Source organism: Hemicordylus capensis, chromosome 1 (assembly GCF_027244095.1).
Source record: "Hemicordylus capensis ecotype Gifberg chromosome 1, rHemCap1.1.pri, whole genome shotgun sequence".
Classification (NCBI taxonomy): Eukaryota; Metazoa; Chordata; class Lepidosauria; order Squamata; family Cordylidae; genus Hemicordylus; species Hemicordylus capensis.
Window position 1 is genome coordinate 227,719,493 of NC_069657.1, and position 104,140 is coordinate 227,823,632.

The window sequence follows — 104,140 nt, forward strand, 5'->3', positions numbered from 1 at the left end:
CGGATCTTCGACCTTTGGGGCCATCCAGGAATAGACCTGTTTGCTACGACACAAAATGTGAAATGCAGGCTGTTCTGCTCCAGAGCAGGACACGAACCACATTCTGTGGGGGATGCGTTCCAAATAGACTGGTCACTTCATTGCTCTTATATGTCCTCCCCCCCCCCCCGCTTGCCGCTCGTGAGCAGAGTAACAGCTTGTCTCCTGCACACCACAGCAAGATGCATCTTGATTGCCCCATGGTGGCCACGCCAGCCATGGTTTCCGCATTTACTCAAACTGACCTCACACACTTACCAGAGACTTCCGAACCGCCCGGACCTGCTAATTCAAGAAGGCGGTTGAGTGTTACACCTGGAAGTTCTCACACTACAACTGACAGCGTGGTGGATCGACTACTGAAGAAGATCCTGCTGAATGAACGCAAAGTGTCTACTAGGCGCACCTATGCTAGCAAGTGGAAGAGATTTGCATCTTATGCGGATACACATGGGTTCCGTCCCAAACGAGCCACCATACGGGAAGTCCTGCTTTATTTAATGGACCTTAAGACATCGGGCCTTTCTAATGTGTCTATACGGGTACATCTAGCTGCTCTTACGTCTAGACATCCAGGGTGGGATGGCAAGACACTGTTCTCCCATCCTGCCTGTAAGAGTTTCCTGAGAGGCCTCACGAATCTCTATCCTCCTATACGCAAACCATTTGAGCCTTGGAGCATCTCTCAGGTCTTTTCTGCGCTAACAGAGCCACCATTCGAACCAATGAATACGACAACTCTTCACCATGTCTCCTTGAAGATGGCCTTTTTGGTGGCTATCACCACTGCCCGCAGGGTGAGTGAACTGACTGCTCTCCGTATGGACATACCTTACACTCAGTTTTACCCAGAAAAAGTTCTTCTGCGTCCAGACATCAAGTTTATACCCAAGGTGGTTTCGAACTTCTATGTCAATCAAGACATAGTCCTGCCCACCTTTTTCAGTTCTCCTTCCACACCCTTGGAAAAGGCTCTCCACTCTTTAGACTTCCGTAGAGCACTGCTCTATTATCTCTCAAGAACAAAGGCGTTCTGGAAGTCCAAAAAGTTACTGATATCGTACAAAGGATCTTCTAGGGGCCAAGCACTGTCTAGGCAACGTTTATCACATTGGCTAGTGGAAACTATTTGCCTTACCTACTCAATACAGAGATTACCAGCACCAAAAACTATCAAGGCACATTCCACTAGAGCGTATGGCACTTTGGCAGCTTTTTTGTCTGGGGTGTCCTTTCCAGAGATCTGCAAGGCTGCAACTTGGTCATCTGATGAACCTTTTGTTAAACACTATGCTATTGACCTACGGTCGGCTGCGGAGGCGAACTTTGGGAGAGGCGTTCTTAAAAGGGTGTTGCAATAATGCACTGCTCCCTCCTCCTTTCGGAGCTAACTAGACACCCATTCTAATGCATATCAACGTATCCCGTACCAGATAAACAGGTTGCTCACCTGTAACTGATGATCTGGTAGAGATCCGTTGATATCCATTAGACCCTCCCGAACCTCCCCTCTGCAGTGCACCATAGGTCTATAAAGTACAACTTATCATATCTACGACTGCTTCGGCAGTCTCCAAGGAACTGAGTGGCCTGCGCTTCCTCCCACCTTAAATAACCATGTGGTCACGTGGGGCGGGGCGCAGGCGCTGAAAAGGAGCTGTGAAAACTCGACACCGAGAGGCTTCCGCGCAGGCGCAGAACCCATTCTAATGAATATCAACGGATCTCTATCAGATCATCAGTTACAGGTGAGCAACCTGTTTTTACATCCTAATAAATATTGCTAAAAAAAACCCAGGCTCTGTGCAGACTTTCTATCAGAGAATATAAGAGACATAGTAATCAAATGATCTGCCTGGTGGTTACATTAATGGGTCAAATAAAGTTCTGTTCAACTTTGGGAAAAATTCAAACAAGCAACATACAATATCTTATTTTATCAGAGCCACAAGGGTACACACTATTCATATAAAGTATCCCTTAACACATTAAACTGCAAGGGTAAATCCCCTCCAATTGGGAATATATTAATCCTGTAGATCTTTGCATTGAAAACTGACTGAATTAAGATACAAATGAAGGCCGAGAGGAACGAAGTATCTGCAAATATTATGTGAATTCTAGCTTTAATGCCAGAGTCTAACTTTTTCTGAATTTATGCATACCACCAGTTGCAGCTGCCACACAACTGGGACAGTAAAAAATACTAAAAATGTCCAATGGGAATTTTTCAACACTTAGGTTAAAATTTGTAATCCAAACTTGGAAAGCACATAATGGGCTTTGTTGGTTTGTTTTTTTAATTGAGGGGATGTGATGACCCCCTGGTCTAAATTCAATTAAAAGAAGGAAAAAACAACTGGTTTACAAGGATAGGTATAGGTGTGCAGTTCCAACTGCCATGGTCAAGATGTCACATAACGTTCATGTCATGAGAGCATGAAACCTGATGTCCAGTCAGATACTGTACTGACCTACAAAATCATAATCATGAGGACACAATTTGACTAGGTCCTCCGTGGTCCAGTCCGCTGCCTGTGGGAAACTCCATGGGTCTAGTTTCTCCTCGTTTTCAGCTGTTACATCAGGGCTGCACAACTTTGGTCCTCCTACAGATTTTGGACAACTCTCCCCATCCTTCACTACTGGCCATTGGGGATGATGGGAGTTATAGTCCAACAAGAGCTGGAGGCTCAAAACATGCAGCCCAGGGCATGGGGGAAAGTAAGTAATGCTTTAACTATAGAAATTGCCATGCTTCTTCCACAACCTTTCTATGTGTGTAGTTCTCTGTGGAACAGGGAATGAGTTGAATTCTTTTTTGGACCTAGCAGGTTGCTGTAGGAGAGATATATTTATAATTAATTCACAAGTAAGCCTTGAAATAATGGGGGAGGGGAGGAAAACCAAGGCTTATCACCGTGCCTTGCCCACTTTGACTATGAAGCACCTCACAAGCACCATGAGGGCTTGTGTGGGGAGAGCGGGGTCAAACCCGCTCTCCCTACACACAAGCAGGGAGCTTGCCCTGGGTGGCCGGATTGGTTGCCTAAACAATTACCGGCACCATCATGGAGCCAGTTGGGGCAGTGGGGTTCAGGGGATGCCTGGCCCCCAGAAGTCCTACAATGCCCCGTGCAAGTGTGTGAGGCATTCTGGGGAGCCCCCCCCGTGCTGGGAGACTTGTAGCCTCCCTGTCGGGGGTCTCCTCATGAGTCGCTGTGGCATGGAGCCACGCGGTGACAACTCACAATCACAAAAATGGGGTTAGCTGAATGCTCGCTCCACTAACCTCATTTGGTGGGGGGCATTTTAGAGGGCTGGCTACCAGGAGCTGTGTGGCTCCTGTGGCAGCAAACCACCATCAAAATAGGGCTGAGCTCCCTTAGCCCAGTTTTGACTGGTCATGGGAATAGCCTCTATATGTTCAACCAGGATAGTTAAGGGACACGAAGGAGAAATGAATCTGTATTCAGTAATTTTGAAGACTCCTGTATGTACATTGATGGCACTATACAAGGCATTATGAATGAATTATATTATAATATTAATTAATAATGAATAATCCAGTCATGCCATATACAACATTTCAGAGATAAAAATACAGACATGCTTGTAATACCCATACCAAGAATTACCGCCTTAGTGCCCCCTCCAGAATTACATATTGCTAACAAATTTTATTTAGTCAAATTTGTACACTGCCCCAAACTTTCATCTCTGGGTGGTTTACAGCAACATTATAAAAGGTTAAAACACAAAAAATAAAAATCTTAAAACAATTTTAAAACCAGAGTCAGGTTAAAAAAAGCTTTGGTGAAGAGGTAAGTCTTCAAGTGCTTTTTAAAAATTGTCGGAGGTGGTGAGGCTCGTATTTCAGTAGGAAGTGCATTCCACAGTCTTGGGGCAGCAACAGAGAAGGCCCGTCCCCGTGTGACCACCAGATGAGCCGGTGGCAACTGGATATGAACCTCTCCGGATTATCTCAATGGGATGATCTAAATGCACTATGTTGCTATGTTTAAGTTGTATTCATTTATTCTGCAACAGCCACCCACACTGGACTTTCAAAGCTTGGCACTAGTACACTGAACAAAACTTTCCTTAAAATAAAAACATTTTTCACCTCACAAAAGATCCGGTTGTACTTATTATAGCACAGCAGGCACCAATTCATACACATAGCAGCAGCAGCAGCAGCAGCAGCAGCATTTACTATGTTGAGCAGTTGGAAGGGGGAGAAATGGAGAGTTCTCATAAGCTAACAAAATTTATTAATTGTTTTTAATGGCATGCTCAACATCCCAGAAAGACAGAACAGGGGCAGTGTTTTATCAGAGGCAAGAAAATAAAAATAGGAACTGTTCCTAGTAAGTAATGACAGGGTGGGGCTGTTTCCAGATCAGCATAAACGGAAGCTGTTGTTTTTACCACTTTGTTTTATAGTCCCCCCCCACCAAAGTACAAAACAAGAAACTAAAAGCCCACATAGAAGCCAACTGTGGCTTCTAAACTGTTTGAATGCTACAGGGCTGCCATCTTCCAAATGTGAGCTCACTGCTGGACACACAAGCGGGACAGGCGGTGGGGGGTGAGAGATCCTTTCCCAATACACTGAAGATGCAGGAGTGTATTTTTCATCTCAATTCCCCACCGAAGGGTGGTCAGACCCACCCAAGGGAGAAAAACGTGAGCGAGGTATACTTGGCGGATCCCATTCCCCTCACTGTCTGAGAGGTGTCATGGAAGAAACAGCAGTGGCAGACAAAGAAGTGGTGCTGTGTGAGTCCCACCTGGAAGGCCTCGAGGACCTGGCACCATGTCTGGACTCCACTGGGGGTAGGGCGGGAATGGTGCTTGCTCAAGGGTCAGGACCAGTATGGAGAGGGAAGGAGGATTCAGTGATGCTGATGCTACGAAGCCCTGAGGTGGAGCAGACAGGTCGTTCAAGCCAATCCTGTCCCAGGCTCACTTTCTTGGGCATTTGATGGCAGCAACAAATTGTTCCAGTAAGAACTAATCTGCCTACTTTCACTATCCCTACAACGGTACCAAATTTGGTCCAAATCGGTTCCCACTTGCACCTCAAATATTCACGTCTGCCATATTGAATCAGGGTAGATGACATAATTACAAACTACACCACTGAGGTGTTCCCATATGTCACTCACTACAACTGTAGCAAATTTGGCTCAAATCGGTTAGACAGCCCACAAGTTAGTCCACTTTCACTTCAAACATTTCCATGTCCACCATCTTGAATTAGGGTGGATGACGTAATTACTAACTATGCCATTGAGCCATTCCTGTTTCCCTACAGCTGCAGCAAATTTGGTTCAAATGGATTAGGAGGTTCACAAGTTAGCCCACTTGTGCCTCAAATGTTTGTGTCTGCCATCTTGAACGGGGTGTATGACATCATCACAACCTATGCCATTGTGTCCCTATGGGTCCTTACAACCGTACCCAATTTGGTTCATATTGGTTCAGGCACTGTGAAGTTGATAGTCATGGGTTGGGGGTGGGGAGACACACAAGGGACAAGGAGGGACAGACAGAATACCGGGTGCTCTCATAAACCTACTGGAAATTAAGCGAAAAACTCCATCTGAACGTCAGCTGAAGGAGTGGCTTCTGTGATGGATGGAACTGAGAAAGCCTGCACCAAAGAGGCTTACAAAATAGCTCCCGTTTTAGACATTCCAGGCTCTTCACGCAACGTTTTGAGATATTCCAGGCCAGTCACCAACGTTTTTGGAACAAGGACCAGTCTTTATCTCCAATCTACAACAGGGAAGGAAGGGTGCTTAAATAGCATCTCCTTTCTGGGAGTACTAGCTGCAAAGGGAGCCACTATATTTGAGCAGAAGCAGGAATGCCTTCCTCATCTCTGCATAATAAGCTGCAGCTGCCTCTTTTGTATATGCTTATGTAGCAGGTAATGGAGCACCAACCTCCTTTGTGTTGGCTCTGTGCCCTTGTTTAAGAAAAAAGAAACCCTAGTCCATTCCCTCTGTCTGGTAAAGGCACAAATGGGACTGGTGCAATCTACCTTAGGTTAAGGTGTGAAACTTGTGGGCGTAACCAATTAAAAACTAATGCTAATACACTTACTCTACTTATTAGGTACCTATTGAATAGGAATGCTCATTTTCTTCAGATTCGGTATCCATTTCTAATATATTTAGAACGTTGTACCTAATACTAGAACTTAATCTACCGACAGTACACAAACTACTGTTCTGGTTAACATAAGTGCCTTTAGGGAACTAGGTCTTACAATTGTGCTGGTCTATTTTTTCAGAATAGTAAGAATGTCAGGATTTTAGTTTTTGTGTAGCAATGAAAACAGTGGCTCATGATATTTTCATTATATGTGTTTGGGCTGTTAAACATACATTTCAAAGTTAATATTACAAACAACAATGTATGGAAGTGTTCTGTTGGGAACAATAATATGAACACCTTGCTTGATTTAAATAAAGCAAGATTCTTTTCCCCCCTTTATCAGCTAATGAGTGGCTAAGGCAAAGAAGGCTTCCTGACACACATCAGAAGTTCTAAACCAGAGACAAAACTCATCAACTTCTGTCACACACATTCTAAAACATAGTACTTCACATACCAATGTCTGGTATCACAGCTTTTTTTTAAAAAACCCAACAGCAAAATGTGTATTTAGATCATTGTTTATGTTTATTGGGTAAAGGCATATATCCACTATTAATGATCTATCAAAATGCAAACAAATAGAACCAATAATGATTTCTGAATACTTTACAGACATATCATAACATCATTAAAAGAGGTTTTTGGTCAGTGGTTGGAGGTTTGTGTCTGACAGCCTGCTTAATTCCTGGAGAATTTGTGCTTCCTTTTTATACATCTGAAAAGAGTGATGAAACAACAGTGAACATAAACATTTCCTTCCAAATAACACACCACCACCTGATCTCAGCAATTTATTCTGCACAATCCTAGGGTTAGAAGTTATATAAAGTAGATAGATAAACTTTATTACAGTCTTTGACCAGTACAGAAGCAAGAAGGGCGGTGAGGGAGCACAAAATCAGGCCCATACAATAATATAGCAACAATAACTTTATGAATATACAGTAGTATAGTAGTATAGTAGATTACTGCAGTAGATTACCCATTAGATGTCGCCATATATTCATTGCTATTACACAAAACCTAGCCACGTTATGAGTAACGGGAGCTTGATGGTCTGATAAGAGAAATAAAATATATGCTTTATCTCCTCTGTCTGGTAGGTCCTTAATCAAGGGTAAAATTAATGATTCACATGATTCTCTATAAAAATTACAGTATAATAAAACATGACCCACATCCTCTGTGGCCTGTGTACTACATGGACAGTAAAGTTCATAATAAGGAACCCCATATAAAACTGCTGAAGGCAATATGTCAAAGCAGGCCAGCGCAAATGCTCTACGATATTTGGAAGTTATTAGGGCTTGACAATAATCAGCTGGCTTGGTGCTAAAAGCATGTCTCCATGATTTAAGTCATTTTGGGGCCTTGCTTATCTCCTGTTGCCATTCCATATCCAATATTCTTTGCTTTACAGCCTTTTTTGCTTGTTCGTAACCCAAGGATTGCAGTACTTCAAGGGAAAAGCCAAAAAGGCAAGCTTTTCTTTAACAACTGACTTCCACTGTGATTGGAAACTATCTTCAAGCATCAGTGGGGCAAGACCCATTGGTGAGAATACCACCTTCAGCCAGTAGTTAAGGGTGGTAATCCACACTCGGGTTTCCACTCGCATGACTCCTAATTCCATTCTTAATGCTGTGTTAGAGACATGTTTAGGGACTTGCATAATTGATCTTAGAAACTTAGATTGTACTGTCTCTATCTGGGCAAGGTTAAAGTAAGGGCCCCACTGTGCACTAGACTGTGTATAGTAGCTGTGCCACTACTTTTGCCTCAAATAATTTCAAAACTGCAGGGACATATTGCCCTCCTTTGGTATGAGAGTAGGATATAATGGCCGAGGCACTCCCCTGTGCTACTTGTGAAGCACAATCTAGGTGTGCATCTCTCCGACCTGAAGAATGGAAGGTTATTCCTAGATAGCTAAAACAGTGTACCTGGTCTATTCTGTTGCCATTTATATTCCAACTATTGTCCTTAACTCTCCTGGCAAAGATCATTATTTTCGTCTTTTGATAATTTATCAGCAGCTTTTCCTCCTCACAGAATTGCGCAAAGGATTTTAGGGCTCTTCTTAGCCATACCACAGACCGTGAAAGAATAACCATATCATCAGCGTACAAAAGTGAGACATGCCTATGTGCTAATTTAGGTGGGTGGAACTCTTTTTTTTATCAAGATGTTTTACTCTGAGTTGATATAGTAATTAAACAGTAATGGGGCAAGCACACACCCTTGACTCCTCACATTGTAGAGATTGAACCAGTTAATTGACCCTGAATGCCACATCTAACTCTCAGTTTTGTATTATTATGCAGCCTATATATCAGTAATAGAAGTCGTTTATCAATATTGGTTAGCAATAGTTTTATCCATAACCTCTCTCTAGAGATGGAATCAAAAGCAGACTTTAGATCTACAAAGGATTAAGATCCAGTTTAAGATCCAAATTTTAGGAGCTATTGTTCATTATTATGTACCATACTACTGCTGGTATATTGTTTTTAATTCTCTTTAATTTTTGTATGTTTTCTGTATGGCCTACGGCCGCAATAATAAATTGACTGATACAAAGGCTGCATGAAGTGGGATCTTAAAACCATGTGCATATTTCTCCACTAGAGGTTGCAAAATCATCGCTTGATCTATTGCAGATCTTCCTGGCCTAAATCCTGCTTGTTCTTCAGCTAGAATATTGTTATTTTCTATCCAAACATAGAACTTCACAAATAGGTGCTTTGTGTAAAGCTTGCTGACCACATTCAAAAGACTGATCGGGCGATAGTTGGCAGGATCTTTCCTTTGCCCTTTTTTATAGATTGGGACAATAATTGCCATACCCCAGTCTTCTGGTATATGGGTGGATTTATCAACATATGTGAAGACTGCTGCCAATACTGGTGGCCACCTATATAAAGTGTATTTTTCTCACCCAATGTTTTCTGTGTGTCTGTAAAGTCAGATCCTATGCCTCTAGAATTATCCTATGATTCAAGTATTCCTAATATTTCTCAGCTCAATCAGAACACTTACCTGCTGCCATTCTGCTTCCGTGTCATGTTTATATCCAAGCAAGTGGCACAAGCCATGAGCAATAGTCACCTGCTCAAGGGAAAATGTATTTCAGTAATTCATATATTTTTAAGACTAATTTTAAAAAACAATGTAGAAGGGCCTTGCTTCATAATAAATAGCTGCACTGAAAACTGCCATAAGGGACACTCTGGTGTTTACAAATTGTACACACCAAATTTCATTCTGAGTTCTTAATGTTCAAGGGAGCTGTTACAGTACTATGTGTTTTATGTTTTTCAGGACTCACGTGCAAATTGATGCAGCAGTTGAGTAGGGTTCAAATTTAAAATGCAAAATAGCATTCTGTATGGTCACAATCGCTTTCATTCTGTCATCGCAGTGTTCAAATGAGATCCCATGTTAGAAACAAGCAGAATGTTAACCAAATGCCTCACTTTGCCTGGCAAGTAAAAGTATACTACTATTTTTTCCTATGATAGGAAAATCTAGTTTAAATCTTCACACCAGTAACTTGATCCTAAAACACATTTACTTGGAATTAGTTCCACTGAAGTCAGTGGGGCTTTTGTCACAATAAGTGGGGTTAGGAGCGTAGGTTTAGAAAGCCAAAAGTTATTTGCTCAACCTATTATTGAAAGTCAAGTATGGTCATTGCTTCTCCTTTAGTGTAACTTCAGCGGGAGTCACATGCAAGGAGAGTCTCTGTAACATCATGACTGCCATGTCAGAACTCTGTCTTGCACCAGTATTATGATGAATGAATTAGTAAACACATGCTTACTGTGAGAATGCTGTTGTAATTTTCTTTGTTCTCCTCACATTGTTGATGGATATATTCTACTCCTAGAAAAATGTCTCCCAGATTGTTTTCATCGTTAGCACAAGGCTGTGGTAGTTCTCCTGCTTTCAGATTCTGTGAAGAAAACAGACCCCACCCATAATCCAAAAAGTGACATTTAAGAAGATCTGGGTATATACAATATAACATATATATAATATACGTTATCAAATTTTGCAAAAATTTTGAACATTAACAACTGGCACTGATAGAGAGATGGTATGCTTTGGAGCAAAGATATCACATGCTACAGGTCAGATGCATGGCTGCAATCCTAACTATACTTACTCAAGCAAACACTTAAAACTGGGCCATTACTTTCCAGCTGTGGAGTAGAAACATTAAAATATCATAAAGGTAAAGTGTGCCGTCGAGTCAGTGTCGACTCCTGTGACCACAGAGTCCTGTGGTTGTCTTTGATAGAATACAGGAGGGGTTTACCACTGCCATCTCCCGTGCAGTATGAGATGATGCCTATGAACATTTTCCTATATCACTGCTGCCCAATAGAGGTGTTTCCCATAGTCTGGGAAACATATCAGCAGGGATTTGAACTGGCAACCTGTGGCTTGTTAGTCAAGTCATTTCCCCACTGCACCATTAGGTGGCTCAATGTATCATACTTTCTGGAATTATTTGAATTAAATAATTTGAATTAGTTCTGTACAAGTGCTTAGTTACTACAGTGGTTTAAAAAAAAGAAAAAAAGGAGTTGAACAGGTCTTTAAAAGGAAGTTAGTCTTAAGTATATCACTTGATTCCAACACAGATCAATGTCCACTGGAGAAGACAGGCACCGTTATCCTTATTGCTTGTGCAAAGTTTATCTAAATGAATATGACTTGTTCAGGACTGATCATTTTGCAACTCTACAGTGGTGTCTTATCGTGTTGTTGTTGTGAACTTTTTGGGCACAGGGACCCATCTTGGTAAACTGCATCGATATTTTTTGTTTAAAAGTGGCATACAAACATCCATAGTAGTTTAGTAGTAGTAGCAGTCTTTAAGGTGCCACAGTCCTTCCCACAAATGAGACAAAAGATGCCTATGGAAGAACTTTGTTGTCTGCAAGAGTTAACAATAATGGATGATCTGACTATCGAAGGATCCCAAGCAACTGATGTCAAATAACTTAGTTCTCATCTATGAATACTAAAGTCCTGTTTCTGTTCTTATGCCATAAGCATTACAAAACTATCTGGTAGGTTCTTTAGCTTTTTATAATTTTCAGTTTTAATTTGAAGCTAATAATGATTGTGGTTTTTAATCTGACAACTTTTTTTCGGTTTAATTTAGTTAATTTGATTACTTTTATTGTATCTTGCATCAACAATAAGATAATTGTTATGAGCCGCCCTGAGCAGTAGTGCACTGGAGGGGCGGGGTAATAAATATAATAACTAGTGGTGAGCTGGTGGAGGCAAAACATTTACCTCATGAAATGGGAAAGATAACACGTCGGTGGGGAGATCCTTCTGTCGGTAGGCTCTGTTGAGCCGCTGGATCTGCCTGTTGCTCACACAGATGAGGCCGAGGCCAAAGCGCGGCACCCCCAGGAGGCCCCGGAGTCGCTCTGTCTTCTCACGAAGCGGCGCCCTCCGGAGAGGGATGACTTTCTGCAGATTGCGTATCACCAGGCTCATCCCATTCAAGGGGGGGGGGGACTCTCTGCAACAGCGACGAGGAGCTCTGCTGCGGTGGGTGGGTGGGTGCCCTTGTTGTGTTGAATTTAAAAGGAAAAGGAGCTGCTTCCTTTGACCATACTGAGCCTGCTCCAAGGCTTCCGAGTATGCGCAGATGCACAGCGACTAACTCGTCGATGGACACAGGGGAAAGTTATGCTACATGTAACTGCTGCTCTCAGAGGGCGACTCCTAATTGGGCGTACCGGCATCAGGCCCCCTTCTGTTTCCCAACTGAGCCCCCGCTTTCCATAGACATGAGGAGGAATAGTCCTAACGCAGCCGGTATGTAAAATGGAGCGGCTTTCCCACTTCCAGGGCTTTTGTCACAGAGATAAATGTGAAGGGAAAGCGTGACGCCGCGCGAAGCGCTCCTAGAGACAGAAGAGACGAGTTCTTACAATGCACAGGAAGAGGAAAACACTATTTCCATCATTGGCCAACGACAGTGTAGTATCACTTTGCCATAATCATCAACGAGTGGTACACTATGCATCTGAGCATGCTCCAAAACATTGGCGCATGCTCAGTATGGTTAAATGAAGCTCCTTTTCGTTTTAGAGTGGCTACAAACATGGAGACTGGGCATGAGCAACGACACGGAAGTTTATCAGGAAAGAGGAGGAGGAAGTACTGAAATCTGATGGTGTAGGGGAGAATGACACACTAGCCTATCAGAAAACCCTACAGTGTACCACTCGTTAATGATTATGACACTGCTTTCAATCGAATACCGGAAGTTCAGGCTCCTAGTCTAGGACTTTATGGTCTTTTTCTATCTCTATGGCTTCTAAGGAAGCGGAGTTGTTTTACGCGCATGCGCCTCGGCGGCTTTGAGCTCTCGTCTGCCTCTGGTGACCAGAGAGATGGCGCCGACTGAAAGAGGTGCTGCGTTGCTTCCTGGTAAGCATTGGGGCCAGTGGACATTTCGGGGTGTGAGGTGTAGTGGTGGCTGTTGCGCGCGCCCCTCCCCCCACGAGGGGAGGGGGACCCGCTGCTTCTGCCTAACCTGCGTCCCTTGACTGGGGAGCCCTTCCTTCCTCCCTCCCTCCCGCGGGGGATCCTTGCTGTAAACAGAGAGAGCAGGTCCTGGGGCTTCCTCTTCCTTGCAGGCCTCCACCTGCGGAGTGTCCAGTCAAAAGAGGCTTACAGGGGTTGGTCGATGGCTGTAAACGCCAGAAATCCCCAGATGTTGATTACAACTCCCATAATCCCCAGTGAAAGGCCATTGCAGCTGGGGATGCTGGGAGTTGTAGTGAACAACATCTAGGAATCCCTGTTAGAGGGAACACTGGTTGAGGGAACTCAAGCCTTGGGTCGGGGCGTTCCTCCTCACCAAACTCCCTTTAGTGACTATTTTATTTTATTTTATTTTATTTATTACTAGTAATGATTTGCATTGATTAATCCAGGGCTTCCCAATTTGTGGTACTCCAGTATTGCTGAACTGAACTATAACTCTCATAATTCCCAGCCGCAATAACTTGTAGTTGGGGATTATGGGAGTTGTAGTTCAGCAACATCTGGACTACCACAGGTTGGGAACCCCTGGATTAAGAGACTGAGGCACTGCTCAGATTTCCTGACTTGCTTGCCTGCTTCTGTTGTTTGGCCTCTTAAATCCTCCCTGCTTCCTTCTCAATTTGTCCTCTGCTGAGATAATATGGGAGGAGCACATGTAGGTCTAGCTTTCATGAAGAAGGTAAATTTGTGCCTGGGCTCAGATGGCGAGTGGAGGCTCACATGGTTGAGTGAGTTGCCCCTCCATACACACAGATCCCCTCTGTAGAAATAAACTAGCATGCCAGGATGTAACCTTCCTGATATACTAGTTTATTTGTTTGTTTTTAATGTGCAGGGCATTTTTTTTGCATAGAGTCATTCAGTGCTGTAAGCTCCCACCAGCAGTCTCAAATGGTACAATCCAGACACAGATTTACCACCTCAATGAGAACTAGGCCGTTGAAAAGGGAGAAAGTGTTGGTTTCTTTCTTGGTCAGTGAATTATATTGCTTTTTTATCTTGTTTATACTTGTTATCTCAAGTACCGTAATTGTATATAATAGTGCTTTTTATTGTAATATCTATTATTATTCGTGTTTTTGGTATCTACTTTCTTTGCACATATAGTTCAAGTTGGTAACCAAAACTGGACCACAACCAGCCAATCCACACATTATTTAGACCAGAGTACTTGCTAAGGGTGCAGTGGGGAAATTACTTGACTAGCAAGCTAGAGGTTGCCAGTTCGAATCCCTGCTGGTATGTTTCCCAGACTATGGGAAACACCTATATTGGCAACAGAGATATAGGAAGATGCTGAAAGGCATCATCATTTGATACTGCGTGGGAGATGGCAATAGTAAACCCCTCCTGTATTCTACCAAAGTCAACCACAGGGCTCTGTTCTCACCAGGAGTCGATACTGACTTGAGGGCACACTTTACCTTTACCTTTACTTGCACTTAATCAGCTGTGGTGGCACAGTGGGGAAGCAGCTTGCCTAGGGAGCAAGAAGCTGTTAGTTTGAATCCCTGCCGGTGTGCTTCCCAGACTTTGCCTAGTAAATATATATTTGTAGTCACCTATATCAGGCAGCAGCAATATAGGAAGGTGCTGGAGGTTGATGCTTACTGCAGTGACAGTGGCAAAGGCATCATCTCCTACTGCGTGGGAGGAAGGCAATGATAAACCACTCCTGTATTCTACCAAGAAAACCACATGGCTCTGTGGTCGCCAGGAGTCGACACCGACTCGACGGCACAGTTTTTCCTTAATCCTGTTGCTGTCATGTTCAAACTGGTTTCGATGGTGAGAAAACTGGTAGTGATAAATTCAGTGCTGCTGCAGCTTATCCAGAGCTTATGAACATGAACTGTTTTAATGGGCTGGCTAATAGCTCGGTGGGCTATAGGTTGTAGCATGTGTTGTCTTATTGAGGTGGCATGTATTTGCACTACACTCTTAATAGTAGTGTGATTGTTCTGATATTGGATGTCAAGAATGTATTGTTAGAGAATAATGTTAGATGTGCAGAATCTGTTGCTGAAGAATATGTAGAAAGCATTTATGCTTCTCTGAAATGGTTTCTTATTTTAAAAGGATTGTTATGATACTATAATGAACACTACATTTATTTGTATTGCAGGTTACTAGCATGGTGGGCTAAGGAGGTGAAAACTATTGTGGACACCTAGCTGTGAAGATGAACCCTAATATTCCTTTCAGTGGACAGCAGCCTGGAGTTTTCCAGGCACCATCTTGTACTTCTGCTACAATGTTTCCTGTTCAGCCACCAGTCCAGTTTGGTCAGCACTCTTTTTTTGGGCAGAACAATGGAGGACTGGTAAAGAATCCAAGGTTTACGCACCTACCTGATTTCACCCTAACTTCAGGACTACATACTTCAGGGCAAACTCTGGGATTTGGACAGCCACCAGGATTTACACAGTCTTATTCTCTTGCACAAACTGCATCCTTTGCAACTGTTTCTGCACCAAATAGCTCTTCCATTGCTGGCAAGCCAAAATTCAGTTTTAAACCACCTACAAATCTTGGGACTTCTCCGAGTACTTCTAACTTTGGAACAGCATCTGGAGAAACTTCAGGCAGTGGCTTTGTGGAATCAGATTTCAGCTTCAAAACCCAAGATAATGCAGTGTTTAAGCCTATCTTTGGTACTGGTTCAGAACAAGAGAAAATACCAAGCCAGATAACCCCAGGTCCTTTTCAGTTTTCCTTTCCAGGTGGTGGTGGACCTGGAAGAATAGCCCCCTTTGCCATGTCTCAAGAGACCAACAATCTGAGTGTAAATGCAAACTTCAGCTTCTCAAAACCAGTAAGCAGTAATACATCTTCCTTCTCTGCTTCTTTACCAAGCCAGACTGCAGAGAATGAGAAAAAGAAACCTGTCATTCTCTTTGGAAGTCCTAATAGCAGTTTTACTTCTTTTTCTAACTCATCTGCTGGGTCTTTGCTTTTCGGTGATGCTTTCCAAGGGGGTAAAACAAGCAAACCAGAACATGAAGAATTGCTAGCTCTGGATGAGCCACTTCCACTCCTTGGGAAGGGAACAAAGAGGAAAGAGGAAAAAGAGCACTCTCCGAGAAGACGTGATTATGATGTTGTAGATGAACCGGAGCTTCTAGCAAGGAATGATCATTCTATCAACAAGCGGCCAGTCAGGTTGCATCGACCTCGTGTAGGTGGCTTGTTTGGCAGAACGTTGCAAGATGTGCTGAAAAGTAATAAAGACAACGGGCGTCCTAAGAAAGACTCCAGAATCGAGAGAGTTGGCCTAGAATCTGGAGATGTGGAACAGACAAATGTAGCAGAGGGAAGCCAGTCTGGTTTTCCTATAACTAGGCCAGCAGCCCAAGAGGAAGAAAGTAAGGCAAAACTGAAGAAAGGTAAGCATCAAAACTTGATACTAAGTAGTGCAATGGAAGATGAACAGATTCCAGTCTTATGGTAACTTCTGGTAAAATATATATATATGTATATAAACTTGGACACATAAAATGGAGGGAGGCTTGTGGTCACAAGTAGGGATGTGCACGAACCGGTTTGGAGGCCCTGTTACAGACCTCTGAACTGGTTCGAAGTATCGGCTGGTCCGGCGGGGGGGAGTACCTTTTTAAGGAGCAAGGAGGGTGCTCTTAACTCCCCCTGCACACACACACACCCAGTGCTGTGTTTAAAAATGGCCCCACGGCATGGCAGTGAACCTCCTTGCCGCCCCGATCCGTGCACTGCAGTGGCAAGGAGGTACGCTGCTGCCCCGTGGGACCATTTTTAAACACAGTGCCAGCGGGGGAAACATGGTGGAGGCGTGGGAGAGCACCCTCCCTGTTCCTTAAAGGTAAACTCCTCCACCCCACCGTCGAACCGGCTAAACCGCCGGTTCTATTCACATCCCTAGTCACAAGCATCACAAGCTCTTTCAGAAAGCAAGCAAGACCACTAGCAGGAGCTGCAAGAGAATGGCTGGATTGGGGTGAGTACATGAGGGACTCTCACCTCATGGATTCAGGAGATGCCACCACTTTCCTTCCTTCTGGCCAGTTGTGCATGCCACTCTGTGCACATAGTGTGGAACTGTCTGCTTGCAGTGGTGACAGCAGCAGCAGCAGGAAAAAACACATCTTCTTAGCCTTTGCTCACCTGTCGCCTGCCTTCACTTTGGCCCACTGGGCCAGAAGGAGAAAGAATGCAGGTGGTGTCTCCTGCATGCAGCTGGTGAGAATCCCCTCATCTGCCCTTCCCACAGCTATCCACCAGCATTTCCTTCCTCCTGCTTGCGTCCTCCTCCACAACACACCCCTTCCTTCTTTGCTTACTGCCACCAGCTTGCATCAGGTGGACAGACCCCAGCTGGAGGCAGCAAGGAAGGCAGGAGCATGTTGCTCACTATTGATTGTGGTCTCCTTCAGCAACACAGCCTTCCTTGCTTGGAGGCAGGCAGAGCCTATCCTGGGAGGAGGAGGAGGAGGAGGGCTCCCTCTCCTTTGCTTGCTGCCTCCAGCTTAAGTCCGCCTATCAGGCATGAGCTGGAGGCAAAAGGAGGGGTGCATTACTTCCTAAGACTAGCATCCGCTTCCAGAAATATGCCCCTCCCTTGCAGGCTCTGCCACTGCACTGCACAGCAGCAGTTTTAAAAGGTGCTGCCAGCGCTTCCGGGAACCTAATCCCCCACCCCCCAATCCCCATTGCCCCAATGGATTGATATTTGCGGATTCCGTATCCGCGGTCATAGAGCAGAATGGAACTACCGTGAATATCGAGCTTTCCCTGTATCTTTATTTCTGAGCTTTTTCTATCAGGCTATAGTAGTTGTGTTACAAGGACATTTTTCTTTCAGAGTCAAACCCTTCTGCCATCTCAAACCCTTTGCGTCGACATCGGAACAGTGGGAGCACAGAGAGTCTTGGGGGCTTGCCATCAAGTGAACTCACAGCCTTCCAGTGCAAAAATATTCCTGACGATCTCAATGACAGAAATGTTCTTGATAAATACTTTAAGAAGTTCGTGAAAATCCAACGTATTCGTACCAATCGAAACAAAAAGCTGGCTGTTGTTCACTGTTTTGATCATGTGAGTTCTCAGATAGTAACAAAATCAAAATCATATATGTTTGCATGCACAAACTACCATTAGGGATGTACTATGGTGAGTCGTATTTGGTATTGTCACAAGTAATCTCTACCTTTTAGGAACAAAGTGTTTCTAGAACAGGGCTTGACAAATCCCTGGTGCCTAGAAACCTAACTCTGGTGCCTAGAGAAAGCCAGCTCAGTTATTGCAGCCCTCCTCCTTTCTCCACTCTTACAACATTGCTCTTCCTACCTCCTTTCCCCCTCTCCAAGTCCTCTTGGGCATGCGCTCCTCTTAATAGTTATATACTGCTTTTCCAGAAAACGTTCTCAAAGCGGTTTACATTAAAAAAAATGAAATGGTTCCCTGTCCCCAAAGAGCTTGCAATCTAAAAAGAAACACAAGATAGCCACCAGCAACAGCCACTGGAGGGATGCTGCGCTGGGGCTGCCTAGGGACAGTTGCTCTCCCCCTGGCAAATATGGGAGAATCACCACCTCTTTGTTCAGTCAGCCGGGGTAATCGGTCAGCCAGCCACCAGCCATCCTCCTCTAGCTTCACCATGTAGGCAAATGGACCTTCTTGCACGGGTCAATATTTTTATTTAGTTAGATTTATATGTCGCCGTATTCCCATAGGACTCAGGGCGGCTTACAAGCAATAACATACACAGCAACACAATTCCATTAAAATATATCTTACATATATCTTATATGTCTCATATGTTATATGGCTGCAAGAGTGGCAGTTGAACAAGAGTGAAGCTCTTGTAGAAGGCAGGAAGGGCTCTATGTTGGACAGGGCAGTGAGCAGGATTACTTGCTGCAGCTTCAAGAGGCCAGCCGTGAGAATTCCCTCCTCTGCTGCTGTGTGAAGAGGAAGTCTGGGGCAGCCGCGCGACTTTTCCTTCTTGCCTCCCCCTTCTGGGCATGCTGTGATGTCCACCACTGCTGCTTGCGCATCCACAACTGGCTGGCTCACTTGCTGGCCTGACCATTGCCACCACCATGTCCCTAGCATCAGATGTTCCTGGTTTCCCCTTCTTTTTCCAGGATGGGTCACATGGCATGAAGCCAGAACAGTAATAGTGGTGGTGGTAGAGGCGCCAGGCATGAGAGCATACCTCGAGGTGGGGAAATTTCTTATTTAGGGTTTTTTTTTTTTAAACCTTCACTTTGAACAATAATTATTTTGTTGAAGTTCAGACAGAGGCACATGAACACTACCCCCTGGGCAGAATTTGCTTTTATTTTGCATTTTGTGTGGTGGTTATTTTCTTAAGCTTTTCGAAGGGGGCCTGCTTAAGTAATGCCCTTTTAAATATGGTATGTATTTGTAGAATTTAAGTTGTTAAAAAGGAATGAAGAGATCTGTCCCCCACCCCACTTCTTCATATGCGTGTGTTGGCACTAATGGAGAAGGGAGGTGGAGGACAGATCTCTTCATACCTTTTTAACAACTTAAATTCCACAAATACGTAACATACAGGTGAAACTCGGAAAATTAGAATATCGTGCAAAAGTCCATTAATTTCAGTAATGCAAATTAAAAGGTGAAACTGCTATATGAGACAGACGCATTACATGCAAAGCGAGATATGTCAAGCCTTAATTTGTTATAATTGTGATGATCATGGCGTACAGCTCATGAAAACCCCAAATCCACAATCCCAGAAAATTAGAATATTACATGGAACCAATAAGACAAGGATTGAAGAATAGAACAATATCAGACCTCTGAAAAGTATACAGTGTACTGTGCTTGATTGGCCAGCAAACTCGCCTGACCTGACCCCATAGAGAATCTATGGGGCATTGCCAAGAGAAGGATGAGAGACATGAGACCAAAAAATGCAGAATTGCTGAAGGCCGCTAATGAAGCATCCTGGTCTTCCATAATACCTCATCAGTGCCACAGGCTGATAGCATCCATGCCACGCCGCATTGAGGCAGTAATTGCTGCAAAAGGGGCCCAAACCAAGTACTGAATACATATGCATGCTTATACTTTTCAGAGGTCTGATATTGTTCTATTCTTCAATCCTTGTCTTATTGGTTCCATGTAGAAGGTTACAAGTTCGATCCTGACCAAGGAGCTCAAGGTTGACTCAGCCTTCCATCCTTCCGAGGTTGGTAAAATGAGTACCCAGAATGTTGGGGGGCAATATGCTAAATCATTGTAAACCGCTTAGAGAGCTTCCAGCTATAGGGCGGTATATAAATGTAAGTGCTATTGCTATTGCTGTTGCTAATGCCACAACGTGGATTGCTTTTTTTTTCAGGCATCTGCTGCTCTGGCTAGAAAGAAAGCAAAAGAGCTACACCCAGATATAACAACATTTTGGCATAAGAAGAAACCTAGTAAGTTATTGCCTGTTACAAAATACTAGCAGAATGTTGCTGTAGTTGTGAGTGTGCATGCATGTGGGAGAGAAAGTGAGAGAGAAATGGTCCATATATTGCTGTGTTTTTTCTGTACAGAAGACATGTGTTGTCTGTGCACACACAGTTTCCCTTAGCAGAAGTTAGATCTCCCAGTATCTGAGGCAGGTTTTGTTCCTTCTGTAATATTATCCATAGGTAATGTGCTTTAATTTTCCCATAGGAGTAAATGACAGCAATTTACTTGTATGGATGTAAATAAGAAGTGTGCTCCAGAATTGGGCATGGAATGAAGTCTGTGCTTTGCCTCTGATACCTCAGCTTTGGGAAGAGCACCTGCATGCTTGCATGCGAAAGGTTCCAAGCTTCCTCCTTGGCATCTCCAGATAGGGCTGAGAGAGATTCCTGCCTGTGACCTTGGAGAAGCCGCTGCCAGTCTGTGTACCGAGCTAGATGGTCCAGTGGTCTGACTCCATAGAAGGCAGCTTCCTATGTCCTGAGGAACAGGTTTTGCCTGACCCTCAGTACAGTAGTCTTCCTGACTGCAGCCTGTTTACTTTGTCCCATAGGAATGCACATTGAGACTGCTTCTGTCTGCATGGTCCTTTTTTATCTGCATAGCCCCTCTTGATCATGATAAGATGAAATGAAGAAGTGGAGTCCAAGAACTAGCTTCTGTTTATAGGCTAGTGTGATAGCGGGGTGGCATAAAAGACTTGCTCTGGATATGATCCTTACTAGCATTTTTTTAAAGCCATCTTTGTGAGCACCTCATTTTTACAAACTGTTAGAACATATGATCAGTAAAAAGGCTTCAGTAGCCAAGTTGGCATAGCACAGAACAAGTCAGATGCACTTACATTTTATTTCAATCAATAATGCTGCTGTTTTCCCAAGGGCAGTCGATCACTCTCAAAGGGGACAAAGTTCCAGGTTTCTTTTCTAGCAGGGATGAGGAAGATCTTTGCCTAAAGCACCCGAGAGACCAAATTTTAAGATCTTTTCCCAGTTAAAACAAGGCTCCTGCCTTCCTCCCCGTACAATTTTGATTGTTTCAGACAGGCTCTGCTGCTCATGTGGCACACAAGTGGTAGAGCAGGGAGCCAGAGGAGCAAGTCCTCAAGCATCCCTCAATGCACTGTGCCAGGAGCGTAGTCCAGAGGGATTCCCCCTCAACCAGGCACTCTTGCCATCCAGCTCAGTGTATGCTTGGGCTGCATGTAGCCCAAGCATACACACAGTCCCAGCGCTGGGATGAAGAGTAGGGTTAGGTGGGGCAGGAGCACTGGGATCAGGAGCTGCTGGACTGCCCTAGCCTGGGTTAGGCTGCCCGTGAGAATAGCCTCATTCTCTTTTCTTTTCTCCACATTATCTGAGAGTATTTAAAACAAGGAGAGGCAGTAATAGTAATTGCTTATAAGGTTTTAAAATTTCAGATCTGGATCGAGATCCATAAAAATGGGTACTGCTCATGCACAGGACCCTTGCGGTAGAATGCTGCAGTTCATCGAGGCGCATGCCTACAGTGTGCTATTTAAAGGCTGACCGGGCACCATGTTCTTCAGTTCTTTTCCAGCCGCCGTTGCATGCAGTCCTCGGGCTGTAGCTCCTTGTTGATAAAGTTCTTTATTGTGAATTCCTCTGTTTAAAAAAAACAAAACCCCAAACAAATGGACTGTTAATTTCGGACTATTGACTCAGGAACAGCTTCCGGACTTCGTCGGCATAATTGGAACGGACTTTGACTACATTTTTGGATATCACTGAGGAGAAAGGAGAAACCTTTAAGAGGTGTGAGGGCTGTAGTGTCAAGCTCCCCTCGCTTATCGTTTTCTAAGCAGACGTGTAAGAATCGGGCTCTGTGGCTTCGTGCCACCATTTATGATGAAGTGTTAAGCCCTTCGACACTGGGCGAACCTGTGACTAGACCCGGTGCCAACAACTAAGCCTACTTCCTTGAAGCTGTCTCAGCCTTCAGCATCAAAATTGATACCGACCGCTTTCAAAAGCCCAAAGATTCTTTCAAAGTCGAATCAAACTTTGACACCGGGGCATTCGAAGTCCAGAGAAAAACAGTCAAGATCGGATACTCATTCGTCATCTCCATGATTAAAGGAGGACAAGATTGTGGACTTGACAAAGGAGAAGACTCCATCCCTGTCCAGTCTGCAAAGCCTGCCTTCGAAACCCCCAACAACCACTATCAGGGTTGACCACCTCCACTCGATATCAAGAACTTAGACGTTGAGGAAAGAGACACAATAGGCTTCAGAGATACCAGAAAGGAGGAACCTCTCAGTGTTGACTGTTGTTCGACATCGAGATTGTCAATGTCGAGGGCTCTGTCTCTGTCTCCAGCACTAACTCCGGTTGACTCCTTGGCCCCCGTCGACACCACCTGATCAACATTGAGAGTCTCTGTCAATGTCGACATGTCTGCCATTAACGCCAGGAGCCTGAGTTCTGGTCTCAAACCTGAATGCGCCAGTATTGTCAGTCTTGAGAATGGTGACTCCTCGATGCCAAGCCCCGATACCGACATTCGATGTTGAAGAAGAGAACAGGGGGGCTGTATTGGACCCTGCTACTGTCCTCACCTTGCTTTCCATATTGGATTCTAATTCGAGCACTCCTTCAACATCTACATTCAAAGGTTTCCCTCCATGGGCTACTGAGATGGGAACTCCTAGGGAGTTGGTTGGGGCTCAGTCGTTCAATGGTGGTACTCCTTCACCGTGTGCCCTGACTGCTGCCCATTTGGCAGGCCCTTCTCTGTGGCATTCATGTGGCTTCTCACATTCGTTGGCTGCTGGTGCAACTCCTGCTTCTGCCACTATGGGGACCAAATCCCTGGACTTTAATTTTCAGGAGGACCAACCCTGTAGATGCACATAGTCTAGGTCGTGCTTACCACTAGCGTCTGCGGTGACTCTTGTTCGGACTGTGCAAGCTCTGGCTAGTGGTGATGATCCAGTCCTACCAATAAAACCTGCTGTACAAAGTGTTTGCATTGTTACGCAGACAATTGCCTGGCCACCTGAAAAAAACTTAGTGGATACAGCCGCACAGACTATGTTTAAAGGAGTGGATATCAGGACACAAACTCTGCCTATTCTCACACCACAAGGCAAGACTACCATTGAGACTCAGACACACGTACCTTCACCAGCTCACTCACTATCTGACTATTGTGGTTCCTCCAATTTCAAATCAGTCTTCCTCTGTCTGGTTAACAACAGACGCTTCTCTGCTGGGCTGGGGGCCCCATCGTGGGGAATATCAGATTCAGGGCAAGTGGACACTTCAGCAAGCTCCGTTTCATATCAGTTTTCTGGAACTGCTGGCTGTCTTCAAGGCAATCTAAGTGTTCCTGCCGCTTCTATAGGGAAAAGTAATACAAGTGCAGTTAGACAATACCACTGCACTAGCCTACATCAACCGTCAGGCAGTGTCCCGAACTCCTTGTGTGGCCTGCAACTATGGCATTGGAGCATCAGGTCTACCCGATAGCCATCCACATACAGGGCCTGGACAACATCCTAGTGGACGACCTAAGTCGGGTTTCCCCACATCAACAACAGCACGAATGGGAACTTAAGACTGATTATCTTACACCAGTCCTCACGATTCGGATAAACCCAGCTATAGATCTGTTTGCTGCCTTGGAGAACAGGAAGTGCACTTGTGTTTGCTCCAGGGCGGGTTATGACCCGCGATCACTGGGGGATGCCTTCCAATTGGACTGGTAACAGGAGATCCTGTATATGTTTCCTCCACAGCCATTGATCAGCCGAGTGGTTGCACAACTTCTGACTGCTCCGACATCATGTATCCTAGTGACCCCATGGTGGCCAAGGCAACCATGGTTTCCACAGGTACTTAAACTGTCAGGAAACCAGTACCAAAGACTGCCACAAGAGATAGATCTCCTGAATCTAGACAACAGCAACGTCCTGCATTCAGACATTCTCACTCTAACAGCACGGTGAATCGGCTTGTGAGTATGATCCAAAGGATGTTTTCCACCTGATGTAATTACCTTGGTGAGTGGCTCCGATTCAAATCATATGCAAGAACACATGGTTTTCTGCCTAAACTGGCTACAATCAGGAATGTACTCCTCTACTTGAGTGATCTAAAATCACATGGGTTGGCTAATATATCTTTGGAGGTACATCAAGAAGCACTCTCTTCAAAACATCCAGGCTGTGATGGGAAGACTCTCTTTTCACACCCAGATGGTAAGGCTTTCTTGAAAGGCCTCATGAATTTATATCCATCTGCACTCCTGTAGAACCATGGAGTATATCTTTGGTCCTTTCCGTTTTAACCAAGGCCCCATTTGAACCTGATAAAGTGCTAATGTGTATGGACCCAGATGTTTTACACAAAGTGGTATCTGACTTCCACCTTAACCAAGATATTTTTCTCTCTACATTCTTCAGAGACCCGTCCATGCCATTAGAGCATGCAATGCACTCCTTAGATGTGTGAAGGGCACTTCTTTATTATCTGAATCGCACTAAGGGCTTCAGAGTCACCAAGCGTTTGTTTGTAGCTTACAAGGGCTCTGTGAGAGTCTCCTGCATTTCCAGACAAAGACTGTTGAACTCATTGTAATGACTTATAAGTCACAGCACGTACAACCACCTGAAGCAATCAAGGCCCACTCTGCCCGTGCCTATGCTTCATCAGCTGCATACTTATCAGGGGTAACCTTCACAGACATCTGTAAAGCAGCAACTTGATCCAGTGAGTTACCTTTCATCAAGCTTTACACTATAGATGTGCACTCTGCTGCCAAAGTGAGCTTCAGGAAAAGTGTATTGAAGCGAGTGTTAAAATAGGGATGTGCACGGAACCACGGAGGCGTGGTCCGGCACTGGGGGGAGTATGTCTTTAAGGGGGGGCGGTAGTACTTACACACACACCCCACCGCTGCTCTTCCCCCTCCGGCGCTGGACTTTCCAAAAACGTTCTTGGGGCGGCAGAGTTCCTCCCTGCCACCCCTGCCCCTGTCGTTGTCTGCAAAGGGTTAAAGTAGAAAAAGCTGGCGGCACGCATGCGCCCTTTGCAGCGTGCGCGTTCATTTCTGCTGCTGGTGCGCGCACGCCAGTGGCAAAAACAAGCATGCGCGCCACCAGCTTTTTAAGAAGTTAAGTACTACCGCCCCCCCTTAAAGACACACTCCCCCCAAACCGGTCCATGCACACGACTATGTTAAAATAGCTACTACCGCACCCTCCTCCATTGGGAGCTAGCTAAACAACCATTCTTATGGATCTCAACAGATCTCAGTCTAGATAAACAGGCTGCTCACCTGTAACTTTTGATCTGGTAGAGATCCGTCGACATCCATAAGAACCTTCTGAACCACCCCTCTGCAGTAGTGCTACTCTTTGTGTACTGAGTGTGCATGCTATTCTCATGCACTGATGAACTCACCTGCTTCCAGATGATCACCGTGGGATCGTTTTCCACGGTGATTGTCCAAGAACTGAAGAACATAGCACCCGGCCTGCCTTTAAATAGCACACTTTAGGTGTGGAGGTGGGGCTCGGCCGCCTCGACGAGCTGCGGCATTCTACCACAATGGTCCTGCGCAGGCGCAGTACCTATTCTTATGGTTGTCAATGGATCTCTACCAGATCAAATGTTACAGGTGAGCAATCTGGTTTTGTGTGTGTTTAAATCCTGTGAATTCCCCCTCCATGTTCATGTTTTCTCCTTTTTAACTACCATGTAGAGGTTTAACGGGTCATGATACATAACATCCTACCCACCCACCCTTTTCATGCATAAAGCTCACTTCAGTTAGATTAAGAAACAAAATTGGCAGAAAAGGCTTTTCTTCTACCTTTTCCATTGACTTGGGCTGTGGGTGCTGGATGTGGAAGGCTATGGATACCTTTGGGATGAGATAGGTGATAGTATGAATCAGATGTTAATAGCTTTAGTTGGAATTCTAGTTGTCATTCTTTTTGATTTTGAGTCCTTTTGGGGTAGGGAACTCTCTTATTTCTTTCTTTCTATGTAAACAGCTTTGAGAGCTTTTGTTGAAAAGCAGTTTATAAATATTTGTAGCAGTAGTAGTAGTAGTAGTAGTAGTAGTTCTAGTTCTAGTTTAAACAGTCAGCCCTGTATCTGTGGGCTTAGGTTGCCACTTAGTAGTAGGGATGGGCCTGGACCGGTCCGGACCTGGGTGGTTCAGTCCGGGGGTGGGGGGTAGCTTTAAGAGCGGCGGGAGGGTTTACTTACCCCTCCTGCCGCTTTCCTGCTCTGGCGCCGTAATGTAATGAGTAATTGGGGCGGCAGGATACCTTCCTGCCGCCCCTTCCCCGATCTTGCTCTACAAAAACTCCCAGTAATCCTTTGCGCGCGCACACGACGTGCGCACACGCGCAAAGGATTACTGGGAGTTTTTGTAGAGCAAGATCGGGGAAGGGGCGGCAGGGAGGTATCCTGCTGCCCCATTACTCATTACATTACGGCGCCAGAGCAGGAAAGCGGCGGGAGGGGTAAGTAAACCCTCCCGCCTCTCTTAAAGCTACCCCCCACCCCAGTGCCGGACCGCAGTGTGGCGGTTCCATGCACACCCCTACTTAGTAGCTTACCACAAAAGAAAAACAAAGGCAGGTGGGGCTTATGAATGGAGAATGTCCATGATCAGAAAAGAATCATGTAAATATTCTGTATTGGGGACTGTGGCAGCCAGGTGGGCAAGATAGTACAACCTGATGGGAATAAAAAGCAGTTAGGGCTTTCCAGTCAGTGCCTGGAGCTCCCTCCCCTTCCCCCCTGCATTTTGTGAGGGTGGGGTTGGTTGATCTATTCAGATGTTTATTTGTGCCAGGACCCCCTTACTTGTACAGGTGGCCCTTGTTATCCACCGGGATTCCGTTCTGGCCTACAACTGCAGATAACACAACCATGAGTCAATGGGAATTGGGGGGTTAGGTTCCCTGAGGCTAAAACAGCAGAGAGGAGGCATAAATAAGAGAAAGAAAGTACTGTACCATGCTCTCTGGGTCTCCAGCTGTCCAGCAATGCCCCCCCCCCATTCCTCCGATTTTCTGTGAAAATTCATGGGGGAAATTTCTTTTTTGAAGAAAAGCCACAAAATGGCTCTGTGCTGCAAAATGGTGGCCAGCGATGACATTGGAAGTCATTTCTGGCCACCCAGGAACCACAGATAGGTGGATTCTGCCTCTCCCCCCCCCCCGAACCCTTTGATAATGGGTCCATATTGCCCGACTACAGATTCGTGAAACCATGGGTGCTGGGGCCACAGATAATGAGGGCCACCTGTATAGCTTGGCAGTTTAGCCCCATCAATAATGCAAGAGTACTGGGTGAGGTTCCTCCCTTTTTAGGCTCAAGGCACAAGCACCTCTCTGCAGGTGCCCCAAACGGAGCCAAAAAATCCTAGGTGTAGTGCTTTGGTGCCAATATAGGTGGTGGCTTATGCAGGGAAAACTTTTATTTAGAGCATACTGGACTCCAGCTGAACTTTCTACAATAAATTTGCTGATTGGGATATAGAACCTTGGAGGCTACTCATGTTCACATGCTTTAGAAGTGTCATGCCATTATTTCATTGTGTTTAGTGGTATACCGTAGTGTACTAATTTGATAATTAGCCTGGTATGTTATTTCGTTCATACCAGGTTACCTGCCATTTGGACCTTGATTTCTCTCCAGCAGCTCTATATCCATCTTGGCTGCAAAACAAGCATTTCTGATGTAGGAAATGTGTGACCAACCATGCAGTCTAGCTGAAGGAACAAATATTTGTCAGTGAGAGGGTAGACAAACAGGAGAGTTTGAGGAAATTGCTGTACATTTTTGGACAGATTGGTGAAAATTGGGTACATTTGCTCAAAGATTGCTCTCAGAGTTTCCTATCCCTTTAAAAAAAATCTTTGCATTGCTTTGTTCATCTTTTAATATTTTTTAACTTCCCGGGATATGTCATGTTGCCGGGCTTCAGTAGAGAAGTGCACGTGACTTTGTGTGGGGAAAGGAAATTATGAGACTTAAGGGTTGTATTTAAATGCTGTAAACTTCATTTTTTATCAGAATTCTGTATAATGGGGAAATGTTCTTGGATAATTGTGATGATATTCAATTTGCAAAGGTCCTAATAAGAGAGACTATCCATCCAAGGAACAGAAGGCAGATGAAAGTGAAGGGAGGCAAAGCAATGAACAGCTAAATCGTCAGCATTCTCCACTCTGCAAATCCTTGATCCGTTCCACTGCTGGTGGAAGCTTGTCTAACAAGAGGTATGTGTTCTTCAATAGAATTTTTAGTAATACTTTTTCTATGAATATTCATGCAGCAGAGTGTTTCTGCAGCAATTATATTATCTCTGACAGAGGGTTCCAAATCAGAAATTCTAGATCTGTTTGTTGCTTGTCTACCTGCGTTTTGAGTGCCTGTAGTTGTGGTATATGGTTACCAGCTGCAATGCTCACTTCTGGGTCTTTTGAATACAGGAGAACCTTGTTATTCACAGAACCGCTATTTGTGGTTCCATGTATCTGAGGGATGTCTAATAGACACCCGTTTCCAGTTTTTGTGGTTTTTCAAGGCGTTTTTTCGTGTGTGTGGGGGGGGGGCATTCCTTGGCACATGGGGGACCTGTGAGCATGCCACAGTAAGTATTTTCATCATTCTGGACCATTTTTGGCTGTTTGTTTGTATTTTTCCTCCACCCTGGAACATAACCCCCCTAAAGACTGGATGGCTTTAAGAGGGGTTTAGATAAATTCATGGAGGACAGGTCTTTCAATGGCTACTAGTCTGGTGGCTATAGGCCACCTCCAGCCTCAGAGGCAAGATGCTTTAAATACCAGTTGCAGGGGAGCAACAGCAGGAGAGAGGCCATGCCCCCACCTCTTGCCTGTGGGCTTCCCAGAGGCATCTGGTGGGCCACTGTATGAAACCGGATGCTGGACTAGATAGGCCTTGGGCCTGATCCAGCAGGGCTGTTCTTATGTTTTTTTCCCATAGCCGTAATGCCTCGTTGCTCGTTGTAGCATGCAAGGAACGGAACCCCCGCAAGTAACAAGGTTCTCCTGTCTACATGTCAGTGGGAAGATGTGAACTCTTTCCTGGTAACGGAGCTTGACAAAATTTGTACTTTGTGCTATCATTTTCTGCATCATTTTATTAAGCTTAAATCACTTAGTCTTTTAAGGTTGTAATCCTATGCTTTGCTGTGAATGGCACAAAGGGTTTTCTTGTCCCTCTGTGCCAAATCTGCAAACACTAGCTGGGGTATTGTGTAAGAGACATTTTTAAAAAGCTAAGGAGGGGTATTATTACCACACTTGTCCCAGACACGTTTATACTACCACATCTGTAGCTATGCTTTAGCTCGGGTTTGGTCTTGTAGCCACTTGCAAGAGTGAGTAACTTAGGATCGCAGTCTAGACGCAGGCAAATGTCCTTGGAATACCCTAGGGACAAGGCTTTGAAACAAAGAAATGAGCATTATTGACATAACAGAAGCACAATGCAAATGAAAGTATTTGGCAACCAGCTCATGCAGACAATAACACAAAGAATATAAACAGTAACTGTTATGCTGGCAATACAAAGGGGAGGCGGTGGCAAGGGAGTGTCAGTTAAGCAGGCAAGGAAAAAAGGGACGGGGCTTGGAGAGGTAGAATAGAGGGGACAGAGGTGGTGGTGGAGGAGAGGAAGTTCTGTTAGTTTTCCCAAGTCTGCTCTGTCATGTACACCAAAGGAGTGCTTCCCTCCTGTGAAGATGGGGAAAGCTGGTGTCCCTTATTAGGTCTTTCCAGGCAGAGGCAAGGATAGGTAGGTGTAGCACCCAAGATTGTGGCTCTGCACAAGCCCACAGCAAATTGGGTAGAAGACTTAGCTCTTGGCAGGCCTGCTTTGGGAAGGACTTGGCCTCGGAATGCCTGTCGGGGCAGTGCGGGGAGCGGGGGATCCACTAAGGAATCTCTCTGAGTTTTGCCCTGGGGGAATCTTGGAACTCTTGCTCCGTCAGAGCACCAGAATAATCTTGTGGAAAGCACAGAGAGCTTTCCCAAGGGCTTGGGTTGCTGAGGACGGCCAGGGCGGTACACCGGATGTCCCACTCAAGGCATGCTCAGAACTAGGGACTCTGCTAATCCCATGGTCCAGAATTCCAGCTTGAGGCTCAGCAGCCTCATGATTTCATTTCAAAGAAGGGGAAGGGGATTGAGGAATGGAAGCAGGCTCTGGGGCAGTACTTAGCAGCTTGTGCCACTAGATGTAGTCAGAGATTAATTGTGTTTTGCTACTAAGTTGTTTAGTTTTGAGGAACAGCAGTACTTTCCGTCAGTTTTTAAAAGAATTGTTTTTGGGTAATTAGTATAGGTTAACTTTTAGAATGGTGTTCTAACACACACACCACATTTCATTAAAACAATCTCAGGGCAGTTCACAGAACAATTAAAACAGGACTATAAAAACACACAATTAAAATATTAAGCTAAAATATAAAAACGTCTCACTAAAAATTTAAAATAAAAGCATAAAATAACCATACAAAATACAATATACATAGAAGCAGCAATAGAGACAATCCTCTAAAAGCCAGGGTAAAAAGCCAAGATTTAACACGCTTTCTAAAAACTAAAAGCAGAGCCCCCTCAGATGACCTCATCAAGCGTGCAGCAACCTTTGGGAGCAGGCCGTCTAGGTATCCAGGGCCCAAACCATGTATCCAGGCCCACCCCCCACCCCTCCACACACCTACTCACCTTTCTCTTGGCGTGCCAGGCTATTGCATGGAATAGGAGGCTCCTGCATGCTTTCCACGTGTATCCAGCTCTCTCCTTTCTTGCTCAGTCAAGCTTATTTAAAACCGCCTTTCTTGTTTGTAGTTCTCCAGCTAAGAAGCCTGGCCTTAAGAAGTCTCTACAGTTTGAAACAGATACTTTTGCTTTGGGATCTGAAGGCCATGGCTCAGAGTACTTAGAAGCATCAGCATCCTCTCTCAGCAGTCTTCTAGGCATGGTGGCAGAAACCTCTGAGGACAAGTATCGCCTTCTAGACCAGAGAGATAAGATTATGCGGCAAGGTAAGAGTTAATGTACGGGGATAAAGATTTTGGTACAGATCGGGTAGAAAAGGCCCCACCCACAGAGCTGTGATACTGGCACATATACCCCTGCAGCTTTCAAAACCCTGAGGGAGCAGACAATCCAAACTTCTGATTTTTCCTTTTTTTTAGCTCGAGTAAAACGAACCGATCTTGGCAAAGCTAAAACCTTTGTGGGCACATGCCCAGACATGTGTCCAGAAAAAGAGCGTTATATGAGAGAAACACGGAACCAACTTAGTTTGTTTGAAGTGCTTCCAGGAACGGACAAGGTACTGGTGGTTTGTTCTTGTCATCTACTGATTGGATATGCCTTGTGACTTTTGAAACGGCCTCTGGTGTTCAGGACAAATGATGGGTTTTGTTTGGGTGCAACATTCCAGAAAATAAGAACTTATTTTTATATCAATGCATGAAATATTGTATCAAGTCATTGTGAACAGGTGAGAAAAATCTGTACAATTTAAAAAATACATGCAGCTTTTCTTTATCCTTATGCGAACAGTAGTGGAGCTTTTAAAGAATGTCCAGATGACGGCTTTCTTGGGTTTCTCACTGAGTGCTGTAAAGCTCAATGAAGTGTAGAAAGAGTCTGTGGGGAAAGCAGGTAGGACACTCTCATCTAATCCAGAAGCCAACTGAGTGGAGTGTTGTCAGCTGTGTGGAGTGGAAGGGGCTAGTTCAGTTCAGACTGATGTCCCCTGTAACCCTCTGGTTTTCAGGGACCAGAAGCACTGAAACAGTGTGCCTGACTCCTGTAGTTTGCACTTGCTGACTGGAATAGCCTCTGTAGTCCTATCTAAGAATTCAGCATTCTATAGAACTTGCTGACAAGGCCACTGCTGACAAGAGGCTTTTTTCTAAAGTATCTCCCCCTGCTTTTTTGCTTGGTTTGTTTTGAATAAGCACTTTCTGTGTCGGAGTGCTACTCCTCGCTCCCAAAATACATGTAACTGTGTCCTAGATGTAAGCCCCATGTTCAGAGGCAGTATGCTCCTGAACATGGCTTGGTGAACTGAGAGGTAGAGATGGGGCATGAGAACAATGTAACTATGATCTTAAGCAGCTAGTCAGCAATATTTAAGTGATGCTAAACCTTTTGCTCACAGGAGTGCTTCAGGCAGATTGCAATGGATGGATTTAGACTTACATCTACTTCATGAGTGAGGCACAGGAGTATGTTGATTATCCAGGCATGGCCTGCCTTATAAAACCCATTTAAGGAGCACTCCAATAACTAAAAGTTGTAATATTCTTGGGACAAGAAACCATTTTCTCATTCCTTTAGCTATGTAAACTGCTTTGACTACTACTAAGTTGTAGTAATATGGGAAGCCGTCTGCTACAGGGGTGTGTGAAAGCTTTTTGGATAGTTCTTGAAAAACAGCATGTTAGCAGGAGTCTGGACAAGATAAGAGTCATGGACATTTACATTTATTAGCTTTCTCAGTGAAGACTAGAGCGATTGGGCTAGAAATGTTTTTAATTTTCCCTCTCTAAGGTTGACCACACAGCAGCAATAAAGGAATATAGCAGGTCTTCAGCAGACCAGGAGGAACCTTTGCCACATGAACTGAGGCCTTCTGAGGTGTTGGGTATGACAATGGACTACTTAGTAACCCAAATCATGGACAAAGGAGAAGGGAATTATCGGGAGTGGTATGATTTTGTATGGAACAGAACTCGTGGGATAAGAAAGGTAACCATTCTGGGTGAGGCCCTGTAGATTTGACTGTTAGAATACGTGAAAATAGGAATCTATTAGATGCGTCCAAATGGGATAGGAATTTTGAAGATGACAACAGCAGTATTTCAGAGAGGGGGCAAAGACATTGGTGGAGTGTGTGTGTGTGTGTGCGCGCGCGCGTGCGTGCACATGCGCATGCATGCAAAGCCCACTCTAATATATTCAAGTTTATATAACAAATGAGTGTTTTTTAAAAGCATTAGAAAGCAATGCATTATCTTGTTCCTTTTTATATCTAATAACTCCAACATTGCTACCAAGACAGCTCAGAGATGTACCGCCACCCATTTTTATTTGTTGAAGCAAATAAATTTTTGCTTTTGGCATGCACACTGAATTGTTTATACACTTAGATAACACTCAGTAGGACTGGTAGGACCAGAGATTTAGCTGTTCCTCAGGGGAATAATCATATCAGTCTGAAATGGTAGCGGGAAGTTATCATCATCCTCTCCACCATGGAACTCCTGGAAGACGGGTAGCTAGGGAGCATAGTTTTTTCTATTTGGAGGATTGTAAGGAACTTAATAAATAGGATCAACACAAGCATTGGTTCTTTATATGTGCCTGCTGCACATCCCAGTACTTAAATCCTTCCTAGCATTTCCCTTTCTCCCAGATTGTGCCTCTCAGGTTAGGGTTCAGGATTTGTCCAGCTCTGCACAGTGTATTAAAATTTTGTTTTCTGCATCTTGTATGCACAACACCCTTTATTCTGCTTAGCATGTTATTTTCTACTCTCATGCTTGCTTTATGCTTCCCTCAGTATGTATAGATGTCTTCTACCTGATCTCTTTCTCTTAAACTGCTGTCACTGCATGAAGAGGAGATGACCTCTAAGTTGGTAGTGGCACTTTTTGGTTTCTTTGCAGATAGACACATTGGTTCTGCACCTGGGTCTAGAAATGTCTAGAATACTTATTGCTGTGTTGAGAATTGCAGCAGAATATTTCAGCATTATAGAAATCTTTAATGTGTGCAAGGTACAATAGGTAAGTGAAATTGAAGCTTACGTTTCTGTTGGCCTAAATGTGTGTTTGTGTTGACCAGGATATAACCCAGCAACATCTCTGTTGTCCTCTGACGGTTTCCTTGATTGAGAAATGTACCCGTTTTCATATCCACTGTGCCCACCACTTATGTGAGGAGCCTATGTCCTCTTTTGATGCAAAGATCAACAATGAGAACATGACAAAATGCCTCCAGAGTCTGAAGGAGATGTATCAAGATCTTGCGAACAAGGGTGTCTACTGCAAGAGTGAAGCAGAATTCAGGGGCTATAATGTCCTCCTCAACCTCAACAAAGGGGATATTCTCAGGTGAATCTTGAAATGATTTGGCACTAATGTGCCCTCTTCCACTTGCAACATTTGTAGTATTTGTACATTAATTGCAGAATGACATTATCATGTTCATTTTTAAGACAGAAGATCAATTCTGTGACAATAGCATAGAATGATGAAAGAGAGCAAAAACCCACCCAGTCTCATATCCTGCCAGGGCAGTGCCATCCATCCATCAGCTCCTTTTACATTTCAGCTTACAGAAGTATAGTGTGTCTAAACTATTGTTATTGACAAATGTGTGGTCTGTCTTTGGGGTAAACAGCATAGGACCAGTTCCTTTCTCTTTGCTTGTATTAATGGAAATAAACTCACCAAGAGGAGGGGTCATTCTTAGTAGTTAGTTTATTAATTTATACCCACCTTTCTGCACTGAAGTACATTCAAGCTGATTTATATGCAAAAGAAAGTGATTTATATGCATTGACAACATAATCCACCCAATGCATCAAGACAAAAGAAATTATCAGGAGATCACTTTAAAGGTCTAAAAAGCTCACCTAATGAGATAGCCTTCACAGCTCCTATGAGAGTGGCAGGGAATGGGCCAGACTTCGTTCTGAAAAGAGGCCATTCTATACTTTGTGTGCCACAACCAAGAAGCCCTCGCTTATGGAGGCCGCCACCTCAAGGTCCTCTTCAGAGGAGCGGAAGTTACAGGCCAGTTTGGGTTGGAGGAGGCAGTTCTTAAGAGAGTCTGATCCCAGCCCATTTAGGGCTTCAACAGTTAAAACCAATGCCTTGAACTGAGCTTGAAAACAGATTGGCAGGCAGTGGGGCACCAGTCATGGGAAGAATGGTAATTTTTATAGTTGAAGCATTACTTTCTTCCAACATGACTGGTGCTCCACTGCCTGCTTATCTGTTTCTGTGTCTAATGGCTGAAGGCAGAAATTTAGTTGGTGAAATTTCCACCATCATTTGGAGGTGGGAACTTCACCAGTTGAAGTTCTGGCTATCAATCAGCTGTAGTACAGGCAGAATGTCAACAAGTGCTGCTTGCACCCTCATATGCTAGGCATAGTTACACCTGTTGAATGTCTGCTTGTTGTGAAACTGTTAAAAGTGCTGGACCCTCTGGCTCTATTCACCCACCAGAGAACGGAACAACTAAGTGTACTTTAAAGTGCATTTGAAGATCTATGCTCAAGCAATACGTGCAGCAAAGAAGCAATTTTTTTCTGCCCGTATTGCATCCGCAAGCTCACATCCAGCAAAGTTGTCCAGGGTTGTGAGAGGGCTAGTACATGCCCCTAATAATACCTGAGCTGGTCTTGTGGTAGCAAGCATGACTTGTCCCCTAGCTAAGCAGGTTCCACCCTGGTTACATATGAATGGGAGACTAGAAGTGTGAGCATTGTAAGATATTCCCCTCAGGGGATGGAGCCACTCTGGGAAGAGCAGAAAGTTCCAAGTTCCTTTCCTAGCATCTCCAAGATAGGGCTGAGAAAGATTCCTGCCTGCAACCTTGGAGAAGCCGCTACCAGTCTGTGAAAACAACACTGAGCCAGATAGACCAATGGTCTGACTCAGTGTATGGTAGCTTCTTATGTTCCTATGTCATCAGAATTTGGAATCATCAGTTACTCACTGTGATGTTTTAAAAGAGTTATTTGTGGATAAAATCTCTCGTATTCAGGCTGACTAGACTCAGACCCTACATTTACTGCAGTCTGGTGTGGAGGTGTCCAGCAACTCCTCTTATGTGGCTGGGCTGGATCAGTTTCAGTTTCTGACTCCTGAGGATGTGGACAAGCTGCTTGGAGTGGTGTCGCCCAACACCTGTTCTCTTGACCCTTGTCCAACATGGCTTATACTATCAGACAGGGGGTTGTTATATACAACAACAAATATTTATATACCTCTTTTCAACAAAAGTCCCCAAAGTGGTTTTTGTAGATATAAATAAATAAAACAACTCCCTGTCCCCAAAGGGCTCACAATCTAAACAAGAAACATAAGACAGACACCAGCAACAGCCACTGGAGGGATGCTGGGCTGAGGATGGATAGGGCCAGTTGCTCTCCTGCTAAATAAAGAGAATCATCTCTTTTAAAAGGTCCCTCTACTCACCAGGGTTGTTGTAGAAAGCCTAGGAGGGATTATAAATGCTTCTCTGAGGGAGGGCAGGATGCCTCTTTTTCTTAAGGAGGCAATTTATTAAACCTCTCTTGAAGAAGCCTGCATTGAATCCCTCAGAGTTAAGCAACTATAGGCCTGTCTCCAACCTTCCATGGCTATGTAAGGTAATTGGGAAGGTGGTGACCTTCCAGCTCTAGGTGGTCTTAGAGGAAACTGATTATCTAGACCCATTTCAAACCTGCTTTTGGGTGGGAAATAATAAAGCTGTCCATCTTTAAAGTGCCATGAGACCATTGTATCTGACTCATTCTCTGTTGCACTCATAAGAGTGGGTTCTGCACCTGAGTAGGACCATTCAGGCAGAAGTGACTAGCTCCTTGAAGTGCTTAGCCCCGCCCCTTGCACGTGCTGTGTTTCCTCAATTTGGGCTGGCTAGCGTTTTCTCCTAAGTTCCTTTCTGGCTGCCATTGTGTCGGCACCTTGGGCAGTTACTCCTCGGGCCAGAACAGTGTTCTAAAAACAGTGTTTTAAAAAGTACAAAAATAGATTCGTTTTTCATGTGTTATGACTCGGACTGGACCAGACAATTCTTACTCTAAACACTGTCAACTTAATCAAAATGGATGGACGGTTTATTCGGTTACAACCTTGGATTGGACTTGGACTTTAATTTATACACTTTAGTGTGTGTGTCCCCCCCCTTTATTTCTCTACCTTGTTATGGATAAGAAAAAGACTTTTAAGCACTGTGTTTGCTGCACACTAAACTCCCGTCAGCGGGTGACCATGATTTGTGTTTAATTTGAGGGGAGAACACAACACCTCCACCTGTAAGATTTGTTTAACTCTCTCATCAAATGAGAAAAAATAAGAGCACTGTGGCTAAGAGCTGCCCTTTACGATGAAATGCTCTGCCTTGGCCGAGATCTCCATTTGACACTCCCGTGCCCTCAACATCGGGCACAATGCCGAAGTTGGAGACTGCTGCCACACAATTTAAATCCTTGACACAAGCTTCCATGGCAGCTTCTACCGGCACATTTAAAGCGCATTTAAAGTACATTTAAAGCGTCAAAGCTGCCTTCGGATTCTTCTCATCGTAAAAGGCATAAGTCCCAGCATCGGGGTTCCTGTGCTCCTGGCAGGAAGACAAAAAAATAAGTTAGCTTTGCAAGTCTCGACAGTCCTGAGTTTATTCAAGGATCTGAGCATTCAGGTCAACTGGTCAAAGTCCAGACTAGAGACTGTTAAACATATAAATTACATAGGAGCAGTCCTTGATGCACAGATGCAGCATGCATTTCTACCTGAGGAATGCTTCCTCCGCATCAAGGAACTAATAACTTCTTTGATGATGCAACTCAGACAAAAAGCCCACAAAGTTCAGAAACTACTGGGCCTGATGGCGTCATGCAACTCCAGGGTGCACTTCACCCAGCTACGTCTCTGGCAACTTCAACTTTGGATCTGGTACATGATCCATTGAATCCATTAGAATGGGTTCTGCGCCTGCGCGGAAGCCTCTCGGTGTCGCGTTGCACAGCTCCTTTTTGGCGCCTGCGCCCCGCTCCACGTGACTACGTGGCTATTTAAGGGGGAGGAAGCGCAGGAAACTCAGTTCCTTAGTGACTGCCGTAGAGATCTCTCAGTTTCTACGGCTCCTTCATGTGCTTTCCTTGGACATTTTGTGTTTTCTACTGGTTTTTGACTCGGACTGAATTCATGACTTCTCTTGCCTGCTGATTTGGATTATTTGCTCTTCCTTCTGACCTGGACTGTGACTGTTTCTGCTTCTCTAACCCCTTCAACGTGTCGAAAGATCGGACTGATTTCCCAGTAAACCTGACGTCTTATTGTGAGTACAGTGGACACCCCAAAGGGGAAGAAAACCTTTAAGCGCTGCACTAAATGCAATGCCAAATTGCCCTCTCAAGACCACCACAACTTGTATTTGCTGTGTCTGGGCACACATAACTTTGGCCTGTAAAATTTGCCAGTCTTTCTCTAAACAGATGAGATGGAATCGAGAGCTCCGTTTACGAGCTTTCATTTATGACGATGTGTTGGCTGCGCCTTCCTCTTCTGCGAAATCAACCCAGCCACACTGCTCGAAGGACCTGGGTTCGGCCCAGTCTAAAACCTCGACGCCACCCGCTAAGACCCCTAAGCCCTCGAGGCCGGGCGACAAAGATGGCCTCTCCGAGCGGCCCTGCCAAAAAGAAGAAAAAGGCCCCACCGGAATCGACTTCTTCACCAAGATTGGTACAGGACATTGTAATTCTCTCGACATCGAAAGCGCCTCCATCCGAAAAGCCATCGGGGCCTTTGATGCTGGAGACTCCACTCCACTTGGTATTGACAGTTTCACTTCAGCCAGCCGCTTCGACATTGAGCGAGCCGATAGCGACTGCTTCGACACCGTAACCTGATCCTCACTCGACACCAACAGCATTGATATCGACGAAACCAGTACAGTCGACTTTGAGGAAAAAAGCAACTTTGACACCGGGGCTTGCTGCTTTGATATCGATATTGACGGAGACATTAAGGGCCACATCTACAGAACAGACGGCTTCCACCTCGACGGTGCTGCCATTGACGTTCTCGATATCGACTACCAGGGATCTAGTGCTTGCACCATCCCCTATTCGTTCGCCATCGACATCAAGGGAGGATATTCAGTTATCTGCTCTGAACACACCAATGAACATCACCACAGTGACTCCTAGGTTCTGTGCACCGGTGACTTTTATGCTGGAGGATGCTGACGTGGAAGATACTGAGACGCCACCTCTGGATCTCCTTCTGAAGATGTTGGACTCGACAACGAACACACCTTCCACAATCCATGGTTTTCCGCATTCTGAGGAAGATGCTGCCTATACTGCTCCGCGGATACTCATGGCTTACAGCTCACTGCTACAACTCCGTGGCCTACATGCGGCTTCAGTCACCATGTTTCCCCGTCACGGGAAACTGCTTTACCAGGTACGACTTCACCTGGTGCAACATATGACTTCCACGAGGACCGGGCGTGGCGGAGAAGACTGACATCAACACCAGAGCCATCTGCTCCTCCACCTCTGCCTGCAAAATTCTCTGCCAACATGGGCACAAAAACACGAATCTATACTGCCTCAGTGTCTACTCAGACTTTTTTGAGTCATTTTGCAATGACGGGCACAAACTGATCCTTTGCCTTCTCCGTCTCCCCCATGAGCAGCATCTCCAAAGGTACCAACTCAACATACACTTTCCGATCGTGGCTCTTTGGATTTTGAATCTGATACTGAAACAGTGGAATTGGATCCATCGCCCAATGTGGCTACGCCATCCCACATTTCCCCAACAGAAGAGTTAAAAGGAGTGCCGTTTCAACTACAACCCCCATCGGTTTGGGTCACGACGGATGCCTCTCTACAAGGGTGGGGTGGACATTGCAATGCTGCCACAACTCAGGGGGTCTGGACACGCAGTCAGCGCCAACTACACATAAATTATCTGGAGTTGTTAGCGGTTTTTCAAGCCATGAAGGCCTTCTTTCCTATGCTACGAGGCCAAGTGGTTAAGTTACAATTGGACAACACCACTGCTATCGCCTACCTGAACAGGCAGGGGGGCACTGTCTCCAGATCACTCTGTGCACTGAGCATTCAGATCTGGCATTGGTGCATCAAGAACAGTATAACGCCGGTAGCAATGCACATCAAGGGGTCGGACAATGTCTTAGCGGATGGTCTCAGCCGCTCATTCTCAATGGACTGACACGAGTGGGAGTTGAACAACCATTACCTCCACAAAATCTTTGACCTGTGTGGTCATCCTCAGATAGACTTGTTTGCTATGACACAGAATTTAAAGTGTAGACTATTCTGCTCCAGGGCAGGACATGATCCACATTCACTGGGGGATGCGTTCCAACTGAACTGGTCACTCCATCACACTTACATGTTTCCCCCCTTACCGCTCGTAAGCAGGGTAGTAGCTCGACTCTTGAATGTTCCCGCGAGATGCATCTTGATCACACCATGGTGGCCACGCCAAGCATAGTTTCCGCATTTACTCAAACTGACTTCACGTACCTACCAGAGACTTCCAAACTGCCCAGATCTGCTAATTCAAGAGGGTGGTTGGGTGTTACATCCCGAAGTTCTCTCACTGCAACTGACAGCGTGGCGGATCGACTGCTGAGAAAGATCCTGCTGAACAAGCGTAAACCGTCTACAAGGCAAAACTACGCCAGCAAGTGGAAAAGATTCGCATCTTATGCAAAGGCTCACGGGTTCCGTCTCAAACAGGCCACCGTATGGGAGGTCTTGCTCTATATGACGAGCCTGAAGGCATCGCAGTTATCCAGTGTATCCATATGGGTGCACTTGGCAGCTCTCTCTTCTAGACATCCTGGCTGGGATGGCAGGATATTGTTCTCCCATTCCTCCTGTAAAAGTTTCTTGAGGGGACTTATGAATCTATACCCTCCTATACGTAAACCAATAGAACCATGGAGCATTTCTCTGGTCCTTTCCACTCTAACAGAACCACCGTTCGAGCCAATGAGTTCTGCAACACTTAGACATGTCTCCTTGAAAGTGGCCTTTTTAGTGGCTATCACCACTGCTTGCAGGGTGAGTGAACTGACTGCCCTCCGTATGGACATGCCCTACACTCGGTTCTACCTAGACAAAGTTCTACATCCAGACATCACCTTTGTGCCCAAGATAGTTTCAGATTTCTGCATTAACCAGGACATAGTTCTGCCCACCTTTTTTAGATCTCCCTCCACACCTTTGGAGAAGGCTCTCCATTCGTTGGACGTCCGCAGGGCACTACTGTATTATCTCTCAAGGACAAAACCGTTCCGGAGAACGAAAAAGCTCCTAGTGTCATACAAGGGTTCTACTATGGGACAAGCACTGTCCAGACAACGTCTATCTCACTGGCTGGTGGAAACCATTCGCCTGGCCTACTCCATGCAGAAAGTACAGGCCCCGAAATCAATTAAGGTGCATTCCACTAGGGCATTTGGTGTTTCTGCAGCTTTTCTGTCTGGGGTATCCTTTTCTGATATTTGTAAGGCTGCTAGCTGGTCTTCTGAAGAACCATTTGTGAAACACTACGCTATTGATCTGCGCGCCGCAGCAGAGGCGAACTTTGGGAGAGGTGTCCTCAAAAGGGTGTTACAATAATGCACTGCTCCCTCCTCCTTTTGGAGCTAACTGAACACCCATTCTAATGGATTCAACGGATCCCGTACCAGATAAACAGGTTGCTCACCTGTAACTGATGATCTGGTAGAGATCCATTGATATCCATTAGACCCTCCCGAACCTCCCCTCTGCAGTGGACCATGGGCCTATCCAGTAGAACTTACCATCTATACAACTGCTTCAGCGGTCTCCAAGGAACTAAGGTGCCTGAGCTTCCTCCCGCCTTAAATTGCCACGTGATCACGTGAGGTGGGGCGCAGGCACTGAAAAGGAGCTGCGGAACTTGACGCCGAGAGGCTTCCGTACAGGTGCAGAACCCATTCTAATGGATATCAATGGATCTCTACCAGATCATCAGTTACAGGTGAGCAACCTGATTTTTTGTCTGTATTTCATCCAAATGTGGATAGTATACAGATGTTAACAATTCCACCACCAATCCTTGTGTCCTTGCAATGGTGGACAAAACGCATCAACCTGCTGTCCAGTGTCCCCTTCCGGGTACCCCCAAACCTTCTGCCTGGTTGACAACGGACGCGTCCTTACAAGGCTGGGGAGCCCATTGCGTGGATCTTCAAGCTCAAGGCCTGTGGTCACCGAGTCAACGCCAGATATACATAAACTTCTTGGAGCTCCTTGCAGTGTTTCCAGCTCTCAAATCCTTTTAGCTATCCCTAACAGGCAAGCTTGGCCAAGTCAGCCTGGATAATACTGTGGTGGTTGTTTACTTAAATCATCAAGGAGGGATGGTCTCCCGCTCCCTTTGCATGCTCAGTCTGCAAATTTGGAACTGGGCCATAACACAACAGGTAGGCTTGGTTGCGATTCACAACAAAGGAGTAGAGAACAACTTTGCAGACCATCTCAGCAGGTCCTCACCATCTGCAGCAACACGAATGGTAGGTCAGTCTCCAATATCTCCATCCATTGTTCCAGGCTTGGGAGAGATCGACCTGTTTGCTACGCTTGCGAACAAAAGGTGCCCCCAGTAATGCTTGAGGGCTGGCATCAGCCATGGTTCCAGAGGGGGGTGCTTTCCAGTTCAACTGGGGTTGAAAATTTCTATTCACTTTTCTGCCCTACCCTCTGTTGAACAGAGTACTAGCAAAAATCCTTTAGGAATCTGCAGACCTCATCTTGATTGCTCCATGGTGGTCCCAGCAGCCATGGTTTCAGGAAGCACTCAGACTGTCACAAGGTCACCACAGGCGTCTGCCTCAGTGCGGGGATCTTCTCCTGCAAAAAAAGGAAGACTCCGCCATCCCGACCTAAGGACTCTGAACGTAACCACATGGAGGATAGGCTCCTGAAGGACATCCTCCTCAGTGACAGAAAGAAAGCCACTCGTGTCAACTCCTATTTCTATTTTTGCTCACCATCCCGAATGGGACGGGAAAACCATCTTCTCTCATCCAGACTCAAAGAAGTTCCTTAAAGGATTAAACAATCTTTACCCACCTCTCCGGTGGCCACTGATCAAGGGAGCCTATCCCTCGTCCTATCAGCCCTGACGGAGCCTCCATTCGAGCCCATGGCTACGGCACCTCCTAAGTTGCTAATGTTGCTAAGTGGCTTTTTTATTAGCCATAACATTGGCTCGCCATGTTAGTGAGCTAAATGCTCTTCGAGTAGATGTTCCCTGTGCTAAGTTTCATGAGGACAAAGTGGTGCTTCACTTGGACCCTGAATTCAGGCCTAAAGTAATCGCTGACGTCCATATTAATAGTGACATAGTTTTACCTACCTTCTTCAGGAACCCCACAGTGCCTCTCAAATGCTCGTTTCAGTCCCTGGATGTGAGACGTGCTCTCCTCTTCTATTTGAAACTGACCAAACCCTATAGAAAGACAAAAAGGCTTTTTGTAAGTTACAAAGGTAACGTGAAAGGCTACCAAATATCAAGACAGAGAATTTCCCTCTGGATTGTGAAGTTGCTATTTCTGGCTTACAAGCACCAAAAAGTGGACCCTCCTAAAATCATAACGGCCCATTCTACTAGGACTTCTGCTGCCCATATGGCAAGAATCAAGCTCAGAGACATCAGCACTGCGGCAACCTGGTCCTCTCAGCATACCTTTGTCAAGCATAATGCATTGGACCTTCACTCTGCAGCTCAGGCCAACTTCAGGAGGGGTGTGCTAAAGAGGGTTTTGTCTTAGCATATTATACACACCTACAGACTGACAGCTCGTTAGTCACCCACTCTTATGAGTACAATGGATCACGATCTGGATAAACAGGTTGCTCACCTGTAACCTTTGATCTGGAAGTGATCTGTTGCAGTCATAAGACCCTCCCACTGGCCCTGTTGCAGTATGCGAAGTGACAATATGTATATTTACAGAGTTAAAAAGACACTACTTGCCTTGTGGAAATGTACTCGGCCTCCATATGATGTTTGGATTCCCCTGTCAGTTCTCCAGGAACTGAGGAGAAAATGCTAGCCTGCCCAAACTGAGGAAACACACCACGTGCAAGGCTAAGTACTTCGAGGAGCTAGTCAATTCTTCCCGAATGGTCACTCTTATGACTGCAATGGGTCACTTCCAGATCAAAAGTTACAGGTGAGCAACCTGTTGTTGAATCATAACTTCGTTACTGCTCTGCAATTAGTTAAGAGTAGACAGGATCCACACTGACTAAGTCACATTGAAATTAATGAGATTAAAATTGATTTTATCTCATTTATTTCAAGGGTGCTTAATCATGAATAACTTAATCTGATTCTGTCTGGTATCAGACTGTAACTTTAGTTGGTTTTATTCAGACATACAGACATTGAAATAAATGTATGAATATGTCATCTACATTGGAGCAGTCCTGTATTTAAGTGCATGATTTAATGCTGTGTATTTGTATAAATGTTCTACCGAAGTAGCTCCTATCATTAACACTAGAGTAACTTTTTTTCAACAGATTCACTCAACCTGTCACTCTTTTTCTCAACAGAGAAGTGCAACAGTTTCATCCAACTGTCCGAAACTCTGCTGAAGTTCGATTTGCAGTTCAGGCCTTTGCTGCTTTAAACAGCAATAATTTTGTCAGGTTTTTCAAACTTGTGCAAACAGCATCTTACCTGAATGCATGCTTGCTGCACTGTTATTTCAATCAGGTAAGAAAAAAATGGTGCACATATGAGCAGTGTTCCCTCTAACAGGGATTCCCAGACGTTGACTACAACTCCCAGAATCCCCAAGCAAAAGCCATTATAACAGGATTCTGGGAGTTGTAGCCAACAGGGGAATCCCTGTTAGAAGGAACACTACATATGAGATTCATTAAAGGGAGTGGAACATCTAAGATTAATGTTCCTTATTTTCCTAAGATCCTTAGTTGCCTCATCTTCCCCCCGCTTAAAAATTCAGAATAGTATGTCTTACTATATATTAGGTACTGTTCGTAGTTGCATGCCAAATGTTATATTTATATACCCTTTTCAACAAAAATATGAGGCTTATTTTAAGTTTGTAGAGGGGTTTTTTTAAAATGTTTGGAGTATTTATAAACTTATGTTCTAAAACCTAGAACTCTTGGGGCTCTCTAAGAAGTTTAAAGCAAGGGCCATTAAACATTTGGATTTGGTTCTGGTTCATCAGTAATTTTTTAACTCTCTAGACATAAACTTTAAATTGTAGTTCAGACACTTTTAACCACTTTTGAATCTGTTTAGATACATTTTATGCAAAATACTACTGTATAGAACTCCTTTTAAATTTATTTATTTACATTTATATCCCGCTCTTCCTCCGAGGAGCTCAGAGTGGTGTACATGCTTATTTTTATCCTCACAACAACCATGTGAGGTAGGTTAAGCTGAGAGATACATGACTGGCTCAGAGTCAGAGGACAAGAGATTCAGATGTTATTTTGACATGTTGCTGTTTATTTCTGTTTGTATGTTTAGATCGTGAAGTAAGAAATAAGCTTTGTGTTCCCAATCCTTTGAGACAGGAGTTGTCAACTCCAGTTTCCAACCAGCAGTCTCAATGTAAAGAGTGGGGTGTAGTGATCAGTCACTGAACAGCCCCTCCTTTCCCCTAAAGAGTGAACCCGAAGTGAACCCTGTCCGGACTGACAGGTGGTGACCTCCAGGGACTAGCCACTCAGCCCACAGTGGGTGGGACCTTGAGGGCCATGCAGCAGGAAGAGAACTTCCCTTTGGGCAGAAGCAGCTAGGCGGGAGGTGAGAGGACGGGCTGAAGGCTTAGTGAGGAGCAATGCAATGCAACTGATAATAAAGAGTTTTATAATCAAAATCCATATAAGATAATTAAAAAACAACAACAACCAGAAAAATGCCCTATTTAGGGTGAATGGCAGCAAGGAGGTACTGTGGAGCGAAGGGAGAATATATGAAGCTTTTGGCTTCAGTTTAAGAATCCTCCGCACTGAGGTCTTATAGCTGCTCCCTGTGAATGAGCCAGCCTTTCTTAAGCATTGGGGGTCTTCGAGTCCTAGACCTTGTCTACCAAAATCTCCTGTTCATAATTCTCTTTATAAATGACTCACTGGGAAATACTGTTCCTTCAAAATACATGGAACAGAATGGAGCTCTTACAACACAACCCCATCCCTGCCTTGCAAAGCTTCCAAACTGCCTTATTATTGAACTGCTTTGAATCGGTTGCCACTTTCTGTGTATAGGAGTTCAGTTCAGGTTTAAGGCAGCCAAGACATTTTAGGTTCAGGTTCAGTTCTGGTTCACTGGAAAAACCTGTTTGAACAGGATTTGGGGTTCAGTTCAACACCCTGGAAAATGTGATTGTTCTGTAGATTATTCAGTGGGGTTCTGTAAAATAAAGTAATTGGATATATTGTAATGTATGTTACTTTTATTTGTCAGCTGCTTTGGGGGTCTTTTGTAAAGACAGGAAGGTGGGATATAAATTAAATAACTTAGTAAATTAAATTTTCTAATTTGAGAAAAGTAAAATAACTTTTGAAAGTTTGTATATTTCATTGTCATTGATGTGAGAAGCCAACAAGTTTTCTAAAGAAAGTTACCTGCATTAACAAGAGATAATGTAATATCTCTCTATTAATAGAAGCATTTGGATTTTTTTCCAGATTCGTAGAGATGCTCTGAAATCTCTAAATATTGCTTATACTGTGAGTGCTCAGAGGTCCACCATCTTTCCACTCGAAAATGTGGTTCGCATGTTACTGTTTAAAGACTCTGAAGATGCAGTTAATTTCATTAGTTATTATGGCTTGAGTGTTTCTGATGGGTAAGTTTTAGTTCCACAGAGACTTGGTTTTGATTCAGACATGATACAAAATGATGGTTTAGTGTCTCCTCATCAGAGGAGGATGTTTGATTCCAGAGATTGATGGGAGGAGATATAAAGGCTGTTCATATGATCCGTGCTGCTATACATAGTGTGGCTCTCCAGAGGCCAGGATGATGCGTCCTGTCTTCCATATATCCCACAATGCACCATACAATGAGAGTGGTGCATGGGAGGGATACACCTGTGAGACGGGTGCTCTTGACGCCTGTTTCTGTGTCTGCTTGGGCTGCAGCCCAAGTGCACACACAATGTGCAAGCTGCAAACAGCCCAAGCACACACACGATACTGGAGTTAAGGGCATACTCACACCCTTAACTTCGGCTAGAGGCCGGGCTTTGAAGTGGGGTTAGGTGGGTGGGCAGTGCTGAGATCTGTGCAGATCTCCTAACCAAGGCTGGGCTCCCTAGCTTGGGTTAGACTGCTTGTGAGAACAGCCTTATTCTGTCCTACAGACTGCTGAAGGGAAGCGATATTGAACAACAGTTCCAGTTCCAGTTCTATCTCCTTGTTAAATGGATTTCTTCTAGTAATCAATGAGGACAACTATTTTCTAGTGGTATTTGAGGTTTTTGTGAACTTTGATTCCATTAATCATGCAGTGCTGATGTCTCTTGGCCTGCTTGTAGGTCGACTGAAACAGAATCAAACAGTATTGGTAGTAACAGTTAGAGTCACAGTGGCACTTGCTAATGGCATTCAGTTCCACTCTGTCCACTTGGCTTCATAGCTGTGAAATGTTATGGGTTTCATCACAGTGCTCAGAACTAATGTAATACATGGGGCTCCCTTTTGATCTCTGTTCAGAGGCTGCAGCTACTGCTAATCCCCGGGTTTGTCTTTTTCTGGAAGTAAGACATCAGTCATACTGCAGGGTTTGCTCTCACTTGCTACAGTGTTCTGGGCATAGTTTAAAAAATTCTGTTTCTGATTTAAAAGGCTTGGAGCTGGAGCCCTGCATAGTCAACAGACTTTTGCTTTCCTGTTCCCATGACTCCCTTCCCATGGCTTTCCTGTTTCCATGATCTGTACTAGTGTAGAACACCTTAAGAATACATAATGAGGTCATTCATACAATCAAAAACTGTGTTCTGCCAAGGTTTAGGAGCTGTCTGTGCTCCCAATTTTGGGTTGGGTGAAAGCAAGGTAAGAGGAAAACCTTGGTAGAAGTAATTGTGTGGAAGCAAGGTAGGTGGAAAACCTGGGTAGAAGTGATTGTGTAGAAGCAAGGTAGGAGGAAAAGGTACTGATGTTTTCCTCCTACCTTGCTTCCACACAGCTATAAAAATTGGGAGCACACACAGCTCCCAAATCCAGGTAGAACACAGTTTTTGATTGTGTGAATGACCAATAATGGCAGTACAGTACTTTGACAGGCCTCTTTGTTCTGTTATAAGTTCACAGTGTTATTTTTGAGTCCTCTTTCATGTTTTTGCGTAGCTCCCCAAATAACAGAAAGGGGAGAGAACCAGTGTTCCCTCTAACAGGGATTCCCAGATGCTGTTGACTACAACTCCCAGAATCCCCAGCTGCAGTGGCTTTTGCTTGAGGATTATGGGAGTTGTAGTCAACAACATCTGGGAATCCCTGTTAGAGGAAACGCTGGAGAGAACCCTAAAGAGCTCTCACTCTCTTGTTGCCATTCCAGTTGGACATGCTGATGAGTCTTTATTATAAAGGCAATTATGTCAAAATAAAATCATGTTTATAAACAACCATGTCAAAATCTCTTACTACAGTTTTTGATTCAGTTGGTGCATATTCTGCTTTGCCTTTTCAGTTTTGTGGAGCTGAATCGGTTGGCTTTTTTGGAACCAGAAAGCTTGCCTAAGCCGAAGAAATCACTGTTCGTGAGGCAGAAACTAATGGTGTCAGTTGGGGAAATGGTCAGTGGGGGACCTCTGCTGCCAGTGACTCGCCATCTGCCCATGTCTAGCTTTGATGGGCAAAACAAATACATAGGGGAGAGTGCTGCAGTGGACTCAACCAGCAGTGTTCCGAAAGTTGTGACAGGTGAGACAGAACTTGCGTGTCTAAAATTAGGTGAGGCCTAGTGCCCATGGAAATCCACTTAGCTAAGACCCATGGATGCCTATGCACTTCACATGCATGGTTTTATTGATACCCTTTCTGATTTGTAGCTCAGTCTCTTTGCCATTATGTCATGTTAGCAGTGTGATTCCTAGGCCTTCTGGCTGGATTCCCTCTTTCCTCCTTGTATCCATCTCCATACGAGGGAAAGAGAAACCTAACTTTCCCAACTGTGCAGAGTTGGGTTTTTTTACTATTTACATTTCAAATCACCTTTATTTCTGTCTTAGACTAGCATAAGAGCAATAAAAACACGATAAGCGACATACTAGAAGCCTGGAGGTGAATAACACAATAGCATATGCTATGGAATTATAAAAACTATAGAAATCAGTAGTAAAGGTAGAATTTAAAACTATAACTGTTCAATACAAGACTGCAAACTATGTGGCCGAGATCTAAAAACTGCAGTTAACAGCAGTTAATAATGGTTGCAAATGTTCACAAAGGGTTTATAAAAGACATATGGCCATAATAATCACTAAAAGACATAAAGACATAAAAGAAGAAAGGGTGGGGGGAAGCATTAAAATTATATAAAAGGAATGAGAAATACATAAAAGAGCATATAAAATAATGCAAGAGGAATGAGAGGCATAATAAGGGTTTTGTCAGTTTAAGGCAAAGGAGAAGCCGAGAAGCTGAAGAACTGCAAAACTATAAGCTGCCATAAGACAAAACTATAAGCTGCCATAAGACACTCTGTGGCAGTAGGCTGAGGGTGAATATTTACATATGAATTTGACAACTTTTCCACTAGTACTTGATGTCAAGGTGTTGTGAGGCGCCTCTTAAAGGTGAAGTGTGCTGTCAAGTCGGTGTTGACTCCTGGCCACCCCAGAGCCCTGTGGTTGTCTTTGGTAGAACACAGGAGGGTTTTACCATTGCCATCTCCCGTGCAGTATGACATGATGCCTTTCAGCACCTTCCTCTCTAGCTGCTGCCCGATATAGGTGTTTCCCATAGTCTGGGAAACATACCAGCAGGGTTTCGAACTGGCAACCTCTGGCTTGCTTGTCAAGTCACTTCCCCACTGTGCCATTTGGTGGCTTGAGGCACTTTTTAACATGTTAGAAATTAGTTTCTATGGCAAATAGTAATGTGTTAAATCTGTTCACATCCAGCTAGAAAACGGGATACAAACTCAGCTAACGTTAACCGCGTGCCTATATGAATCGCATTGATGAAGAAAAATTTAGATTTAAGTTAGGGAAATATTATTTGCCTTTCTTAGCAACTGACTATTTCTACCTCTTAGTTTTCCCTACAGAACAAAGAGCAGAAGGCAGCAGTATAGACTCACGAGTGCTTCAAGCTCATCCTCCACCATTGCTCCTCCCAGCCCCCTTGCCTTCTGCTGCAGTGTCCACTTTTCAGCCTATTGCACAGCCTTTGCCGCTGCCTCCAAAACCTCAGCCTACTTACAGTGAAATGGTGAGGAGCTTCAGCAAATGTTTTCTATTTCTGTTGCACTGTTGAATAATTTTGAGTTGCAGATGGATGTTGCTTGTCCTAAATCTTCAACTTTAGCATAATTTATTGAAACATTTTTTAATTGAGCACAATGCAGTACAGCCCAAAGAAAATATTACTAAAAATTTGGCATGATGAGCATTGATAGAGATGGGTAAGCATAAAGTGAAAAAGAGAGTATTTTGATGTCTGATGATAAAATGTGGGGAAATAAAAAAGGATAGCTAGCATAAATTGTAGTAGCAAAAATGTAACGAGTACAGGTTGAGTATCCCTTATCCAGGCATCCGAAATCTGGAATGCTCCAATATCCGGAAACCACCACAGCGTGGGCCGTAGCAAAACAAAACGCCTCGGCTCACTCACTCCCAGATTCCCAATTTTGCTGCTTTTAAACATGCAGTCAAAACTTACTTATTTCAGAAGGCTGTTAGTTGAGAGGGGCTTTGTCTCTAATTCTCTCTAGTTGCGGCTCTATTTTTACTGTGAAGCTTTTTAATGTTTTTTATGTTCTTGCTTTGGCGCTAGAGGGAAAAGGGAAAGCCCCCCTCCTCCACTCCCTGATCAGTTTGGTGCCTGCTCTGTTGGACCTAAAAAAATAAAATACAGTAACCTTACGTGTTTAGACTTGGATCCCATGCCCAAGATATCTTATTATGCAAATATTCTGAAATCTGGAACACTTCTGGTCCCAAGCAGTACAGATAAGGGATACCCAACCTGTAGTATAAAATAAGATTACTTTTTATTATACATTTTATTACAAGCAGGAAATAACAAAGTTCTTATGGTATGTCTGTCTTAGTTGACAGTCACCAGCTTAACGCGGCTGCAACATAGTCCTTCACAGTCCTTGAAGGCGTTGGGTAAAGCCTTATGATGCTGTATAAGCAGCATCAATGATTTCACAGTGAAGATTTGAAATATTGTCTGACCTTGATTACCTATGTTCAAATGGTCCAAATTTTAAACTAGAAGAAGTTCAACTTGAATGGTTGCAGGGATTAAGGACTTCTTTTATGAGTAAAGGTTGAAAGAGTAATCATTCAGCTTAGTGAGCAGACAGTAGATAAGGGTCTTGATCAACAGCTGTGCAGCAGAAGTGGGATGAGTTATTTGGTTTATTGGATTGTGAATTCCAAGAACTTATTGGCTATAAATTGGCAATTAATAAACATAAGTGGAAAGGTTTATTACTACTTTAGGTGGTAAATTCTGCAGTAGTCTTGTGTAGCAGTTGCTAAAGCAAACCCCCTGACTATATTTCAAGAAAGTGGTGGCTCTGGTTGTGAAAGATGTGTTTTGACTGTTGGTACCTTGCTCCTAAAATAATTGAGGTGGACTGTAATGGACTTGAACTTGCTCCTGATGGCACCTATTAAGGGATGCAGCCTTAATCTGGTGCCTCTGTTGGGGCTTGTTAAGTTAGAGAGCATTTCTACTTCCCTTCTTCTGGGGTTTCAGAGACCAACCTAACTAGAGGTGGGAATGACGGATGGGCTAAGGGGAAAAGAAAATGCTTTCTAGGAGGGCTTTTGTGGAAGGTTGTTGCTTTCACATTCATGTATTCAGTTGGGAAGGAGCTCTCTATCAGATGAGAATGTTCGTCAACCCTGAAGATGTTCAACTTTTCCTTGCAAGGTGTGGATGATCGTCTATTTGAGCCTTCTGAAGGCATCACTGTCCTGTATTTTGTTCATCCTTTTCACCTGTGCTCCACCATATAAGGATAAGGGGGAGTCTGTAGAGCAGTTAAAAACAGAGGGTCCCCAAATTTTTAGTAGCCAGCCACTGCTTCTGTCACTCACTGCTTCTGCTCCTTTCTTATTGAGGAAGGGGACAGAATCTGATCCCTGATGTCATGCTGGACTATGGAGGCACTTGGAAAGCAGTGAGAAGGCTCACTACTTTCCTCCAAAGTCCAACATGATATAAGGAAAAGTCCTTGATTTTCTTCTAGCTCAAAAGAAGGCCAGTCAGTCTCCTTGACTTTCCATGGCGCTCTGGAAGCACTTGCCAGCCTCTTACTAGATTATAATGCAGGTACTTGCCACTCATACGTGGACTTCTGCTTAGGTCTGGATAGCCATGTAGGGGATCTCAAAAATGAGACATCCCCCCACACACACACACCACCAGCAGGGCTTGGACCAGATGACCCTCCCATTCCTTGTAGCTCATAGGAAGCTGCCTTCTGTTGAATCAGACCATTGGTCCATCTCACTCAGAACTCTCTACACTGACTGGCAGTGATGCTCCAAGGTTCCAAGCAGGAGCCTTTCACAGACCTACTAGGAGAAGCCAGGGATTGAACCCGGGACCATCTGCATGTAGAGTAGATGCTCTACCACTGAGCTACAGCCCCATCTGTGATTCTGGAATTAAAATATAATATGCTTTTCTCCTTAGCCTGAGAAGACTGTTAAAGATGTTTAGTTTAAAAAATAAAAATAATAAAATAGTAAAGCTGTATTAACAATGTGATGTTTGCTGTACAAGTATTGATCTTCTAGCAAATATTGTCTCAGAAATAACTGATTCAGTAGCATACAACAGTAAGAACCTAGGAGTTGCTATTCCAGCCAAGTTTCTGAATTTTAATATAGAGCTGTCATATGGTATACTGCTGTCTTTTTCCTGACGCTTTTCCAAGTCCTAGGAAAGCTTGAGTGTTACATGCTAATTATCAGTGACTTTTTTTCTTGTTCCAAGGACATGGTGGAGGTTGTTGAAAATCTTGTGAACGATGTGCTAGAAGGAGAATGCAGAGCTATAAGCACAGCAGGAGTAGCCTATGTGCACTCAGCACAAAGGTAAAGTTCTTACTGCTGCACCGTGTCTTATTTAATGACATCTGTCCTCACATATTGATGGTTACATTTGTCACCATCGCTATGCGAATCCACCTTTGCCGAAAGAGTTTGAATGCTACAACAGCTTAATACATTGGTTGAGGAAAACTGCCAGACTGGGGAACTCTTCTTGTTTTGACTTTACTTAGAGGAGAATCATGACAGAGTGATGCGGCTGATCTAGTTTTATGGCACTTTCTTCTTGCTTGCTTTTAGATTTAAACTTTAGCATTGTTGACAGAATCAAGTTGGTGTACTTTGTTCTAACAATGGTAAAGTATTGCCTGGAGTTTTATTTATTTAGCACATTTATATACTGCCCCAAACCCATTTTTCCCCAGAAGTTAGTTTTGGGGGGAAATGTCATGCCATGTAAGGACCAATCAATGTTTTCAATTTTGTAGTACTGTATTAGTCCCTACTTTCCTGGGTCCAGCTGTATGTTGATATTTGCCTGTGCAGCTGCTAACTGGACTGTGCCTGCTTTGGCTCCTGCTTTTGGCTCCTGAAATGCTGCCTTATCCGGGCATTGGCTTGGCTGGAGATTCTGAAAAACCCAAATGAGACCGAACATGTTCTATCTCTGCTCTTACTCTCCCAAGTACTTACATAACATTAAGCCTGCTACTCTTTCTCAAAACACCACATATAAATGTGTTGCTGTTCCCCCTTCTGTACCTTCAGTAATATGATACCCAACTATACAATTTGTTGTCATCCTTCGTCTTTCTCCACAACCATCTTGACCGCACGTTGCTTTTAAAAACAAGCTTCTTAAAAGAAACAAGTATAAATGGGCTGTAGCCACAGTGATTCCTTAGCCTTCCAAAAGATCGTCTGTTCTTTTGTTTAGCTTCCAGAGGCAGAAATCTGGCTGTGCTATGCATTCTGTTCAGCACATCATGACAAAACACTCCCTCTGGCGTTAGAATAAATGTAACCTGTCTCTGCTTTTCTTGGTTTTGTCGTCACGCTGTAGGTTATCCGGTTGCAATGGATAGCTTTCTGATCTTGTCTTTACATGAGATTAGCTACTTGTCAGTGAGCCACTTAAATCTTTGTGGGCTCAACTAGAACAAAGTTAGCCAGTTGGTGCCTTGTGCTTGGACCGAACAGAAACATGTGACACTAATAAGGTTAACTAAAGATCTCTCCCCTCCAGTGTGCACTTCAACAGCAGTGGCTTCCAGACCACCAGTAATCAGATAGTGGGAATCCTGCTGTGTATGGTATGAACTGGTTATCTAACTGAGGATTAACAAGTGAGCCCACCAATTAGCTATACTTACTGGTTCAGTAAATAGTTTTTGAGTTATCATGTATTGCTGTTTGAAACTCTGACTTGTATTTCTGTTTGGGAAATACAGGTAACCTAGGTGTAGGAGTGAATAATAAACAGCCTCTTGGAGGGCAAGAGAGGTTTTGCTGCTGCTGGAGATGTATGCCTTGTGCTTGCAGCGAAGACCTCACCTTTTCCTTTCTTCATGCAGGGTCTCTGATGTTACTACAGATGAACTCATGGCAGAAGTGATGCTGGAAAATTTGAGCCAAATTGCATGTGATGTAATAAATGCAGAAAGAGAGAGGTTTGAAGAAGAAAAACGTCAGGCTGAAGTAGAGAGGTATGTGTAGGCTTGAATGGTGGCCACATGGTCTTAGCCTGCTGTGTCAAATTTCAGAGATGAGCTTTTTCTTCCATATTATTTAGTGTCTCTTTCACATTCTGGTCTTCACAGCTGGTCTTGTGGTAGCGAGCATGACTTGTCCCCTTTGCTAAACAAGGTTTGACCTGGTTTGTATTTGAATGGGAGACTACATGTGAGCACTACTAGGTATTCCCCCTATGGGGTGGGTCCGCTCTGGGAAGAGCACCTGCATGCTTGCATGCAGAAGGTTCCATGTTCCCTCCCTGGCATCTCCAAGAGACAATACTGGGCTAGATGAACCAATGGTCTGACTCGGTATTGAGCAGTTTCCAATGTTCCTATCTTTGTACCTCGATCGTTTTCTAAAAGTAATATTCTTGTTGTTCTTAAAATGACTGAATTAGGACAATAACTAATAGGCAGTAACCAAGCTTAACTCTTGTTGAGTTTATCTATTGAGCAATACCTGTGTCCTAGGCACTTCTGTGGTGAATGCAACCTAAACCTAATATGGCTAATGTTCTTATGCATTAGTGTACGGATCTTCGTGTTATAAGTTTTTAATAATGGTTTATGCGGTGTGTTTTCCCTTTTCTTAGACGGAAACAGGAAAGAATACAATTAATAAAAATGTTGAGCCAGTCGCTGGGTACAGAATTGACAGAAGAAGTGGTAAAGGAAATGGTTGTAAATGTTTCGGCTAAACAGTTAAAGTAAGTGGCAAAACATTTCCTGTTTGCTGGTGAAGAGGGTTAAAAGTATACTGTTAAGTTAGGGATGATTTTGGCGTCCAGTTTATAGTATATTGGCTACTCCTCAGTTTGCATTAATTTGGTCAAATAGCCTTTAAATCATTTCTGGGTTTTTTGCTTGCTGCAGATGTTTCCATGCAACTTTTACATTACAAAGTATGAAGCAGCAGTTAAGCTGGTAGAACAGATGTATTGATTACAGGTTGAGAAAGAGATTCAAAATACTGTCAGGAGGAGTAATGATCAGGAGCGGAGAAGAAAGGGAAATTGAGAGTGCCTAGAGGATTGCTTTTGAAACACAACAAGACCCTTGCTTCAGAAGAGGTAGAGGGACAGTGTGCGAATGGCAAGTCCCAAAGCCTTTGAAATAAACCATCCAAGTTGAAAAGGCAGACACTCTGAGAGAGGTCCTCTTCACTTCAGCTGATCTGACCCTCATCAGTCCAGATGGATGGCCAGAGTCTGTAATCGGGCAACTGCTGGCTACCTGGAAATCTGTTGACTCGTTATTCTCACCATTTAATTGTAACATTTTGCTTGTTTGGCTCTTTAACATAAACCTTTGAAAACTCATTTGACCCAGTGAGCATAAACTAGCAGAAACCCAGGACCTACTGAGGAGGAATAGCTGGTTGGAGCTCTTGGAAAAGAGAATTTTTTCCACTAGCCTTAATGCTATGTATTGTAAATATTTTTCTGAAATATTATGACACAAAATGGAGAAAGATCTCCCTTTTGGGGTGGCTGCGGAACATTGAATTGTACCATAATTCACAGATATTATGCTGTAAGAAAAACTGATCCAAGTTTGCACTTTCTAAGGATCCCTGTGAAAGAATGCATCATTCTTTTTCTCGTGTGTGTGTGTGTGTGTGCACGCGCACACACACACACACGTTCTAGAGACAAACTTCAGAAACCTAAACGTTATTGTAAGGAAGCAATTCTTACAAATTAAATATTTGCTTTTAATGATTATTCTAGGCCTAGGAATAATTCCTCAGGAGCAGCCCCTTATACTGTGGATACAATGTCTGAATTGATTTTCAGCTACTTTGTTTCTGATTGCAGAACTCAAATAAATGTGTAAAGTACACATTCTTCTCAACTGTAAATTTCATTTATATCCTAGGGAACGTCTTATTGCTCCTTTAATATGTAAACTGGTAGATCAATCCGATGAAAATCTTGTAAAACATCTGCTCTCAGATAAAGATGCTTCAATCTCTATTTCTTTAGCTAAGTTTAGTTATATTGCTTTTAAGAGATATAATTACAATGTGTAAAGTACTGCCAATTGCATTAGTTCTGTTCTTTCAGCCAAGCGCCCTAGCAACTGAAACAGTAACATCAGAGCTAAAGAGAAAGGGAGTGTAGGAGATTGGGTATAGAGCATTCTGTAGGTAGTGTAGAAAATGTTATCGGTTCTTGTCATGCATCCCTCACTTTGTTGTATCTCATTAAGCAGCATATTGACTAATTTGTTTCATTGCCTTTCATCATTGACAAAGTAGAGTTTGGATGCAAGGTAGATGCTGAGTGCAGAAACAAGAACTGCGGTTCTTATCAGCATAATGATTTTTGTCATAGTACATTTGCCCTTGCATTTTGAATTGCTTCCCTGGGCTTTTCAAGCAAACTTACCACCACTTCACAGAAATCCAGCAGCTTTCATTTTCTCATTTTTCTTTGTGATTGTTTGCTTTGTTGCTATACATGCCTGTAGGGAAATGGCGTCTTAACACAAATCTTTAATTTTGTCCCAGGTGTGCGGTGGAGAAAGACCAAAGAGCACGTGTTGCTCGTTGCTCAAAGGAAGTCTGTGCTGAAATAATGGATCTGTTTCTGGAAGATGAGATTTTCCAGAGTGCTAAAGAGACCCTGCAGGAACTCCAGTGCTTCTGCAAATACTTACAGCGGTGGGTTGCCAAATGAAGCCAATCTACAGTCATTACACCAAACTGACACACAGATGCCCTTGAAAGGGTCCCTAAAATATATATCTATCGGATTTTTTCCTGCTCTTCCTCCAAGAAGCTCAGGGCAGAATATATGGAGTTGTCTTACTTTATTCTTGCAGTTTTATCCTACCTGAAAGAGAGCTTAGGTTGAGAAATCTCAAAGAGCTAGAAATAAAAAGGGCTTTGAGTATTTTTAAAATTATTTATGCACTTCAATTTGAAAATCTCTCAGGACAGCTCACATGAGCATCTTTCCTGAAACTGCTTTTCTTGTAAGCGCTTCTGGAACATTTTACCCACTTTGCAGGCCCTGCCCTCCTTAATTAATGCCTTTTTCTGATCTGCTCTGATGTCTCTGACAGACTTGCTAAGCAGGCAAATCCTTAGGTGGGCTTTGGAGACTGTAAATATGAATTTCAGCTTCCATGGGCACATGATGTTGAATTGAACTACTCATCTAAGCCAGTACAGCTTGCGAATGCAGATCGGTTGAGCAATCTTTCATTTTAAAGAGATGTTTGTTGCTGGGTGCTAAAGTGAGTGAGCATTATGGGTTATGGAGAGTTTTGTTTGTCATATTCTCTCTTAATTGGTGTAAGAACATTTTGCTCAAAAGTGTCTGGTCTTTGATTTCAAGGCATGGAGCTTCTGGGGTCTAGAAGGTGGGAGGATCGTTCTTGTGGTAGCAGGTATGAATTGTCCTCTGTGCTAAGCAGGGTCCATCCTGGTTTGTATTTGAATGGGACTACATGTGAGCACTTTTAAGATATGGGGCTGCTCTGGGAAGAGCACCTACATGTTTGCACGTAGGAGGTTCCAAGTTCCCTCCCTGGCATTTCCAAGACAGGGCTGAGAGAGACTCCTGCCTGCAACCTTGGAGAAGCCGCTGCCAGTCTGGGTAGACAACACTGAGCTAGATGGACCAATGGCCTGACTCAGTATAAGGCAGCTTCCTGTGGGTCTGCCACTGGATTCAAATGCGCATATAAGTCAAAACAGAGTCAGTGATTTTGCATATCACAGAATGGGCTCGTGGAGCCAAATGTTGGCCTGCTCGTAGACAATTTTATAATGCATAAAATATGCTCTTTGGGGTTCAGATTAATGATGACTTAGTATAGCAAGGAGTTAGAAATCTTGGCTTGACATAATCTCTGCGTGTGCTTGCCACCACCCCAAGCTTGAGGGGAAGACAGAGGACTTGAGGCAGAGATGAGGATTTCTCTCAAGGACTGGATAAGACAAGACCACTCATAATTTCAGTCTTACCCGAACCATAGCACAAATTAGAGAAATAACATTTATCCCATAAGCCCTCTGGGGCGCTTGGGAGAGGTGGGAGTTCTCTCATTTCTGCTGAGGTTTAGATCAGAGAAGAAATGGCAAGAGAGGCTCCTAGGTGGTGGTGTTGCCAGAGTTGGAGCGCTTGGCCTTGCCGAACGGCCAAGTAGGTTTGTGGGTGCCTGTATTATGGCCTTTCTCTCATCTCTGATATCCTTGCAGAATAAGGAACATAGAATTTCTGACTGGAACTGATTCAGTGCCAAAGCAGGTGCAGCAAATTCTAAAGAAAAATTTCAGCCGCGGAGATCTGAGAAACTATGCACCTTAACATAATTTTTAAGGCACATGTTTATATCTTCTCTTGAAGATGGAGGGAAGCTGTTGCAGCCCGAAAGAAACTGAAGCGTCAGATGAGAGGATTCCCTGCAGCTCCATGTTGTGTAGACCCAAAAAACAAATTGAAAGCACTGTCTCCCAGTGCAGAATGTCCTATCACCAGAGAGCACCTAGCTAAAAGGATTGTAAACTTGGGACATGCTGGGAATCTGGGCACCTCTTGCCTTAGGTAAGTACACTCTCTTTTTTAAGCGACAGAATCTGGGCCTCTCCATATGTTTATATTTATTTATTATTAATTTATTATTAAAAATTTTGTACCTCCCTTCCAAAAGGCTCAGGGCAGTTTACATTAAAACGCCATTAAAATCAATTAACAAAAATCAATTATAGATGTTAGTGGACATATTCTTGTGTTTGTATGTTGTATGTATGTTGTAAGAATGCAGGGACAGTCGCAGTTCCCTACAGCATTAACATCGTATACATGGGGTGCAGGGGAAATAGTTTGCCTGTCTTAGGTGTAAATACTGTGTTAATAAATAAATACTGTGTTTCTGTAATTATGAAGGGGCCTAGAAATGCATACTCTTTCAAGAGAAAGTGAATTCTTTAGAGAGTTTGTTTTCACACAGGCATATTCATATTTGCAGCTTTTGCACGACTAGCATTTGGCCTGTGCATAAAGTAAAGTTGTGCCACTGAGTTGGTGTCGACTGTATCCTCTTGTACTACAGATGCGTTCAGTTAATGAATGTATTGCTGTCTCTGAAATGGCATATGTCAACAGGTGTACATCATTGTCTGAACACTTCATTTAGTAGTAGTTTTTAATGGCTTCCTCTATTATGCCCATTCTGATAGCATCAAAACATTTGTTTACATATATGAAGCTGTTATCATATGGCATGTTTTGGGTGTAGATTTCAGGGGGTACAATACTATCGTATTGTATGTACGTAGGGGGTACGTACACTGTCGGTTGCTATTGTTGGCCCTAACTCTCCTTCTTGGTCACATGGGCGAATCCAATGTTAAACTATTACAGTTCTACTTTCAAAAGGAAAAGTAGGCTTATTAGACCACCGTGTGTGTGTGTGTCCCCCATCACCAATGATTTTTTGCATTTAAGGCTGATACAAACCAAATTTACAATACATGGGGGCAGTCTAGGGGATTCACCTTCTTGAAACAAGGTGTCATCCACTCAGATTATTAGCACCATGACTTTAGAACTCATTTGTTCACAGTGACGGACTACTAATGGGGCCCTCTGTCATGAAAACTGAACCTTCTCAAATGCTCTCTCATATTGAAAGAAATGGAAAGTATTATTATTATTATTTCGATTTCTATACCGCCCTTCCAAAAATGGCTCAGGGCGTTTTACACAGAGAGATAATAAACAAATAAGATGGCTCCCTGTCCCCAAAGGGCTCACATTCTAAAAAAACACACAAGATAGACACCAGCAACAGTCACTGGAGGTACTGTGCTGGGGGTGGATAGGACCAGTTACTCTCCCCCTGCAAAATAAAGAGAATCGCCACGGTAAAAGGTGTCTCTTTGCCCAGTTAGCAGGGGTAGTCACTCTTGGTTCTAATTAGAACTCCCCCCACCCACCCATGTTTCAGTGATTCTCTGCATGTGGTGGCCCAGTAGAAAGCCCTCCAGTGACTGTTGCTGGTATCTATCTTATGTTTCTTTTTTAGATTGTAAGCCTTTAGGGGCAGGGAGCGTGTGCACGCAAGCGTGTGTGTGTATGTATAAACTGCTTTGGGAACTTTTGTTGAAAAGCAGTACCTGTATACAAATATTCATCGTATTCATATGTGCTCTATTCAATAACTTTTTCAGTAGTGATAAGGTACTTGCTCTTATGTATGAGCAAACGCGTAATGTCCTGTATTTTTTCCCCAAGCTGTGCATATGCCATGTTAATTCTCAAGAGACGCAGAATTTACTACTATGAAGAATATTTATATACCTCTTTTCAACAAAAGTTGAAATTTCACAGTTTACAGAGAGAAATAGAAAGAAAGAAAGAAATATAAGAAGGATCCCTGTCCCCAAAGGGCTCACACTCTAAAAAGAAACATAAGACAGACACCAGCAACAGCCACTGGAGGGATGCTGTGATGGGGATGGGGATGGGGATGGATGGGGATTTATGTGCAAGAAGGAGCTGCATCATTACTCTTTTAGTTGTACCACATCTAGAGCTGGGTAGCCTCAGCTTGCCTTGAAACGACTGATAGACAGTGACTTGTGAACCCATACCTGTCTCCCTCCATATTTGACAAATAAGAGGGCACCAGTTAATAGTCAGATGCAGAGGAGAAATGCAGATAATGATTAAGTTTCTGTTAATTTCTAGGCGAGAATGGCTACAGGACAAGATAATTCACCAAATGAAAGTGCAGTATTTTTATCAGCAATTATTATGGTATGTTGGGGTTTTAGTCAAGCGATATTTGCACAACTACTGTGATTTTGGGATTGCCATCTGTGACGATCCTGATATGATGCTTGCAAAGTGGTGAATTCCTTATGTTCTACTGGTTTGGGAGGATTGTTGGAAGAGGGAATATTGTTCCTGTGCCAACACATTAAACTCTTGCACCTATAGAATATTATATAGGAGATTCATTTTGGTGACTGTCAGGGTGAGAGGAACACTTCTTCTTAGAGAGAGGGACCTTGTCCTTTTTGATGACCAGCTGTTTGGGTTACTGAGTTTTATGCTTTTTGAGGTAGAGTGGATAAAAATAAATCTTTTAAAACTGGGTTATGTTTTCCATTAAACTTCCAGTGATAAGTTTCTTATTTAAAAACAAACTGGTTTGAAAGGAAATCTGGGGTTAATACAAATATATATGTTAGAGCGTATACTCAACAGTTCCTTAGAACTGAGTGGGCAGCATCCATACCTTTTGTGGAGCAGCGCACCATCAGCAAAAGCTGATGCTTCTGTTCAAGGAAGCAGCTTTTGCTGACGGAGCACTGCTGATGAATCACTCCTCTCCAAAAGGTATAGATGCTGCCCAATTGTCACCAACCATCAAACATATTGATTTAGGTTTACTTTTCTACGTAATAGAGAACTGTGAGGACAACTTTCTGACTTCAGAGGTTATTAACGATAAATGATTCTGTAAGTCACATATGGCATTTATTATTCTGGGCTTCCTACTAGATCTAGGGACTAGCAGAGGTCATCTTGTATCTCACCTGCTAAGCTCGTATCGGTGGTCTTGTACTCCTATTTTATTCACTGTATATTATCTGCAATGTGTTCAGTTCTTAAATTAGAAGTATTCATAAAATGACACTTTGCATGTCTAAGGGATGCAGCATGGACTCCGCTGGATCTGCCTTCATTGGTTGCTGAGAACATTCCAAGACAGCAAGAAAATATCTTTTGGAAAGTGCTTTTGGTGTTGCCAAGCTATGAGGACTATCCAGCTGAGGATCCCAGCAGGTATTAACTGCCTTCAAACTTTGCAACAAAAGAGCAGCTTGTGATACTTTCTATGTGGTCCTCAATATTGGATATGATGCTGCCTTAATTGAATTATTGTCAGTAGTAACACCCTGTGTTGTATGCAAGCGAGAAGCACAGAACTAATTTTGCTGGTGTCTTGTACTGCTGTTCACATCCAACCTAGCAAGAAAATGTTTGACTGTGTTGTTTTCTTTAACTTGCAATGCCCACTTTGTTGAGCTACGAGCTTAATGACTCCCTCACCCACAGTACTACAGTCCACTTGCCTATCCATCCCCCTCCTGGCAATGGTACACAGACCCTCCTGTTTCTCAGTCCTGGGTGAGCTTCTTCTCAGCTTTTGATCTGGATCGAGATCCATCAAGATCCATAAGAATGGGGTTCTGTGTCTTCACAGGACCTTCACGGTAGAATGCTGCAGCTTGTTGTGGCGATTGAGACCCGCCTCCACGCCTACAGCATGCTAGTTCAAGGCGTTCCGGCGCCATGTTCCCCATTTCTTTTCCGACTGCTGTTGCGTTCGAACCTCGGTCTGTCACTCCTCATCAGAAAGTTCTTCAAAAGTTTTTCTGCTTCGTGAGATCATCTAAAACAAAAAACCCTGACATTTATTTTGGTTATTCGACTTGTTTATTTGGCTTCTGGACAGCGTTTGTGTGTTGGGGTTATGCTTTTGTTTATCGTTATGACTGAGGAGAAACGGAGCTTTAAGAGGTGTGAGGGATGTAAAGCTAAGCTCCCCCCTAAAGACTTCCATGATTTGTGTCTCATCAGCCTTGGAAAGGAACACAACATTTCTACTTGCAAGATATGTCTGTCTTTCTCAAAACAGACTCACAAGAATCTGGCTCTGAAGCTTCACCATAAACGACGAGATGTTAGACCCCTTGACTCCGGGCGAGCCCTGCCTTTCAACATCAATGTTGAAATTGCCATCGAAGGCAATTTCAACACCGAAGTCTTTGAAACCATCGACATCGACTTCGGCATCTACAACTTGTAGAAGCCCTAAGCCACCTTCAGATGCAGGCTCAGCACTGAAACATTTGAAGTCCAAGACCAAGCAGTCAGCCTCGAAGTCTAGCCCATCCTCGATGTTGATCCTTTGGCATCAACTCCTTCGATATTGAAGAACTCTCCTGATCCAGTGAAGACAAATGAACCTCTCAATGCTGATCACCCTTCAACACCAACATGATTGATGACAAGGGCTTAATCTCGGTCACCAGCTCCAACACGGATTGATTCCTCGGCACCTCTGCCACCTGCTGATCGACACCAGGACATACCATCAGCACTGGTGATGCCTGCTGCTTGGTTTCCAGCTTTGATATCGACGCTGCATACACTAGGGATGTGCACGGAACTGGCTCGGAGGACATCCCTGGGCCTCAGAACCGGTTCGACAGCAGCAGGGGAGGGTTCACTTAACCCTCCCGCCACTTTATCCCTGCTGGAACTTCTGGCCAATGGGTGCAACGGGGCGTCAGTGAGGTACGCTGCCGCCCCGATTAGCTGTTAGAGAAATGGATGCCGGGGGGTGGGGAGCGGCAGGAGGGGTAAGTGCACCCTCCCCTGCTCTTCGCCACCTTCGAGCCTCCCCGCTGTGGATCCGTGCACATCCCTAGCATACACCTGTGCTGTTGGCATCGAGACAGGTCTTACCTCGCTGTCAGATGCTGATGCTGACATCCGATGTTGACAAAGAAGAAGGTTCGAACAGAGGTGCAGGATTGGACCCCTCCACTGCACACATTTTGCTGTTGATCTTAGATTCATCCTCCAGCACTTCTTCTACGTCCGCATTTAAAGGTTTTCTTCTGACAAGTGCTGATGGACCATCTACACTGACAGGATCTATCCCTGTTTACTTAGTGAACCATCTTCTCGTACCCTGTCTGCTTAGAGGGGCCATCTGTTTGGCAACTCCTGTGGTTTTTCTCACACTTCAGCAGCAGGTATTCAGCTCTTGCTGTGGCTGCTTCAGGAGCCTCCTCTTCTCTTCCTGATATGACTATCAAGAAGGAAGACCATGGAATAAGAGTCCTTCAAACTCTTACCATCCCTTCTCTTGTCCTTTGGCGATAAAAACCTTGTCAAGTGGGGACCTGCTTTACTAAAAGGACCAGTTATACTAACTTCTGTGGCTACACAGACCATTGCCTCAACCCTAGTGTCTACATCAAAGCAGACAACCCCACCACTTCCAAAACCCACATGTTTGGATGTGGGGATTCAAACCCATTCTCAGCCTTCACCACCTGTAAAATCTACTTCTGAGACTCAAACATACATTCCACTTTGCCAAACTGAATCGCCTTCAGACCATCATAGTTCCTCCGACTTCGAATCAGATCTGGACAATTTGACGGATTTTCCTACCAATATGCTATAGGAATGTGCACAGAATCGGCTGGCCCAGTTCGGTTCGAGTCCAGACTGGACTCGAATCTGACCAGACCAGTTCGGTCCGGCACCCCTTAGAACCCTCTCCCAGTTTGGTCCAAGGGTGTTAGTGAAGTTTTTTGGGTTTTTTTTTAACCTTTAGCCCCTTTGAGGGGCTTCCTCTAGGCTGCAGGGGGTCTGCGAAGGTTCCCCCTCCCCCCACCTACCTCGTTCATCACCGCCATGGCCTGTTTTACCCCCTTTTGGCAGCCATTTTCTCTGCCGCCGCACATGCACATATGGTCTCTGCGAGGCCTGTCATGACTCAGGGCCTTGCAGAGGCCATTTGTGCATGCACAGTGGCCATTTTTTAAAAATCAGTTTCTGCTGTGGGGAGGATGGGAGCAGGTGGCAACCTGTTTGTCTGTAGCATGACCTGTAGGATATTCATAATCCTGAGTGTTTAAAAAACTTTCCCAGGAGGAGGGAGCAGAAGTTACTGCAAGACGCTTTTCAGGACATCTCTTCCAAAATTTGCCTGTGCAGCAGAATGTATGTCAGTTGCATAATGTCTCACAAAAGGCAGCTCCAAAAACCATCTTATCACTTTGGAGATGTCCTCTGCCTGTTTTCCAGACAAATGTGCAGTCAAAGTTGCAAAAGCTCTAGTAGAGTGTGCTTTGATAATACATGATGGCTCTACTTTTTGTATCTTTTAAGTTCGAGATATAAGTTCCGCCAACCAATGGGATAGTCATAGTGTGAGATTGGTTGACCTTCAGTCCTGCCTTTATATGTGACAAAAAGTTGTTTGGTGATCCCCAAAACTTTTTGTTCTGTGCATATAGAATAACAGTACCCAACGCACATCCACAGCATGCAATGATTTTTCTAATGCTGTGGGTATCTGAAAAATGTAGGCAAAACAAGATCTTGGTCAAGGTGAAAATCGGACACCACCTTTGGCCGGAAGGCAGGGTCCATACTCATTAATACCTTATAGGGATTGAACGTTATATATGGGGAGTCTGACATTGGGGCCACTAAATCACTAACTCTCTTTACCATCATGAGGGCATTCGAAGATCCTCCCTCAGAGTCGAGGTTGCTGTGGTGTCAGCATAATGAACTTGACTAGCCACTTGGACATTCTTTGTCTGGAGAGGCAGGTGCCTTTATTAGGACCTTTGCATGCTACAAGAAGGCGCTTGGTGGACCTAAAGTCTTTAGTATGGTCCACGTAATATAAAAGTGCCATGCACACGTCCAAAGAGTGCACTGCACATTCCAAAGGTGTAGAAGGATCCCTGAAAATTGTGGAGAGAAAAATATCTTGATTAAGGTGAAATTCAGATACCACCTTGGGTATAAAGTCAGGATTCAAACACATGAGCACCTTATCAGGATAGATCCTGGTGTATGGGGAGTCAATCCTCAAAGCTGTCAGTTCACTAACCCGCTTTGCTGTAGTTATGGCCAGTAGGAAGGCCGTTTTTAAAAATACCAAGTTGATGGAAATAGTGCCCATTGGGCTCTGTGCTGAGAGAACCAAGGATATGCTCCACGGTTCTCCAGGAGTACGAATAGCTGATTTAAAAAAAAAAAAATCACTACTTGATAGATGATCATCAGGGTGGTCATTTAGGACCCAAAGAACAGGTGCTCTAACCACCAAAATGAACAGTCATGCTGAGCACGAGAGGTGGATTGTGAGCACTGTGAGGAGTTTGAATATTCCACCCCCGAGGTCCTATGCAGGCACAGAACCCAGGATTATGAATATCTGCAGATCACTTACAGATCATAAGTTACAGGTGAGCAACCTGTTTTTATCTTTTGGAAAGAGCTAAATTAGTCACCCCAAGGAGGAGTCAAGAGACTCAGAACGTATTATGCAATTAACTGTGCACTTTTGAGGTCTTCCCCATTATTTCTGTATTTGGTGCCTTCCCTCTTTTGCTTTTTCAGTTTTTCTCCAGCCTGAGTTTGATTTTGATCCTTCCTTGCCCTCCTCCATCCCTCAGCTCAGTTAAAAATGCTGCTTGGTTATATACAGAAGATGACATTTTAAAGCTCTGTAAGATGACTCAGTATAGGCAAACTACTTGAAAAGGGGAATCTGGCGAGGATTCCTCTTACAAATATATCCCCTGAACCATTTCAGCCTGGTTCGATGGACCCGAACTGGACCCGGTTCAGGCAGACACAGAACTGGGCCAGATTGGGTTCGAATCCAGTTTGGATTCAAACCGGCCAAACTGGTTCCATGCACACCCCTATCAACTAATAACAGATACAAACTAACATCAATATTTATCCTTAGGATGACACTCTAATTGTAGACAGTGCTATCAGTTGAATTTGTGGTGTTATACTGAAATTACATATATTTCTTTCTGTTCACAGAATTCTAGCAGATTGGATGAAAGCTAAATTTGTTATAGATAAAAATCTGAAGGAAGCTGCATCTGTGTCGACGGATGGAATCCAGACTCTTGCATTACATACGTCTCTTCATACACAAGAAGATCAGTCTCTTTGTGTCAGTGTGTGTATAAAGGTCTGTTCAAACAGTACTGGTACTTGCTACAAGTCACTGTCTTTCTAGATACTTTGGATTAATGCCCTCTCTGTTGGGATTCCTTTTAAAAAGTGTTCAGAATGCTGCAGCCAGGTTGTTAAGAAGGGGCTTTGCGTGTTGAACACATCATTCCATTAAATGATCATATTCCATTGATTTAATTGATCATATCACTTAAAGATCTCCACTGACTTTGCAGTTTGTTTCTAGTTCCAGTTCAAAGTTCTGGCATTGAATTAAAAAGCTTTTACAGCCTAGGATTAAGTTTCTGAAAGGATCACCTTCTGTATGAGCATGCCTGTTTACCGAGGAAAATCATCCAAGCTTCTGCTTAGTTTGAAAGTCAGGTGGTTGGTTTCTGAGGCCGGGACCTTCTAGGCAATGATGCACAAGGCTAGTGTTAGCCTTGCTAGAGAGGCAGTCTCCTTCAGTGGGAAGAGTTATCATAGAGAGGTCATTTCATCACATCAAACTCTGAAGGAATGGCCACTCAGTAAAACTTCCAGTTTTCTAGATATTGCTATAGGTGGAGTTACTTATATCAGTTCTTGCCGAAACTGTTATCACCTGAGCTCTGTTCATGTTTTACATTTCACATGGTGCTAGGTCCAGAACAAGCATGTGTGAGAGACACTGAGTACAGGATTCAGTTGTTTTCTAAAACTGTGGTTTGTTTCTCCTTCATCTTTGTTTCCAATCCTGACGAAGTGGCCAGACTACTTCTAAAAATTAATCCCTTGATTTAAAAATATATATGTAAACATTGAAATGATATAGGTAACATTTAACAAATTGGAGGAAAGGGGGTGATTTGGGTAGGACCCTGGGAATGGCCAGTAGTCTGGCCATAAAACAGCTGGGATGTGGCAGAAAGCTGCAGCAGCAGAAGTGCCTAGTTCAAGGATCCCGCCCCCCCCGCCGAGAGGAGCAGAATATCCAAGGAACATAAGGAAGCTGCATTATACTGAGTCAGATCATTGCGCTATCTAGTTTAGTATGACTTTCCAAGGTTTCAGGAAGGAGACTTTACCAGTCCTATCTGGAGATGCCAGGAAATGAACCTCGGATCTTCTGCATGTGAGCATTCCACTGAGCTCACCCCCTAAGAGGGACATCTTAACAGCACTTACATGTAGTCACCCATCCAAATATAAACCAAGGCAGACTCTTCTTAGCAAAAGGGACCATTCATGCTTGCTACCACAAGACTCAGAGTCGACATCGACTCGGCGGCAAACTTTACCACAAGACAATCTCTCCTACAAATGTGAAACCTGAAGATACAGAGCCGGATGGGCTATATATCTGCTGCGTTGTCCAAGATCCTGCTGCTGGGAGAAGAAAAATGAAAAGCTATCTCCTTTCTTCTTATGTGTCTCTAGAAATAGGAGAAAATGTCTTTCCAATTCTCCATAGCATCACTGCATATTCTGGGAAATATATGTGCGTACTCACACTCACTTTCTGCTAGCTACCAGTCACATAAAATTGGCAGTGAGATGTTTTCTACCAAGAATATTTTTCAGCTCTTCCTTTAAGGTATGTTAAAGGTTCGGAAGTTACACTAATTCATTGTGTTTACCAACATTTTGATGTCTGAAAAACTAATTTTATAGGTTGTTCATATAAAATATAATCCATGCAGTGATTAAGTCACCTTCTACCTATTACCATTGCACATTCCTTTTCCAAACGGTTACGCATTCCTAAAAAAAAGCCAGCTGTGAAAATTACTCTTTTGATACAAACATTTCTCACTGTGCAACCAAAAGATTTCACAAGAGCCATTCTTGACTACAATTTGTTGTTTAAAGATCCCAGTTTTCCCCCTCAAACTGTGTTTTTTCAGCTATTAACACAGTTAATCTTTGTATGAAAATGGCAATAGTTCCAATTGCTAACCAGACTGTTTTAGGAAATGTGTGTAAGGTTTTGCATGGCTATGAAAGGGGATTGGATATATTCGCAGATGGGATGAGCCATAGTTCAGTGGTAGAGCATCTGCTTTGCATGCACAAGGACCCAGGTTCGATTCCTGTCATCACTAGGTAGAGCTAGGAAAGACCTGGAGTCTCGGAGAGCCACTGCCAATTGGCATAGACAGTGCTGAGCTGGGTGGACCAATGGTCTGACTCATTATAAGACAGCTTCCTATATCCCTGTGATAAGTCTATCAGGTGCTGAACATGATAGTTTACGAAAAACCCCTGTATTCAGAATCAGTGGGCTGGTTCAGACGTAACATGGAGCCAGAACTAAATCCTGCCTTCATGTGGCATCTCTGAGACTTCGGAGTGTGCACTGCACCCAGTTCCAATTAAAAACATTCCAGGATCGCTCATTATGTCTGAACCAAGCAATCCTGGCTTATTCTAGCCAGAGTTCCTAAACAAACTAGGATCTGAACCTAAGGCTGAATCCTGAACCAGCCCAGTGTACTTCTGAATACCAGTTCCTCCAGAGGCGGGATGGAGCAACAGGAGAAGGCTGTTGCCTTCAGGTCTTCTTTTGAAATATTTGACTGGCTACTGTTAGAAACAGTATGCGGAACTTGAGTCTGATCTAACAGAGCTCCTCTTAGCTTCTTATGTTCTTTCTTTTGTGATAATGGGATGAATTCTTTGCCTTCTGCATAGGTCACTCATGGAATCCTTGGCACCTCTGAACTTGCTGACCCAGAGATTCAGAAGGAGCTAACTGGGACTAGTGGTCTTATTCTCCTGCTGCCTCCTCAAGTGAGAAGCGAAGATGTTGCAGAGGAAGATGTTTATTGGCTTTCAGCCTTGCTTCAGTTGAAACAGCTCCTTCAAGCAAAACCTTTCCAACCAATAGTGCCTCTGGTGGTTCTTGTCCCAGGTCATGGAGATGGAGCTATAGAGAAGGAAGTAGAGGAAGGTATGTGAGGTTTCTGTACAGTGGAGTAACTGCTGCTATTTAAGCCAAGACAGAAGCATCAGCAGCAGGGTTTTCGGAAGCTATGGCTTGGATTAAAGAGAGTTATCAGAGCTCTAACAGGAATCTAGGAAACTCATGCATGAAAGTTTGCTTTTAAACCAAGAAGGAAAACATTAGCAGCTGACTCTTTTCAGAGTTAAGCTTTTTCCCCTGCAGATGTATGCTTCCTTGAAATTGAAGTCAGCATTTTCTAGTGGACCATCTGAGTAGCTATCTTTCTCTTCATTCTGTGCCTGTCTACAGGGATAAATGAGTAATTACACCAGGGTGTGCTTCCTTTTTTGCAGGGCTGATGCTGCCAGACTTGATTTCAGCTAACCTTATTTCAGGTTACATCATTGTTGAAATACCAGATTCTGTGAGTGACTTGCAAGGTGCCAGCAAGGTATGAACTATTTCTGAGGTAGTGTGTAATTCATACTTTGCCAAGCTATAGTCAGTGGAGAAATTTATTTTCAATACATGTTAAGGTTTCTGTTGAATAGGCTGCTAACTCAAGGGCAAAAGAAAAGTTACTAATAAGGAATGTTGGAAGTCTTTGCAGTTGTTGCCAACTAAAGCTTTCAACAATACTGGTCTTAGCAGGATTCTCAATTTTCAAAAACATAGTCTGCTTTTTTTTTTTTTTTTTTTTGTACTAGGATGTGTAAATTCAGTTCTTCCCCTAGATGTCCTCTCACTAGGTGATGTGGAGAACCTCCCATGGATTTTAGGCCATGAAGGTATTTAAAGATAAGAATGTGCATCTTGAATTGGGTCTGGAAATGCAGTTGCTGCAAAATATGCTCCTGCATCCTGACATCTAATAGAAGGCAAGCAGCAATATTCTGCAGAAATTGGAGCTTCCAAGTAGTTATTACTGTGAAGTTTAAGGACAAAGAGAAAGGGAGATTTAAAGATGCCCAGTAACCCCAAACTCCTGGACTCCGGACATTTCCAGGATACTCCGGTGGTACCCAGGATCTTTTGCCTTAGATGGAGGAGTAAAACCACAAGCATTGTGTTGAATAAAGCACTGCATAGGGCAGCATAGTCTCCAAGGTCAGCTCCCCTAGAAGCTCTTATTGTACTTGCTCCTGGGCCATAGAAAATGTGGATCAATATGCCTAGATGCTTCCCCTCAGGAAAGAAGAAGTAATTGATAAAAGGAGCTCCTGGCACTCCCCAATGCCTTCCTATTGAAGAGCTGTGAGCTCTTGTGCTATTGTGAGCTATAGCGGGTAGAAAGAGAGCAGTTTTTCAGGTACAGGAACTGCATAAACTCTGCCGCTCTTAAATCGCATATCTTAAGGCTGATTCTCCCAGCCTTCGGCTCCCTTTTTGTGTAGCTTACTATAGTATTCCTGAATTGCAGCAATGATGCTGTTGTTTCTCTTGTGTTTCACTTCTCCAAACTCCATCCTAGCCCAGTATTTGCAAAGGGTTCCCTGACCCATTTGATGAACTGAGTTTTATCAATATGCTGGCAACAACCAGTTATGTCTCTCTGTCTCCTCCACCCACCTCTTACGCATTAATTAAGAGACAGCAATAGGTGTGGTCAAAAAAGGTGCAATAGGACCAGATAAGATGGAAATAATGCTGATATATGATCCCTCTGGACGGGACAGTGTGGCTTACAGTAGATTTCTTCCGCCATAACACCCTATCAGATGAGGGTAGCTCCAAGTGGACTATGCCTGGATGCCACACTGCATCTTAGTGAGCAAATAAATCATTGTGGAACTGCATTTATATCCCCCCATGTCGGCCAGGGCGTTTTTGTGATGTGCATGCCTCTGTTCACAGCTCTCTGAAGCAGTGCAGTGGCTGCTTGCTCAGTACCCCAGCTCCTTCAAGCTGTGCTGCCAGACACTCGTGCAGTTTGTTGAAGATGGTGTGGATCGCGAGTTCAGCCAGCACTTCTATCAAGACAAGGAGGAGAGACACGTGGCTGGATTGCCCTCCCAAGACCCGAGTGCCATCATAGAGCTGTATAACAGTGTGGTGCAGTTCCTGGCAGACGTCGCCTCTTCAGAAGAGCTCTCTGAACTATCCTGGCCTGTGACTGAATTTGCAGAGCCTGGGGGTAGCAAGGTCCTCCCCCATCTCCAGTGGAATACGCCCAGTCATCTGGCCTGGCTAAAGAAAGCACTGTTGTCCTTCCAGATTCCACAGATGGATCTCCCTCCTTTAGGTGGTAAGAACTGCCAGTCTTTCAGAAGAACATCTCAGGACTATATAAGCACTATAGACAATAAGACGATATATTAGGGATGTGCACGAAAGACCATTCGAGCTCTGAATGTGACAGTCCATGGCACATTCCCTGCACCTTTAAGAGGGAGGAGAGCAGTTCCATTCCTGCTCCTCCTCCACTCACTGCCATGTGAAATTCGGCAGCACTCTGCCCCGCCCCACCCCCCCAAATTGCATGCCGATGGGGTGTCTCTCAGCTGCCCTTGCATGGGCCTGGCACGTACATGGCTTATGCGCAGCAGCCATTTGCATGGTTGCTAACCACGTAAATGGCCACCGTGCATGCCAGGGTCACGCAAGGGCAGCTGGGAAATGGCCCACTGGCGTGGGTTTTTTTCCCAGCCCAGTAGGCCGAAGCACAGGGTTTTCTGCGCGAATTATGGCAGTTAATACAAATGAGCCAACTTGGACTTCACTCTAGCAACATCAGCCGCGACCTGTGAGGTGCTGACGTCTCTGAGGCTCCTGGCCAGGTTGTGAGCCACGTTGGATTGATTCACATCTCTGCCAGGTAGATGCTACTTGGGAGCAAGTTGCTGGTCTGCAGTGCAGCCTGACGGCTAGCTCCGCAGGAGGCAAGCGAGTTCCTTGGGAGTGAATGGTTTTGCAGTGCCATAACCACCTGGCATCTGTTGGCTGGGTTTCTGTCAAGACGGAGGGCTTCAGGAGCCTGCCGGTGGCAGGTGGTAGAGGGCTCCTCCAGAGCTGGGCTGCCTGGGAGTTCCTCTGGCCCTGAGCTCTGGAGCAGGCCACAAGCAAGGGTAGGAGCCTGAGGAGGAGGCGGCCAAATGACAAGCAGCTGCCAATATTTAAAAAGGTTGCGGCCATCACGCTATACCCCTTGCTGCTTATTAATAAATCAATCCTTATGCGGGATTGATTTATTACTTGAAATATTTATGACCTGCTCTTCTGTTAAGCCTCGCACTTTTAAAGCAAGCTGTCAGTAAAAATGACACACGAGCACAATATGAAAAGAAAAGAACCAAAACACACCCAAGAGAATTCATTAGCACGGTTAAATTAAACCAGAGCCAAGCCAGGTTTTGGTTGTTTACTGAACATTAAGCAGCGAGATGGACATACAGGCATCTTTGGGGAGATGCTGACTCCTCGGCATATTCCATAATATAGGCATTGCAATGATTGAAAAAACAAACAACAAACATACGTGGGGGGACACCAGGTCTTTTGTCCCCCCCTGCCATTCTTCAGATGGTAGGAAAGAAAGAATAATCAGTAGGACCTCACTTGTTTAGTGAAGTGCATGCATATGTAAAAGCACTCACCATAAGCTCAGAGGCACATGTTACCAAATTCTGCTTAAAAATTGCTTTAACACTAATCCCCAGCTTTTGTTGTTGCTACTAGCCTATGCAGGTAGTAGTGGATTGGAGCATGGAGGACCTAGCCAAATTTGTGTGTCCATGGTTATGATTTTGTAGACCAATGCTCTCTCTCAAATTGGACATCAAGTCTCATGCCCTCATGACATGAACATATCATGGGCCATCAAATTTCCTTTCTTTTTGGAGCTCATTTGGAGCTGTTGCACCCATAACTATCCCTGTAAATGAAAGGTTGTTTCTGTTAATTGATAAACATTTTCTTCCCCTCCAGCTCCCTGGCACCCTGTTTGTGCCATGATTTTCCAATATTTGTCCCAGACTGCTAGTTCTCTTCAGACCCAGGAGATACTTCAGTCTCAGATAAAGCATTTGCTGAGCAAAACCTACTTGCAGTGGAAAGGAAGGAAGTGTGCCAGCTCAGGAGAGGACGGCCCCTCTGTGGAGGAGATCCCCTGGGATCGTATCTTGGCACTCTGCATTAACCATACATTGAGAGACTGGAAACCTCCTCGGCTGCCAGTAGCACCAGGTAATACATGCACTTTATTTGCTGACCTGTTTGATTTATATCCTGCTCTGTCCTATAGACTCAGAGTTGTAGGACTCAGAGTCCTATGGACTACAGCATGCCTTTTCTAAATGCCTTTAGTTCTGTCCCCCAGTAGGCTCATGACAATTGAAAAAATTAAAATTGAAACCAACATATATTGTTTTGGGAGGACAAAAGAGCCAAACGAAATAAAAATGATGTGAACACAAAAGCTGTTGGAAAAACAAAATAGCAAAACATCCATACCATCCCATAAATAACCAGCTGGAAGGTCAGTGCTTTTTGCAGGCAACCCCCTACTAACTGCCTGCCTGTCAAATAGGTATGCAGAATGGGGTGGACTGAGGATTCCCGGCCTGGAGGTGGTGGCGATCGGTCTAAGACGTTGTCATTCCCAGGGCTTGGAATCCTGCTGCCCCTGCAGCAGCTACACCAACGATCAGTGGTGATGGCTGGAAGAGGTGGGGGCGGGGGGTCAGAGCTCAGTTCTGTTAAGGGCTGAGATGGTGATGGGATCTATTTGGAGCTGTTTCTCCCCGCCCCCAGCTTGGCTGTCTTTTCCTATCTTGTGGTTTTCCTGTAAGAGCTATGTATCGTGTCTGTTGCCTTTGCTGCCTGTGTGCGCTCTGTGTCTTTACTGTACATCTCCTGAACAAGTGGGGACAGTTTTTTAAAAAATCATTTGTGCATCTTCTCATTCTCCACCCACTGCATACTTCTTATCGTAAGCTCTCTTCTCTAAGTGTAGGGGGAAATGAAGACCGTGAAGATTTTTGAAAGTTGCAACTGAAACTAGTTTGCAGGTGTTGAACGCACAGCTGCAGAGTGATCAGTCCCTCAGAGACAGTATGCTAGGCTTCTTCACAGAAGTGGTGCTGCAGATGTGCCAGGAGCATGCACTGACCTCCCACAGCACCACTTTCTGCAGGAAAAAGTCTAGCAGGCTTTTAGGGAAGTCATGGCAATTTTTGACATGCCGCACAGGTAGGCGATTTGCTGTCACTTTTAGAATGACCCTTGTCTGTGAAGCAAATTGCTTTAAATTTCACTCCTTAACTCATTATTTGGGAGTAAGTATGATTGATTTCTGTGGAATTTACTTATGCTTAGAATTGCTGCAAAAGAAATATGCAACTTATTTAGACTTCCTTCAGATTCTTTCCCAGTCTGCTCTGTATTTTCCAGGCTGTGTTTGAAAAATGTCTGATATATCAGTGTTCAGTATTTTTGACAAATTTAAGAAGTGTTAGTTGTAGCGATGAATCTTAAACTGTAGTCTACGGACCACCAATGGTCTGTGATATTGTGTCAGGTGGTCTCCACAACCACACTGAAATTTAGAGGAAAATGCTGTTGGCCTTTGCAGAGCAATTAAGACGTGCTCCCTCAGCATTCATTACAGTTCAAGTTCAGCAACTTCAACACAGTGAACGTAAGAATTGCATCCATCCAGACAGTCATAATTAAGTTCTTCCTGCTCAACCAAGCATTCTGTGTTTACATTCTGTAAAAATGGAGGCGCAGTTTCTATGTCCATGATACAAAGGTAACTTCTGTTGAATCTGTCAAAGATAAGCTATTCCTGATTTGATCGTGTGTGTGTGTGTGTTTTGCATCTAACAGAAGCAGTGAGCAAAGATGGGCAGGTGTATGTGTACTTTTTTAAGGAGCACTTGAGAAAATTCACTCGTCCTTTCTCATGGGAAGAAGCCAGACTGAAAACTCAGAAAGAGGTCCAGCAAAGTCAGGGAAGGTGAGATTATCTTAACTTTTCTGTGATGTGAGGTATATACCACTGTTTAACCAGGCACATCTCCAGGGCTCAGTAAAGTATGGCTGGGCTGGCCAACCATGATTTTTCATTGCTGCTGCCTTCCCTATCTGTTTGACATGGGCCCCTTGTACAGGCCTCCCAAGCTGCCCTTGTCATTGCTGCTGCTTGCTTATTTTGGAGTGCAGGTTGTGTTCAGGTGAGCTGGACTGGAGCAGTTTTCATCAGACTGGGGTGGAGAAAATGGAAGAGGAACACAAGCATCCCTTCTTACTACTCTTTAGATTATTAGACAGGTTGCCTTCTCAAAGGCTGCTGAATAATCACAGCAGTCACAAAGACCCAACCAGGCTGTGAAAAATTCCAAAAGGATCTTTCCAAGCAGGGTAAATGGGCAGAAATTGACAAACAAGATTCAGCGTAACCAAGTGCTAAATCATTGCACTTTGGAGCTAAAAAAAACCCCAACCATGTATACATTGGTGGGATCAGTCAATTCCATAATTGGAATAGGGAACATAAAAATGGCCAATATTGTAAGGTCTTTATGGAGAAGTCCCATGTGGATTAGTTCTATAGTTATGGCTGCCCCATCTCTCAAAGAACATTGTAGAGACAGAAGGGGCAACTCGAGGGAGTGGAGCATCTTCCATCGAACAAAAAGTTTGTCTTCAAAGTTTAGAAAAAAGACAATAAAGGGAGGATATGCTAGAGGCTTATAGAAGTATGCATGGTGTGACAAAAGTGGATGGAGCTACTTTCCCCCCTCAGACCCTCATAGCACTAGAGTCATTCAGCAAAACTGAGTGGCAGTAGATTCAGGCCAGACAAGAGAAAGTACTTCACACAGCACATGCTATCAGCCATGCTTTGTTTTGTTTATGGTAGCTGCATGGAACCTTCATTCCTGGAAGCATCAGGCTAGTCACTTGCACATGAGATCCTCTGATCTGGTTGTGCTCTTCATATGTTATTGCTATTGTTATTATTACAATAATTGTGTAATACCACACTTAATTTGTTGATATCTGATTATTCTGGGGAAAGGGCACATAGTTATTATTATTTTTAATTATTAATTTGATTTCTATACCGCCCTTCCAAAAATGGCTCAGGGCGGTTTACAAAGAGAGATAACAAACAAATAAGATGGCTCCCTGTCCCCAAAGGGCTCACATTCTGAAAAGAAACATAAGACACACACCAGCAACAGTCACTGGAAGTACTGTGCTGGAGGTGGATAGGGCCGTTTACTCTCCCCCTGCTAAATAAAGAGAATCACCAGGGTAAAAGGTGCCTCTTTGCCCAGTTAGCAGGGGTCGTAGTTGCTTTTTAGCCTACTTTCCAGTAGGCTTATGAGATTACCTGGCATTCCATGTATGTCAACCCGCCCCCCGCCATCAACTTCGCAATGGATACAGTTGTGGGTACAGTTGTAGGGACATAGAGACACCTCAATGACATAGTTTGTGATGATGTCATCTACCCCAATTCAAGATGGCAGATACATGAAGGTTTGAGGTGCAAGTGGGGACCAATTTGGACCAAATTTGGTACAGTTGTTGGGACACATAAGGACACCTCAAATGCATAGTTTGTGAAGGTGTCACCCAGCCCAATTCAATATGGCAGACGCATGAATGTTTGAGGCACAAATGAGCTAACTTGCGAACTGCCTGATTTGGATGAAATTTAGTCCAGTTGTGGAGATAGTGAAAGGGAAGTAGACAGATTAGTTCTTACTAGAACAACTTGATGTTTCTTGCCCTGCAGATCCAAAACAAAGACTCAGTCTTTTGCAAAACTACATCCTTATTCATGGGATGCAACCAAATATGGTGCCAGCTGGGGAACTGTGAGTGACAAAGAACCGAGTGTTTTAAATCAAACAGATCTAACAACGGCTGTTTCATACATGGACCTTCTCCCTGAGTGCCTGTCAGCCAAACTGCAGCTGGAGAAAACAGAGAGCAGAAGGTAAGGGTTGTCCTTCTCGTTTGAAAGTTTGTTGCCAGTTCTGTGGGTGGTAGTGTGCTGGGCAGTTCAGTACTGGGAACACAATTGTGACTCATGGAAGGAGTTAGTTGCAAGGGAAGTTGAAAGCTGGAGGGGATGGAAATGGGGCAAGTAAATAAAAAGGGAACTATGAAAATCCCCTTTTTGTGTCATGGATGTCAAGGAGACTGGAAGGTGCTGTATGCACAGCCTCCTTAACTGAGGTCTCTCTCTCTCTCTCTTTCACGCACTCTCTGAATGGCTTCCTGAAAATGGGTTTAGGAATGGGAGTGGGATTGAGGGAAGACGTTATATTCAGCTTTACAGGTAGGTTCTCCAGAGACTCCTGGAGGGCATTTGTTATTTGAGGGATGGCAGCTCACCCTGGAACCACTAGGGCAGGATCTTCAGAGGAAGGTTTATCGGGGGAAAGGGCCAAACCACCCAACTTTGTGAGCAGTTTGATGGGGTTTTTCAGCACTTTCATGATCTCAGAGTAACTTTTATTTTTGCAGCTTTTCTTTCCCCACCCAACCTATCCCAATAGGGCAGGGATTCTTCACAGGGAAAATGGGAATAGCATTTCTCAGCTGCATCGTTAGTGCTGAAGGCCTCATTTTTGCAGTGAGGCTGCAGCCCCTGTCTAACCGCTGCTGCTGACCCCCCACCTGAGAGGCCACTGGCTGCAGCCCAGCAGGCCTCCATGAAGAGTGACCATTTTCAACCCCACGGAGGGAGGCATGGCTCAGCAACAGCGGCAAGTCAATTAGCTTGCAGGGGCCCCACCACCACTGAATGGAAGTGAGCTCAGTGCTTCTCACAGCCTTTAACCCAGCAGATGACTCTGTTCCTGATCCTGACCCCCACCCCTCCTCCTGACAGGACAAGGAGAAGATATCGTCACTGAGAAAATAGAGGGGTGGGGGGGATGGCACTGCCTTGGGGAAATGAGTGCCAATTCCGGCCCCACAAGATGTTTCTTGGGTGCCAAACATAGGCATGCCTCAGGCGATGGAGGGAGTGAGCACTCCACTCCCTGCAAGCCGCCCTCATGCCTGCTCTGGTTTCAGTGGAGCTGATGCCTACCCACAGTTCACTCAGTGGACTAAGGGCCTGGTTGCTCGAGGGGTTAAGGGAGCTACTCTGGCTGGTGGTGGAGGGGAGTTCTGGAGCCATTCCTGCTCTTGTTCTTCCCATTAAAAACAAAGGAAAGTGAAGAAAACACAAACTCCGTTCCAGGAGCAGGGACAAAAGCATACACAAGAAATGAAGGTCCGGTAGCTCCTCTCCATCCCCATAGAAATATTTTCTGCCTTTTTCCAATTCTGGTTGTTCCCCTAGGGCAGGGCTGCACAACTTTGGCCCTCCTGCAGCAACTGGACTCCCAACTCCCAGCTTCTTTCAGTTAATTCCTGTCCTCATGGAAGACATTTGGCCCTTCCTTCTTCCAGGGACCAGGTTTTGGAGTCAAGGCTTCTGCCTTTGCCCTGCATGGGGGAGGTAGCCAGGGCTTCCTAGGGATTTCCCGCTTTCTGTATGCCCTGTTTGTTTGTTTGTTTGTTTGTTTGTTTTGATATTTGTCCCTCCGTCAGCCTTTCCTTGGTTGCCTATTCTTTTTTGCAAGTTTTTAAACAAGGTCAGTATTTGGGGGCTGAGGGGTTGCTCTTACTTTCCCAGTCTGATCTGAGAGGATGGGGCGGCTTCTCTTCTTGGAGAAGACTCCTGTGAAGACCCTGCCTACAGCTCTGGGTGCAGTGCCATCTTTTTTGTGATCAGTACCCTTCAGGAATCTTAGAAACTTTCCTTTTTTAAGCAACATACTTTTGCTTCTGTATAAGCTGACATTCGGCAAAATTACTAGACTGCATCTGGGTTGCTACAGGTTATGTTTATGCTGAGGAGTCTGGTCTGGCAACCAAGTGCGAAAGGGTCCTGTTTCTTGCCTGAAGAATGCTAGCTTTGGTACACTCTAGTTGTTCAGGCTATACATCTGGATCAGAGTGAAAAACAAAAATCTGGACTTAACTAGTGAGTTTCCTGTCTCTCTGCACATGTGTGCAAAATCCCTCTCTCCCATGTGCCGACTCTCTGAGCATACTGTTGATGCTCCAAGCACCATGCAGTAAGAAAATAGATACAGAGGGGAGGTTACTTCCAGCTCTATCCCTTCCTGCTTGTATTTCTCTTCTCCTCTGGAGATATTATGTTAGATTTACCCACTGTTGTTTGTTTGTTGCTTTTCAACAACAAAAAAGGCTTACATAGAAAAAAGAAGATGCTTCCCTGTCCCTGGAGGGCTCTAAAAAGAAAGAGAAAATAGACCCCAGCAACAGCCACTGGAAAAACACTGTGCTAGGGAAAATAGGGACCATTGCTCTCTCTCCCTGCTAGAAATAGTCGCCATTTTTCAAAGGTGCCTCTTTGCCCAGTTAGCAGGGTTTAACAGTGCCTGTGCAATGCACTGTGTAATGCCACAGTGTGTAGGTGCAGTTAGCATTGTTATTAATAGCTGAAGCATTCTGTTTGAGTTCAGATCTGCAAGCTTTGATCTCCTGCCCAGGAGCTGAGTCCTGAGCAACTTTAAGTCCTGCCTATTGGACTCAGTTGAGTAGTCTTTGCTCGTTGGTTGTGCTCTTGCATCCCTGTGGAATACAAATGGAAAACTCGCTGATAAATCTAAGCTTAGTTTTATAAATGATTTTAATTTTAATGATTTTTAAATGATTTTAATTGTTTAAATGATTTTACTTGTAAACCACTCAGAGATGCAAGTTTGGGGCTTTATAGAAATATGATAGATAGATAATGTGATTAATAATTAGGAATAACAAAGGAAAGGAGAAAACTTGGAGGGAGAGCTATTACCCTGTGCAATATTTTTCTTGTGACTTTCATCTTGTTTGTTCTAGATTTGATGAGCAGCTGCAGCAGTTGTTGGTTACGGACCCTGAGTCATTCCAGGATTCTCCATCTCTTCCTCTTTACCTTCCTGAAGCTCTGGTATCTGTGCCTCAGATTATCCACCCACTGGCAAAAGCACTGACATCAAGAAGCCCAGAGGTAAAAAATTTAACAGATGTATGACAATAGAATAAAACATGAAGGAGCAGCAGAGGAGCTGTGGTAGAGACATCAGCCCATGGGAGGTTTTCATCATCTTGCCACCTTGGTGGGGATTTTAATGTTTGTGCCAGGGCCTTGGTTGCAGTTCAGTATTCCATGGCAAGCATTGGCCTTTCCCAATTAATATCTCTCTCTACTCATTGAGCAGGACATGCTCTCCATTTGGCATATTTTGCTGAATAGATGATGCTCATTTTATGTTATGAAGGAGATTTGGATCACTTCTTTATCATAGGCAGATCACTACCTGATAGAGTTTAGTGGGGGGCGGGGGCGGCAGTCTTAACCCCTCTGCAAAAGTTACAAAGGTAACAAAAAGAACAAATTCTGCAGAACTTGCTAGACACATAGCATGTGTCCCTAACTTTCTGTAATGTGTTAGCTATTCAGAAGTAGCAATATACAGCCAGTCGTAGCCAGCAGTCTAGCTAACTAGGGATGTACGCAAAATGGATTTTGCATTTCGAGCTCAAAACGAAGAGCAAATGGCTGAAAGGTTTAGTCAAAACATCCTCGAAAAGTTTTCAGTGTTTTGGCCATAGGGGAACAATGGGGAACTCGAGACACCCAATTGTTCCCTATGGGTAGCTCCTAGGGACCCCAAAGTGGGTTATGTGTTAGGGCATGATTGGTGCTATCTACTACCCAACCAATCCAATGGTGTTTGGGGGAAAAGTTTAAAGATTGGTTACAAATCACCCGCTTGCCCATTGCTTTTGTGGTTTGGGGGGTAGGTAGTACCTATCATGCCCAACCACACAACCCACTTTGGTTTCGCTAGGAGCGACCCATGGGGAACAATGGGGTTTTTCAAATTTTCCCATTGTTTTCTATTGCCGGAACAAGCTGCACTGCACTGCACTGCACACAAGTTCTGCACTACAGTTTGCAGTGCATTTTGCATCCCTACCTTGAAAAACACTGCAGAAGCACACAGTAAAAGGGAATCTGTCCCTCCCAACACAACACACATTTCAAACACAGCCCCAAAATGGCCAAAAACGAATCACTGACTCAGAATCCACTGCCAGCCACAGTGTCTGCGCCGCAGTAACATCATTGGCACAAGATGCTCTCTCACACACAATTATAGTTCCTTTCTTCCTAGCATTGCCGCAGCAGCACCCTTAGCAGCAAGCATAGCCATAAGTTCAACTAGAGCAACTTCAGCCACATTTTGACTGAGTACACTTTGCAATGCAGATGGCAGAGCAGTGAGTGAAACATAAGTCAGCCTCAAGGCCAGACATGGAGCTTATCACAGCAATCACCATGAAATACTACACACAAACCTACCTGCCACTGTCCATTTCTCGCACAACACTATTTCACAAACAAAACAAACCACAACTCAAGGAAAGCAGGCAACCAAGTTCTGCCATTGTCAGTCTGAGAACCAGAAAAATCAGTTAGTTATAGCAGCAATAGCACAGCGTAATATACTCAGTGCTGAGAGGGAAATCCCTCAAAATCAAAATCAAACCTACCTACCTCCTCCTGATGTATCCTCTTCAACAGAGACATGCTATAAGGGCTCTCTCTGCCTCCCAGTCCCCTTTGAATAATTTTTGAAATCCACCCCCACACCAGCTGATGGGGGCACAGCTGATGCTGGGCTGGGGAACAGCATAGTGTGGAAGAGGCAGGCAGGATTGTAAGCCCTGACTGTGTACCATAGTCAGGCTTGAACAGGTGGTCTAGTCATATTCTTTGGACTTGGATTGTTGCAGAAATGCCAGAAAGGTTGGCTGCCACCGCATGGAAAGAACTTCTGGCATCTAGACTTCACTTTACAATAATCATTTTCTGCAGCCTTTGTTAAGTGTACATGTGATTTGCAATGCTCAAGTCATAAGCACTGAAATGGTAATAAAGCATGAACATGATTAATCTGGGCTTTTTACTGGGCTGCGTTAGTGTATCTACTCACAAGAAGGGTATGCCACTTTCCCTTCCTAGTTAAGAGTTTTGCATCACTGCTTTTTAAACTTTGATTTGACAGAATGTTTTGTTTCTCTCTGTTCAGACAAGAAACTGGATGGAACTGAAGGACACAGACACCTCTCTGTCACATAGGCTCGCCTACTTGAAGCAAATGATTAGGTCCAACAAAGAAGAAGAAATGGCTTGTGAAATGCACTTGTCTACATTGCTGGACATGATAGATGCTTGATCAGGGTCAGTCGGAATGTTGGAGGCAAGCTTGCTTATATGAAAAACCTTTAGGAATGGCTTGAATAACATAAAACAATCGTGATTTTAGCCAGCATAATGAAGTCTAGTGCCTCTTTGGAGGAAATTGCCAGTTTCTTGTGAGCTTAGGTTTAGTGCTTTCAGCTTTCCTCTCTTGTGGAATGTGAGCAGAGGTGTCTTATCCATGCAGTTACAGATTTTCTATACTCAGCAGAAGCACATTTAAGAGCTGAAGATATTTTCGTCAGGATTCAGAAGAGAACTTAGTCAGTCTCCAAGGGAGAAAAAGGTGTGTGGTTCCAGATCAGTGTGAGGTGGTTTGTTTGTTTTTAAGTAATGGAAGCTCAGAACCAGGTAGAACCAGGTTAGGGGATTTGTTGAAGGAAGTGCTGTCATAACTTGCTTCCGTTATGATAATTCTAACCTGGGCAGGTTTTAAGTGCACGTTTGCTGTGTTATCACAGGCATGCTGAACCTCTCAGCTATTTACAGAATATCTGTGTCTGACCTACACATAGATAAAAACGTTTCCTACACTGTCATTTTTATTAATGAATGGAAAGACTTCAGTTAAGTGCATTGTAATGTGGGAAGCAGATGTAAAAACTGCTCTAGAAGCCTAGGAGCCCTGGAAGAAGTTGCTCCCACCAGCCTGAGAGCACTATTCTTAGTCCCTGGGGGACTGCTTTTTTAAAAAAAGGAATAGGTTGGTCATCTTTATATTGAGAAGTGTATCACATATTGCTGGGGTCTTTTTTGCAAAGAAAATAAGCTTCACTGTTCAGGACAGGTACTGCATTTCAAACTGTTTTTCTTTTGAGAACATATCATATTGTAATATGAGATTGTGATACTATCACTTATAACCTCACAATATCATATTCAAACTTTTTTTTTTTTAGTATTGATGTTGATCTCTTTGTCAAGAAGCAAGTGACATCCTCCTGGTAGAAGTATTCTAAAATACAAAGTATTCTGAAAAATTCTTGCTCAATAATATTTCTTCTAAAACGAATTTGTCTTTCCCCCCTTAAATATATTCTATTTTACACTTTTATCATTGGCATCCTTATTAGAATATGTGGTTTTGATACTGATATTTATGGTGTGGCAAACTAACATGTCCAGATGATGCTTTCTTTGCATTATTTTTCTCTTAGTACATTATATTGGATATTGTATGTATACAGTATATATTTCTGTTGCCCGTTATAACTAGTGATGTAGAATAAATAAAAACTGAAATGTTTTACAGTTTATACTTTAAATTATATGCATGGGCAAAGTTAACCTGTAAGTATAATAAACCTGAGTTATTACTGAATGTGTTGTCATGAAGTGATTGCATACAATGCCCCTGGCAGTGTTGTTATAAAAGCTCATTTACGTAGAGTAAGATCCTTCTCCATAACACCCAGGGCATGTGCTGCCTGCCACAAACATAAAGAGTTTACAGATCCCTCCCTGGGAGGTTTGCTGCAATGGGGGAGAGTCAAGAGAGGTTGGCATGCATGCAGGAACGATTCCCCTTTTTCCTTCAGCAGGCATTGTGCATCCAGTTGAACTCAAAGCTGCTCGGGAGCACTTCTTTCTGTGGAATGTTAGCGTTGCTCTGGGTGAGTTGGGCCTCCGCTCTCTTTTCTTGTGTAGTTCAGGGTATCCTGATACACATACATCTGCACGTCACTTTTCGGATCCTTTTCTCACTTTGCTGCAACAGTACTGTGAGCCTTCGCTCAGGAGGCAGCCGCTTTTCTCTGCATGCTTGACTGACTTTACCTGGTCAAGGAAGTAGCGCCAGCAATGTGGTTGACTGCTTCCCATGTTAGCAGTGCCCTAACCTGTTACCAAATTATTGCAGTGAAGCACTCACCTTAGGGAAATGGTTATACAAGCTGGCTGTCTCCAGGAAGCTCAGCTGCCCCAAAGAGATTGAGGGCCTCTTGCACTGTCTGTGTCCAGCAATCTAAGCACTACAGTGCCTAGGGGTTAAACACACACACACACACACACACCGCTCTGCTAGAGTGCTGTATCTGTGAGTTTGGGATGGATGGGCAGCCAGCCCCAAACTTCAGCATTGTAGATGAATAGGGCACGGTTTCAGGACTGACTGCACAAATAGGGAAACGGAATACAAAATTCTGCAGGGAGCAAGTAAATCTAGATTCCGCTTTTGCTTTTGTTACTGTTTGGGCTTTTACCTGTTTTAATATTATCTTCCTGTGGAAGGGCTTTGTGCATATGCCCTTCACTTCAGAAAAAGAAAAATTGGGAGTTTTGTCTCTTATTAAAATTGAAATATTTTTCTGTATCGTTGGGGAGTACTCCAGTTATGTACAAAACCCCTTCCTTGTCTGAGGATTTGACCTCTCTACTGAATGTTAGGCGGGCTTCCATTTGCACCTTGACCCAGTTTGTGTTTGCTCTTTCAAGGAACTCTCCTTCCTTTCCCAAGTCCAGGCACACTTTTCCAAGTCCAGGATTTTTAAAAGTTTTGCTGGTGGCAGATATATCTGAGCTTAACTCCTGGCTCTAGTCTGAGGGGTCTTGAGAATACAGTGTAGGCATATTGTGACAGGAGCAGTAAAAAATAAACCTCCCCGTTCAATTTTATCACTCAAGCACAGATTTATTTGTATCCTGTAAACATAGGAACATAAGAAGCTGCCATATACTGAGTCAGACCATTGGTCTATCTAGCTCAGTATTGTCTTCACAGACTGGCAGCGGCTTCTCCAAGGTTGCAGGCAGGAATCTCTCTCAGCCCTATCTTGGAAAAGCCAGGGAGGGAACTTGGAACCTGCTCTTCCCAGAGTGGCTCCATCCCCTGAGGGGAATATCTTACAGTGCTCACTCTTCTGGTCTCCCATTCATATGCAACCAGGGTGGACCCTGCTTAGCTAAGGGGACAAGTCATGCTTGCTACCAAAGACCAGCTCTAAATACTTAGATATACTTAAAATACTTGTATCCTGCTTTATAGCCCCAAAAGTCTTTTCAAGCTTCCAAAATAAAACATTTAGCTCATACCAGGAACATGAATAAGATGGTGTCTCCATGCCAGACTTATTTATGGGGCCTTGCTACTTGACAACAGTTCCTATTGAACACTTTGGAGCCAAGGGAATGGGCTGAATTAATTCTACCTGTTCAGGCCTTCCCTTATTGGCATTGGTTCCCACTGAGGGCCTCAGAGGCAAAGGATTGCGGCTGAAGTTATGGGAAACGCCTTTTAAAATGTTCCCATATCAGGCTGTGTCAAGGGCCAGCCATTCCAAAGAGTAGAGAAGGGTCTGCCCTGGATTGCATTTGAATGGGAGACTACATGGGTGAGCAGTACTGTAAGATATTCTCTGCAGGGGGTGGGGCTGCTCTGGGAAGAGCACCTGCATGCTTGCCAGCTCCTGAAAACAAGCAGAGTTCTTTGTTCTGGCTTGGACAGAGGACGGCTCACAACCATGCTTTGAAGCCTAAGACACTAAAATCCAACTTTCTGTAACTAAGGGGAACTACCTCCTAGATTCTTCCATCTAAGCCTAAAATGCAATGAAGGCTGCTTTATGCTTTTTGGACCTGTTGTTTTCTTTTTAATTGCCTGTAAAACCTGTTCCTTGAACCTTGTATAATAAATAAACTAACTTAAAAAACAACAACTTTTAATGATAATCCTGCACTGTGCTGAGATCTTTCCTACATGAAGCCCTTTCCACACTACTTGGGCCATTGCTACTGTCTATAAGACTCTGGATTTGGGTCTTCCCCTCTGCCTCCCACCCTTTTTGGTTGCAAGGGGGATACTGTCTTAACATGCTGGGCCGTCCCTTGTGTGCTTTGCGGGGCTTCATGCTGCTGTTTCAGGCACCGAGCCTACCTGTGTGTAACGGCTGGTGGTAGCAGCGAAAACCATTTTGGAACAATCTGGGGGTGCAGAGGCTGGAAAGCCTACATGCTCAGGCCAGCAACATGCGCGGACTCCATTGGCTATACCAAGATTTTCTGCAGTAATGCAAGTTCCTCATTTAACTTTTTAAAAAAGATTGAACCTCTTGGGGCTCAATTATTATTATTATTTAACTGGTATATATTTTGGGGGGTGGGGGATGCTGTAAGCTGCTCTGAGCCAATAAGAACAGCCATGCTGAATTGGGCTCAAGGCCTGTCTAGTCCAGCATCCTGTTTCACACAGTAGCTCAGCCGATGCCTCTGAGAAACCCATGGCAAGAGGTGAGGGCATGCACACACTCTCTCTGTACTTCAATCAAGTACAGAGATTCTGCATAAAAGCCTTTATTTTGAGCTTGCTACCCATATTGATCTTTCTAATGAGAACATAGGAAGCTGCCATATACTGAGTCAGACCATTGGTCTATCTAGCTCAGTATTGTCTTCACAGACTGGCAGTGGCTTCTCCAAGGTTGCAGTCAGGAATCTCTCTCAGCCCCATCTTGGAGAAGCCAGGGAGGGAACTTGGAACCTTCTGCTCTTCCCAGAGCAGCTCCATCCCCTAAGGGGGAATATCAGTGCTCACACTTCCAGTCTCCCTTTCATATGCAACCAGGGCAGACCCTGCTTAGCTAAGGGGACAAGTCATGCTTGCCACCACCAGACCAGCTCTCCTCTGTCTGCTGTTCAGACCAACAAGAGATGAATACAGGAAAACTGGTAGTAAAGTTTGTCTGAATGCTGTTTTGAAAATACTTTTATACTTTCCATTCTTGGCTGGTGTAGGAGATCACCCAAGCTTGGGATTACATCCCCCCACATGCTCCAAAAGGCAGGAAGTAGTCATAATTGAATATCCTTAACCCAGTGCATGTGGGAGGATCTCCTCAGTTCTACTTCCTGCCTCTGCTCCAAAAGGCTCGCATTACAGCTTGCTGGCTCTGGCCTTGTTTACTAGGCCTCTTCTTTTCTTCTGCTTACATTCCTATTATTTTTGACTATTTCTGATCTATTCTTCACTACTATTAGTTTTCTCTAGTTACTAAAGGAAAAAAAGGGGGGGGATTAAAAAAATTAAATTTTTTAAATTTCATATCTGTTCTTCTACTGTCCGTTCTGTTATTCGTTACCTCTCCTCACCTCTTGCCGACCCTTTGGCCGATGTCCTCTAAGAAGACCATTGGACTCCTGGCCGTTAGGGAGAGATCTGCCCGTCAGCACCTGTTCCCGCCAAAAACTCGGGTCTGCGCAAATCCTGTAAGGAGAATGGCGGATATATCAGATGACCTTGCTGGCGCCAGTAGGCCACAGCGGTCCTCTCTGTTGCCAGATACCGGTGAGGAGACTGGGCGCAATTAATGCCACCAGCAATCCACCGTAGCAGGACACCAGAAGCGGAGGCTTCCCGACAAGGAGGCCCCGTTGGTGGGAGAGCTTTCGCCCGGCAGTGCGGGCAAGGTAAGCCTGCAAGATTTGGCCTTGCCCCCCCCCCCCCAACTCCTTTCCCTAGCAGTTGGGCGTGCAGGAGGAGGACTGCCTCAGCAAGTACTGGGGCCGCGCCGAAAGAAACGTCAGCAGGAGTGGCCGCCCCAGAGCCCGTCGGAATCAGACAGGGAGGACGTGGCAGGCAGTGCTGGGCCTGTGGATGGGGCGTTGGAGCACCCAGAAGGCCATGAACAGCTCCCCCCGGTGAGATCGGGACTTGCTCAGGGGGGTGAGGCGTTGGGTGCAGATGCCCCCTATGTGGCCCCTCCCTCAGGGCCTACTCCTACAGGGAATGTGGGGGTTCCCCCCGATGCTGCCACTGTGAAGGGCTGGATTCAGGAGGCCGTTCAGGTCTCACTGGCAGCAGCGCTTAAAGTGCGGAAGCCTGCAAGGCATTGCAAGGCAGGCTGTGATCCATGTGTCGTCCTCAGACTCTCAGGAGGAGACGGTGCCCGCTAAACAGCCCAGGGTGGCTATACGCCAGGACTCTGTGCCCTTGTGTAGGGGGAGGTCTTCAGACAAGTCTGGAGAGGACTCCCCAGATTTATTGCGACCCAGGGGCAGTGGGTCGGAGACATTGCTGGGCAACCCAGACAAGGGGCTCTCCTCCTCGGAAGAGGGGGAGATTACTGAGGACTCTGCAGCAAACCTACACAGTCAGAGGCTCTCTCTTATGGAGGATTTTCAGCCACTAATTAACCAGCCTATTGCTGCGCTTGATCTGAAGCCAGTTACAGAGGAACAGGTCTCTCCTGTGTCCAAGGGCTCCTTGGTGCTGCCTAAGGCTAAGGTATCACAGATTAAATCAGTGATACCTGAGGGCTTTACTAATACCATCAAGGAGGAATGGGCGGCTATTGCGACTCCCAAAGCGTATGTTGGCATTGGCTAGCAAATTGTACAACTTTGAGGAGGAGACTCTGGACTTGCTGAAGGTGCCACTTACGGATGCTCACTTCGGGGCCCTACTTAGTAGCATAGTGGTACCCAAGGATGGGGACTCCTCTTTTAAGGAGCCAGGAGACAGAAAAGCAGAATCTGCACTGCGCAGGGCCCACGAGGCTTCAGCAATGGCCATCAGAGCTGACACCACTGCATCCTTGGTGTCTAGAGCATCGGTCTCGTGGTTGACGAGTTACCCAATGACCCTCCCGCTGATCAATCTAAGATGCGGTGTAAGCTACTTCATCTGCAGAGGGCGGCCGCCTTTTCAGCGGATGCTGCTCTGGACAGTGTTTAATTCTCGGCACGTGCCGTCAGTGCAGGTGTCCTGGCAAGTTGCAACGTATGGCTGAAATATTGGAAAGTTGATAATACGTCTAGGGCTAATTTAGCTGCTGTTCCCTATGCTGGGGTGAAGCTAATTGGGGATGAGGCCCTGAAAGAGGTCCTCATTGAAACTAAGGATAAGCGCAGAGCTCTGCCATCAGCCCCTAGGAAGGAGGACAAGAGTTTAAATCATAGACCGACACAAACCTTCAGGGCGTTTAGACCTCAGTTTTGTCAGAGGGAGCCTTTTAGGCCTTTTCGATTGCAGTGGAACAGATCCAGAGGCCAAGGCAGGCAAGGGTTCAATCAGCAGAACCATCAGTCTTTCGGAAACCAGCAGCAGGGCCCCAAGCAGCAGTCCTGACTCCCACTCAGGCAAAGTGGGGGCCAACCATTTGGCCCGTTTGGAAAGAATCCATCAACGACTGGTGGGTTTTTTCCATTATCCTACACAGGTACAAAGTGGAGCTGGCCAGCCCCCAGGAAACAGATTTCTCCTTACCCCTAGATCCGGGAAACCGGAAAAGCACAAGGGGTTGTCCATGGCCATTCAGTATCTGGTGGCTTATAGGGGCCATAGAGGAGGTCCCACCTCTTCAGATAGGCAAGGGCATCTATTCTGTGATTTTTATGGTGCCAAAAAAGGACGGATCGGCCAGGGCAGTTCTCAACCTACGCCCATTCAACCGCTTTGTGATAAAAAGGAGGTTCAGGATGGAAACCCTTTGTACCATCTCAGAGGCATTGCAGATGGGAGACTACATGGCTTCAATAGATCTCCAGGAGGCCTATTTACACATCCCCATTCATCCACTCAGTTGACATATACTCCGCTTCTGCTACGTGGGGAGGCATTATCAGTACAGAGCCCTTCCTTTCGGTCTCTCATCAGCCCCCCGAGTTTTTACGAAGGTTCTAGTCCGCTAGTGGCCACTTTATGCACCGAGGGGGTCCACCTGTATTGTTACCTCGACAACTTGCTCAAGAAGGGGCAGTTCGTTCGGCTCTGTCCAGAACAATGTCTGTGTTACATGCCCATGGGTTTCTGATAAATGTGGGCAAGAGTCATCTGGGCATGGTAATGGACCCCTCAGTAGGCAAACTGTTTCTGCCACAGGATCGGATGGAGGTCTTATCGTCACTGGCTTGTGTGATTGCTTCGAGACCGTGGGCCAGCCTTCTCAATCTAGCAAGGTTGCTGGGTCTCATGGTGGTGGCTATGGACTCGGTGCCTTGGGCGAGGTTTCATCTACGCCAGTTACAGTGGGCTTTCCTTCCTTACCAGCACAGGATTGCTCTCTAGAGTGACAAGAACATTCCTCTCTAGGTGTCTCTTCGTGAGTCAATTCGTTGGACGGCCCGGGGAACCTAGACAAGGGCAAGCTGTTCATAGAACCCAAAATAGTGATGGTCACGACGGATGCCAGCCTATCGGGCTGGGGGGCTCACTGTTGGAACAGTTCTGCCCAGGAGCTTTTGGTCGGTGGAGGAGTCGCTCCATAGCATAAACTGGCTCGAGCTGTGGGCTGTCTTTCTGGCCCTAAAAGCCTTCACGCCCTTGGTGAAGGGTAGGAACAGCTTACTGTGTACAGACAACATCTCAACCAAGGCACACATAAACAGGCAAGGGGAGACAAAGTTAAGATCTCTTTTCCTTCAGTCTGTGGAGTGGTTGGATTGGGCGGAGAACAACTTAATATCCATTCTGGGCCATCATGTAAACGGAATTTCCAATGTTCGGGCAGATTGGCTAAGACGACAGGAGACCCAGCCGGCAGAATGGGGCCTGCACCCTCAAGTATTTTGGTGGCTGTCAGAGGGGCTGGGTTGTCCCCAAATAGACTTGTTCGCATATCTTCAGAACGCCAAGATTCAGGAGGTTTTACTCATGTTTTTCTGACGTTGGGGGCAGAGGAGTCGGATGCACTATCGGTGCCATGGCCTCCGTGTCTGCTGTATGCATTTCCTCCAGTGCCGCTGCTCTCCCATTGCCTCAGGAAGCTGCGGGGGTCACGGGCATCCCTGATATTGATTGCACCTTTTTGGCTCAGAGGACCTTGGTTTTCCAAGATCGTCGACTTGACCATAGGTCATCCACTCAGATTGCCAGACCATCCAGATCTGCTGTGTCAAGGTCTGATTTACCATCCTTGCGTCTAGAAAGTGTTCAGCCAACAAGATTTACCAATCGACTTGGCGTAGTTTTCTGTGTTGGACAGCAAAGCGCTCCCTGCAGCTGGACAAGTGCAGGTCGAGGGAATTACTAAGTTTTCTTCTGGTTGGCCTTGCGCTGGGTCTGAAACCCAACACACTTAAACGCCAGGCAGCGTGCTTGATCCAGATGTTGTTTCCTCATCAGTGTTCGTTCAGGCACGGCACCCTCTTCTATGCAAGTTCTTGAGGGGGGCAGCTTTGTTGTCTCCACCGGTCTGCCATCATTTTCCGTCATGTGATTTGCATATGGTGTTGCGGGGTCTGCAGTTTCCGCCATTTGAACCACTTTGATCTGTGTCACTGCAGATTTTGTCCTGGAAGGTGGCCTTTTTAGTAGCTGTAACATCGGCCAGGAGGGTTTCTGAATTGCAGGCTCTGTCAGTTAAGAGTAATTTGTTTATTTTATCCCTAAGGTAAAGTCTCAGTTTAATCGTGAAGTGGACATTTAATTACCTTATTTTTGTCTGGATGCTCGTACCCTGCAGAGAAGGAGTGGCACCGTCTGGATGTCAGGTGGGCGTTGAAGATATATATTGACAGGACGCAGGTTTTTCGTAAGTCAGATGCTCTTTTTGTGGCCTTTAAGGCTTCTAAGATGGGATGCAAGGTCTCTACAGCCATTATCGCTCGATGGGTCCGTTCATGCATTATGGTGTTGTATGAAGCCCAGAAACTTCTGGTGCCTGGCCAGATTACGGCACACTCAACTACATCGGCAGCCACTTCCGCTGTGTTATCTTCACCGGCGTCCCTTGAAGAGATTTGCAAGGCAACTGCTTGGTAGTCGCCTTTTACATTTTCAAGGCATTACAAGTGGGATGAACATGAAGCTGCCAGAGCGGCATTTGGTTGGAGGGTCCTGCAACGGGTCCTTGCAAATCTCTTCTAGGGACGCCGGTGAAGATAACACAGCGGAAGTGGCTGCCGATGTGGTTGAGTGTGCCGTAATCTGGCCAGTCACTGGAAGTTTCTGGGTTTCTAGTTTTAATGGCTTTTTTTTTTTTGGTCTATCGCTTTAAGTATTCACAACTAAGACATTTCTATAAATAAAACTTATATTTAAAAGCAGCAGGGATATTTTTTCAAAGAGTTGCAAAGAGTGCTTTTTGAAAGGTTGGGAGCAGTGAGCTCCAAAGGAGGTAGCAAGAACAGCCGTGTGTGTCCTTGCGTCTGTTTTCTTCATTGCACAAAGGGGAATAATTGGTGTAATTTGCAGAGTTAGGATGGATAGATAGATCTGTCTAACATTTATATTCCACTCCTCCAAGGAGCCCAAAGCGGTGTACTACACACTTGAGTTTCTCTTTCACAACAACCCTGTGAAGTAGGTTAGGCTGAGAGAGAGAAGTGACTGGCCCAGAGTCACCCAGCTAGTTTCATGGCTGAATGGGGATATAAACTCGACTCTCCCCGGTCCTAGTTCAGCACTCTAACTACTGGTGTAGTGGTGTATGAAGAAGACCTTGTCAAACACTTGGCAAATTGAAATAGATAAAATATTATGGTGGTAGCCACTTCAAGCATGAATCCTCCTCTACAATTTCATTGTTTTTCCAAGCAGTTGACTACATTTAAAGCTTTTTCTCTCCAGGCTATCAGGTCTTTGTATGAATGCTGTGCGTTAAAAAATGCAAGTAGCCATGTTGGTCAATTAAAAAAATTCCATGAGGAATAGTCGGTGGGGGCGGGGGATGTCCCCAGGCCTCACACATGAAGGGGACCCCCATCCAAAGTATGGTTCAGTCTTTTCATTCCAAGCTATAAAACTAATGAGTTAATTCTGCATGCTGGGTTTCTATTTTATTTCTGTATTTTGAGTTTCTCCACACATGCCATTTAGTGGGTCATTGACTTCAATTGATAAAATGGTGGTCCTGTTTGACCAGCCCTTACTAGTCCTCATCGTAATATATAAGCAGCCTCACAAAACTTGGCAACATTGCAGGTGACTCCTTTAAATTGGTCAGCCAAAAACCAAGAATCAGAATGCCCTGAAAAATTATGTAGAAAGGGAGATAACAATGCACCCCACAAATCCCAATGAAATGGGCAATATAATTGCCCACGATCAATAAGGGATTTTACCAAACATCGCTTCCAAAATTGCTGAAAGACATCGTCTCACCAACAAAAAGGCTCTTCTGTGCGCTGGTACTGAGAGAGAGAAAAGCTAACCTGCTGACTTAATGCTTTGATTCTGCATCCAGGTTTTGAAACACTTGGGATTAGCTAATAGCTTGTTCCCTTGGGATTAGCTAATTGATGAATATCTACTGTTTGGAAACAAGCATTATATAAGAAATTAATGTTAGTGGAAATGCACTAGCCAATTTGATTAATAGTGGTTATGAACGAGCAAAGAGATCATTAAACAGCAATTAATTGAAGATTAATTTGGCTGTGCTCTCAGTGTTTCAAAATCTGGATGCAGAATCAAAGCATTAAGTCAGCAGGTTAGCTTTTTTCTCTCTCAGTACCAGAGCACAGAAGAGCCTTTTTGTTGGCGAGACTTGATGTCTTGCAGCAATTTTGGAAGCGGTGTTTGGTAAAATCCCTTATTGATCATGGGAAATTATATTGCCCATTTCATTGGGATTTGTGGGGTGCATTGTTATCTCCCTTTCTACATAATTTTTCAGGGCATTCTGATCTATGTCTTGGTTTTTGGCTGATCAATTTAAAGGAGTCACCTGCAATGTTGCCAAGTAACATAATGTGTACTCATCTTGTCAGATTTGTGTACCCCATGCAACAGCATGGTCAACTGCACTGCACTACAGTACAGCATGCACAGTGTGACCAAAGGAAGCTCTTTCTTTTTTCTGCCCACAATTTCTGTCAGACTTCAGTACATTCTTCAACACTGGAACAAAACAAATCTAAATTCTGCAGGAAAAGCATCAGATGCTATTGCTTATGTTATTTGGAATACAAAGAGGGAAAGACTACAATGGTGTTAATTAACGCAAATGTGAAGTACTGTGAAATACCTGGAGAGCTGGCAAGAAAAAACTATGCTCCATCTCCATTTGTAGCCAGTGCCCTTACACTGAAGATACAGCTGTCAAAAAACCTTACCCCAGAGCTTGCATGCCACAGTTTCGAATTCCAAGTTGCTCCCTATATTATTATTATTATTTCATTTGTATCCCACTCTTCCTCCAAGGAGCTCAGAGTGGTGTACTACATACTTGAGTTTCTCTTTCACAACAACCCTGTGAAGTAGGTTAGGCTGAGAGAGAGAAGTGACTGGCCCAGAGTCACCCAGCTAGTTTCATGGCTGAATGGGGATTTGAACTCAGGTCTCCCCGGTCCTAGTCCAGCACTCTAACCACCACACCACGCTGGCTCCTTACATGCAGCAGTGTAGAATTCCAAGCTTCACTTTTCACTTCCTATTTCAACATTGTAATCCTTGTATCCTGGGAAGGAGATCAGAGGCGTAACTAGGGGAAATGGCGCCTAGGGCAAGCACTGTCATTGTGCACACACCCCCACACCCCGTCTAAAGGAGATGAGACATGATGATTGCATGGCATCAGTTGTCTCATTAAGGATCAGATTTTATACCACACAAGGGAAAGTTTAACTTGTTTGGGTTAGGGGAGAGGTGGAATCTTCTCTCTCATGTGTTGCTGCTGTTTGTAGAGAAAAGAAAAAGGCGTTGTGATGTGTTCTTATTTTCTCTAAACCACACTGTGTGTGAGAGAGAAGATCATGGAGTTAAACTGTTAAGCATTTGGATTTAACTGTAGTTCATCAGTATTTTTTAACTCTTTGTTTCAGTTATAGATTTAATATTTTGAATAACTGGGGGCTGATTTGACCACATTTGAAGCACAGATGTTCCCAGGAGTTGACCCAGCATTAACACAATAAATGTGCCTCAAATGTGCCAACTTGACAATGTAATGTGGGTTTATTATGCCCTTAAAAGTGTCATGTGGGGTTGCTTTCACAAAAACATTTTGCTATGTGATGGTAATGTTGAGCTGACCTGTTTAACCTTCAGTCTGCCTATGTGAGTAAATTCAAATATATGGATAATGGTATTTTAACTTTTGTGTTTGGTAAGAAATATAATTCGTTATTCAGTTGTTATTGTCATTCAGTAAATAGTAGAGGGGGTGGGTGGGATTGATAGGTTAATCAATTCCTGCATACCAGCACACACATACTGACCGCACTCTCTCCATTTATTATTTTATTTATTTATTTATTACATTTTATATCCCGCTTTTCCTCCAAGGAGCCTAGAGTGATGTACTACATACTTAAGTTGCTCCTCACAACAACCCTGTGAAGTAGGTTAGGCTGAAAGAGAAGTGACTGGCCCAGAGTCACCTAGCAAGTACTATGGCTGAATGGGGATTTGAACCCGAGTCTCCCCGGTCCTAGTCCAGCATTCTAACCACTACACCATGCTCGTTCTCCATCCAAGCATGTAACACAGCTTTCTCATCCAGCATGATTAGCTTTTACTAAGCTGTTCCTATTTCTATGCAAGCAACTCAAAGTAAATTTCCTTACAATTATGATTTCATGCAGAGGCGTATCTAGGGAAAATAGCGCCTAGGGCAAACACTGAAATTGCACCCCCTCTCCAAACATCTGACACCCATCTTTCAGATAACTTTACCATAGTATCAGATGAAAAATACAAGTCAAGCTCGTTAATCTTTTAATATTTCAAAAACTATTTAGCAGTGGACGTAACCAGACCAAAAAATGCTGGAAAACTACAAATTTCAGTATGCTGGGGCTCATGAAATACCCAAATACTATGTGGAGATGTACTTGGAAAACTAAACAGAAGTGCCTAATTCTCTACTATGCATTGTAGCATCAACATTACATAAGTTTTAAAAATAGATGGAGAATTTGACTTTTCCCAGATACTCTGAAAATAATTAAAGGATATACAGAGAATTTATTTACAGTGGTCCCTCGACTTACAAACTACTCGACATAAGTATTTTTCGAGTTACAAACGGCAGTTTTAGATCCGGTTTTAGATTCGGTTTTTTCGACTTACAAATTTTTAGATGGGGTTTCCTCGACTTACAAATTTTACATGCGGTTTCCTTGACTTACGAATTTTACATGCGGTTTCCTTGACTTGCCTGCCTGTTTACTGCCTGTTTATTCTTGAAAAGAAATGTTCCTGTGCAGTTTGCAAGCCTTTCTGGGGGTCTGGGTCTTTTTTCTAGGCTCCGGAACGCATTAATCCGTTCCCAATGCATTCCTATGGGAAACCGCTTTTCGACTTATGAACTTTTCGACTTACAAATGTGCATTTGGAACGGATTAATTTCGTAAGTAGAGGGACCACTGTATTTATTTATTTATTTATACATTTATATACCGCCTTTCGTTAAAAGACAACCCCAAGGTGGTTTACAAAAGTTAAAACATACAATAAAAAGGCAATAAACACATCAAGCTAAAAAATATAAAAAACAAAAACAGGCATAAAAACAACACAACAAGTAAAAACACACAGAAGCAGCAGTAAAAACAATTATGTAAAAGCCTGGGTAAAAAGCCAAGTCTTTACAAGCTTTCGAAAAGCCGTGATGGAGTCCGAGGAACGAATGGCCACTGGGAGAGCATTCCAGAGTCTAGGAGCAGCAATAGAGAAGGCCCTGTCCCGAGTGCACGACAGCCGGGCCTCTCTCATTGTTGGCACCCGGAGCAGGGCCCTCTCAGATGTCCTTGTCAAGTGGGCAGCAACCCTTGGGAGCAGGCAGTCCCTCAAATACCCTGGGCCCAAACCGTTAAGGGCTTTAAAGGTCAAAACCAGCACCTTGAATTGGACCCAGAAACGAACCGGCAGCCAGTGCAACTCTTTCAAAATGGGGGTGATGTGTTCCCAACGGGCAGCTCCGGATAAAACCCTCGCTGCCACGTTTTGCACTAGCTGCAGTTTCCAGATGTTCTTCAAGAGCAGTCCCACGTAGGGTAACCGTGGCCAGATCTGCCTTCTCGAGAAAGGGACGCAGCTGGCGCACTAGCCGAAGCCATGCAAAGGCACCCCTGGCCACCGCCTCCACCTGAGCTTCCAAAAGCAGAGCCGGGTCCAGTAGTACCCCCAAGCTGCGTACTTGCTCCTTCAAGGGGAGTGCAACCCCATCCAGAACCAGTAAAATCTCCTCATCCCGATTGGCTCTCCTACTGACCAACAGTACCTCCATCTTATCCGGATTCAATTTCAGTTTGTTAGCCCACATACAACCCATCACGGCCTCCAGCCCCCGATTCAGGACATCCACCGCCTCCCTAGGATCAGATGACAAGGAGAGATAGAGCTGAGTGTCATCTGCATATTGCTGACAACTCAGTCCAAATCCCCAGATGACCTCTCCCAGCGGCTTCATGTAGATGCTAAACAGCATGGGGGACAAGACCGATCCCTGCGGGACCCCACAGGCCAACGGCCATGGGGCCGATCAGTAGTCCCCCAGCACCACCTTCTGGACCCTCCCCCCAAGAAAGGACCGGAACCACTGCAACGCAGTGCCTCTGATTCCCATACTCGAGAGGCGGCCCAGAAGGATACCATGGTCGATGGTATCGAACGCCGCCGAGAGGTCCAGCAGAACCAACCGGGACGCACTCCCCCTGTCTAGTTCCCAGCGTAGGTCATCCACTAGAGCGACCAAGGCAGTCTCAGTCCCATACCTGTGGCGGAAGCCAGATTGAAAAGGGTCCAGATAATCCATATCATCCAAGACCCTCTGCAGCTGGGACGCCACCACACGCTCCATCACCTTGCCCCAAAAGGGAAGGTTAGACACAGGTCTATAGTTATCCAGGTTGGAGGGATCAAGGGAGGGCTTTTTAAATAGTGGTCTTACCACCGCCTCCTTGAGGCACGATGGCATCCTGCCCTCCCTTAATGAAGCATTAACGATCACCTCCAGCCATCTGCCTGTCCCCTCCCTGGCAGCTTTTATTAGCCATGAAGGGCAAGGGTCAAGAGCGCACGAAGTCGCCCGCACACTGCCCAGGATCTTGTCCACATCCTCAGGCCGCACCAACCGAAAAGAATCCAACACAACAGGACCAGATGGTACCAGAGGCACGTCTGCCGGAACTGCCAAAACTCTGGAGTCCAGTTCAGCATGGATGCGAGCGACTTTATCTGCAAAGTGATAGGCAAACTGATCACAAAGAGCTGTAGATGACTCCTCCCCCATTGTCTGGGGGGGATGTGTGGAGCAAGGTTTTTACCACACGAAACAGCTCTGTTTGTCTGCACTGAGCAGACGCAATGGAGGTGGAGAAAAAGCATTTCTTCGCCGCCCCACCGCCACGGAGTAGTCCCTAAAATGGGCTCTAGCCCATGTTCGGTCGGATTCGTGATGACTCTTCCTCCAGCGTCGTTCTAGCCATCACCCGAGTTGCTTCATCACCCTAAGCTCTGAGGAAAACCAAGGAGCAGATTGGGCTCCACCAATCCAGAGAGGGCGTTTAGGAGCAACTGTGTCAACAGCCTGGGCCATCGCTCCATTCCAGAGATCAACCAGGGCCTTGACAGGGTCACCAGCTCTGGACACTGGAAACTCCCCGAGGGCCATCTGGAATCCAAGTGGATCCATAAGCCTCCGGGGGCGGACCAGCTTAATCGGCCCACCACCCCTGCAGAGGGCAGACGGAGCAGGCAAACTAAACCCCACCAGATGATGATCTGTCCATGACAAGGGAGTGGTCTCAAATTCCCCCACCTCCAGATCATTTATTTCCCGGTCGGCAAAAACCAGATCCAGAATGTGTCCTGCCACGTGAGTAGGGCCCGATACCAATTGAGACAGGCCCATGGTTGCAATGGAGGCCATGAAATCCTGAGCCGCACCCACTTGGGGGGCCTCAGCGTGGACATTGAAATCCCCCAAAACAATAAGCCTGGGGGAACCCAAGGCCACCTCCGAGACCACCCCCGCCAGCTCAGGTAGGGAGACTGAAGTGCAGCGGGGTGGTCGGTACACCAGCAGAATCCCCAGCCTATCTTGGAGGCCCACCCTCAAGGACAAACACTTGAAATTCTGAGATTGCCTGACTGGGCACCTGGAAACGGGGAGGATCTATCGAAAGATGACTGCAACGCCTCCTCCCCGACCCTCGAGGCGGGACTGTTGCACGATCTGGAAACCTGGAGGGCAGAGCTGAAAGAGACCAACCCCGCCCAGCGCATCCAACCAGGTCTCCGTCACACATACCACGTCAGCACGCTCATCCACAATCAAATCGTGGATGAGAGAGGTTTTTGCTTTAATTGACCTGGTATTCAGCAGCAGCACCCTAATCCTCGAGGGAGTGTTCTCAGAGCTCCCTAGGGTCAGAGGGTTGGGAGAAGGGCCGGAAAAAGGAACAGGCCTCAATTGCCTGGACCGGTTTCCCCTGTAATGGCCTGCCCAACTCCCACCGCCATACCTCCCTCTGCCCGCTACCCGTGATATTACTGCCCCCACCCCATACCCACTTTTTTGCTCTCCCAGACACATCCCCCCCAGACTAACACACCACGGCTTCTTGGCTTAATAAAAACCAGAACCAGACTTGTGCAATCTCTTGCTGGCTTCTTGATTGCACGAAGAAGGATCTTCAAGGCAGAAGGAGAAAGATCTTCTGGGCCCCAGGCAGCTTGCCCCACGGCTGAGAGCCACAAGGACGAGAGCCCTTGGGCCAGCCTGCCCTATATAGCAGCAGAAAAGCCCCAGCCACAGCAACAGCCCAAGGAGATCTTACACACCTGAGGAAAGGTGGGGCAGAGGCAAAGACAGCACAGTCAGTCAGTGCCCCACCCAAGCTGTTCCTTCTGTGTTCTTCCCCCACAGTCTTCTTCCCACAGTAAACTGTGTCACTGCTTGGAATATATTCTAGTCTTTCAGAAAGACAGTTAAAATGAGAGAAAGAGAGCAAGAAACTCCCAGTGGGCCTTAATACTAAGGATTTCACACTGATTCAAAGACAAACTCACCATTAATAGCCATATTATTAAGACATCACATTTAACTCACTTATCACAAGAAGCAAAGTAAGAGCAAATGAATACAATCCTAGCTCAAACTTCAGCTCACTATTCACAAGCCCTGATTCTCTGTACATAGTGCCAATCTGAATATGTGTACAGTGTCTTATATTAATTAAAAAAATTTTTTTTTGCCTGTAGCCCCTTTGGGGGAGCTTCCTAAATGCCATGGAGGGTGTCTGCAAAGGTTCCCCCTCACCCTGCTGGCCTCTAGGGCCTCACAGGGACCATTTGAGCATGTGCGGTGGCCATTTTATTTTCAGAAGCCTTTTAATTTTTTTTTCTAATTTTACAAAATGGTGCCCCCTTCAAGTGGCGCCCGGGGCATGTGCCCTGCCTGCCCCACCCTAGGTACGCCCCTGATTCCATGTGGTTTCTTCCACATGGAATCATAATTCATAATTCTAAAGAAATCTTCCTTTTTGCATTTGCAATTTTTTTTAGTGAACATAAAAGGACTCACTTGATCCTCTAAATGTTTAGAAGTATATACTCTCTCCCCCTGCCCCAACCTACAATTAATTTCCAAGGGCTGCTAGTTTTATTTACAAACTACTTGGCAGCATAATATTTAAGTAATCACTAAGGAGGATTAGACTTTCCTGATGGGCTGAAACAGCTAATCCATTTTGATGATGGCACATAATTAAATTAGCATGCATTGCATAGCAAGGTTCCACACACCCCCATCGCCCCCTCCCTGAACTTTTTCAATCCCTGAAGTTAAAACGTGCTTAGATTACAGGGCCTGATCTGGGCTTGTGATTCTGATGCAGGATGCAGACCTAACTATAATTAACTTTTGTAAGTATTTGCTAACTGTGCATTTAGATTAAAATTGTTAGAATTCACCAAGGCTTCTGAGTGTGCTTGGTTCAGAAATTGTTTGGATTTTCCCCCTAGTTCTCAATTAATACTCTGTGTGTGAGAAATAGAGCATGAGCGCGTGCACACGTATGTCAGAACTTCTCTCAACTCTATTTGCAGACATATATATATTCCACTGTTTTGCCTAGCCCTGTCTTTGTGCTTTTGACAACAGAAGAAAAGTAGCAAGTGGTGCCTTTCAAGATGAGGATGGATGATGGGAACAATTTCAGTAGTTTAATAAGGGAGGAAGAACCTTGCAGGGCACCAGATTAGTCAGGAAAGGGAGGGAGGGCCGGGTTGTTCTCCTCAGCCATACCCTGCCTGCTGCTGCATCGTTAGAAGGGGGAGTTCAGTTCTCTTATTTCTACCCTTTTTGTTCATTCAAGGACTTGGGTGGATTGCATCCTAGTTCTTGCGCCGGCTGGAGTCAGAGATTGGGGCGGGGGCGGGAGGGAAAGCGAAGTGACAAACGTCTATGTACAGAGCAAGGGAAACAAACCAAGTGCCAGCCTGCGAAAGCAGCCAGCCTCCTTGCAGTCCCCTGCTCGGACGGTTGGAGATTGGGAAAGGGGCGGGAGGGAAAGCCTCTTTGTGCAAAGCCAGGGAAAAGAGGTTCCTCTTCCACTCACCCCGGAAACAAACCAAGTGCCAGCCTGCGAAAGCAGCCAGCCTCCCTGCAAACCCCTGCTCGGAAGATTGGAGATGGGGTGAAGCGCCGTGCGTGGATTATAACTCAGCGCCTGCCCTCCTCCGAGTCACAGCGATGGCTGGGAATCCCCCCCACCGTGCGCCTGCCAGCCTGGGGAGTGCAGAACTAACCACTGGAGGGGGACGATGGGTGGCCTCCCTGGATTTTGTGGTAGATGAAAACACACAAACGGTTTTCAGAACCCAAGCCAAAGGCAGTATATATGGACTCTGCAAGTCTGGAGTCTCCGGCTCTTATTAGTGGGGGTGGGTGTGGAGGCAGGGGCTCGAAATGGAACCTTTAGGTAGAACTGCACAGAGTCAGTCTTCAAATCAAAACCAGTGTGCAGTGCCGCCTGAGAGCCCTCAGCTGGATGGGTGCAGTACTTCGCGCCTGCGCTGCGTGCATGCGCACCTCCTGGGCAACAACACCCCCTATTTCTCTCCCTCTCCAGAAACAACTGCGAAGGTCTTGGATAGGGAGAGAAATAAAGGAAGGGGACCGGGATGTATGTATCTAGCTTTCCCCCCTTGCCTTGAGAGGAGGGAGACTGGCTGGCTGGGAGAGATGCTGCCAGTCT

At 44.7% G+C, this 104,140-nt stretch overlaps 2 protein-coding genes across 4 annotated transcripts; one reads left to right on the plus strand and one right to left on the minus strand.

Moving 5' to 3' along the window:
- Positions 1-6,712: 6,712 nt before the first annotated feature.
- YBEY (ybeY metalloendoribonuclease) lies at positions 6,713-12,502 on the minus strand. The gene is made up of 4 exons (XM_053283092.1): positions 11,524-12,502; positions 10,034-10,165; positions 9,250-9,318; positions 6,713-6,925 (listed from the first exon to the last, which is right to left on the minus strand). The coding sequence occupies exons 1-4, from the start codon at positions 11,731-11,733 to the stop codon at positions 6,839-6,841; spliced, it is 498 nt and encodes a 165-aa protein (XP_053139067.1). The 5' UTR covers positions 11,734-12,502; the 3' UTR covers positions 6,713-6,838.
- MCM3AP (minichromosome maintenance complex component 3 associated protein) lies at positions 12,357-85,382 on the plus strand. 3 transcript variants are annotated; one of them, XM_053283080.1, is made up of 29 exons: positions 12,357-12,675; positions 14,921-16,181; positions 17,633-17,865; positions 20,147-20,225; positions 28,384-28,531; positions 31,133-31,329; positions 31,483-31,622; positions 32,852-33,049; positions 34,148-34,416; positions 44,679-44,841; positions 46,797-46,957; positions 48,799-49,031; positions 50,380-50,543; positions 53,295-53,395; positions 54,925-55,056; positions 55,680-55,793; positions 57,599-57,751; positions 59,445-59,642; positions 61,791-61,859; positions 62,760-62,894; positions 67,710-67,863; positions 70,521-70,779; positions 71,127-71,224; positions 72,628-73,018; positions 74,698-74,955; positions 76,600-76,729; positions 78,521-78,724; positions 81,652-81,802; positions 83,892-85,382. In XM_053283080.1, the coding sequence occupies exons 2-29, from the start codon at positions 14,978-14,980 to the stop codon at positions 84,036-84,038; spliced, it is 5,883 nt and encodes a 1,960-aa protein (XP_053139055.1). In that variant the 5' UTR covers positions 12,357-12,675; positions 14,921-14,977; the 3' UTR covers positions 84,039-85,382. The 3 variants fall into 3 exon arrangements, with proteins under 3 accessions (XP_053139055.1, XP_053139053.1, XP_053139054.1); XM_053283078.1 differs by having other exon boundaries at positions 12,358-12,675; positions 50,368-50,543; XM_053283079.1 differs by lacking the exon at positions 12,357-12,675 and adding an exon at positions 13,743-13,767 and having other exon boundaries at positions 50,368-50,543.
- Positions 85,383-104,140: the final 18,758 nt, after the last annotated feature.

Bases quoted from the DNA above. Each gene is read 5' to 3' on its own strand.
- YBEY (XM_053283092.1), bottom strand. From the start codon at position 11,733: ATGAGCCTGGTGATACGCAATCTGCAGAAAGTCATCCCTCTCCGGAGG. The intron at 10,166-11,523 runs GTAAATGTTTTG...TTTTCTTCACAG, and splicing joins TATCTTTCCCATTTCATGAG to AATCTGAAAGCAGGAGAACT. The intron at 6,926-9,249 runs GTAAGTGTTCTG...CACTCTTTTCAG, and splicing joins CGGAAGCAGAATGGCAGCAG to ATGTATAAAAAGGAAGCACA.
- MCM3AP (XM_053283078.1), top strand. From the start codon at position 14,978: ATGAACCCTAATATTCCTTTCAGTGGACAGCAGCCTGGAGTTTTCCAG. The intron at 49,032-50,367 runs GTGAGACAGAAC...TCTACCTCTTAG, and splicing joins TGTTCCGAAAGTTGTGACAG to TTTTCCCTACAGAACAAAGA. The intron at 67,864-70,520 runs GTCTGTTCAAAC...CCTTCTGCATAG, and splicing joins GTGTCAGTGTGTGTATAAAG to GTCACTCATGGAATCCTTGG.